A 144179-nucleotide genomic window follows, 5' to 3' on the forward strand; every position below is an offset into this window, starting at 1 on the left:
ACCTGTCCTGCCCCCCAGCCCGAACCCCCCCTCGTACCTTTATTTCACAAGTTACGCCTGCCAGAAGCAGGTGTAACTTGTGCGCGCCGGCCAACTGCCAGCTTGCGATCCCCCAGAACAGCGGCCGTGGAGAAGCCCCCGCCCCACCCATTTTTTCAAGCCCCAGGACTTACACACATCCCGAGGCTTTACTCGTGCCACCGAGCCTTTTGAAAATAGGCCCGGCGCATGCAACCCCCCTACGCGCGTGATAATGGGCTATTGCACCTTGGAAAATGACTGTTGTTTTGCTGATCTTCATAATCACCTTTTAGAATGGAATGTTGACCTGAATAATTTTGTTATTATCTACTTTCTCTTCCTGCCTTGGTTGGGAATGATATTTCAATTTATTTGGCTACCTTCTGCCACCCCATCTTGTAGTATAAATGCCTAAAGAAGGAGGCAAGGGGACTTTCTGTTATCTGATTTGGAAGGTGTAAAGCCTTATTTCCTGTGAGAACTCTGGACTTTCCGGGGGTAGGCAGGAGCCTGCCCCGAAGGCGAGGGGAAGACCAATCAGAGGGAACTACATCATTGGGAGGGGCTGGAGGTGATCTCTTAACCAGCCCTCCTACAAACCGAGGCAAGGGGACTTTTTGTTACCTGATTTGGAAGGTGTAAAGCCTTATTTCTGGACTTCCTGCTGCCTCGGGGGAACTTTTGCATACTGTGAGAACTCTGGACTTTCCGGGGGTAGGCAGGAGCCTGCCCCGACGGCGAGGGGAAGACCAATCAGAGGGAATTACATCATTGGGAGGGGCTGGAGGTGATCTCTTAACCAGCCCTCCTGTGGTGTGCGGCTCTGACCGGCTCCGACTGGATCTAACTGGTCCTGTAAAGATTATAATACTGTTTCCCCTCAGGTAGGAAAAGTAATTATTAGTTTATTTTTAATTCTTGTCCTCCATTTAGGGAAGCAATTAGTCACATCTGTTCTTTAGCTCTGTGTTCTGTTTTATATAAATATAAATGCCTCATACTAAGCGGAAGGCAAAATTAAAGTCTTCCACAAGTACTCCCAATTTAGAGCTAGGACAGAGGACTGTGGCTGATTGGTTGAGTTCCCCAAAAATAACTCCTGTTGAGGAGGCCGTTATAGGGACAGACATGGAGCTAAATCTGTCCCTATTGGACGATAATATCTCTCTGAGTCTAGGAGCTCCAGATATTCCACTACCTCCTGGTAAGGAAGGGGTAGTACTCCCCAACTTACCAGAAAGTTCCCAGGATGGGTTAGAAATGGAGGAAGTCAGTGAAATTCAAAATGGAAAAGAAATATCAGATGAATATCAGATGAAATGACCCTTCCTTTAACAATGACTAAACAAGAGATTAAAGAGAGTAAATCTTTGCCACCTTCAAAATCTTCCAAGGAAATAATGAAACAAACAAAGGAAACAATTAATATTCAAGAAATTATAGTGAGACCTACATCTATAACTAAGGATACTTTGTGGAATGTTCTAACGAAATTAGATTCTTCTATTAAAAATGTAACTAAATTTGTTAATGAAACAAATGAAACAGTTAAAAGTAATTCAGAAGTTTTGATTCATTTACAAAAGCAGAATAATATTGTTGATCAGCCCAGTTCAACAAATCAAGGCGGAAGCTGAAATACAAAGGAAAATTGAAAACATTGAGAATTACTCAAGAGTTTTAAATTTGAGAGTGGTCAATTTTCCTTATATCAGTAAGGTTTCACCTATAGAATTGATTAGGATGTATATTATAAAAATACTGAATATTCCAGAACAGAGGCCTGGATTTATCAAAATGCGGTAAGTACCGCATGCAATAGCAAAAGGGGTGTGTTTTATGCTAACATAGCATTTATCACAATTTGCACTAATTATCTGTGTAAAGAGCTAAGTTAGCACAAATTGTGATACCCTTTTCAGATTCTACAATAAGTGCCAACCTATTGTATTTCCTGCATTCAACCAATGGAGGGAGGGAGAGAGAGAGAGAGAGAGAGAGAGAGAGAGAGAGAGAGAGAGAGAGAGAGAGAGAGAGAGAGAGAGAGACCATAATGTCATGGCCCATAGGTAGGTATTTGTATCCCTATGGTAGGCCCACCTCGTAACTTGAGGTGGGGATTAGGTAAGAGTGTAGGGGGTTTGGGCACACTTTGACATTCTATGTGACACCTACGAACAGAACAGTGGTCTCTTGTGAAGATTTGATGGCCTTCGGAGTGAGGAAACTCACTCCAAGATGAGATTTGGGCAAGGTTCTCTCAACCTAGCTTGATGTTACCCAGGTAGAGAGTCCATCAGCGTTCGACACAGTGAACCATTCAATCCTCATCAACCGACTCTCGGACATCGGCATCGCTGGCACCACCCTCAATTGGTTTAAATCCTTCCTTAATAATAGGATCTACAAAGTCAGAATAAATAATAATGAATCCCACCCCATATCTTCCACTCACGGAGTACCTCAGGGTTTGTCTCTCTCCCCTACATTGATTAATATTTATCTGCTACCCCTATGCCAGCTGCTACAAAGTCTCAACCTGACACACTTCATTTACGCAGACGACGTACAGATCTTGATCCCCATCACAGAGCCTATCTTCAAAACAAAGTTCTGGAACAGCTGCCTTCATTCCATCAATCTTCTCCTCTCTAATCTCAACCTTGTCCTCAACACTTCAAAAATGGAGATCCTCATAATCTCTTCCAATGACTCCAACCCTTTAGTCAACAACCCATCTACACCAGCAGTAAACCAAGTGAGAGACCTCAGAGCCATTCTAGACTCCCGCATGAACTTCAAAAAGTTCATAAACAACACCACCAAAGAATGCTTCTACAAGTTACTTGTCTTAAAATGGCTCAGGCCTCTCCTACACCTCCATGACTACCGTTCAGTCCTTCAGGCCATACTGTTCTCTAAAATTGATTACTGCAACGCTTTACTTCTCAGCCTTCCTGCCTCCACTACAAAACCTTTACAGATGCTACAAAATTCTGCAGCTAGAATCCTAACTAATTCAAGGTGAAGAGACCATATCACACCTATACTAAAAAATCTACACTGGCTCCCCATCAACTTTAGAATATTATTCAAGGCTCTGACCATCATCCATAAAACCACCTATCTTCAATCCACAGTCCAACTGAAAATTCCACTCAACCTTCACACATCTACTAGACCAATCAGAATGGCATACAAAGGATCTCTTTGCGCACCCCCCACCAAAGCTTAACTTCACCCTGCCATTCAGAGACGTGCCTTATCCACTGCCGGACCCTCTCAATGGAACTCACTACCACCAGAGCTTCGCCAGGAACAATGCCCAGTCGCCTCCAGAAAGAAACTGAAAACCTGGCTTTTCAAACAAGCCTTCCCTGATTGACCATTCCTCAAACTACACAAACTAAGATTGGACACAATTATCCTTTCATAGATTGTACATAAATACTCTGTCATAGCCTCCAACAAAAATACTCTGTTCCTTCTACAATTTTAAGCTCAGAATGCTCTCCTGCAACCCTCCTGCCAGATTCCTACCCACCTTTCACTCTTCCCTCCCTTAATCTTTCCTCTCTTTTTTGGCCTTCTACCCCCTTCCACCAGCCTCAACCCTAGAACCTTTGCCCTGCACAGATAGCACTACCCCTTAAAACTGTTTGTCTGACCACTTACTTAGTAATTTAAAAAACTGCATGTTTGTTAGATGTTCACCCTCTAAATCATTTGCCTAGTTACTATTTAAGTCTACTTGTTATCCATTCTACAGTCATCCTGAGTTCATCACCCTGTTCCATGTAATTTTATGCTCTTATGCTACTATATCATTGGTTATCCCTTGTTTGATGTAAACCGGTATGATAAGATCTTTATCTTGAGTATCGGTATATTAAAGGATATTAAATAAATAAAATAAAATAAATAAGGCACATTTTCTTGTTAAGTCCAGCCTAAAAGTCTTAATTGTTGGAAATTGCAATACATTTTTATCAATTGATCGTAAGTGAAAAGGCGACTGATATAGTCTTAGTGAGGAGCAAAGCCAAACTACAGAATGGTTGTGAATTAAGTTGTGGATTATTGTCAAGACTTTATATTGAACGTGTTGTTGGATTTGGAGCCAATAGAGATATTGGAAAAGTGGGTTGATGTGATCTCTATGATTTGTGTTAGTAATGAGATGGGCAGAAGTATTTTGGACTAATTGGAGTGGGCACATGGCAATATCTGGAAGACCAAAGTAGAGTGAATTACAGTAATCTAGACCTGTCAAGATCAAGGCCTATAAGATTATACAGAAATCAGATGTGTATAGTAAAGGTTTTAGTCTTTTTAGCAGATGAATTTTTTTGAATTATTTTTTTACTACTGCAGAAATGTTAGCAGAGATCGATAACTTAGAGTCCAATATGACTCCTAAGTTACGGGCATGGTTTGAGATGGGAATGATGCAGTTTTCAAATTTAAGTTCAGTGGAAGGGCCGCATGTAGAGTGTGGAATGGTAGTTTGGTAAATTATTTTGGTTTTTCAGGTATTCAGTTCAAACAGTTGTGAGATAGCCATGAATTTATAGTTTTGAGGAATAGATTTATAAGAGATGAAGTGTTAGGCCATAATGAGGTGTAAGGTGCAGAAAACTGAATGTCATCAGCATAAACTAGCCAACATGTGACAGAGGGGAAGCAAATAGATGATTGAATAAGATAGCAGATAAAGAAGAACCTTGGGGTACACCCAAGTTAGTGAAATACCAGTTGGATAATGTTCTCCAAGACTGACTTGTTAAGAACATAAGAACATAAGAACATGCCATACTGGGTCAGACCAAGGGACCATCAAGCCCAGCATCCTGTTTCCAACAGTGGCCAATCCAGGCCATAAGAACCTGGCAAGTACCCAAAAACTAAGTCTACTCCATGTTACCGTTGCTAGTAATAGCAGTGGCTATTTTTTAAGTCAACTTAATAGCAGGTAATGGACTTCTCCTCCAAGAACTTATCCAATCCTTTTTTAAACACAGCTATATTAACTGTACTAACCACATCTTCTGGCAACAAATTCCAGAGTTTAATTGTGCGTTGAGTAAAAAAGAACTTTCTCCGATTCGTTTTAAATGTGCCACATGCTAACTTCATGGAGTGCCCCCTAGTCTTTCTATTATCCAAAAGAGTAAATAACTGATTCACATCTACCCGTTCTAGACCTCTCATGATTTTAAACATTTCTATCATATCCCACCTCAGCTGTCTCTTCTCCAAGCTGAAAAGTCTTAACCTCTTTAGTCTTTCCTCATAGGGGAGCTGTTCCATTCCCCTTATCATTTTGATAGCCCTTCCTGTACCTTCTCCATCACAATTATATCTTTTTTGAGATGTGGCGAACAGAATTCTACACAGTAGGGATGTGAATCGTTTTAGGACGATTAAAATTATCGTCCGATAATTTTAATATCGTCTTAAACCGTTATGGAACACAATACAATAGAGATTCTAACGATTTATCGTTATAAATCGTTAGAATCGTGAGCCGGCACACTAAAACCCCCTAAAACCCACCCCCGACCCTTTAAATTAAATCCCCCACCCTCCCGAACCCCCCCCAAATGAGTTAAATAACCTGCGGGTCCAGCGGCGGTCCGGAACGGCAGCGGTCCGGAACGGGCTCCTGCTCCTGAATCTTGTTGTCTACAGCCGGCGCCATTTTCCAAAATGGCGCCAAAAAATGGCGGCGGCCATAGACGAACATGATTGGACGGCAGGAGGTCCTTCCGGACCCCCGCTGGACTTTTGGCAAGTCTCGTGGGGGTCAGGAGGCCCCCCACAAGCTGGCCAAAAGTTCCTGGAGGTCCAGCGGGGGTCAGGGAGCGATTTCCCGCCGCGAATCGTTTTCGTACGGAAAATGGCGCCGGCAGGAGATCGACTGCAGGAGGTCGTTCAGCGAGGCGCCGGAACCCTCGCTGAACGACCTCCTGCAGTCGATCTCCTGCCGGCGCCATTTTCCGTACGAAAACGATTTTATTCACATTCTGTTTGCTTTTTTGACTGCCGCAGCACACTGAACTGACAATTTCAATGTGTTATTCACTATGACGCCTAGATCTCTTTCTTGGGTTGTAGCACCTAATAAGGAACCTAACATTGTGTAACTATAGCATGGGTTATTTTTCCCTATATGCATCACCTTGCACTTATCCACATTACATTTCATCTGCTATTTTGATGCCCAATTTTCAAGTCTTACAAGGTCTTCCTGCAATTTATCACAATCTGCTTGTGATTTAACTACTCTGAACAATTTTGTATTATCTGAAAATTTGATAACCTCACTCGTTGTATTTCTTTCCAGATCATTTATAAATATATTGAAAAGAAAGGGTCCCAATACAGATCCCTGAGGCACTCCACTGTCCACTCCCTTCCACTGAGAAAATTGTCCATTTAATCCTCCTCTCTGTTTCCTGTCTTTTAGCCAGTTTGTAATCCACGAAAGGACATCACCACCTATCCCATGACTTTTTACTTTTCCTAGAAACCTCTCATGAGGAACTTTGTCAAACGCCTTCTGAAAATCCAAGTAAACTACATCTACTGGTTCACCTTTATCCACATGTTTATAAACTCCTTCAAAAAAGTGAAGCAGATTTGTGAGACAAGACTTGCCTTGGGTAAAGCCATGCGGACTTTGTTCCATTAAACCATGTCTTTCTATATGTTCTGTGATTTTGATGTTTAGAACACTATCCACTATATTTCTTGGCACTGAAGTCACGCTAACCGGTCTATAGTTTCCCAGGTCGCCCCTGGAGCCCTTTTTAAATATTGGGGTTACATTAGCTATCCGCCAGTCTTCAGGTACAATGGATGATTTTAATGATAGGTTACAAATTTTTACTAAAAGGTCTGAAATTTCATTTTTTTAGTTCCTTCAGTACTCTGGGGTGTATACCATCCGGTCCAGGTGATTTACTACTCTTCAGTTTGTCAATCAGGTCTACCACATCTTCTATGTTCACCGTGATTTGATTCAGTCCATCTGAATCATTGCTCATGAAAACCTTCTCCAGTACGGGTACCTCCCCAACATTCTCTTCAGTAAACACCGAAGCAAAGAAATTGTTTAATCTTTCTGCGATGGCCTTATCTTCTCTAAGTTCCCCTTTAACCCCTCGATCATCTAACGTTCCAACTGACTCCCTCACAGGCTTTCTGCTTCAGATATATTTTAAAAAGTTTTTACTGTGAGTTTTTGCCTCTACGGCCAACTTCTTTTCAAATTCTCTCTTACCCTGTCTTTTCAATGTCTTATATTTAACTTGCTCACATTTATGTATTATTCTATTTTCTCTGTTGGATCCTTCTTCCAATTTTTGAATAAAGATCTTTTGGCTAAAATAGCTTCTTTCCCCTCCCCTTTTAACCATGCTGGTAATCATTTTGCCTTCTTTCCACCTTTCTTAATGTGTGGAATACATCTGGACTGTTCTTCTAGAATGGTATTTTTTAACAATGACTACGCCTCTTGCACATTTTTTACATTTGTAGCTGCTCCTTTCAGTCTTTTTCTAACAATTTTTCTCATTTTATCAAAGGTTCACTTTTGGAAGTTTAGCACGAGAGCTGTGGATTTGCATACTGTTCCTCTTCCAGTCATTAATTCAAATTTGACCATATTATGATCACTATTGCCAAGCGGCCCCACCACCGTTACCTCTCTCACCAAGTCCTGTGCTCCACTGAGAATTAGATCTAAAATTGCTCCCTCTCTCGTCGGTTCCTGAACCAATTGCTCCATAAAGCTATTATTTATTCTATCCAGGAATGTTATCTTTCTAGCGTGTCCCGATGATACATTTACCCAGTCAATATTAGGGTAATTGAAATATCCCATTATTACCGCACTACCAATTTGGTTAGCTTCCCTAATTTTTCTTAGAATTTCACTGTCCGTCTCACCATCTTGACCAGATGGATGGTAGTATACTCCTGTCACTATAGTCTTCCCCGACACACAAGGGAATAAGCACATAGGAACATAAGAAATTGCCATGCTGGGTCAGACCAAGGGTCCATCAAGCCCAGCATCCTGTTTCCAACAGAGGCCAAAACCAGGCCACAAGAACCTGGCAATTATCCAAACACTAAGAAGATCCCATGCTACTGATGCAATTAATAGCAGTGGCTATTCCCTAAGTAAAATTGATTAATAGCTATTAATGGACTTCTCCAAGAACTTATCCAAACCTTTTTTGAACCCAGCTACACTAACTACACTAACCACATCCTCTGGCAACAAATTCCAGAGATTTATTGTGCGTTGGGTGAAAAAGAATTTTCTCCGATTAGTCTTAAATGTGCTACTTGCTAACTTCATGGAATGCCCCATAGTCCTTCTATTATTCGAAAGTGAAAATAACCGAGTCACATCTACTCGTTCAAGACCTCTCATGATCTTAAAGACCTCTATCATATCCCCCCTCAGCCGTCTCTTCTCCAAACTGAACAGCCCTAACCTCTTCAGCCTTTCCTCATAGGGAAGCTGTTCCATCCCCTTTATCATTTTGGTTGCCCTTCTCTGTACGTTCTCCATCGCAACTATATCTTTTTTGAGATGCGGCGACCAGAATTGTACACAGTATTCAAGGTGTGGTCTCACCATTGAGCGATATAGAAGCATTATGACATTTTCCGTTCTATTAACCATTCCCTTCCTAATAATTTCTAACATTCTATTTGCTTTTTTGACTGCTACAGCACACTGAGCTGACGATTTTAAAGTATTATCCACTATGATACCTAAATCTTTTTCCTGGGTGGTAGCTCCTAATATGAAACCTAACATTGTGTAACTACAGCAAGGGTTATTTTTCCCTATATGCAACACCTTGCATTTGTCCACATTAAATTTCATCTGCCATTTGGATGCCCAATCTTCAAGTCTTGCAAGGTCCTCCTTGACTTGATAGGTCAAGTGGGATTTTTTATTTTATACTATCGGCCGGATTTTAAAAGGGTTGCACGCATAACTTATGCACGATTTCAGAGCAGCCTTGGAGGGAACGGGCAGCGCGCGCAGGGCTCGATGCACACAAGTTGCACAAATGTGCACCCCCTTGCGCGTGCCGACCCCGGCGTACTTTTGTTCGCGCCTGGTAAATGAACAAAAGTATGCGCGCGCGTAGATTTAGAAAATCTATTTTTTTAAATCATTTCTAAGAGGAAGTTCTGAGTTTAGTTGAGTGAATAGATTGGGATCTTACATGAGCTGTTGTTCTTGAAGTCACTATCCCTGTCCTTAACACCTTTTACATAGGAGCTATACATACATTTTAGCCCCTCCCACTTGGAGACACTGGATTGGATGTCTCAGTGCTATCTAGCTTAGCCATGTTGACACTCAGAGGATTCAGTTTAGAGAGCAGTCAGAGAGCAAATATATATTTTTTCCACACTCTGGTAGGGCTTCTTGGCCTTAATAAAAATGAGTTTTGTTTTAGGAGAAATACCTCAAAGTGCAATACCTGCCAGAGGGTACTTCTCATTGTAAGTTACAAAGATATAGATTGTTGAGCCAGATACCCTCTTGGGGTGAGAGGGCTCTCATCCAGGGGACTGAAGACCTGTGAGCCTACTCTAAACCCTAGGTTGCCAAGCACCAGTGACAGATCCTGCTGTGAAAGACTGTGAAGGCTAGAATAGTTATATTTTTGGAAGGAGCTGAGGATTACTGTTTCTTTGGGGAAAGTTATTCTCACTGGCTGTACTCAAAGGACAGGGTCTGAAGACCAGTGAGCCCATTCATAACCTGAATGTAGCAAGCATCTGTAGCAGCATTTCAATGAAATTGCCTAATTTGGTATGGTGTGGGGGAACAGAAAAATGAATGAAAATTTTCCAAAATTTCAGAAAAATTTGTTTTTTGGGTTAGTGCGCGCTATCAGGAGTTAGTGTGCATACTAACCTGAAAATCGGGACCCCCGAAAAAAAAACAAACCCTGAACCATGGGAAAAATGAAATTTTCCATGGGAGGCACCGAAATGAAGCCTGAAACGATTAAAAAAAACAATGCACATTTCTAATGAATACCAGTTTAAGAAGATGTGTCTAGTTTAAGCTTTAAAAAATTTTTCGGACTTTGAGTTAAGTGGGGTAGTTTTGGATCCCCCTTCCCCACTGTGATTACAGTGCTGTGGTAAAGTCTGATCCCACTGATCTTTCCATAACAGAAATCGCCAGAAAAAAAAAAATCAAGGACAAAGGAACAGTTGAATTAAAGAAAGGAAGAACCTAAACCAATAGATCCCATCCAGATTTCCACCCATCAAGGGACCAGGACAGGTTGGGTGTCCGAAGAAGGAAGATGACTAAAGGTAGGATTTTTGCAATGCAGAGAGGACCCTATTACTAGTAGAGATGTGCTTTGGAATTGAATTATGTGTCGGGCTTCATTTTGGGACCCCCGCACGGGAATATCATTTTTCCTGCAGTTCCGGGTTTTTTTTTTTTGGGGACCCCAATTTTTGGTTTAGTGCGCACTAACTCCTCTATTACCGCACAGGAGGTCATTCACGGACCCCCGCTGGACCCCCAGGGACTTTTGGCCAGCTTGGGGGGGCCTCCTGACCCCCACAAGACTTGCCAAAAGTCCAGCGGGGGTCCGGGAATGACCTCCTGCGTTCGAGTCGTGTTGCCGTAATGAAAAATGGCGCTGGCCATATGGACATATTGCCGTATGGCAAAATGGCGCCAGCCATATGGCCGGCGCCATTTTTCATTACGGCAACACGATTCGAGTGCGGGAGGTCGTTCCCGGACCCCCGCTGGACTTTTGGCAAGTCTTGTGGGGGTCAGGAGGCCCCCCTAAGCTGGCCAAAAGTCCCTGGGGGTCCAGTGGGGGTCCATGAGCGATCTTCTATGCTCGTGACGTCGGGGACAGTTACCAAAATGGCGCCGGCGCTACCTTTGCCCTGGAAGAGAAGAGTTTGATTCACTTCCGTTTTTTCACTCGATGGAGGCGTCTCTTTGAAATGAGGTGAAGGTGGTTTTTCTGCCTAAGATAAGAAAGGTAAGAATCCTTGGTTGTCTTGCACACTGGTGAACTCTTAAGGGAATGATTTTCTATTTGAAGTCATTTTGATCTGTTTTCTTCTAGTTTGAATACTTTTGAGAGATGTGTTTAGTGCATTTGAACAATTGAAATGCTTTGAAACAAGAGTTGGGGATGTGCTGATTTGTGCATCTGGGCAAGCCTTTTGGGACGTGCAGGTATGGGAGTTTTTTTGAAGAACTTTATAAAGAATCAAGTTTACATACAAAATGTATTAATTGAATGTTCAAAAACATGTTTTTGTATGAATGTTTTTAGAAGACCCTATGGATAGATGTTGTACATGAGCAGTGGGAGATTGTTTGAAAGAACTCTCCTGAAGAAGCCTGAGGAAAGGCGAAACATGTAGAGAGAACAAAAGGAGAATAAAAGGATTGACGTTCTTGTAACGCAAGAATTAAAGTGCAATATAACTCTTTCTGCTTACGAAGTGAAATGTATCAACACTTGATGATGTGCTATGTGAAGATTTATATTTAATGTTTATATTTGAATGTTTAGAAAATTGGAAATGATTTTATGAGAAGTTGAATGTAGTGTGTATATGTGTAGTATGGGTGGTGTGTGAATTTTGTCTATTGTTTTTATAAAGATATTATATCTATTGTGTGGGGTACTATGGATTAATTGTGAATATTTTTCATGAATTTTTCACCAATAAAGATTATTGAATTGGATTGATGTCACAATATATGTATTAGCTGTAATATGACAGGGCAAAGGTAGCGTTGGCGCCATTTTCTATCAAGGCACTCGTGGCCCGAGAGTGGAAGATCACAACGGGACCCCCCCACTGGACCCCAGGTAATTTAAGACATTTTGGGGGGGTTCGGGAGGGTGGGGGATTTATTTTAAATGGTCGGGGTGGGTTTTAGGGATGTTTTAGTGTGCCGGTTTTCCCACCTTCCCCCGATTTACACGATATTTTAAAAAACAAAACCGCGACAATCCGATTCCCTCCCCCCCAGCTGAAATTGATCGTTAAGATGATCGATCACACGATACACATCTCTATTACATATACTTTCTGAATTTGTTCTACATTTACAGATATTGTTTGATGGGTGAAAATGATTTACATTATATTATTGTTATTTTGTAACCTTGTAATCTGCCTTGGATGTGAGTAAGAAGGATGAGTTAAAAATTTAAGAAAGAAATGACTTGCTCAAGGCCACAAGGAACGGGATTTGAAACCTAGTTTCCTTGATAGAGAGGTGAATCGTGTGCCCGATAGTCTTAATGATCGGGTTCGGCTGGAGGGAGAAAAAAATCTGTTTGCTGGAGAACCGATTCCGATTCACATTGTTAATTTTTTTTTTGTGAGGCCCGACCCTTTAAAATTGACCCCTTACCTTCCCCCAACCTCCAAACCCCCCCAAACTTTTTACGAGTACCTGGTGGTCCAGTGGGGGCGCGGAGATCTATCTCCCGTTCTCGGGCCATTGGCGCCATTTTGACTGCCACTCAAAAATGGCGCCGATGGCCCGATTAAAAAAAACCCCACCCGACCCTTTAAAGATGACCCCTTAGCTTGTCCCACCCTCCCGATCCCCCCAAAACATTTTTAAATTACCTGGTGCTCTAGTGGTGGTCCCGGGAGCGATCTCCCGTTCTCGGGCCGTCGGCTGCCACTCATAAAGATGGTGCCGATGGCCCTTTGCCCTTATCATGTGACAGGGTATCTGTGCCATTGGCCGGCCCCTATCACATGGTAGGAGCACTGGATGGTGGCGGCCATCTTTAAAGATGGCGGCGCCCATCTTTACGATGGTGGCGGCCATCTTTAACGATGGTGGCGGCCATCTTCAAAGATGGCCATTCTTTCAGATGTTTTCACAGTATCTCCACAAAGCTTTTTAAATTCTTGCAGAAGTTTTCACAGTATATCCATACAATAAATTCTACTCATTCCAATATTCCAAGACAAAGTCAGCACCATCCACTGGACCCATCTGACCCAGCCGACTTTGTCTTGGAATATTGCAAGAATTTAAAAAGCTTTGTGGAGATACTGTGAAAACATCTGAAATAATTTAAAAAGTTTTGCTGTTTCTAAAATAGTGAATAGTTGGAGTGGAGTATACATAGTATATTTTTTATGCAATTTAAATCATACTTGTATCACGTGGGGATTGTGCAATTCATGGTGGGTAGTTTTAAAGTGTGAGATTGAATGCTTGGGATATGAGTGTATGTTTGTGTTAGATAGTAGTTATTGTATAGATAGGATTGTTTTAATATGTGATCTTATGAATAAAGAATGATAATTACATAAATAAGATGTGTATTAGGGATGTGAATCGTGTCCTCGATCGTCTTAACGATCGATTTCGGCTGGGAGGGGGAAGGAATCGTATTGTTGCCGTTTGGGGGGGTAAAATATCGTGAAAAATCGTGAAAAATCGTGAAAAATCGAAAAAACGTAAAATCGCAAAACCGGCACATTAAAACCCCCTAAAACCCACCCCCAACCCTTTAATTAAATCCCCCACCCTCCCCAACCCCCCCCCCCAAATGACTTAAATGACCTGCGGGTCCAGCGGCGGTCCGGAACGGCAGCGGTCCGGAACGGGCTCCTGCTACTGAATCTTGTTGTCTTCAGCCGGCGCCATTTTCCAAAATGGCGCCGAAAAATGGCGGCGGCCATAGACGAACACGATTGGACGGCAGGAGGTCCTTCCGGACCCCCGCTGGACTTTTGGCAAGTCTTGTGGGGGTCAGGAGGCCCCCCCCAAGCTGGCCAAAAGTTCCTGGAGGTCCAGCGGGGGTCAGGGAGCGATTTCCCGCCGCAAATCGTTTTCGTACGGAAAATGGCGCCGGCAGGAGATCGACTGCAGGAGGTCGTTCAGTGAGGGTTCCGGCGCCTCGCTGAACGACCTCCTGCAGTCGATCTCCTGCCGGCGCCATTTTCCGTACGAAAACGATTCGCGGCGGGAAATCGCTCCCTGACCCCCGCTGGACCTCCAGGAACTTTTGGCCAGCTTGGGGGGGGCCTCCTGACCCCCACAAGACTTGCCAAAAGTCCAGCGGGGGTCCGGAAGGACCTCCTGCCGTCCAATCGTGTTCGTCTATGGCCGCCGCCATTTTTCGGCGCCATTTTGGAAAATGGCGCCGGCTGAAGACAACAAGATTCAGTAGCAGGAGCCCGTTCCGGACCGCTGCCGTTCCGGACCGCCGCTGGACCCGCAGGTTATTTAAGTCATTGGGGGGGGGGGGGGTTCGGGAGGGTGGGGGATTTAATTTAAAGGGTCGGGGGTGGGTTTTAGGGGGTTTTAGTGTGCCGGCTCACGATTCTAACGATTTATAACGATAAATCGTTAGAATCTCTATTGTATTGTGTTCCATAACGGTTTAAGACGATATTAAAATTATCGGATGATAATTTTAATCGTCCTAAAACGATTCACATCCCTAATGTGTATAGGTTTATGAGTTCTCTTATGTCGATGTGATTACATATACAGAGAGAACTTAGTATATACTTTACCCTCAGTGTGTAATACATTTATTAGCTGCCACTTAGATGGATAAGTCACTTGTCCAGCTAAGTACTTAGGCAGATATCCTGTGGGCGGGCAATGGGAGTAACAGAGTGACACTATAGAGCCGGATAGTTATCTGGCTAAGTAGTAATATTCAGAGTAAACTGCATAAGTTATCTGTCTAATTTTAGACCTGCTCAATAGTGGGTCAAAACTTAAACAAATAAGACTTATATGGCTAAGTAGCAATTCATCTGAGGATATTCAGCAGCAGAGCTATGCAGTTGAATATCCCATCTAAGTTTGCCGGTTAAGTCTATCTAGCTAACATAGACATACAGTTATATTTTGAATATCTACCCAATAAAGGGTCAATTTTAAAAGGGACAAGCTGATTTTATAACATGTGTGTGTCACCACTCATGTGTTATAATATCTGATACCCGCACGCCCATGTGTGCCCGATTTTATATCAGCATGTGCATGTGCAGGCGGGTGGCGACATGCGTGTGCAAGGGGGGGAAATTTTTTTAACAAACGCGTGCTGATGCGAGTAGGCCTTTCCCCAGTTCCCTCCCAGTCCACTCCAATAAAGGAGTGGACTGGGAGGGAACTTCTCAAAACCCCTAGCTAACTTTTCCTCCCTTTTCTGCTCTCCTCTCCTCTGCCCCAGTCCCTAAACCCCCCTAAGTAATCTATTTTTTTTAATTTTAGAAATTGCCTACTCTCACGAGCAACAGTAAGTTCCGCACTCTGGCTGGCTGCCGGTGCACGATTCAACAGGACAGCTTCTAATGGTGCTGTCCTCACCCTGCCCCCACACTTCCCAGACCCCACGTCGGCCCTCCCCTGGCCCACCTCTTTCCCAAAGCCTGGCTCTTCCACATGTATTGGGAGATACACGCGTGACCGGATCTCATCGAAAATGCGCTCGGCGTGTACGCGGCCCGTCCATACACATATCTCCCGGTGTTTGTTCACGCCAGGGTTTTAAAATTGACCCTTAAGTATAGTATTGTAAAGAATAAGCTGATCTTCTTAGCAAGTATATAGCAACAAATTTTTAAGTCCTTTTCATCTCAAATATTTTCCCATTATTTGCCTGCAAGAAGCAGTGCCCACTTATCATTCAGTAGAGCATTACATTAAATAGAATTTTTCATATGCTTGCAGATTGGATAAAAGATGTACTGTACTGTTTCTCTTCTGCCTCTCTACTCCTGCCTTTGCTATGGTCTGCAATGCTTTTGCTATAGCATAGATAAAAGGAAAGAAGTTGATTCAGTCTTATCTCTAACTGAGAAAATAGTTTTGATTGAATTCATAAGGAAACCAGCAAAGAAATAACTGTTTATTTTAAAGTCCGTAAAACAGAAGTAGTCAAAAGACTTATACAGCAAAAAAAATAAAATAAAAAAAAAAATATATATATATATATATATATAAACTATAAAATTAAAGATCTGGGCAGATTAGTTAACAAAGTTACACACATTTTCAGACTTTTGGTATTTTACAGCTTGGTAATTGTGGGTAATTGTGGGTAATTGTGTCCAAGTACTCCAAAATATTATGATGGAAAAAATACATATGTATTGTCTGCTTCAAATCTTACTTCTACTATGCAAATATATGAGTTTAAAGTCCAATAGGGGTTTGAAAGCAAAGAATAAACTTTGTATATAACATTTATTTATTTATTTATTTATTTATTTATTGAAAAACATTTATAGCCTGCTTATAATTGGGCTGAGAGGGTTACAAAGCACATAAAATATTTTACAGTAAAATTACACACAATAAAATACAACAATATAACACAAATATGACACTTTGCACTATAATTCTACTACTGATTACATTACCAAAAGCTACCAAGAACTAATGGGCGTTCAACATTTTCCTGGAAACATTCCAATCTGATATGTCAACAGAAAACATTAGCAATCTACTTTAGTGTGCTGTGTTTCATGGTTCCTAATTCCTATTATAACAAGAGCTAATGTGCTGCTATTGCCATTGGACTTTAGGTAGAAGGGAAAAGCTAAATGTTATGGGGCAAATCTTTAAACCTGCGCGCGGGCGTAGATTTGTTCGCGCAACCCAGCGCGAACAAATCTAGGCCCAATTTTATAACATGCGTGCGCTGACGCGCGCATGTTATAAAATCCACGGTTGGCGCGTGCAAGGGTGTGCACAATTGTGCAACTTGCGTGCGCCAAGCCGCACAGCCTTCCTCTGTTCCCTCCGAGGCCACTCCTTGGAGTTCTCTCAGAGCCCTTGAAGCGGCCTTGGAGGGAACTTTCCTTCAGCCTTCCCCTCCCTTCCCCTATCTAACCATCCCCCCAGCCCTATCTAAAACCCCCTCCTGACCTTTATTGGGAAAGTTACGCCTGCCTCCGGGCAGGCGTAGCTTGCATGCACCAGCCAGCTGCCGGTGCGCCATCCCCCGGCACGGCGGCTGTTCTGGAGGGCTCTGACCTGCCCCCAGAACGCCCCCAGGTCAGCACCCTGCCCATGGCCTGTCCCCCAGAACTTCCCTTTTTCGAAGCCCCGGGAAATACACGCATCCCGGGGCTTGCACCCACCACCGAGCCTATGCAAGATAGGCTCTGCGTGTGCAGGGGCAGCTTGGGGCAGCTTTTTGGGGGTTACGCGCATATGTTACGAGTGTAATCCTTTGAAAATCTGCCCCTATTTGTTTAGTTTAGGCCTACATACAATTACATGGAAATATCCAACTATGACACACTGTTCAGTTATGGTGGCTAAACCAGTTATCACATTTTAACAAGTGGAAAAGCAATTAATGAAGAAAAATGTAAAGTGTATGTATTGTGCAATATACAGTAGAATTTTCAATGCTAAATGTTTTGATGTTGGGCAGTGAATAATACCAAAGGCTATTTTTTGTATCCATTATAAAATAAGTAATTGGTAAGCCAGCAAACAGGAAAATTACCTGGATAACAAGCTAAACAATCATCAGAATCATCTGAACTCTGAATAAGTTCTCTGCTGAATATTTTCCTCTTATGTTACCCATATAAAATTATCTGGATAACTTTGCTACTCACCAGTGATTGAATATTACAAATCAACAAACCAACAAAAAATTAGTAAGCTGAGGGCCATCTCCCCTCCTCCCCCCGCAAGAGAAGTTAAAATTAGTAGCATGGTCCAATCAGCATCCATCTCTTCTGCTCTCAAAGAGAATTTGAAAATAATACGTGTGGCCCAAGCCACTCAATCCCTGTTTTAAACCAAATAAGGCTAAAATGCCCATCTCCTAACCTCACCTCAAATGCTCATCAGTAACCAAAAAGCCTAGTTGAAGGAGAAGATGCTCTTACCATCTCCCACTGGTCTGAATATTTAGGATCAATAGCTCTCACAACTACCAGCAAATAAGTATTTATTCTCTGACAGCTAAAAAGAACTATGTCAGGTCCATTCAATGATAACTGCCCTCCTCAGCCCATCGAAACTATTAGCCAGATTGTGAAGAGGCAATTTTCGGGACATATTTATGTCAGAGGAAAAAAACAGCACAGAAAAACAGCACAGATACATGCATTTTCAAAAACACTACATCATTTTCCCCTCCTCAGTCACCCACACAAAATATTATGTGCAAAGTACACAAACAATTTTAGTGCATATACTGTACCATATACTAGTTTTCAAAGGGAAACTACTCTTTTTTTAAATTTTATATAGAGAGCATTTTTTGATACAAACCAAGAAAAATAACTTTGGATAGAAAAGAGAATCAGAAGTCACAAAATCAAACATGGGAATAAAAATAAAGTAGAATATGTTTAGCTAAATCAAAGTAAAATCCTCTGATACAAACAGTTCATGAAAGGAATGGGGGGCATCTCAAATCATAATCCCAAGAACTCTTCACGGCATGGAGCCACCGCCGGGACACCTCTTCATGCAGCTAGGAAGCCGCCACCGATGCTCCTCTTCACGGCCCTGGTGCTACCACCGTTACCTCCAGTCATGTGGCAGGAATGCTGTCAATGCCACTGTCTGCTCCTGCTTGTCCCTGGGCCTTCTAGGGGGTGGCGTGCCCCCCTGAATTTTATTTAAAGGGCCAGTGGTGGGAAAAGCCTGTGGTCTCCATCTGATATTCCTTGTCTTGTACCACATAGGAGCTCCTTCATCCCCTATTCCATGTTCCTGATGTTCCAGCCTGGTCCTGATGTTCCCATCTCCGGCTCTTCATCCTGCTTCCAGGTTTCCTGCTCATCCACTTTTCTGGCATGCCACCTTCATGGTCCGTGACCAGCCCATGGGGGCTGTGTATGGTGCTTCATGGCACAAGGCCTGTCTTCACATATGCAGCACAAGTCTCCGGAAGGCCCTTGCTTTTAATGCCAGGGTCTGTTCCTGAATCCGAGTTCTGAAATCTTGAATCCTGCGTCTTGAATCCTGAAACTTGAATCCTGTTCCCGGTGTTCGGATTTCCTTGCTCCTGCATCCGTCCATGCCGACTCAAGCCAGAACTTGCTCCGCTTCAGCGTGGTCCACGACCAGCCACAGGCAGCTGTGTAGGGTGTGGTGTGGTGCAGTAATCACCCTGTACTAGTGCCTGAATCCTGAATCCTCGTCTGAGTCTTCCAAGTACCTTGAATCCTCGTCTGAGTCTTCCAAGTTCCTGAGTTCCATGTCTCATCTTGTTTCTGCCCTCGGCCTCCATCTGGCCTCATGCATTCATCGTTCCCAAGCGGAGGGTCCAGAAGGGCTGCCGAGAGGCTGGAGGGATACTTTTCAGACCAGCATTGCATTGCTGGGTCTGATCTGTGCATGCAGATCTGGTGGAGGTCTAATCTTGCCGTTCCAGTTCCTCAATGTTCCACATCTTGATCCTGGTCCAGCCTTGTTTCAGCTCCAGTCCATGCCTGAACACTCTCACCTCCCATGGTGTGTTCTGGGGCACCTCCATGAGCCACACCATGGCTCAAGGGCTCACAAATCCCCTAGAGCAGTAACCATGCTCGCAACAAGATTATTATGATCTAGAAGGAAAGTGACACATACAGTAATGCATTCTACTGCATTTTAATACTGCAAAATATTACTATGCTCTTTCTGCTGGGAGACTCTACCACACGAGTCCCTAATTTGGCTGCTCAGTTTCAAGGACACACAATAGTTAAATGCCTTCCAAGATCCTCAGTTAAGAATGCCTTCCATTGATGGGGTCCTGCTGTCAATATGACGTGTTTTCTTAGGGATGTTTTTGCTTGAGGAGCATACAAGGTGTCTTTGTAGGCACTCCTGATTCTTAGTGTTTGGATAATTGCCAGGTTCTTGTGGCCTGGTTTGGCCTCTGTTGGAAACAGGATGCTGGGCTTGATGGATGCTTGGTCTGATCCAGCATGGCAATTTCTTATGTTCTTATGTAAGAAAATGCTATACTGGGTCAGACCAAGGGTCCATCAAGCCCAGCATCCTGTTTCCAACAGTGGCCAATCCAGGCCAAAAGAACCTGACAAGTACCCAAAAACTAAGTCTATTCCATGATACCATTGCTAATGGCAGTGGCTATTCTCTAAGTGAACTTAATAGCAGGTAATGGACTTCTCCTCCAAGAACTTATCCAATCCTTTTTTAAACACAGCTATACTAACTGCACTAACCAAATCCTCTGGCAACAAATTCCAGAGTTTAATTGTGCGTTGAGTAAAAGAGAACTTTCTCTGATTAGTTTAAATTGTGCCCCATGCTAACTTCATGGAGTGCCCCCTAGTCTTTCTACTATCTGAAAGAGTAAATAACCGATTCACATCTACCCATTCTAGACCTCTCATGATTTTAAACACCTCTATAATATCCCCCCTCAGTCGTCTCTTCTCCAAGCTGAAAAGTCCTAACCTCTTTAGTCTTTCCTCATAGGGGTGTTGTTCCATTCCCCTTATCATTTTGGTAGCCCTTCTCTGTGCCTTCTCCATCACAATTATAACTTTTTTGAGATGCGGCGACCAGAATTGTACACAGTATTCAAGGTGCGGTCTCACCATGGAGCGATACAGAGGCATTATGACATTTTCCATTTTATTCACCATTTCCTTTCTAATAATTCCCAACATTCTGTTTGCTTTTTTTTACTGCCGCACCACACTGAACCGACGATTTCAATGTGTTATCCACTATGACACCTAGATCTCTTTCTTGGGTTGTAGCACCTAATATGGAACCCAACATTGTGTAATTATAGCATGGGTTATTTTTCCCTATATGCATCACCTTGCACTTATCCACATTAAATTTCATCTGCCATTTGGATGCCCAATTTTCCAGTCTCAAAAGGTATTCCTGCAATTCATCACAATCTGCTTGTGATTTAACTACTCTGAACAATTTTGTGTCATCTGCAAATTTGATTATCTCACTCGTCGTATTTCTTTCCAGATCATTTATAAATCTATTGAAAAGTAAGGGTCCCAATACAGATCCCTGAGGCACTCCACTGTCCACTCCCTTCGACTGAGAAAATTGTTCATTTAATCCTACTCTCTGTTTCCTGTCTTTTAGCCAGTTTGCAATCCTCAAAAAGACATCGCCACCTATCCCATGACTTTTTACTTTTCCTAGAAGCCTCTCATGAGGAAATTTGTCAAACACCTTCTGAAAATCCAAGTATACTATATCTACCGGTTCACCTTTATCCACATGTTTATTAACGCCTTCAAAAAAGTGAATCAGATTTGTGAGGTAAGACTTGCCCTGGGTAAAGCCATGCTGACTTTGTTCCATTAAACCATGTCTTTCTATATGTTCTGTGATTTTGATGTTTAGAACACTTTCCACTATTTTTCCTGGCACTGAAGTCAGGCTAACCGGTCTGTAGTTTCCCGGATCGCCCCTGGAGCCCTTTTTAAATATTGGGGTTACATTTGGTATTCTCCAGTCTTCAGGTACAATGGATGATTTTAATGATAAGTTACAAATTTTTACTAAAAGGTCTGAAATTTCATTTTTTAATTCCTTCAGAACTCTGGGGTGTATACCATCTAGTCCAGGTGATTTACTACTCTTCAGTTTGTCAATCAGGTCTACCACATCTTCTAGGTTCACCGTGATTTGATTCAGTCCATCTGAATCATTGCCCATGAGAACCTTCTCCATTACGGGTACCTCCCCAACATCCTCTTCAATAAACACCGAAGCAAAGAAATCATTTAATCTTTCCGCGATGGCCTTATCTTCTCTAAGTGCCCCTTTAACCCCTCGATCATCTAACGGTCCAACTGACTCCCTCACAGGCTTTCTGCTTCGGATATATTTTAAAAAGATTTTACTGTGAGTTTTTGCCTCTACAACCAACTTCTTTTCAAATTCTCTCTTAGCCTGTCTTATCAATGTCTTACATTTAACTTGCCAATGTTTATGCTTTATCCTATTTTCTTCTGTTGGATCCTTCTTCCAATTTTTGAATGAAGATCTGTTGGCTAAAATAGCTTCTTTCACCTCCCCTTTTAACCATGCCGGTAATCGTTTTGCCTTCTTTCCACCTTTCTTAATGTGTGGAATACATCTGGACTGTGCTTCTAGAATGGTATTTTTTAACAATGACAATGCCTCTTGGACATTTTTTACTTTTGTAGGTGCTCCTTTCAGTTTTTTTCTAACAATTGTTCTCATTTTATCAAAGTTTCCCTTTTGAAAGTTTAGCACGAGAGCCTTGGATTTGCACACTGTTCCTCTTCCAGTCATTAAATCAAATTTGTTCATATTATGATCACTATTGCCAAGTGGCCCCACCACAATTACCTCTCTCACCAAGTCCTGTGCTCCACTGAGAATTAGATCTAAAATTGCTTCCTCTCTCGTCGGTTCCTGAACCAATTGCTCCATAAAGCTATCATTTATTCCATCCAGGAACGTTATCTCTCTAGCGTGACCTGATGATACATTTACCCAGTCAATTGGGATAATTGAAGTCTCCCATTATTACCGAACTACCAATTTGGTTAGCTTCCCTAATTTCTCTTAGCATTTCACTGTCCGTTTCACATTCTTGACCAGGTGGACAGCAGAAATAGAAACCAGATGTCAATGCCATTAAGCAAGAAAGTAAAGACTATAAAATTGATGACATTATCAATGTGGGTACCAATGACCTCACAAGAAAGAGCATTCAAGCAGTATAGAGAGACTCTGGGGAAGCAACTTTGGGACATGACAAAGACCATTGTCTTTCAGAAGTGTTACTATTAATAGAATGAGAAGGAAAGGCTAATCTATATAGACAACTTCAATACATGGCTGTTAACCTGGCTAAAGAAGAGGATTTGGATACATTGGGGGCCTGAAGCTGTGTTTGAAATAAAAAAATAAGACTATAGAGTTAAACTATTATTGATTGTGTATATCTTGTGTTAGTTTTTAAGCCTAGGCTAGTATTTGTGTAAAGAATTGTGTGGTTTATGGAAAGCAGACTTTGGATTTATTTTGTGAGCTAGTATAGATTGATATTTGTTTGGAAATGTAAAGAATTCTGTGTGCTTTACAAAAATGGGTTTTAGATTAATTTTGTCAGTTAGTAAACATCAGTATTTGTAAATATTTGAATTATAAATATGAAAAACATTTGCTTAGTGTAAGAAAGATGGCTGCCTGAAGGGTTGCTGTTCCCGAACGCTTTCTTGTTTCTTGAAATGATGCCTCATGAAAGAAAAGGAAGGGTGAGGGTGTTTCCATTTGAACCTACCCTTCTTACAAACCAAAGATTGATTCGGGAATACGCAGTAGCTACAAAAGATCTGAGGACGTTACCTCCCGTTGGTGGAGTAGCTAGAGGAGGCTTACTTTCAATGGGAGAAACATCTTTAAGCCCTCCAAACCCATGGCAACTGCTACCAGCTTCCCCTTCAGGAGACACCGAAGATACTGGAACGCCTAGAGGTAATCCAGTCAGTGTATTCCAGTCGGATGGAGACGGAGGAGTTATTCCTGAGCAAGAGATGACATCGACCGTGAAGTGGCATGGTGTAGTCTCCGGAGGATTTAGAGAGGAAGGCGGAGATGCTCTACAGGAGGCGGCAGAGGGGATTGATACTATTTATTTTATTTTATTTTTTTTTGCTTTTATATACCGACATTCATTGGTGTACATCACATCCGTTCACATCAAAACAACTGGAATAATATGACAAGGGGTCGTACTATTTTACATTTTAAGTTTTAACATTTTTTAACATTTTGACATTAACTGTGGATAGCACTAAATATTAGGGATGTGAATCGTGTCCTCGATCGTCTTAACGATCGATTTCGGCTGGGAGGGGGAGGGAATCGTATTGTTGCCGTTTGGGGGGGGTAAAATATCGTGAAAAATTGTGAAAAATCGTGAAAAATCGAAAAATCGCAAAACCGGCACATTAAAACCCCCTAAAACCCACCCCCGACCCTTTAAATTAAATCCCCCACCCTCCCGAACCCCCCCAAATGACTTAAATAACCTGCGGGTCCAGCGGCGGTCCGGAACGGCAGCGGTCCGGAACGGGCTCCTGCTCCTGAATCTTGTTGTCTTCAGCCGGCGCCATTTTCCAAAATGGCGCCAAAAAATGGCGGCGGCCATAGACGAACACGATTGGACAGCAGGAGGTCCTTCCGGACCCCCGCTGGACTTTTGGCAAGTCTCGTGGGGGTCAGGAGGCCCCCCACAAGCTGGCCAAAAGTTCCTGGAGGTCCAGCGGGGGTCAGGGAGCGATTTCCCGCCGCGAATCGTTTTCGTACGGAAAATGGCGCCGGCAGGAGATCGACTGCAGGAGGTCGTTCAGCGAGGGTTCTGCGCCTCGCTGAACAACCTCCTGCAGTCGATCTCCTGCCGGCGCCATTTTCCGTACGAAAACGATTCGCAGCGGGAAATCGCTCCCTGACCCCCGCTGGACCTCCAGGAACTTTTGGCCAGCTTGTGGGGGGCCTCCTGACCCCCACGAGACTTGCCAAAAGTCCAGCGGGGGTCCGGAAGGACCTCCTGCCGTCCAATCGTGTTCGTCTATGGCCGCAGCCATTTTTCGGCGCCATTTTGGAAAATGGCGCCGGCTGAAGACAACAAGATTCAGGAGCAGGAGCCCGTTCCGGACCGCTGCCGTTCCAGACCGCCGCTGGACCCGCAGGTTATTTAAGTCATTTGGGGGGGTGTTCGGGAGGGTGGGGGATTTAATTTAAAGGGTCGGGGGTGGGTTTTAGGGGGTTTTAGTGTGCCGGCTCACGATTCTAACGATTTATAACGATAAATCATTAGAATCTCTATTGTATTGTGTTCCATAACGGTTTAAGACGATATTAAAATTATCGGACGATAATTTTAATCGTCCTAAAACGATTCACATCCCTACTAAATATACAAAGAACATAATAACAATAACTATGGTTGGGTCTTGGTACTAAGGATACCATGTGGCATGGATTTTAGATGTAAACTTTAATGAGTGCAGAAAACCTTGTGGGGGGAACATGTAGCGGGAATAACATTTGGCAGGTATGGTGAAAGAAGTAAAAAGTGAGGATGAGGGAGGGGAATCTTGAAATTGGATGTTGAATGTACAGTGATGGTAAATGAGAGCCTTGGATGTAATGAGTGCGGGGGGAAATCATGATTTGCCAAGGAGCAGGGGGTGAGGAGGGGGGGTAGGTTGTGTGATGGTAAGCGTTAAGGAAAAGCTATGTTTTATGTTTCTTCTTGAATGAGTGGATGGAGGGTTCCAGTCTGAGATGGGAGGGAAGCTTGTTCCAGAGGGTGGGACCAGCTACAGCTACGTTGTCTGGTGGAGGTGAGGTATGCTTGTTTAGTGTGGGGAATGCTGAGTAGGCCCGTGTTTTGAGATTGCAGGTTTTTCTGGCCGTGGTGTGGTTGGGGAGGGTCGTTGGTCCTCTTGATTTTTTGGTTGTTGATGGTTTTGTGAAGTATGGTGAGAATTTTGTATTGTGATCTGTGTGATATGGGGAGCCAGTTGAGTTCCTTTAGTAACGGGGTAATGTGTGCAGAGCGGCTGATGTTTGAGAGGGATCTGGCTGCTGTGTTCTGAAGCAGCTGGAGAGGTTTTAAGGTGTAGGCAGGTAGATCAAGGAGGAGGGAGTTACAGTAGTCTAACTTGGATAGTATAAGGGATTGTAGCACTGTGCAGTAGTCATAGTGGTAAAGAAGTGGTTTGAGTTTTTTGAGGACTTGTAGTTTGTAGAAGACCTCTTTGATTGTGGTGCTTATGTGTTTTTTCATGTTGAGGTCTGAGTCAAGGGTGATGTCGAGATCTCTGACCTCGGTGGTGAGGGAGGTGTGAGGTTGGCTGAATGAAAGGTCGTTGTTGGGTTTGGTAGAAGGTTTGTTTGATATGTGTAGTATTTAAGTTTTTTTGTGGTTGAGGGTTAGGGATATCTGTGAGAGGAGGTTCTTTATTTGGGTGGCGAGGGAGTCCCAGAGTGCAATGGTGTTGGTTAGACTTTCTTTGATGGGGAGAAGAATCTGGACGTCATCAGCGTAGATGTAGAATAGGAGGTTCAAGCTGGAGAGGAATTTACAGAGTGGGGGCATATTTATGTTGAACAGGGTTGAAGAAAGGGATGATCCTTGTGGGACTCCGTGGGGGAGTGGGTATTGGTCTGATTTGCAGTTGTTGAGGTGAACTTTGTAGGATCTGTGGGAAAGGAATGATTGAAACCAATTGAGGGTGTTTTCTCTTAGGCCAATCTCCACCAGTCGTGTCATGAGTAAGTCGTGGTTTACGGTGTCGAAGGCGGCAGAGATGTCCAGTACGATGAGGAGGTAGGATTGACCAGTGTTGATGCCTCTCAGTGCTGTGTCTGTGAGCAACAAGAGGAGAGTCTCGGTGCTTAGGGATTTTCTGAAGGCATGTTGGTTGTGGTACAGGATGTTTTGATTTTCTAGGTGCTCGGATAGTTGGTGGTTCACGTGCTTCTCGATGATCTTGGATATGAAGGGTAGGTTGGAGATTGGTCTATATAGCTGGAGCCAGTGGAGTGAGTCAAGTCGCACTTGGGATAAAAAAAACCCTTCAGTTGTTACATTAGATTCCCTATGGGATCTTATGGCAGGACTGGCTATCAATCTTCCGGAGCAGTCCCAAAAGTTGCATGTTATTTCCACTAAACTTGATTTGGTTGCACACGACCACCAGCAAATATTACAAGATCAAGGGACAGGTCTTAAAAAATTAGCAGATGAAGTTAAAAGTTTGAGAGATATTACTGCAACATTTTCCCGAGAAAGGCTGGCAACATTAAGAAATATGGAGTTTCTTGAAAACTCATTCAAACATTTAAACTTTTAAATCTTAAATTTCCCCAAAATAAAGGATGAGCCAAGCCTTTTTAACTCTTAACAAATATATGGGAGATATTCTGAAAATCCCCCATGAAAAGATTAGTGTGATAAAGAAGATGAACCTTTCTCAAAAGCAAAACCCATCTAGAGTTAATTTGATGGAAAATATTGCAAATCTGACGCAATATCTAGAGGATAGAGAGACACTGCTTGTGACTTTTCATACAGAGGAAGATTTGAATGTAACCATGCATTCCTATTATAAGAATTTAACAACATATTTTTGTGGTGAACTGGTAAGAATATACTCCTACTTTGCCAAGTCCACCCAACTTAGACACAAGGCATTTCTACAGATGAAGTCAGAAGTTACTTCTCTGGGTGCAAGTTTCATTGTGAAATACCCCTGTAAATGTGTGGTGGGATTACATGGCAATACTTATATTTTCTTTGATATACCGCAATTCAAGGACTTCCTGAATGCTAGACGGCCAACTCCTATCATTAATTTAAGTAATAGTGGGTTAAGCTAATTAAATATGTAGTAACCTTCAGTTAGCCATTCAATTGTGAAATTATTACCAAATATAGATTTCTTCCTCAATGTTTCCGTACACCCCTAGTCTTTTTCCTCTATGATAAATAAGTGCTAAATTTTAGTATTTTGTTTTATTTCTAGATGAAGAATTTATGATCAATTTTGATTATTTTCCTTGTATAAGCACTTTATATTTCCAATAAAAAAGAGTGTAATTTTTGTTGTAATAAGTTTAAATGAATAAAGAGATAATATTAAAAAAAAAAACATTTGCTTGATCTGAAAAAGTGAGAGTACTGGTTTCTGGGCAACTATTCACTAGGGGAGCGATTGTATAAACGTACGCCTGCGCGTACTTTTGTTTGCGCACCAGGCGCGAACAAAAGTACGCTGGATTTTATAAGATACACGTGTAGCTGCATGTATATTATAAAATCCGGGGTCGGCGCGTGCAAGGGGGTGCACATTTGTGCAACTTGCGCGCGCCGAGCCCTGCGTGTGCTGCCCATTCCCTCTGAGACTGCTCCGAAATCGGAGTGACTTCGGAGGGAACATTCCTTCAGCCTCCCCCACCTTCCCCTCCCTTCCCCTACTTAAGCCACCCCCCCAGCCCTATCTATACCCCCTACCTTTATTGTGAAAGTTACACCTGATCCAGGCAGGCGTAACTCACGCGCGCCTATCGGCTGCCGCCACGCAATTCCCCAGCCTGGGAGCAATTTTGGAGGCCTCGGCCACGCCCCTGAAACACCCCCGGGCCAGCACCATGCCCCCGACATGCCCCCCGGAATGCCCCGAACGTTGCACCGCCCCCCGACACGCCCCCTGACACGCCCACCTAGCAAAGCCCCAGGACTTACGTGCGTCCCGGGGCTTGCGCGCACCACTGAGCCAATGCAAAATAGGCTTTGCACGCACAGGGGGGTTTTGAAAGGGTTAACCGCATAACTTATGTGCGTAACCCTTTTAAAATCTACCCCTAGTGTTTTATATGAAAAGGTGTTAAAGGAAAATGTTGCTAGAAATAGGAAGGGAGATTAGTTGAGAAGGCCAGTTGTTAATGACATGTAGTGTGAATTCCTTAGAGGATATTGTTTTTGAAGTAATTATGTCTGAAGACTAAGTATATTATTCTCTTTGCTGTAGTCAAAACATTGTTATCAAAAATTGTTAGCAAAATGTTTTGAAATGATACCGCATCAGCAAGCCAGACAACGGCAGTGAAGCAACTTGCCGTCCGGACCACTCGTCATTTGCGGTGAGATATTATATTATGTGAAAATCTCAAGGATTTAAAGGTCTTAATAATGTCAATTCAAAATAAACTTCACGCAGTTTCGGGGAACAGATGAAGTTTATTTTGAATTGACATTATTAAGATCTTTAAATCCTTGAGATTTTCACATAATAAAATACCTCACCGCAAATGACGAGTGGTCCGGACGGCAAGTTGCTTCACTGCCGTTGTCTGGCTTGCTGATGCGGTATCATTTCAAACATTTTGCTAACAATTTTTGATAACAATTTTTTGACTACAGCAAAGAGAATTAATATACTTAGTCTTTCTGTTGTGAGGCAATTACTTCAGACATAATTACTTCAAAAACAATATCCTGTAGTCAAAAAATTATTATCAAAAATTGTTATCATTGTGTTGGTTTTTAAGGCTAGGATTTGTTCACAAGTGTTAAGAATTGTCTGTGTTAGAGAAAAAGACTTTAGATTAAATTTGTAAGATAGTAAAGAATAGTATTTTTTTGCAAATGTAAAGAATTGTGTGTCTTTTTGGAAAAAAGACTTTGGATTTATTTTTGTGAGCTAGTAAAGATGTGTATTGTAATGTTTACAAGATTTGTATTGTTTACAAGTCTATTTAGGGAAAATAGACTTTGGATTAATTTTGTGAGTCAGAAAAGGTTAGAATTTATAAGCAAACATTGATAAGGAAAGCATTAATACTAGTGAGGTTTTATTTTAATAATTTTATTTTCCTGTTTTACTTCAATTTTTATGTTTTAAATATTTTTTAAGTTTATTTTAACAATTTTATTTTGTTAATATTTAATGAATTACTATATTTGATTTTAGGTCTTTGGTATTTATAAGTTTACTTTACTTGTACTATGTGTTTGGTATTTATAATTTTATTTCATCTGTACTATGTGTTTTGCTTAATGTTTTATACTTTGTTAACCGTTGTGATAGAACACTGAATGACAGTATATAAAACCAACAAATAAAATACAATACTAGAATTGTGAGTTTGCAAACATCACTTATGATCTGAAAAGGTGAAAGTACTGGTTCCTAAGAAACTAGTCACTAGGAGATACATATTCAAAAGCATTTAGGGCCTCATTTTCCAATATCACATTAGGGGGCGTTTCCCATGCAGTGGGGAAACATCACGTGCGGAGATGTTTTTGCAAATCATCGCACAAAAGGTTTATTGCAGTTCATGTGAGAGAGAGAGAGAAAGAGAGAGAGACTTGCTATAGTGTCTCTTCCCTAGACAGGTATTTGTATCCCTATGAGAGGCCCACCTAGTAACTTGAGGTGGGGATTAGGTATGAGTATAGGGGGTTGGGGGCCACTTTCACATTCAACGTGAGACGTACGAACAGAACAGTGGTCTCTTGTGAAGATTTGATGGCCTTCGGAGTGGGGAAACTCACTCCAAGATGAGATTTGGGCAAGGTTCTCTCCACCTAGCTTGATGGACACTCTACCTGGGCAACAAAAAGCTAGGTGGAGAGAACCTTGTCCAAATCTCATCTTGGAGTGAGTTTCCCCACTCCGAAGGCCATCAAATCTTCACAAGAGACCACTGTTCTGTTCGTACGTCTCACGTTGAATGTGAAAGTGGCCCCCAACCCCCTACACTCATACCTAATCCCCACCTCGAGTTACTAGGTGGGCCTCTCATAGGGATACAAATACCTGTCTAGGCAAGAGACACTATAGCAAGTCTCTCTCTCTCTCTCTCTCTCTCTCTCTCTCTCTCTCTCTCTCTCTCTCTCTCTCTCATCTCTCTCCTCTCTCTCTCTCTCATCTCTCTCTCTCTCTCCTCTCTCTCCCCCCCCCCCCCCCCCCCCCCCCCCATGTAACACAAATGAAAGGGTTATAGCTAACACTGTGGCACACAATAACTGTTTCCTGCTTTACATATACTCTGTCCCCTGAATACCAAATTGTGAATTTATCTCCCACAGTAACTCCTTGGAAAATGACCCCCTTAGTTGGCTAATTCAGAAGTTAATATTTGGGCACTTATCCAGCTAAATTCTACCTGGCTATTAAGATAGGATTCAGCCAGCTAATCACTATTCTACAATGTTCTATTGTGGGAGGGGTTCCAATTATCACAGGAGGGGTGTCACCACTATAGTGGGCCCCTCCCCCAAAAATTGATATGGTTTGATGGTGCATTCTTATGTCTCATGACTAAGCATCATGGGCCAAAAGAATGTGCCTAGTGGCCCATTAACACAATAGTAGTCCTACCCCTAGCGACTGCCATTGACTTGAACAGCTGCCAGAAAAAAAAATGTGCAAGGCCAAATGGGGAGATTGAATGAGGGTTAGAGCTGACTCTCCCCAAAGTAAAAAAAAAATGTGCAAGGCCAAATGGGGAGATTGAATGAGGGTTAGAGCTGACTCTCCCCAAAGTAAAAAAAAAATGTGCACATGTTACTGCATGGCAATGGCCCTGGCATCCCCAAAGTCCAATGTTAATAAGTAGAATACAGGCCTTGACCTCCCACCCACACTCCACCAGCATTAAAATAGCCCCCTGGCTCCCCACCCTTCTCCCTTTTCCCCCAAAGATGTCACAAAATGAAATAGGGTCCTGGGTCCCTGACACCCTCCAGAAAATTCAAAAGCAAAAAAAGAAGGGTCTGGACCCAGGCCCACCCTTCCAGTACCCAACCCCTCTCCTTAAAGTTCAATAAATTGCAAAGCCTTCCCCCTCCCCCACCAAGGTTAGAATCATTGGGGTTCAGTTACCCCCCCCCCCCAAACCCCTACTCCTCCCCTCCTAAAGGTGAAAAATAACCATTAGGGGTTAGGAGCCCCCCACCCCCATGCCACACCCCCTTCTCCCTCCCAAGATGCCCAAAATATAATAGGGGGGGTCCAGCCCTCAGCTTCCTCCTGCACACCCCAAATCTTTAAAAGTAGAAGAGGGTCCTGTGTCAAGGCTGGGTTGCACCCTCCTATCCAGCCCAGTTGGTGTCATTTTCCAAAATGGATTCCAAGACTCCCAGCCCACATTTAAAGAGCTGACAAAAAAAATAAGTTGCACACCAAAATGGAGAGGTTCAGTGGGGGTCAGTGCTGTCTCACTGCTCAACTGTGGCCACCATTCAAGGTGGCTCCAATTGCCCCAAAGTAAAAAAAAAAAACAAATATAAAAATGTGCCTGCACAACAATGTCCCCTTCCACCTCCCACCTCCAAGTATAAAAATAAACCCAAGGTGTCTCCCCCTTGCACCACTCTCCCTCTCTCCCCAACCAAGGGGTAGAATCATTGGAGTTCAGTAGCCCCTCCAAACCCCCCTCCCTGCCAAAGTTAAAATATAAGTATGGGGTGTTCAGTGCGGGTTGCGCCCTCACATCCAGCCCAATTGCACCTGTTAAGGTTTTGAGGTGTTTGAGTGTATTTGTGGGTACTGTGGAGATGACCATGCACACAGGGAGGAGCCCTGAGAGGGGCCACAGTATTAAGTTAGACTCGGAACACACAAACACAGAGATTTGTCTTTTATTATACAGCTGATGTGTTCCACCAGAGGTGGCAGTAGTGAGGTGATCCAGAGATAACAGTCCAGGGACCCTCGGCAGAGGAGACCCGTCTCACAGAGATAGTATAGGGAGATCCGGTTGCAGGATCATTTACAGCTCTGCTGCAAACAGTGCAGCAGAGCTGTAAATGAGACAGACTGACAAAGTTAGATTACTCACTAAGTTGGTAGCTGTATAGGTGAAAATCCCAGCAGGCAGAAGTAGTTGAATACAGGCACTGAGCCAGGGAGAGCAGGCCCTCGAGGAGCGAGTACATGATCCTAGACAAGCACCTGAAAGAAAGCAAAGGGCCCCCCTTTGCTGCCACTGGAAGCAGAGAGAGCTTCCAGCGGCAGCAAGAAAGTGGCAGAATAGCTAAGACCGGAGGCTTTCCATCCATTCATGATCCTTGCTGACTCAATGAGCTAGCAAACAAGGGCAGGCTAAATACCCGGATGAAGTGATGTCACATGAGGGGGACGCCTCCGAGGTTCCCACCATGACGTGGATAAAGACGTGGGTGGTTTGCGCGTGCGCACCCTAGGAGACCCTTAGGAGAAACATGGTGTAAGGCTTTGCCATTGCCATTCCGGGGACGCCGGAGAGAGCGGCATGCAGACGCGGCAGTAGCCATCTTCCCAAGGCTAGCGGGGAGAGCAGAGAGAAAGGTGAGGCACAAAAGTCAAAGCCGTTTGAGACCAACAGACGCAACAGTACCCCCCTTCAAAGGGCCCCCTCCAGACCTCTTACCTGGTCTTAGTTTCTGAGGATGCATACTATGGTATTGCTGAAGCATCTCTTTATCCATGATATATGCCAAAGGTTCCCAAGAGTTTTTTTCAGGTCTGTAACCGTCCCATGACAGGAGGTATTCCCATACTCTGCCTCTCTTTCTCACATCAAGGATGGCATCTACCTTATACTCGATGTCTACTTCTGCATCAATAGGTGTAGGTTCCGGGATCTTGGTGGAAAACTTGTTGAGTATGAGCGGTTTCAGTAGCGAGACATGGAACAAATTATGAATCTTCATTGCTGGTGGAAGTTTCAGACTGTAGGTAAGAGTACCCAGACGCCAGAGGATGGGAAAAGGTCAAACAAAGAGTGGAGCAAAACGAGCTTAAGGTAGCTTGAGTCTTAAGTGTTTAGTAGACAGCCAGACTTTGTCACCAGGCTGGAATTCAGGAGCCTTGCTGTGGTGAGCATCATAGACTTTCTTTGCTCTTTGTCCTGCTTTTTGGAGCATCTCTTTAGCCTTAGTCCATAGTGGTTGGATATCTTTGGCAGTAGATTGAGCTGCCAGAGATGACACTGAAAGTGGACGTGGTAATTAGAGATGTGCTTCGTGTTTTGCTACCGGGTCGTTTTTTGACTCGGATACTTCGTGGTAAAGTTCGGTTTTTACCATTTAGTTTTTTTGAAAAAAAAAAAAAACTAAACGGGGAAAACCGAAACCGGGCCAAAAAACGACGCGGGAAAACAAAGCTAAAAAAAACCCCACCCCACGCATTTCAATTAATTGTAATACATTACATACACCCCCCCCCATCCCGATCCCTCCCCAAGACTTACCAACATCCCTGGTGGTCCAGCGGGGTCCCGGGTGCAATTTGTCCCTCCGTGGCGTGCCCAGGGTGCTAGTGCTAGCCACACTCAAAATGGTGCCGAATAGCCTCTGAAACTACTATGTCATAGAGGCTACCGGCGCCATTGGTCAGCCCCTGTCACATGGTAGGAGAACCGACCAATGGCGCCGAAAGCCCCTGTGACATAGTATGGGCAAAGGCTATCGGCGCCATTTTGATTATTGGCAGCCGACGACAACATCGCTCCCGGACCCCCGCTGGACCCCCAGGGATTATTGGCAAGCTTTTTGGCCAGCTTGGGGGGCCTCCTGACCCCCCCAAGGCTTGCCAATAATCCCTGGGGGGTCCAGCGGGGGTCCTGGAGCGATATCATCGTCGGCTGCCAATAATCAAAATGGCGCCGATAGCCTTTGCCCATACTATGTCACAGGGGCTTTCGGCGCCATTGTTCGGTTCTCCTACCATGTGACAGGGGCTGACCAATGGCGCCGGTAGCCCCTGTGACATAGTAGTTCAGAGGCTATTCGGCACCATTTTGAGCGTGCCTAGCACTAGCACACTGGGCACCCACGGAGGGACAAATCGCACCCGGGACCCCGCTGGACCACCAGGGATGTTGGTAAGTCTTGGGGAGGGATGGGGATGGGATGGGGGGCGGGGGGTGTTATTATAGTTAATGTTTGGGGTGGTTTTTAATTTTTTTAAAAAAAAAGTGCCTCTCTCCCCATACAAACCCGAAAAATGGATTTTCCCCGAAGTTCGGGGAAAATCCTTTTCGGGTTTCGGAGCCCCCGAACCAGGATGAATTAGGCAATTTCTTTGTAATTGCCTAATTCATGATAAACGATTGCACATCTCTAGTGGTAATGGTGGTAAAGGTAGTCGTCCGTAGACCACTTCAAATGGTGTAGATCCATTGATGTTGCTGGATGAGAGTTGATGGCAAATTCAGCCCAGGGCAACAGTTCAGCCAAGTCATTTTGATGTGAACCAACATAGGCTCGAATGAACTGCTTGAGTGTTCTATTCATTTTCTCAGTTTGGCCATTCGACTGAGGATGGTATGCTGAGGTGAAGTTGAGAAAGATGTCAAAATTCTTCCACAAAGCTTTATAGAACTTTGCTGTAAATTGAGCTCCTCTGTCAGAGACGATGTGCTTAGGCATGCTGTGTAGGCAAAAGATGTGGGTGATGAAAAGTTTTGCAAGCTCCATGCCTGAAGGCAAGCCAGGGAGAGCCACAAAGTGATCCATCTTCGAGAAACGATCCACTGTAAGCCAGATGGTATTGTTACCTCCAGAAAGTGGTAAGTCTACCACAAAGTCTTTAGCAATGTGAGTCCAAGGCTCATCTGGTACTGGCAAGGGATGTAGCAGGCCCCAAGGACGTCTGGGCAGAGGTTTCTGTCTGGCACAATTTGAACAAGAAGCCACATAGGCGAAAGCGTCCAACTTCATGGTGGGCCACCAATAGTACTTCTGTAGTTTAGCCAAAGTTCTTCGTTGACCAGGATGTCCAGCCAGTTTTGAATCATGAGCCCAAGCTAATAGTTTCTTCCTTAGGTTACTGGGTACAATGGTCTTGCCCGCAGGTACAGGATGTGTACCTGACAGGATCACTCTCTTCGGGTTGATGATATGCTGGGGTTCATCAGGTACATTTTCAGAAAGAAATGAGTGAGATAGGGCATCTGCTCTGACGTTCTTATCTCTGGGACGATATTTTAGCACAAAGTCAAATCTGTTAAAGAACTGGGACCATCTTGCCTGTCTATGGTTTAAGCGCTGAGTGTGACGGAGGTACTCGAGATTTTTAAGATCATGAAAACGGTGACCTGATGTTGTACATCTTCAAGTCAGGGGTGCCACTCTTTGAACGCCATCTTTATTGCCAGTAGTTTTTTTTTTATCTCCAATGCCATAGTTCTTCTCCTCTGGTGAGAAGCATCGGGAGAAAAAGGAACATGGATGCAAGATCTTAGAGTCACTGGACTGGCTTAGCACGGCCCCTACACCTACATCCGAGGCATCGACCTCTACGATGAAGGGTCATGTCGGATCTGGGTGGTAAAGGCATGGCTTACTCGAGAAGGCATTTTTCAAATTCTGAAATGCTGTCACAGCTTCCATAGACCAATTGGCAATGTTGACACCTTTCTTAGTCATTGCTGTTAGTGGAACAGTTAGTGAAGAGTAGTTCTTGATGAATCTTCTGTAGTAGTTGGTAAATCCCAGAAATCGTCTAAGAGCTTTTAGACCAGTGAGCTGTGTCCATTTTTTAATGCTCTCAAGCTTCTGTGGGTCCATCTGGAAGCCTTGGCTAGAAACAATGTACCCTAGGAAAGGCACAAATTCTTTGAGGAATTTGCATTTAGACAATTTGACGTATAAGCGGTTCTCGCAAAGTCTTTGCAGCACTCTTTTGATATCCTCCAGGTGAGTATTAAGGTCTTGGGATAATATCAAGGTGTCGTCTAGATACGCAATGACATATTTGTAGAGAAGATCACACAGAATGACATTCATCATGTTTTAGAAGACAGCTGGGGCATTGCACAATCCAAAGGGCATCACCAGGTATTCAAAGTGCCCATCCCGGGTGTTAAAAGCCGTCTTCCATTCATCGCCAGAGCGGATGCAAACTAGGTTATAGGCTCCTTTGAGAATAACTCTGAGATCAGTGGTAAGGGATAGTGGTCTTTCACAGTGATCTCGTTTAGACCTTTGTAGTCAATGCAGGGACATAGTGTTCCATCCTTCTTCTCCACAAAGAAGATGCCTGCACCATCAGGAGACTTGGAGGGTCTTATGAAGCCTTTCAGAAGATTCTCCTGTATGTACTCTGACATAGCTTTATTTTCTACTACGGAGAGAGGGTAAACCCTTCCTTTGGGTGGTTCAATATTAGGCTTCAAATTGAAGGTGTAGTCGTTGGATCTGTGTGGAGGTAGTACGTCTGCGGCTTCTTTGGAAAATACATCTTGGAAAGATGCATATTGAGGCAGCAACCCAGGCATCAATGGGGTCGTTGGCATGCAGGGTATTGGAGAGACCTCCATCAGACATTTACCATGGCAATCTGCACTCCAACGTGAAAGCTCCAGAGTGGCCCAGTTGAATTGAGGCATATGCTGCTGCAGCCACGGTACTCCCAGTACAAAAGGGTGCAAAGCCTTCTCTAGCACAAAGAAGGAAATAGTCTCTGTATGAAGAGCACCGGTATGCAAACTCACTGGTTTAGTGAGCAAGGTCACTTCGCCCGGTAAGGGCTCCCCATGAATAGAAGATAGGAGAAGTGGAGACGTCATGGTAGTGGTGGGTATCCGCAAGTGTTCCACTAGATGCTTCAAAATGAAACTTCCCCCTGCCCCAGAGTCCACTAAGGCAAGAGTCTGGTATTCAATAGATCTGCAGATCAAGGATACAGGAAGAGAGAGTGGAGGAGAGGGTGCAATTAGACCTAAGAAGAGTCCTCCCACAGGACTTAGGTCTGCCAGTATCCCAGACATATAAGGCTTGTTTGTACAGCATGGCCAGCTTGACCACAATACATGCATAGTCCCAGTCTCTTTCATGTTCTTCTCTGTTTTGAAGTTAGGTGACTGTGCCCTAATTGCATTGGTTCTTCTTCGCCAGCAACTGGACCTGAGGCTATAGGCCTGGGTGTGGACTTAACTCGAGTTTCTCCCTGAAGTGGTTTTCTGAGAGTCTTGGTCTTTTGAACCTTGTCACGAAGTCGGCAATCAATCCTTGTTGCCAACTTCATTAGTTCAGCCAAGGTCTCAGGCATCTCACGAGCCACCAGCTTGTCTTTCAGCTGGGAGTTCAGTCCTTCAAAGAAGAGGGTCTTCAGGCACTTAGGGTCCCTATGTAATTCTGACGCCAACGTCTTGAATTCTATGGCAAAGTCTGGTAAAGGTTTATTACCTTGCTTCAGATGAACCAACATGGATCCTGCAGTCGTGTACCTGATGTCACTCGAGGGGGACGCCCCCGAGGTTCCCGCCAACACATGGATGAAGACGTGGGTGGCGTGCGCGCATGCACCCTAGGAGGCCCTTAGGAGAAATATGGCATGAGGCTTTGCCATTGGCGTTCCGGGGATGCTGGAGAGATCAGCATGCAGACGCGGTGGTAGCCATCTTCCCAAGGCTAGAGGGGAGAGAAGAGAGAAAGGTGAGGCCAAAGGTCAAAGCCATCTGAGACTGACGGACGCAACAGCACCATTTTCCAAAATGACACTGACCTGGCCTTGCCCCAGCTATGTGATGTTCTGTTCTTTTCTTCTTCAACTAATGACATCCACTTGGGTTGCACCATAGTTCATTAATTCAAGCGCATTCACCCCAGCAGAAGGTGCCATTTTGATGTATAGCATTGTATGGCAATGCGATACATCATAATGGTGCCAAGGCCTTGGAGACCACGCCCTGCTAGTTAGCTGATGATGTATATAACTGCCTAACTAGCAGAGCTGCACAGTAGCTGAATATGGACCTCATCCTCCATAGCAGATGTAACTCTTATTTCTTCATTCTGAATGCCCTCAGTTCACCTAGATCTCTCATTCAAACAACACCCAACTCTCCTTCACATCAATCGACCACACACCACAAGTAAGAGATCTTGGTGTACTTCTGGACAACCAACTCAACTTCACCAAGTTCATAAACAATACTACCAAAGACTGCTTCTTCAAATTGCAAGTCTTAAAAAAATTAAAACCTCTTCTACACTTCCAAGACTTCCGCTTGGTAATACAATCTATCATCCTCCCTAAACTGGACTATTGCAACTCACTCCTCCTGGGCCTGCCAGCCAAAACCATCAAACCACTTCAGATGCTCCAGAACGCGACAGCCAGAATTCTCACTAACACCAAAAAATGGGATCACATCACCCCTATCCTCCAAAATCTTCACTGGCTGCCCATAAAATTTAGGATACAATTTAAATCCCTCATGATGATTCACAAGGCTCTTCACAACATCTCCCCCCTCAACCTATCCTTCCAACTACAGCAACACGTCTCCAATAGACCGATCAGAAGTGCATACCAGAACATGCTTCACACCCAGCCAACAAAAACCTCATTGAGGAAACGAGCTCTGTCCACTGCAGGTCCCCATCTTTGGAACTTGCTCCCACCGGACCTCCGCCAAGAACCATGCCTTCCGACATTCAAAAAGAAGCTAAAGACTTGGCTATTCACTCAAGCTTTCCCTGAGAGCTAAAATCTGGTGAAGCGACAGACGATATACCTACCTCTGTACATATGTTCCTGATTTATGGTTCACAGTTACATTTAATTGAGTTTATGAAAGTTCTCTTTTAATAGTTTTCCTGTATACTTGTGTTAATGTATTCTGCCTTGAGGCGACTGTTTTAATGTATTTCCGCCCTGGAGGCAACTGTTCAGTTCCTTGTAAACCGGTGCAATATGTATTCTTTACAGGAACATCGGTATATAAAAATTAAAAATAAATAAATAAATAAATAAATAAATAGTAATCAATAAACAAATCTGATATCAATTGTGTGAGATAATTCACAGGTATGAAACAGAAACTTGCACATACTTCTTGGCTCTACCTTGGAATGTTCCTAGACTGCTCCTGTTTTTGCCAGGTTTTTGTAGTCTGGTTTGGCATCTGTTGGAAACAGAATGCTGGGCTTGATGGACCCTTGGTCTGACCCAGCATGGCAATTTCTTATGTTCTTATGTTCTTAAATGTGTACATAAGACTGAAAATATGTGTGTACTCCTGAAGGTAAATTTGAAAAGCTGGGCACATGCCAAAATCAGGACATGGGCGTGCATGTAGCACATGCATGTGCCTACCCAATATTATAAGCCATCCACATGCATACATGAGTCCTGATGCATGAAAATCTGACATTGGAGCAAAAAAGGATGGCATGCATGTATGGGCAGGGTGTGTGTATTCTGGGGCAGCACCAAGAGATGTACACCCACACTTGTAAAATTACGTGCACATATATGCACACAAGGGCTATTTTATTACATGCACATGTATGTGTGTGCATGATATAAAATTGCCGTGCTTCTAGCCATGCTCCCATATACACATGTATATCTGCACTCATGCGGCCATATGCACATGTACATGTGCGTTCACCCGCCCATTTCAAAATTATCATCTCTATGTTTATGAAATTGGGTGTATATTAGGGATGTGCATTCGTTTCCTACATATCAGTAATCCGCAACGTATAGGGCCATATTCATTGTATTCGTGGGGAAGCGAAACGTATTGCAATTCCCCATGAATACAACAAATCTTCGCCGAATTATTCGGCCGTCTAAAGGAGTGAATTTAAATAAACCCCCCACCCTCCTGACCCCCCCAAGACTTACCAAAACTCCCTGGTGGTCCAGCGGGGGGTTTGGGATCCATCTCCTGCACTCACACTCTCGGCTGCTGGTATTCAAAATGGCTCCGATAGCCTTTGCCCTTACTATGTCACAGGGGCTGCCGGTGCCATTGGTCAGCCCCTGTCACATGGTAGGAGCCAAGATGGCGCCAAATATATCTGATAAAAATTAAGCCTGTTATTATATTCATAGACGTTTTTCATGAAAATTTACACTTGGGTGAATTTTCAAAACATTTCATGTGCAAAATTAGTAAATACATGCGTAAGTAGTGTATACTCATGTACACTAGGGATGTGCAGAGGGACGCCATACGTTGCATTCAGGATTTGTATTCGTCGGGGGGGGCAGATACGTTGCATTCGGCCATCTATTGTTCCTACCATGTGACAGGGGCTGACCAATGGCACTGGTAGCCCCTGTGACATAGTAAGGTCAAAGGCTATTGGCGCCATTTTGAATACCAGCAGCCCAGGCTGTGAGTGCAGGAGATGGTTCCCAGACCCCCCGCTGGACCACCAGGGAGTTTTGTTAAGTCTTGGGGGGCTCAGGAGGGTGGGGGGTTGTAGTTAATTCATTTTTAGCCAGGAAACAAATAAGAATTAATGCATGAACGTATCGGGGGCCCCCTTGCCGAATGCAACGTATCTGCCCCCCCGTCGAATATGAATCCTGAATGCAATGTATGGCGTCCCTCTGCACATCCCTAGTGTACATGAGTATACGCTACTTACGCATGTATTTACTAATTTTGCACATGAAATGTTTTGAAAATCCACCCAAGTGTAAATTTTCATGAAAAACTTCTATGAATATAATAACAAGCTTAATTTTTATCAGATACATTTGGTGGGTTAATTTTCAAAGTGGATTTATATATGTAAGTCTGTTTTGAAAATTGGTGTGACTTATGCATGTATTTGCCACCTAATTTAGGCAGGCTGTTATACAATTGCCCCATTAACATTTATATCACTTATAAACCAATTTTTTAAATTAACTTTTTCTCTTCTTTTGTTCAACTAGAATGTAGACAAATGAATCAATTGTCCAGTTAGTACAATAGTCTTAGATTAAGTGCTAAAGAATATGTTACATAAAACATTATTATTTCAGTTGTAACAAGTTTTGTCCATGTCCACAATGATTAAGAGCAAACAAAATTGCTTGTGCAATCATGTGCATCTTATCTAGCAGATTACCCTGGAGGAAAAGAAGAACAGACACGAATGAAAGGAGAAAGGAAAATTGGCAAGATTGCAAGTAGTACATGTAGTACAAAATACAATGCCTATCAAACCAATTACTCAAGTCTGATCTGTCATGCAGAATAAGGAGGGCTATATTTTTAATGGCTTGTATGGCAGATATGTCAAAATGACCAGTTTAATAAATTCATTTTCAAAGGAACACATTCAACTTTTAAATAGACTTAGCTAAGTGTAGCAGTTCATAAAAATTAACAGTATAGAGAAATTGCCTGAAACTGGATGCACTTAGTTATTTTTTGATACTTAGGATGTCCAACTCACCTATTACATTACTGCACCAGATATCTAACTAGTCACCTCATTTATGCTTGTGATCTGATATTGATAAACAGTTTAAATACCTGATTTTGCTTAAAAATCTGCCTTGATTTGGAGTGCAAAACCATGTGCTTAATATCACCCTAGCACAACTACTTGTGTTTCACAATTTACCTCTTAATGAACTATAAATCTACAATAGGATAGTGCTCAAAAGATACCTGTAAGCCCAGAAAACTGGCAAGTGTACTTTGGATGCATGCCATTGGCATCTTCATAGCATATGTTTGTTTGTTTGTTTCTCAAGTGTTTGATGATTATCAGTTTGCATACCAGGAGCCTGAATTAAACTCATTTTCATTTGTTTAATAATTACAGATCTTGGATTATATCTATATTCAGGAGTAATATAACTATATCATACAGAGTTTGTATTTGAGATGTGTCCATAATGAAACTATGATCTTGACTTATTAAAAATATTCATCCCATTAATGCCTTTATTCACAAAGGTACATTACCATTTTAATGCAGAAAACGTGGATCACCTCCTGCTCCATTAATTCCAGTGGGGCCTATTCACTAATGCACATTTTCTACAATACAAAAATAAAGCAATTTTGTGAATAGGGGTGTTTTGGAAAATGTTGTATACTGTAGATCAATATTCAGCAGACCAGTGAGAAGAAAGGTTACCCAGGTAACTTTACCTGGATATGCAGCAACTTTAGACTTATCTAACTATGTGATGGGGTTCATCTGGCACATCCTGAGGGAAGAAGGATCATGATAAGGCATCAGCCCGAGTGTTCTTCTCTCCTGGACAATACTTCAGAAGGAAGTCAAATCTGTTAAAGAACAGGGATCATCTTGCTTGTGATGTGTCTGTTGGTCTCAGATAGCTTTGACCTTTGTGCCTCACCTTTCTCTCTGCTCTCCCCGCTGGCCTTGGGAAGATGGCTGCTTCCGCGTCTGCATACTGCTCTCTCTGGCATATCCAGAACGGCAATGGCAAAGCCTCACGCCATGTTTCTCCTAAGGGCCTCCCACGTCTTTATCCATGTCATGGCGGGAACTTGGGGGCGTCCCCCTCGAGTGTCACGCCTTCTGGGTATTTAGCCTGCCCTTGTTTGCTAGCTCATCGAGTTAGCAAGGATCATGAATGGATGGAAAGCCTCCGGTCTGAGCTACTCTGCCACTTCCTTGCCGCTGTAAGCTCTCTCTGCCCTTCGGGGTATTTCTCTAACCTGGGTACCCGCTCCTCGGGGGCCCTTTGCTTTCTTTCAGGTGCCTATCAGGGATCAGGTACTCACTCCTTGAGGGCCTGCTCTCCCTGCCTCGGTGCCTGTATTCAACTACTTCTGCCTGCTGGGATCTCCACCTATTCAGCTAGCAACTTACGGGCCGATACAGTACAGTGCGTTCCGATGGAGCGCACTGTTATCCGGCACTTGGACGCACGTTTTTGACGCGCTAGCTTTACCCCTTATTCAGTAAGGGGTAAAAGCGCGTCCAAAATGCGCGTCAAACCCCCCCCCCCCCCGAACCTAATAGCACCCGCAACATGCAAATGCATGTTGATGGCCCTATTAGGTATTCCCGCACGATTCAGAAAGCAAAATGTGCAGCCAAGCTGCACATTTTGCTTTCAGAAATTAGCGCCTACCCAAAGGTAGGCGCTAATTTCTCTGGGCACCGGGAAAGTGCATGGAAAAGCAGTAAAAACTGCTTTTCTGTGCACCCTCCAACTTAATATCATGGCAATATGGCGAAAGTTTAAAAAAGTAAAAAATTAAAAAAAAAATTTTAAATGGGCCCACAGCTGTCGGGTCGAAAACCGGATGCTCAGTTTTGCCAGCGTCCGGTTTCTGAGCCTGTGGCTGTCAGTGGGCTCAAGAACCGACGCCGGCAAAATTGAGCGTCGGCTGTCAAACCCTCTGACAGCCGCCACTTCCATCAAAAAAGAGGCGTTAGGGATGCGCTAGTGTCCCTAGCACTTCTTTTTACCACCGGGCCTAATTTAAATAAATTTAGATACTGTATCACGCGCACAGGAGAGTGGCCTGTGTGTGCGCTGGGAGAATGGATGTTTGCCCGCTCTCCCGTGTTTTTACTGTATTGGCCCGTTAGTGAGTAATCTAACATTCTCAGTCTGTCTCAACTACAGCTCTGCTGCACGGGGAGCCTGCATCCGGATCTCCCTGTACCATCTCTGTGAGATGGGTCCCCTCTGCCGAGGGTCCCTGGACTTCTACCTCTGGATCAGCTCACTACTGCCACCTCTGGTGGTATACCTCAGCTGTATAATAAAAGACAAATCTCTGTGTTTGCATGTATCAAGACTAGCCTAGTACTGTGGTTCCTCATGGGGCTCCTCCCCGTGGGCGTGGTCATCTCCACAGTACCCAAGAATCCACTCAAACACCTCAAAACCATAACAGTTTGATGGTGATTGAGTCATTGAGCATGTCTGAGGTACTCCAAATTCTTGTGATCGGTGTACACTACTATTTGTTGTTGTGTGCCTTTCAGCCAAGAACACCACTCTTCAAAGGCCAGCTTGATTGTGAGAACTGCCTTGAAAAGAAGGAACAAGGATAGAGCACATTAGATTTGCTATACTGACTTAAAACCACTCCCACACCAATGTCTGATGCATCGACCTCAATGATGAATGGACGATGTGGGTCACGATGGCGGAGGCATGGCTTCTTTTGAAAAGTCTCTTTGAGCGTTAGAAAAGCTGATATGGCTTCTAGAGACCAATTGGTGGGATTAGCTCCCTTCTTGGTCATAGCAGTTAGAGGGACTGTCAATGATGAGTAGTTTTTAATAAAGGAACGATAGTAATTGGTAAAGACCAAGAAAATTTGCAGTGCCTTCAGACCTGTAGGTTGGGGCCAGTCCCGGATAGTTTCTAATTTCTTGAGGTTCATCTGAAACCTGTTCTTAGAAACAATATATCCCAGGAAGGGTACAGACTCCTTGTGGAATTTGCATTTTTCAAGCTTTGCGTAGAGGTGGTACTCACACAGGCATCTTAAAACTTTCTTGATATCCTCCTGATGAGTTTGCAGATCATGAGAGAAGATCAATATTTCATCGAGATATACTACAACACATTGATAAAGTAAGTCCCGTAAGATGTCGTTCATCATATTTTGAAAGACTGCAGGTACGTTACTCAAACCGTAGGTCATGACAAGATATTTGAAGTGTCCATCGCGGGTGTTAAAAGCAGTCTTCCATTCGTCTCCTTCATGAATACGCACCAAGTTGTAAGCTCCTTTAAGGTCTAATTTGGAGAATATCTTGGCTCCTTGGATCCTGTCAAACAGTTCATAAATTAAGGGCAGGGGGTATCTGTCCTTGATGGTAATCTCATTCAGACCCCTGTAATCGATGCATGGGTGTAAGGTGCCATATTTCTTCCCTACGAAAAAGAAACCTGAACCAGCAGGAGATTTGGAGGGTCTGATGAATCCCTTCTGCAGGTTTTCTTGTAAATAAAAAGGAATTTAAAATAAAATAAAAAGGAATTTAAAGGAATTTAAAAAAGCCTTAAAAACTCATCTTTTCAAAGAAGCCTTCAGTATTCTAGATACTCTTTAGATAGGTCAGTCACTCACCTATCAATCAAATATTCAAATAAGTTTGCAAACTGTTGAGTTTTATTTAAGTTTTTTATAAACTAATGGTAGTTATCTCTATTTTATTTTAAAAACTTTTGGTTTTTACCAGATTGATCATGATGTTTTAATGTAATTTTTCATTTTTATTTTAGTTAAAGTAAGCTTTATTTTATTTTATTTTGCTCTTATTTTTATTTTCATTTTATTTTTTATAAAACTTATTAATTTAAATTTTTGAAAATATTGTAAACCGATTCGGTCATTTCTAGTATTTGGTGAAAAGGTATATAAATGTATTAAATAAATAAATAAATAATAAATATATAGGGGGGCATGGCTTTAGTCTCAGCTACTAAAAGAGGGTAAACTCTTCCTTTGGGGGATTCTGAATTAGGCTTCGGATTTATGATGCAGTCAAATACTCTGTGTGGTGGAAGTACATCTGCTGCTTGTTTTGAGAAAACATCCTGGAAGGAGGCGTATTGTGGAGGTAAGCCAGGTAACGATGAGGTAGTGGGCATGCAAATGAGCAGTGAAACCTCCACGAGGTACCGGCCATGACTCTGGGACAGTTCCAACGTGGCCCAGTTAAATTGTGGCATATGGTCTTGGAGCCAAGGCAGTCCAAGTACCACCAGATGCATGGCCTTATCCAATATGAGAAATGAGATGGATTTAGAGTGTAAAGCTCCAGTGTGCAGGCCAATGGCCTGGGTGGTCAATGAAATTTCTCCAGGAAGTGGTTCTCCATGGATAGATGACAATAGCAATGGCTTAGCTATTGGTGTGGTAGGAATCTGTAGATGTTCAACTAAACATTTCAAGATAAAATTACCTCCAGCTATGGAGTCAATGAGAGCAAGAGTCTGAAATTCAAGGCCTCCACAGAGCAGAGATACTGGTAAGGATAATGGAGCAGTAGGAGTGGTGAGGACTAGGAGAAGTCCTCCTGCAGATCCTAGGCCCATCAGTTTCCCGGACAGATGGGACAGGTTTGGACGGCATGGCCCAATTGGCCACAGTACATGCATAACCCCATGCATTTGCGAAAACGTCTCTCCTAAGAAGTTAAATGGCTTTGACATAGTTGCATAGGCTCTTCCTCTTCTAAGGAAGCAGACGGTAAGCTGGAATCAATAGGCACAGGTTTAGGATGGTTAGCCCCCACAGTGGACTTTCGTGGACTCTTAGCCTCCTGAGTTCGGTCTCGGATATGGCAGTCAATTCTCCCAGCCACTTCCATCAGGAACTCAAGGGTATCAGGCAAATCACGAGCCACTAATTCATCTTTTAAGCGAGAGTTGAGGCCCTCCATGAATATGGCACGTAGACATCCAGTGTCCTAATGTAGTTCAGAAGCAAAAGAATTTGATCGCAAAGCCTGTAAGTGGCTTATTACCTTGCTGGAGGTTGAGCAAGGCAGATCCAGTGACAGTCTGGCGAGCCAGGTCATCAGACAGACTTGAAAAGGTTTAGAAATACTGGTAGGTCATTCAGGATGGGATCTCCACATTCCCTTAATGGTGAAGCCCAAGCCAAGGCTCGTCCCTCTAGAAATGATAGGATGTAGGTGGTCTTGGAAGCTTCTGTGGGAAAGAGGGTAGGCTGTAATGAAAAATGCATGCTGCATTGATTAACAAACCCTCTACACATCTTGGCTTTGCCATAAAGCAGGTAGGTGTGGATAAGGGTAAAGTAGTCTTGAGACTCACCACCGGAGACATCAATTCTTTCACAGGAATTGAAGAAGAATTCAGTTGAGCGTGCAGATTGGAACTGGAACATGAGTTTCCAAACTCCAAATCATTGATAGAAACCTTACAATGGACAAAACTGGGATATTTTCTTTAAACTTCAATAATGCACATAAACCTCTGTTCATAGAAGTAATGAAAAGATTAGCTTGTCCAATTATAAAAAGTGAACCATAGCTATTCCTGCAAAGTGTAAAAGGTTTGGAAGCCCCAACAAGGCCCTTATTTCTACTGCTAAACCAAGCTTCCTCAGGGGGATATCATTTTAAGAATCCCAGAAAGTTATTTGAGTTTTCTCTTTGCTTGTTTTCTCAATTACAGTCTGAGAAATTAATCTAAGCTCCCATAACCCATCATCTTTTGCACTGCAATCAAATAAAACATTTTTCACCATCTAAACCTCTATACATTATATTCTACGTAACATTTGCTACTCTTTAAATTCAAATTAACTTAAAACCTGACCCCAAACATTCTTCCTGTCGTTTTTCAGTGGTGGGAATCTACCAACAGCGTTTTAGCCCCAGACACTACCTTTCAAGTAACAGATGCAGTCATGTTATCAGAGCATAACTCCTCCCCTGTTCAATAAATAAAACTTTATTAAAAAGTTCAAAAAGGTTTCCCATTCTATAGTCAAATTAAAGCCACTGGGTTTTAATATCTGCCATCTAAAATTAAATTGCAGACAGCTTATATATATCCTTACCCCATTTAATTGAACTGATTATTAAAAGCCCTTAACTACCCCACCGTCATAATTACAAATTCCCAACCACATACTTAATAATTAACTTGTTAAAGTCAGAGTTTGATGTAGTGGCTGCATCAGTTTGAGAAAACAGCTGCTTGGTGGCATGAAAGGTAAGAGTGTAGTTGTTTGTAATAGTGAGAGCATGCTGGTTTGATATGCATATGGAGATAATTAAATTGATAGAAGATACACAATATTGAATGTTAGGGATGTGAATCGTTTTTTGACGATTTAAAACAATCGTCAGATATATTTTAAATCGTCAAAAATCGTTAGAGCCGCGATACAATAGCAATTCCCCCGATTATCGTCAAACAATCGTAATCGGGGAGGGCAGGAAAACCGGCACACCAAAACAACCCTAAAACCCACCCCGACCCTTTAAAACAAATCCCCCACCCTCCCAAACCCCCCCCAAAATGTTTTAAATTACCTGGGGTCCAGTGGGGGGGTCCCGGCGCTATCTCCCGCGATCTTCCGCTCTAGGGCCACGGCTGCGTTAATAGAAATGGCGCCGGCGCTACCTTTGCCCTCACTATGTCATACGACCCGCCGGCGCCATTTTGAATATTGGCAATACGGCGCGAGTGCAGGAGGTCGCTCCCGGACCCCCGCTGGACTTTTGGCAAGTCTTGTGGGGGTCAGGAGGCCCCCCCCAAGCTGGCCAAAAGTCCCTGGGGGTCCAGCGGGTGTCCGGGAGCGATCTCCTGCACTCGTGACGTCGGGTGACAGGAACCAAAATGGCGCCGGCGCTACCTTTGCCCTGTCATATGGTAAGGGCAAAGGGCCACCGGCGCCATTTCTATTAACGCAGCCGTGGCCCGAGAGTGGGAGATCGCAGGAGATCGCGGGAGATCGCGCCGGGACCCCCCCCACTGGACCCCAGGTAATTTAAAACATTTGGGGGGGTTCGGGAGGGTGGGGGATTTGTTTTAAAGGGTCGGGGTGGGTTTTAAGGTTGTTTTGGTGTGACGGTTTTCCCGCCCTCCCCCGATTTACGATTTTTTATGATTTAAAAAAAAAAAAACCATGACGATCAGATTTCCCTCCCCCCCAGCCAAAATCGATTATTAAGACGATCGATCACACGATTCACATCCCTATTGAATGTGCATTTAAATCTAGTTTTCCTTTTTGTTTTTTTCAAACTGTGATATTTACCTTGATACCACCGGATACCAGGTTGTTCTGGGAGTTGTAGGATGTAATAGATGGAAGAAGAAACTGATTATAAACAAATTAAGAGATTATATGTATGGCTGGAAACATTTGGATAAAGTAGAGATTAATGTTTATGCGGTAAATATTTGGTTTGGAATTTATTTGGGAAATGGTAATGATTTGAGAGTTAGTTTAATGAGGAATTATTTATATATTATAGGTGGTCTAAACACAGTTTCATGTCCCATGATGAAGCCCTCGATGGAAGGATGAAATGAAGAATTATTTGTTGGGTGATTAAGAAGGGAATTTCAAGAGCAGAGAGGATAAATCTAGAAGTGGAGTTGATCAGAGAAAGGAATAGGGAAAAGAAGAAATAATTGTTTAGATAAACTGGGATAAGTTTGAAAACACAGTTACATTGAAATACATTAGGATTATTAAGATGCATTATTAAGAATATATATTCTATTGTTTAAAGAGGGTCACTGTAGGCTTGTTTTATGTGACTAAAGGTTTTATATGTAATGTGTGTGATGGATGAATGGTGTGAGTGGTTGGAATGAGATTTTATTGAGGGTGGTATGCAATGTTTTATGTAGATTCTAAGCTTTCTAAAAGTTTTTGTAAACATTTTTTGTAAGAAATGTATATTGTAACTAAAATTGTAATCGGAGTATGCAAAAGCTTTCTGTGTTTATGTCTAGTAGAGAAAGGGTCATATATAGTGGTAGGGACAAAATAACTGTCTGCGATAAACGCCTACTTGACAGATTAAAAACTTTAGTGGGCATTACTGGTATGATCTGGTGGCTCTCCTGGGTGGATCTTGTTGTGTCCACAGGTTCTGTTGATTCCCTTCATTTAGTAGGCTCCTGAGGAAGAGGCCAATATTTAAAAAATGTGTACTGTTATCTTACTTCTTATGATTAACTAGAATAAATGTAATGTTCTTCTTACCTTCATGATTTCTATCTATAATAGCATCCTCTTCCGAGGAGTCACTCGAAGATGTATTATCAAAAGATGTAAACTTAAGTAGGCATTTGTGAGGATTAATCCAAGAATATATATGACCACGTGTATAATCAATTTTGTCACACATAAATGTTTTATCTTAATTTGTTTTATATCGTTATGAAATTGATTCAACTCATTCAGCATCTTAGATACCCTCTAGGTATATACATCTACTTTCTGGTATAAATTTCAAATCATCTAATTGTGTTTGAATTTCAGTATGCGTACTTGTCACCTCATTATTAGTTGTTCCTTTGATTAATAACATGAGGTCATTGGAACACATATTTAATATGGTATTCCATCCTGCTACAAATATTTCATTAGTTAAAGGCAGGAAAGGTTCCTTATTGATTCTTAATACCCTAGGGACTCTGCTTACTCAGCAGTGCTCATTTAGAGCTGCTAAGTGTATTTCCACCCTAATGAGACATTTTTGATTATTAATAATAGTTGTCCAACTATCCAAAAAATTATCAGATGATTTGGTTTCAAATAACCTAATGCCTAATAATACTGATATTTTTCAAGGATTTCTTTGATCAATTTTGTTTTATTAGGGTGTTCTCTCAGTATCCACCCATAATTATGCCATAATAACTTTAACTGAAGAAGAAATAGAAATTAAAATTATTTTCTCATGGTACAGAAAAACACATTACCTATCCGTTTCCTGCAGATGAAAATGTGCTTCAGAATTGTCTGACATCTGTGAGGGCATAAGTGCACTAAAAGAACAGTAGATTTAACATTAGCAGCTGCCACTTACTCCTTTGTCTGTCGTCCATTTTAATTAATCCTTACCTGTTCCTAACATACTTTTCGGTCATTATCCTCTATAATAATAATCACACATACTCTGGCTTTTGGTATAAAATGGCCACAGCTTTTATTTTAAACATAACAAGATAACTTTTAAGATACCCAAGCCGGTAGTATGCTTTTTCCCCCGCTGCCCGCCGCATGAACCAAGCAAGGCAGCCTGACTCCGTGGGTCTCCTGCCTTGTTCATGAGCAAGGGGCCATCGCCTCTTTGCCTCCCAGCGCCAACGGCTACCTCACCATCATGTGCTGACACCAGCACCACTTGTAATCCGGCGTAACCGGCCCGGGTAACTGCCCCCCCTTCAGCTGCAACATATCCTGAAACATTTGATATACATTAAACTGTGCTTACTAACATAGGTAAGCTAACTGATTGCATGTTCTAACACATTCTGTCATTGGCATAGTAAGTGTAATTTTTGCCTTGCGATCAGGGTGGATGGGTGGGATTTTGTCTGCTCGGGTGTTCCGAAAAGGATCGCTCAGAGCGTGCCATGGCCCTTTAAAGGGCCATGAGTGTCATCCAAGGGTGCCATAGGCGCACTCCTATGACATCATCGCCCCGGTGTGGGGCGATGATGTCGCGTTGTCCCCAGCCCTTTCCTCACTCGCTAAACAGGTAGGGAAGGGCTGGAGAGGGGGAGGTGTACCTGCAGCCACCCTATTCTTCCTTGGCCCTCCCCCCGCCTCTGTCCTCCATCACCGTGCTCGCCGCCATCAAGGGTGGGCTCCGGCCATGTGGCACCGGACCCACCTATTACTTTTACCCACTGACAAATGCATACATGCAGTCAATCTGGGGATGAGATATGGTGCATTTCCTAGTGGCTGCGAGAGAAGGGATGTGACTCTATAAGCATAAATGTTTTTTCCTGTGTCATTTTTAACAGGTCTTATATTAGTTAATTACATAAAATTGCAAGGGAAATAAATGTCATTCAGGTCAAAGCAATATAGGGGCTGATTTTACATTTTGCACGCGCAGGGTACATTTGTGCGCGCTACCCAGCACACACAAATGTACACCCAATTTTATAACATGCACACGCTGCCACGCACATGTTATAAAATCCGGGGTCGGCGTGCGCAAGGGGGTGCACACTTGCATGCGCCGAGCCCTACGGGAGGCCTGATGGCTTTCCCCGTTCCCTCCAAGGCCGCTCCGAAATCGAAGCGGCCTTGGAGGGAATTTTATTTTGGTCCCCCCAACTTTCCCTCCCTTCCCCTATCTAACTCACCCCCCACCCCTATCTAAATCCCCCTATCTTTTTTCGAGTGCCAACTTGCTGCCGGTGTGCCAGGTCCCGACACAGGCCACTGTGTTGGGGCACTCGGCCACACCCCCAGACCGCCACCATGCCCCCAGAATGCCCCCGGACCACGGCCCCGCCCACGGCCCTGCCCCCAGACCGCCCATTTTTCGAAGCCCCGGGACATACGCGCATCCCGGGGCTTGTGCGCGCCGCCGAGCCTATGCAAAATAGGCTCAGCACATGCAGGGGTAGGTTTTAGGGGTATACGTGCATATTTTATAGAAACATAGAAACATAGAAATGACGGCAGAAGAAGACCAAACGGCCCATCCAGTCTGCCCAGCAAGCTTCACACATTTTTTCTCATACTTATCTGTTTCTCTTAGCTCTTTGGTTCTATTTCCCTTCCACCCCCACCATTAATGTAGAGAGCAGTGATGGAGCTGCATCCAAGTGAAATATCTAGCTTGATTAGTTAGGGGTAGTAGGGGAAGTAACCGCCGCAATAAGCAACCTACACCCATGCTTGTTTTACCCAGACTATGTTATTCAGCCCTTATTGGTTGTTTTTCTTCTCCCCTGCCATTGAAGCAGGGAGCTATGCTGGATATGCGTGTAGTATCAGTTTTTCTTCTCCCCTGCCGTTGAAGCAGAGAGCTATGCTGGATATGCGTGAAGTATCAGTTTTTCTTCTCCCCTGCCGTTAAAGCAGAGAGCTATGCTGGAAATGCATTGAAAGTGAAGTATCAGGCTTATTTGGTTTGGGGTAGTAACCGCCGTAACAAGCCAGCTACTCCCCGCTTTGTGAGTGTGAATCCTTTTTCTTCTCCCCTGCCGTTGAAGCAGAGAGCTATGCTGGATATGCGTGAAGTATCAGTTTTTCTTCTCCCCTGCCGTTGAAGCAGAGAGCTATGCTGGATATGCTTGAAGTATCAGTTTTTCTTCTCCCCTGCCGTTGAAGCAGGGAGCTATGCTGGATATGGGTTGAAAGTGAAGTATCAGGCTTATTTGGTTTGGGGTAGTAACCGCCGTAACAAGCCAGCTACTCCCCGCTTTGTGAGTGCGAATCCTTTTTTCCACATTTTCTCTTGCTGTTGTAGCTTAGAGCGATGTTGGAGTCACAGTAACCATGTGTATGTTTATTGAATAAGGGTATTATCTCCTGGCAGTAGCCGTCATTCTGGCGAGCCACCCACTCTTTATTGATGGCCTCTTGATTTTATGGATCCACAGTGTTTTACACACGTAACCCTTTGAAAATCTACCCCATAGTGCACTCGGCCAAGCGCATGGCTTTACACATGCTTGGACACACATTTTGAATGCATGTCCAAAACCCCTCAAGTACTAAGGGGATTAGCACATCCAAAATGCGTGTTCAACAAGCACATAGCTAACAGCACTTATCACATGTAAATTTATGTTGATGAGACTATTAGCTGTTATCCCCTAATGCTCAAAAAAATACAAACCATGTGCGTTCAATATGCACATTTTTACTTTCAAAAATGAACACCTGCCCTGGAACAGGCATTAATTCTTGAGGAGTCCCAAAAGTTAACAGAAAAGTATAAAATACTTTGACTTAATATTGTGGCAATATTAAGTCATAGGAACTGAAAAAGGAGAACCAGAAAAAAAAATGTTGCCAGCGGTCAGATTAGGAAAAGAGATGCTCAGTTAGAGGTAGATCTTAAATAAGTACGTTGGATTTTATAAGATACGCGCATAGCCACGCGTATCTTATAAAATCTGGGGTCGGTGAGTGCAAGGCTGCACAAAATCGGCAGCCTGCGCGCGCCAAGCCGTGCATCCTGCCTCCGTTCCCTCCGAGGCCGTTCCGAAATCGGAGCGGCCTCGGAGGAAACTTTCCTTCCGCATCCCCCCACCTTCCCCTCCCTTCCCCTCCCTTCCCAACCCCCCAGCCCTACCTAAATCGCCTTCCCTACCTTTGTTGTGCAAGTTACACCTGCTTGAAGCAGGCGTAACTTGCGCACGCCGCCTCGGCATCCCCCGTCACAGGCCGCAGTGCCGGGGGACTCGGGACCGCCCTCCCGGCCCGCCCCTGAACCGTTGACACACCCTGGACACGCCCTGGACCACCCCCTGACCCCGGACATGCCCCGGACACACCCCCTCCCACCCCTTTTACAAAGCCCTGGGACTTACGCGCGTCCCAGCGTTTTGTGTGCGCCGGCGGCCTATGCAAAATAGGCGCACCGGCGCAGGGCTTTTAAAATCTAGCCCTTAATGAGTATCCATTTTCCTAATCCACAGCTGTACATCATTCACCCAGAAGAGATGGAGCAGTGCACATTAAGAGAGCGGGTGCTCAATCATGAGTGACTGTTTAGCATGCACTGATCTTGCATCGGCCTGATAGTGAAGGAAAGTTTTGCATCATTTATGATGTTTTGCATTAGAACATGAAGTAATTTGGGCAGACTAGATAAAGTTTACATTCCTTATGGATTGTGATATTCTATGTTTCTATGTTCTTAAAACCATTGAATTGTATATTGTAAGAAACTACAACTGGGTCAGGATATTTTATTATACATTGCGGGGGAAATTTCCAAAGACGTCTCTGGGGTTTATGCATGCATAATTGGAATGTGTAACTAATCTTTTAATGAGCCAAGCAAATTTTCCAAATATTAGGATGATGTATGTATTACTGATGTCAATCACAAATATTTGCATGCAAAATGAGGGCATTTCAAGGGCATTCCATTTGGAAGTAGGCACACAAGGTAGCATTTTATATGTGCTGCATGAGCATACATTATAAAACTTATACACATATATTTATAGCTGCTGTTTGAAAAGTTAAAATAAAGAATTGCTGTTTCATCTACAATTGTAGGGTGAGAGATTTGGGTCAAGTGGTGAGAGGTCTAAGTAAACTGGTGAAGGATATAGTTGAAGTGGAGATTGGGGTAAACTAGTGATGGTCTCAATGAATTGATGGATAGAAATATACATACAAGTACTTTTGTAAACAGCATATGCACATACTTCATTCAACTTTATAAAATATCTGCCACTGCACATAAGCGTGGGTTATTGCATGCTCGGATTAAAACTTTTTTATTTAAAGGTGAAATTTAAAATAGTTGCACTTGTAAAAATAAGCACATACACGCGCATATTGCCGCCCCAGGTATTGGTCATGTGACATCATCATGTGTTTGTTCTCTCTCTCTCCCTCTTTCTCTCTCTTTCTCTCTCCTATTGTGCCAACCTATGTGCCCATATTCAAAAATCAGAAACATAAATATCACACCTCAACACCTCCTCATCCACTATGCCTGCACCAAATAGATCAGAATCACAAAAGAAAACCTACCCAGCTCTGTTCCCCAGCTGCATCTCTCCCTCCTTACCCAAGTTCAGAACTGCTGCCCTCATATACAATTCCACAGATCTCCTACTTCCAGCACCCTAGGTGACTACCTACTACATCTAATGCTCCCATTGGCCCTTCATGTAGTGCATAATTGATCAAGTGCTGTTTTATAAACCTCAAACATACATGTGCAAGTAATGGTGCTTGAATAAATTTACTCATATAAAAAAGCAATGAGCTAGGGTCAGGCCAGGGATATTCTGGAGCAGAGCTAACATTTACACATAAAAATTGCTATTTTATCACCTGCAAAAGTGACACATGTATATTTGTATGGCAAAACAGGAGAGGAAGCTATTACCTGTATTTCCTCTTAACTCTGATATTCATTGGACAGCCAGAGAGTTGAGGACATTGGTAGGCAAAGAGCAAGGACTGCAAAGAGCTGCAGGACCAAAATCAGAGGAACAGAGCATGAGCCCTAAAGGGGCAGCTCCCAACTTAAAGGGAACTTTCCTTAAAGAGAGGCACATCACTTAAGGAAACTAGCAGGAGAGAACAGAGCTGTGACCTGCCGCTCACAGAGCAGCCTGTCAACTACAGCCAAGAGTGGGTGATAGGAGTGAGCCCTTAATAAAGCCAATGCAACTCATACCATTACAAGAGAAGAGGCTGCATATCAACGCCTGTCACTCACTCAGGGTTTTAGAATTGAACAAGCTCAGCCTATAAATCCTGGCTGAACATGTGTAGTGGTTTGGTTATATTTTGGTTTTGGAGATAAGCAGGAGATTTTTGGTGGTTCTCAACTTCAGGCTACCTACCCTCATGGATATGGGAGGTGGACAGTCCTGGAAGTGAAGAAGAGAAGACAGTGCTTTTGACCTTTTGAGGAGAGAGCTTTGTTTTCTTGATCTTCAGAAAGCCCAGGAGGGAAGTCAACCCTACCTGAGGGGAATAGGCTAGGGTTCTGCTTTACCCTGCTTCAAGTCTAAAAGGAGGAATTACAGTTGCCTAGAAGAGAGAAGTGAGTGAGAAGAGTTTTGTATTGTCTATTTGCTTTACCATCAAATTCCTATCCTCTTAAGGAAGGAGACGATTTTGAGTTTTCATGTTACCAGTAAGAGACATTGATTCTAAGTACAGACTCTGAGAAAGGTTCTTGGATTTTTTTTATTTTCCTGCAACAAGACTGTTGATTTCTTTTGTGATTTGGAATCTAATCAAGGTTTCCTGAGTTGTGGTAAATATGTATTATTTGATCACATCTCCATGTATCCAGCCTGCTTTTTCCAAGCCTACTGAAGTACCTGTCATGACCTTAAGGAGTGAGTAAATTTGTGAGAGCGATAAAGGAGAACTGGAGAGAATGTTGAACGGTACCCACACTGTGAACCTAGGGTCCTGGAGGTTTATCCTCCTCTCCATGGAAGAACCCTGTCATCCCAGTGGTCCTACTACTGAATATGGACTATATTAGAGAGAGAGAAAGGAGATTCAGAAGGCACTGTTGACCTGTGAACTGTTGTGCGCTCCTGCATTCCAGATGTCACCAAAAGAGGGGGTTACATTATGAAAAAACTACGAGGACAAGAAACAATTATGTAGATCACTGAACATAATAGGAGATAATATACCACTATTTTTATGCCACAAACACTATATTTAAATCAATGGATTTTATAGAGAGCACAGCAAAAATAAGAAGAAAGTGAAGTAACATCTCAGGGAAACCTCCTAAAAGCAACTGACTCACATGTAAGATCTTTAATAACAAAATAATAATGATAAAATATATAAATAATAAAACTTTGAAGCAGTTAAGAGCTGCTGCAGAAAGAAATATAGAGAAGGTCCAGTCAAGCGTAGCCACAGATGGGTAAAAATCAAAACGAGACCATTCTCCTTGGAAAGTCAAATATTTATTAATTGTAATTAACTCAAACTAAAGGTTTGACTGCCCGACTCTGGCCGAGTTTGTTTGTCCTTTAAACTATAATCATATGTCACATAAAATTATTAAAGTTATGAAAAACATTGTGATATCTTGAAAAACTTAAAATGTTTTGAAAACAGTAGATTAATTATTGCCAACAGACGAGAACGTAATTTAAGAGATTTAGTGGTTCCATCAGCTCTTCTACAATAGAATCTTAAAGACATTAGACCTCCAGGGCATCACCCATGTGGGTCTTGTTCAGTATGCTGTGTAAACATGAAGACTGATTCAGTTATGATCAATGGACAGTCTAACCGATTTAGGCTAAGGAGCTTCACAAACTGCAGAAGTGAAGGTGTAATTTATGCTGCTCAAAGCCCATGTGATAAGTGGTACATCGGAAAAACAATACGACCATTGCACAAAAGAGAACAGTAGAACATAGAAGCACGATTAATAGAAGAATTGAGGGCAAATCAATGGTTGAGCACTAAGGGCCAGATTAAAAAACTACGCGTGGGTGTAGATTTCTGAATGCAACCCAATTTTATAACATGCGCGTACAGCTGCATGCATGTTATAAAATCCAGGGTCGGCGCACGCAAGAGGGTGTACAATTGTTCAATTTGCATGCGCCGAGCCAAGCAGCCTTCCTCCGTTCCCTCCATCCCCCCCCCTTCCCCTAACTTCCCTTTCCTAACCCGCCCCCCCCCCCCCCCAGCCCTACCTAAACCCCCCTTACCTTTAATTTCTAAGTTGTGCCTGCTTCCGGGCAGGCGTAGGTTGTGCGCGCCAGTGTCGGCCAGCCCGCGATCCCGGGCACAGTGCAAAATGGTCATCAAAAACAGATTTAAACAAGTCCATAAATCCTTCTATGTCCTGCAAAATAGGGTCCTTGCATTCCCACAAGGTAGATGCCCACGACAGGGCTCTCCCATCCAAGTATGACAGGATGTAGGTGGTCTTAGAGAGGCCCATGGAATACAATGAAGGCTGTAAGGTGAAATGCAAGCTGCACTGGTTCAAAAAGCCCCACTTCTTCTGGAATTCTCCGGAGAAGCAAATAGGAGCAGCCAGTGGAACAGCAGTCTTTAAAGTTACCTCCTGTAACTGACCTTCTTGGGTAGAAGCTGTGCCTGCTGAGGGAATGCTATAGTAAGTTTCTCCAAGGTTTCTTGCTATTCTGAGATGCGTTGAGCCAGGCCTGGTATAGCCTGCAAGGCAGAGAGGTGTGCCGGTCCATGGGGTTACTGACATCCCATACCTTGAGCTGGATTCCCAGGAGTACTGCTTCTCCAATTTAAAGCTGGATCCACTGGAGTTAGCAATCTGTAGGCTTTGGCTCCTGTGGAGGGGAGGAGTTAGCAATCTGTTATGCTTTACTCCTCAAGAAGGGAGGAGTTAACAATTTTTTTGCTTTCAGAAATTAGCGCCTACCCAAAGGGTGCACAGAAAAGCAGTAAAAACTGCTTTTCTGTGCACCCATCCGACTTAATATCATGGAGATATTAAGTTGTAGGTCCCGAAAGTTTAAAAAAGTAAAAAAAAAAAAAAAAAAAAAAAATGTAAATTGGCTCGCGGCTGGCGGGTCGGAAACCGGATGCTCAATTTTGCAGCGTCCAGATTCCGAACCAGTGGCTGTTAGCGGGCTCAAGAACCGACACCGGCAAAATTGAGCATCAGCTGTCAAACCCACTGACAGCTGCCGCTTCTGTCAAAAAAGAGGCGCTAGGGATGCGGTAGTGTCCCTAGTGCCTCTTTTTACCACCGGGCCTAATTTAAATAAATTAAAATACTGTATCGCGCACAGGAGAGTGGCCTATGCGTGCGCCGGGAGAGTGGACACTCGCCCGCTCTCCCGCGATTTTACTGTATCGGCCCGTATGTGAGAAGCTTGTCAGCATTACCACCTTTCCAAATTGTGTATGTCAAGCATCCATGGGTACCTCTCCCTATTCCATGCCCAGCTGCTAATGCCATGGGTCAAGACCTTAAGGACCTATGGCAGAACATGCACTTCACTGAGCCTGCCAACAGATTTAAGAAGCAAGCAGACAAAAAGTGCTAGTTGGCACCACAATTCAAACCCAGGGAAATAGTTTAGTTAAATACTTTAAACCTTTGTCTCAAGACACCCTCAGCTAAATTCTCATCACAGTTTGTGGAACCTTTCCTTATCAACTGTCAGTTGTGATCGGTGGTTTACCAGCTAAAATGTCACGCCACTCTCAGGATCCATAATGTGTTCCATGTTTCCCTCCTCATGCCAGTACTCTTGTCATGGCCCTCATGAGCCCCTTTAAACCCTGTGGAGATAATTTCTGAAGAGGATTCTGAGTATAAAGCCTAGGAGATTCTAGACTCCAGGGTTTGAAATAAATTGCAATATCTCATTTCATGGAAAGGCCTTGGTCCTGAGGAGTATAAATGGGAACTTTCTTCAAAACTTCAAGCCCCTCTGACCCTTAAGAGAGTTTCATCAGCACTTTCTCCAGAAGCTAAAGCCGAGAGGCCTGAGGAGGGGGCTTAGAAGGGGGTGTACTGTAATGTTTGGCTGGTCATGGGATGGTCCCATAACCAGCCCCGCTCACCCCACTCAGCTGCTGACCTTCCTGACACCAGGTCTGCACTCTCCTTGTGGCAGGAATACAACTATCACTGGTTCCCTCAGGATATGCACGCCATTCCCTAGGTGCTTATACAGACGTCAGCATACCTCTAATAGGCCCTGCAGTGGGAAACCGGAAGCATAACTCAGTGATTACATTAGCGCAGGCTGGGGATTTAAACCCCAGCCACACTCCCAGATATTGCCTCAGCAATAGGTCCTCCTGCTCTGCAGTATGTATTACTTTGTTTTTGTGCCTTGTTCATGATTTGATCTTACCTTATTTGTGCCTTGGTCCTTGTTTTATCCATTCATCTGCCTTGTTTGTTCCTCATCTGTCTCCCTTGTCACATCTTGTCTGTCCTGCCCTGTCTTGCCCCTTTGAGTCCTGTTTCTCTTGGCCAGATTCTCCGGGTCTGACCTCTTCTGTGGATTCTGACTTCACTCCTGCTTGCTGCTTGCCCTGACCCTTAGCTTGGACCTGGACACCATCTTATCACTGCTTGCCTTGACCCTTGGACTGAACCCAGATATACTCTGCTTGCTGCCTGCCATGATCACTAGCCATACCTGGACTCTCTCTGACCGGTCCTTGATTGACATTCTCCTAAGGCCTGCTGTGCCCTGGAACCTAAAGGCCCCTGTGACACAGGCCAATAGCCTGTGTCACAGGGGCTACCGGTGCCATTGGTCAGCCCCTGTCACATGGTCACCGGTGCCATCTTGTGCTCCTACCATGTGACAGGGGCTGACCAATGGCACCGGTAGCCCCTGTGACATAGTATGGGCAAAGGCTATCGGCGCCATTTTGAGTCCTGGCATCGGACAGCCGGCATGCAGGAGGTCACTCCGGGACCCCTGTTGGACCCACAGGGACTTTTGGCCAGCTTGGGGGGGCCTCCTGACCCCCACAAGACTTGCCAAAAGTCCAGCGGGTGTCCGGGAGCGACCTCCTGCATGCCGGCGCCATTTTGAGTCCTGGACCCTCAAAATTGGCATCGGCCGGCGTGCAGGAGGTTGCTCCCGGACCCCCGCTGGACTTTTGGCAAGTCTTGTGGGGGTCAGGAGGCTCCCCCTCAAGCTGGCCAAAAGTCCCTGTGGGTCCAACGGGGGTCCCGGAGTGACCTCCTGCACGCCGGCCGACTGATGCCAGGACTCAAAATGACGCCGATAGCCTTTGCCCATACTATGTCACAGGGGCTACAAGTGCCATTGGTCAGTCCCTGTCACATGGCAGGAGCACAAAATGGTGCCGGTGACCATGTGACAGGGGCTGACCAATAGCACCGGTAGCTAGGGATGTGAATCGTTTTAGGACGATTAAAATTATCGTCCGATAATTTTAATATCGTCTTAAACCGTTATGGAACACAATACAATAGAGATTCTAACGATTTATCGTTATAAATCGTTAGAATCGTGAGCCGGCACACTAAAACCCCCTAAAACCCACCCCCGACCCTTTAAATTAAATCCCCCACCCTCCCGAACCCCCCCCCCAAATGACTTAAATAACCTGCGGGTCCAGCGGCGGTCCGGAACGGCAGCGGTCCGGAACGGGCTCCTGCTACTGAATCTTGTTGTCTTCGGCCGGCGCCATTTTCCAAAATGGCACCGAAAAATGGCGGCAGCCATAGACGAACAAGATTGGACTGCAGGAGGTCCTTCCGGACCCCCGCTGGACTTTTGGCAAGTCTTGTGGGGGTCAGGAGGCCCCCCCCAAGCTGGCCAAAAGTTCCTGGAGGTCCAGCGGGGGTCAGGGAGCGATTTCCCGCCGCGAATCGTTTTCGTACGGAAAATGGTGCCGGCAGGAGATCGACTGCAGGAGGTCGTTCAGCGAGGGTTCCGGCGCCTCGCTGAACGACCTCCTGCAGTCGATCTCCTGCCGGCGCCATTTTCCGTACGAAAACGATTCGCGGCGGGAAATCGCTCCCTGACCCCCGCTGGACCTCCAGGAACTTTTGGCCAGCTTGGGGGGGGCCTCCTGACCCCCACAAGACTTGCCAAAAGTCCAGTGGGGGTCCGGAAGGACCTCCTGCCGTCCAATTGTGTTCGTCTATGGCCGCCGCCATTTTTCGGCGCCATTTTGGAAAATGGCGCCGGCCGAAGACAACAAGATTCAGTAGCAGGAGCCCGTTCCGGACCGCTGCCGTTCCGGACCGCCGCTGGACCCGCAGGTTATTTAAGTCATTTGGGGGGGGTTTCGGGAGGGTGGGGGATTTAATTTAAAGGGTCGGGGGTGGGTTTTAGGGGGTTTTAATGTGCCGGTTTTGCGATTTTACGTTTTTTCGATTTTTTACGATTTTTCACAATTTTTCACAATATTTTACCCCCCCAAACGGCAACAATACGATTCCCTCCCCCTCCCAGCCGAAATCGATCGTTAAGACGATCGAGGACACGATTCACATCTCTACCGGTAGCCCCTGTGACACAGGCTATCGGCGCCATGATGAAACCGGCAAACGAGTGCAGGGATGGCTTCTGGACTCCCCGCTGGACCACCAGGGAGTTTTGGTAAGTCTTGGGGGGGGGTCAGGAGGGTGGGGGGGGGGTTGTAGTTAATTTTAATTTTAGCTGGGACACAAATTTAACTCGCCGTATTAACCCATCGGGGCGCCATACGGCCGAATGTAACGCATTTGCGCCCCGACGAATCCGAATCACGAATGCAAGGAAAACTTTTTGGCTGCACATCCCTAGCTCCTTATCTATATGCGCACAGTACTGACTAGAACCCACTTTCCTGTTACCTCCTGACCCATCACACAGAGCAGGTCTTTGGGACAGTTATGACAGGATCCTTCCAGCAACAGATTTATCTCAGTCTTCCTTTCATTAGAAAAATTATAGAAATGATGGTTTTAATTCAGCTTGATGACATTTCAACAGAATATAATATTCTAAACATGTATCAGTTCAGTTTTTGTGCTGGTAACAATGCAGAAACTTTGCTGATATCAATCTCTGACCACATCCTTCTCAGATTAGATCAGAAACAACCTGCTATTGTTATTTTTCTGGATGATACGGCAGCCTTTGAATTAGTTTCTCATTCCTTGCTATTATAGTGATTTAGTGAAATTGGGAAAGGAGGGGTGGTCCATCCATAATTGGTTACAGTCTTTTTTAAATGGCCATTATAAAAAGATATGTAGTGGACAGGAAACATCTAGCTGGTTCCCAATTTTGTCTTGTGTCCCTGTTGTGTCCATCGGTTCCCGATGCCCTCTCTTTGCACTCCTTACCTCTTTGACGCCTCCCTCTTCGCCCGCGGGAAGATTGGCTGCTGCGGTGTCCTTCTGCTGAAGTCCTCCGGTGTCCCCGGACTGGTTAGATGCTACAACCCACCATGTTTCCTGGAGGCCTAGGGGCGCACGCGTGGCCCTGATTGAAGTACCGGTGATGGCGCGAACCTCAGGGGCATCCCCCTGAGATGACGTCACCTGCGTCGGATATATAAGATCTTAGAATTTGCTAACAGATTGAGTTAGCAAGGGTTCGGGTTACTCTACCTAAGCTACTCTGCCTCCTCGGACTTACCAGGGGTACCGGCTCCTCGGGGTCCTCGCTCTCTCCTTTGTTTTTCAGGTGACAGTCTGGAATCGGTACTCGCTCCTCAAGGGCCCTCATTCCCAGACTTGCTCAGTATTCACTTCTGCCTGGAAGTCATCGCTGCCTTCTACATCTGTGAGTTACCATTGCTCTCTCAGAGAAGATAAGGCCATTGCTCTCTTAGAGAAGATAAGGCCATCGTGGAAAGATTAAATGATTTCTTTGCTTCGGTGTTTACTGAAGAGGATGTTGGGGAGGTACCCGTAATGGAGAAGGTTTTCATGGGTAATGATTCAGATAGACTGAATCAAATCACGGTGAACCTAGAAGATGTGGTAGGCCTGATTGACAAACTGAAGAGTAGTAAATCACCTGGACCAGATGGTATACACCCCAGAGTTCTGAAGGAACTAAAAAATGAAATTTCAGACCTATTAGTAAAAATGTATAACTTATCATTAAAATCATCCATTGTACCTGAAGACTGGAGAATAGCAAATGTAACCACAATATTTAAAAAGGGCTCCAGGGGTGATCCGGGAAACTACAGACTGGTTAGCCTGACTTCAGTGCCAGGAAAAATAGTGGAAAGTGTTCTAAACATCAAAATCACAGAACGCATAGAAAGACATGGTTTAAAGGAACAAAGTCAGCATGGCTTTACCCAGGGCAAGTCTTGCCTCACAAATCTGCTTCACTTTTTTGAAGGAGTTAATAAACATGTGGATAAAGGTGAACCGGTAGATATAGTATACTTGGATTTTCAGAAGGCGTTTGACAAAGTTCCTCATGAGAGGCTTCTAGGAAAAGTAAAAAGTCATGGGATAGGTGGCGATGTCCTTTCGTGGATTGCAAACTGGCTAAAAGACAGGAAACAGAGAGTAGGATTAAAGGGGCAATTTTCTCAGTGGATGGGAGTGGACAGTGGAGTGCCTCAGGGATCTGTATTGGGACCCTTACTTTTCAATATATTTATAAATGATCTGGAAAGAAATACAACAAGTGAGATAATCAATTTGCAGATGACATAAAATTGTTCAGAGTAGTTAAATCACAAGCAGATTGTGATAAATTGCAGGAAGACCTTGTAAGACTGGAAAATTGGGCATCCAAATGGCAGATGAAATTTAATGTGGATAAGTGCAAGGTGATGCATATAGGGAAAAATAACCCATGCTATAATTACACAATGTTGTGTTCCATATTAGGTGCTACAACCCAAGAAAGAGATCTAGGTGTCATAGTGGATAACACATTGAAATCGTCGGTTCAGTGTGCTGCGGCAGTCAAAAAAGCAAACAGAATGTTGGGAATTATTAGAAAGGGAATGGTGAATAAAACGGAAAATGTCATAATGCCTCTGTATCGCTCCATGGTGAGACCGCACCTTGAATACTGTGTACAATTCTGGTCACCACATCTCAAAAAAGATATAATTGCAATGGAGAAGGTACAGAGAAGGGCTACTAAAATGATAAGGGGAAAGGAACAACTCCCCTATGAGGAAAGACTAAAGAGGTTAGGACTTTTCAGCTTGGAGAAGAGATGACTGAGGGGGGATAAGATAGAGGTATTTAAAATCATGAGAGGTCTAGAACGGGTAGATGTGAATCGGTTATTTACTCTTTCGGATAGTAGAAAGACTAGGGGCACTCCATGAAGTTAGCATGGGGCACATTTAAAACTAATTGGAGAAAGTTCTTTTTTATTCAATGCACAATTAAACTCTGGAATTTGTTGCCAGAGGATGTGGTTAGTGCAGTTAGTATAGCTGTGTTTAAAAAAGGATTGGATAAGTTCTTGGAGGAGAAGTCCATTACCTGCTATTAAGTTCACTTAGGGGCGGATTTTAAAACCCCTGCGCACGTAAATCCGGCAGGATTTACGCGCGCAGGGCCTTTGCGCGCCGGCGCGCCTATTTTGCATAGGCCGGCGGCGCGCGTAAAGCCCCGGGACGCTCGTATGTCCCGGGGCTTTCGAAACGGGGAGGGAGGGGGCGTGTCCGGGGGCGTTCCCAAAACGACGCGGCGTTTCGGGGGCGTGCCGTGGCATTTCGGGGGCGGGTCCGGGGGCATGGCGCTGGCCCAGGGGCGTGGTCGAGGCCTCCGGACCACGTCCCCGGGACCGGAGGACGGAGCGGGGCTGCCGGCGACGCGCGCAAATTTACGCCTGATGAAAGCAGGCGTAACTTTGCCGACAAAGGTAAGGGGGGGGGTTAGATAGGGCCGGGAGGGGTGGGTTAGGTAGGGGAAGGGAGGGGAAGGTGGGGGGAGGGCGAAGAAATGTTCCCTCCGAGGCCGCTTCGAAAACGGAGCGGCCTCGGAGGGAACAGGCAGGCCGCGCTGGGCTCGGCGCGCGCAGGTTGCACAAATGTGCACCCCCTTGCGCGCGCCGACCCCGGGTTTTATAAGAAACGCGCGGCTACGCGTGTATATTATAAAATCTGGTGTACTTTTGTTCGAGCCTTTCATGTGGATAAAGGGAGCGGCCTCGGAGGGAACTTTCCTTCGCCCTCCCCCCACCTTCCCCTCCCTTCCCCTACCTAACCCACCCCCCCAGCCCTATCTAAACCCCCCCTACCTTTGTTGCCAGATTTACGCCTGCTGAAAGCAGGCGTAAATCTGGGCGCGCCAGCGGGCTGCTGGTGCGCCATCACCCGACCCGGGGGCTGGTCCGGAGGCCTCGACCATGCCCCCGGGCCGGCGCCATGCCTCTCAGTCCCGCCCCTAACCGGTCCCACCCCGAACACGCCCCTCCCAGCCCCTTTTACGAAGACCAGGGACTTACGCACTTCCCGGGGCTGTGCGCGCACCGGCGGCCTATGCAAAATAAGTGCGCCGGCGCGCGAGGGCCCTGTACGCCTAAATCCAGCCGGATCTACGCGCGCAGGGCATTTAAATCCGGCCCTATGTATAATATGTTGAAACCCTCTGCACAGTGTGTGGTGGCAGCCAAGAAAGCAAATAGAATGCTAAGAATTATTAGGGAAGGAATGGAGAATAAAAAAGAGAGTATCATAATGCCATGAAACTAAGGTGAGAAAACATTGTAGAAATCTCATCTTTGTGGGACTTTCCTCACTCCAAATGACATCAAATCTTCAATGAGGTATACTGTGCTGTTTGCATGACTTACTCTGCATGTGAAACTCGCCCCATAACCCTAAACCACCACCAAAACCTCACCTTGAGTTATTAGCTGGCCCTCCCATACAGGTCAATACAGTAAAGTGTGGCCGCAGTTACCCTGCTTCTAACCCGCTTTCTACTCACTTTTTGGCCGCGTTAGTCCACCCGTGATACACTATCCCCTTTAACCCATTCTTACCGCCTCTTTAAGTCACCGGGTAACCCCTTCCGCCCGCGGCATATATATTAGATGTAAACGATCGAATTAGCTATTCCCTCCCATACAGTAACGCGTGCCCCGACTATCGCTTTTTTAACCTGCAGTTTTGCCGCGCGTTTAACCTGCTAACTTACCGCCTACCCTTACCCCTGCGATAGAGGCAGGGGTAAGGGTAGGTGGCAAACTTTCCCCCAGCCCCCGCTCACCTGCCCTGGCCGCGTCCATGGGTGCTGGTCTCCGGGGCAGCCCCAGTCCTCTCTCCCCTCCTCCCGAAGCAACAAAAGCAGAAAAAATCGAAAAAGCCAAAAAAAAAAAAAGCGAAAAAGCGAAAAAAAAAAAAAAAGTAGCAACGAAGCGACTTACTTTTCTTGCAGCCCTCCCCCGGAGATGGACATCGGCGGAGACGGACCGCGGCTCCCATGCCTCCCAGAGGCAGCTGCCGGCGAAGATGGATGCATGCACAGGCGAAAGCGGCCCCTGTGCGTGCAATTGGGCCACTCAAGGCGTGACGTCACGACGTTTGGCATCACGGCATGTGACGTCACGTCTTGAGCGGCCCAATTGCATGCACAGGGGCCGCTTTCGCCCATGCAGGCATCCATCTTCGCCGGCGGGGCCGCTTTCGCCGCCGGCTGCCCCCCGGGAGGCAGAGGAGCCACGGTCCGTCTCTGCCGATGTCCGTCTCCGGAGGAGGGCTGCAAGAAAAGTAAGTCACTTCGTTGCTTTACACTTTACATGTCGTTTCACCAGTCCTCTCTCCCCCCCTCCCTGCGCCTTGCTTCGGGAGGAGGGGAGAGAGGACTGGCAATCCCGAGCGTTCATTTGAAATGACATTTGAAATGACAGATACCAGCGTGTCCATGAAGCATTAGGCCAGCGCACCCAGGATACTGTATAGCGCTCTATACAGTAAAATGGGTTGCGCGGTCCTAACGCTTCATGGACACTTCTTGGACGCGGCTTGCATTTGCAAGCTATTTAAATACAGTATCGAGCGGTAGGTGAGCCGGACTGTGCGTGCGGCAACCGCAGGTGCGCCCGGCACTAACGCAGCTCTTCCTACCGCTCCTTACTGTATCAGCCTGATAGTGATATAAATAGTTGACTACTAGGACGGCTTTAAAGATACAAGTATTGTGGGGTGTGAAAACTTTAATATTATCTATGCTAATGTGGTGTGGTAATTCTAAAATTATCATAAACTCACCCCTTTTTCTTATCGCAGGCATTATCTATGCAAAATTATAGCATTTTGATGAATCTAGGAGTAAATTAGGTGCTTACTTTGAAAATGTATGCTAAGCTACTAACTTTCTACTCCCTTAACTCAGCCCCCATAGTCATCTACTTTTTAGGACCTAAATTTAACAGCCTAATGATACTAGGAGCCTAAATTTAGGGACTTAGCTCTAGTAAAACTTCAAAACTAAGGCAAGGTCCCTTAATTCTACTCACCCAGTTATAAATATTTAAAAATATCTTAATAATGTTTCTAATATTTCAAACATTTTTTATTTCAAAAATGTTTATTTTGTTTTATATTGCACATCTTATATAAATCTATAAAAACTATCATATAGACAAAGTCAATCACATAGACAATGATCCGGCATCTGTGAGGTCATAATGTGGGGGGAGGGAGGGGGTGGGTCTTTGGGGATTTAAATTTGAGGTAAGGCGGCAATACTCACAGCCGCTGCAATAACAGTTGGTTTGAAGCATAGCTGTGTAAGTGGAAGAGGGGTATAGATTTTGGAGAGTGGTGGTTGGTTTGATGCAGGAGTTTACATGAATATTGTTTGATTTTAGATGTTGTTGGAACCAAGTTGCAGTGAAAAAGTATGTAAAGGCTTTGCCTTGATGTGAATGAGATTGAGGCTGGTGAAACCGGTCGATAGCGGAGAAGCATTAAAAGTATTGCATTTTGAAGAAGTGGATACACAGTTTCCCTGGATATATACAATTGAATGGATATAAAGCTTTCCCTGATGCAGGCGGTGGAGGAGCCGTCGAAACGCCATGGTGTTGGGCTTGTTTGTTAACAGAGTGGTCTGAGAACAGTCGGAGAAACGAGAACAGTTGAGAAATTAGAAAGTTTTCTGTTCATGGGTATACCGGTGAGAGGCTTCAGATTCAGTCGGAATCTGGGCTTGTCTGTTAACAGGGTTTGTTGGATTACAGCATGGACAGTCGGAGAAACGAGAACATTTGAGAAATGAGAAAGTTTTCTGTTCACGGGTACACCGGTGAGAGGCATCAGATTCAGTCAGAATCTATACAAAAAGGATTCACTCATCTGTAGCAGTGAGACTGTATATATATATATTTTTTTTTTTCAAATGAAGAAGAGTTGGGTTCCATGAAAAGTGCTTTGTTGGGACATTTAACAATTTTTGAATTTCGGATATAAAATGCAATGTGAAGATATATGGTTTACAGGGAAGGGTTGTATTTTTATGCTAGGTATGTGAGGTATGGATGAGAGTGTGGGTGAATGGGATATTTTTTATAGATTTATATAAGATGTGCAATATAAAACAAAATAAACATTTTTTAAATAAAAAATGTTTGAAATAGAAACATTATTAAGATATTTTTAAATATTTATAACTGGGTGAGTAGAATTAAGGGACCTTGTCTTAGTTTTGTTGCTTGTTTGGTAAGAGACAGGGCATAGTTGGTATTTATAAGTGAGTCTAGTAAAACTTCAACAGTGCTAATTTAGGACCCTAACTCCAAATGTTAGAAACTTAACTCTTTGAAAATTAACCCCTAATATTCCTAATGAGCAAGCTGGGGAAATTCCTGGTTGAATAGCCATGCCTTGGATTTTTTTTTTTCTGGAAAGCATGGTAGTTTGGTTCCTGGCAGATGGGTAAAGGAACCACATTCCAAATCTTGGGAGCAAAGCTGCTGAAGGTTCTTAATATTGTGCAATTCAATTTGATAGAAGTCAGGGTGGGGAGGAAAGAAGGGCATTTTGGGAAGATTGGAGCTCTCTGGTTGGGGTGTAGTAGGCAAGGAGAGAGGTAAGATATTACGGATCCTGTTTGTTCACACCTTTGAAGTAAAGCAAAGTGTTTTGATCCAGATGCCTGCCTCTCCCCGCCCCCCCCCCCCAACAATAGCAGCCTTTTACCTATTCTCCTGACCTCTAAATCATCCTATACCACTCCCGTGAGCATATCTGGTGGTCTAATGGAGCTCTATACCCTGTAGGCTTCAGGTCCACCAGTCTCTCTAGCCAAAATGTTGCCAGGCAGACATCATACTAGGTATGCCTCTGTCTTATGATAGGGGCATACCTAGTTTGATGACCACCTAGTACCATTTAAACTAGAGAGAACACTAGGTCTGGAACCTAGGGGGGAACTTAGTAAATGACCCTGTTATACTGTAAGATCTCTGGTACAGGGAATTGCCTATAGTACCTGAACATAATCCACCCTGAAGTGTCTAAAAGGAAGAATATAAACAAAAAAATAAGAATTAATGTTAATTTTCTTCATAGCTCCTTAGTTTCCAAAATCTGAATGTTGATGCTACTCAACATTAAAGAAAATATAGCAATTGATATTTTTGTACCAATAATGCTATTGCTAATTTCATTGTGACTGTATTTCTTTTTTAAAAGTCTTTAAAAATTGATATATACTTTGAATGCTTAGCATCTTTGCTTTTATATCATTTGACTTCAATTATTGTTTTTATTTCAATAAAAATTATGCATCTTCTTATTACATTTCTACAAATTGTTGAATTCCCCAAATCTTTCTTCTGAAAAGAATGCTTGCACCATATTCTTGTAGCAGGATTCATGTACTATAAACTTTCAGAAAGGCCACAACTTAAAATAGTTTTATTTAGATTGCAATCTTTCTGGCTACTGAAGTGAGGAAAAATTGATTTGTGCTGCATTTTCCTTTCACAGGTTTATGGTGACATGTTATATAACTCATCTGTAATTGCTTTGGCAAAGATGCTGCAAGTGGTTCTAAACATTTATCACAAAAATGCCTATTCTTGACTCATTGTGAATATGAAAAAAAAACTTTCTGGTCTGCTTTAACCTAGTGTAAAAGGTTGATGTAGTGCACTATGATTTCCTCTGCTAAAAATCATAACAAAAATTTCCATAGTTCTCATGCAATTTTTTTCAGATTATTCTCATAATTTTATTTCATATTTTTCTCTCTCAATGGCACTTCAAGAATGCGATAGGAAAGTGTAGGCAAGAAATACACTAGCTAGAGCCATCTGACCTCAATTCCTTTCCTTATACATGTGTAGCTTCTTAAAGGCAATGAGGATGCATTAAATATGGCGACAATGAGGAGGACAATTTTCAAAGGGATTTGCCTAGGTGGGTAAATCCAGAGGGCTGAAAACTGCCCTCCCACCAGTGAAAAGGGCCAGGAAAGTATTCATATGGATTTTATTTTGAAACCTTTGCATGCATTTTGAATCTTTTCTTCCCTTGGGTTTTTGAAAATCTCCATAAAAGCGAGCTTTACAAAAGTAGACAAGGGCTGACTGCTTAAGAAAGAGATGGAAGATAAAACTGAGATATTAGGGAATAGCAATTATCCTACACCACACAAAAGATATACATTAAACATATATATTTTAAAAATACATAGGCTGCACTATCTTATGTTCTAGGCAGCTTCCAGGAAAAACATTCATAAAATACATCTATAACAAAACAAGATATATCTCAAATAACCATACACATTATATAAGGCGAGAACAAAATAAGGGTTGGTCAGTCTATACAAAAGTTATTCAGTTGAGTAGGAATAAAAGAGCATAGTGTATATTAATTGACATGTTCTTCAAATATTTCATGGTATCAATTCATAGAACAAATTTCATTTGTGGTATTGTGATAGAACTTTATATCTGAAGTAAAGATAGCAAGACAATGATGATGAAAGCAAATCTTGTAAAGATTTTGTTTAGACCTGGAGATTTTTGTTTCAAAAAATGAAAAGAAACACATAAAAATATTTAATGTTAACAATTCTACCACAGACTATATAGTATTTATTATTGTTTCCCTAATAAATTCTGAAACACATAAAATGAGTTACTGAATGTACTGAAGCCTTTGCTGATTTTGTAAGATGAAAAAAGATGTGCATATTATAACAGCAAGACAATAAAACACAAATGTCTATTTATTCTATCATTTGGTCCTGCAGACATTGTAGTGTTTTGATATACATCTGAATCTATAACCAATGAAAAATAAAACATAATAGACCAACAGGAGGTAAAAAGCAAGTATTATAGTCCTATTCATTTTGGATAAAGCTTTGAACTTTAACAATTCATATCCACATCTCTATGTTTTACAATGTTATATGGTGAATTTGATAGGTATTGTTTACATAATCTTGCTAATGTCAGCTTTATGTCAATGCAAATATTCCCTTTGTATGAAAATAAATACATTAATAGAAGGACAAGATAATCATAATTTTGATTCATGATTCTAAGCTCCACATTGACTCCACAGATTCTGTTTTTTTGAGGCACAAATGTTTTATTCTGTATTGTACAGAAAATACATCCAGAAATAAAAGTTCACTGGAGATGAAAATATGCAAAGCAATTAGCAAACAGGCCTAGATTTATCAATCTGCAATAAATATCACATGTGATAGGAAAAGAGTGTGTTTTATAGTAATAGCCTAATTATTAGAGCAAAGTACATTAACTTTTTGCACTAATACAAATGTAATTGCATTAAATATTCAAAGTTGTTAAATTGTAAGAGGATACTGAGAAATTGCAAGATGACATTGCAAAATTGAGCAATTGGGCATGCAAATGGAAAATGAAATTTAATGTGGTCAAGTGCAATGTGATGCACTTAGGGAAGAGTAACCCACATTACTGTTACATTATGCAAGGTTTCATATTAGGAGTCACTACTAAAGAAAAGGATCTAGGTTTCAAAATTGAAAATTCGTTGAAATCGTTTGCTCAGTGTGCAGCAGCTGCCTAGATAGCAAATAGAATGCTAGGGATTTTTAGGAAAGGAATGGAGAATAAAATAGAGAATATTATAATGCCTCTTTATCGCTCCATGATGTGACCTCCTCTTGAGTATTGTATGCAGTTCTGGTCACCACATCTCAAAAATGATATAGCAGAATTTGATAAGGTACAGAGAAGGGTAACCAAAATGAAAAAAAGTGATGGAACAATTCCCCTATTAAGAAAGGCTAAAGAGGTTAAGTCTCTTCAGATTGGAGAAGAGAAGGTTGAGAGGAGATTTGATAGAGGTTCGAAATAGTGAGTGAAATGGAACAAGTAAACTTTAATCAGATGTTAACTCTTTCGAAAAGTATAAAACCAAGGGGACACACAATGAAGTTACTAGGTAATGCACTTAAAACTAATAAAAGAAACAATTTTTTTACTTAATGCATAATTAAGCTCTGCAATTTATTGCTCGAGGATGTGGTTAAAGCAATTGGTTTAGCTGCATTTAAAAAAGGGTCGGACACGTTCCTGGAGAAAACATAAGAACATAAGAAAATAAGAACATGCCATACTGGGTCAAACCAAGGGTCCATCAAGCCCAACATCCTGTTTCCAACAGTGGCCAATCCAGGCAAAAATAACCTGGCAAGTACCCAAAAAACTAAGAGGTAAATCTTTAAAAAGTACGCTGGATTTTATAAGATACGCGCGTAGCCACACGCATCTTATAAAATCCGTGGTCGGCACGTGCAAGGCTGCGCAAAATCGGCAGCCTGCGCGCACTGAGCCGCGCAGCCTGCCTCCATTCCCTCTGAGGCCGCTCCGAAATCGGAGCGGCCTTGGAGGGAACTTTCCTTCCGCGTCCCCCCACCTTCCCCTCCCTTCCCCTACCTAACCTACCCCCCAGCCCTACCTAAATCCCCCCCCCTACCTTTTTGGGCAAGTTACGCCTGCTTGAAGCAGGCGAAACTTGCGCATGCCGCTTCGCATCCCCCAGCCAGGCCACAGTGCTGGGGGACTCGGGACCACCCTCCCGGCCTGCCCCTAAACTGTCACCACGCCCCCGGACCTGCCCCGGACCGCCCCCTGACCCCCGGACATACCCCCAGACACGCCCCCTCTCGCCCCGTTTACAAAGCCCCGGGACCCGTGTAAGTCCCGGGGCTTTGTGCGCGCCGGCGGCCTATGCAAAATAGGCGCGCCGGCACGTGAGTGCCCTGCGCGCGTAAATCCAGGAGGATTTACGCGCGCAGGGCTTTTAAAATCTAGCCCTAAGTATATTCCATTCTACTGTTGCTAATAATAGCTGTGGCTATTTTCTAAGTCATCTTAATTAATAGCAGGTAATGGACTTCTCCAAGAACTTATCCAATCCTTTTTTAAACATAGCTACACTAACTGCACTAACCACATATTCTGGCAACAAAGTCCAGAGTCTAATTGTGTGTTGAGTGAAAAAGAACATTCTCCGATTAGTTTTAAATGTGCCACATGCTAACGTCATAGAGTGCCCCCTAGTCTTTCTATTATCCGAAACAGTAAATAACTGATTCACATTAACCCATTCTAGACCTCTCATGATTTTAAATACCTCTATCATATCCCCCTATGGCCGTCTCTTCTCCAAGCTTAAAAGTCCTAACCTCTTTAATCTTTCCTCATAGGGGAGCTGTTCCATTCCCTTTATCATTTTGGTCACCCTTCTCTGTACTTTCTCCATCGCAACTATATATTTTTTGAGATGCCGCGACCGGAATTGTACACAGCATTCAAGGTGCGGTCTCACCATGGAGCGAAACAGAGCATTATAACATTTTCTGTTTTATTCACCATTCCCTTTCTAATAATTCCTAACATTCTGTTTGCTTTTTTGACTGCCACAGCACACTGAACTGACAATTTCAATGTGCTATCCACTATGACGCCTAGATCTCTTTCTTGGGTGGTAGCTCCTAATATAGAACCTTGCACTTATCCACATTAAATTTCATCTGCCATTTGGATGCCCAATTTTCCAATCTCACAAGGTCTTCCTGAAATTTATCACAATCTGCTTGTGATTTAACTACTATGAACAATTTTGTATCATCTGCAAATTTGATTACTTCACTTGTCATATTTCTTTCCAGATCATTGATAAATATATTGAAAAGTATGGGTCCCAATACAGATCCCTGAGGCACTCCACTGCCCACTTCCTTCCACTGAGAAAATTGTCCATTTAATCCTACTCTCTGTTTCCTGTCTTTTAGCCTGTTTGTAATCCATGAAAGGACATTGCCACCTATCCCATGGCTTTTTACTTATCCTAGAAGCCTCTCATGAGGAACTTTGTTAATCACCTTCTGAAAATCCAAATATACTACATCTACCAGTTCACCTTTATCTACATGTTAATTAACTCCTTCAAAAAAGTGAAGCAGATTTGTGAGGCAAGACTTGCCTTGTGTAAAGCCATGCTGACTTTGTTCCATTAAACCATATCTTTCTATATGTTCTGTGATTTTTATATTTAGAACACTTTCCACCATTTTTCCTGGCATTGAAGTCAGGCTAGCTGGTCTGTAGTTTCCTGGATCGCCCCTGGAGTCCTTTTTAAATATCGGGGTTACATTAGCCACCCTTCAGTCTTCAGGTACAATGGATGATTTCAATGATAGGTTACACATTTTTATGAATAGGTCTGAAATTTCATTTTTTAGTTCCTTCAGAACCCTGGGGTGTATACCATTTGGTCCAGGTGATTTACTACTCTTCAGTTTGTCAATCAGGCCTACCACATCTTCTAGGTTCACTGTGATTTGGTTCAGTACATCTGAATCATTACCCATGAAAACCTTCTCTGATACAGGTATCTCCTCAATATCCTCTTCAGTAAACACTGAAGCAAAAAACTAATTTAATCTTTCCGCGATGGCCTTATCTTCTCTAATTGCCCCTTTAACCCCTCGATCATCTAATGGTCCAACTGACTCCCTCACAGGCTTTCTGCTTCGGATATATTTTTTAAAGTTTTTACTGTGAGTTTTAGCCTCTACAGCTAATTTCTTTTCAAATTCTCTCTTAGCCTGACTTATCAATATCTTACATTTAACTTGACAACACATATGCATTATCCTATTTTCTTCTGTTGGATCCTTCTTCCAATTTTTGAATGAAGATCTTTTGGCTAAAATAGTTTCTTTCACCTCCCCTTTTAACCAGGCCAGTGATCATTTTCCCTTCTTTCCAAGTTTCTTAATGTATGGAATACATCTGGACTGTGCTTCCATTATGGTATTTTTTAACAATGACCACACCTCTTGCACACTTTTTACCTTTGTAGCTGCTCCTTTCAGTTTTTTCTATTTTTTCTCATTTTATCAAAGTTTCTTTTTTGAAAGTTTAGCACGAGATCGTGGATTTGCTTACTGTTCCCCTTCCATTCATTAATTCAAATTTGATTATATTATGATCACTATTGCCAAGAGGCCCCACCACCGTTATGTCTCTCACCAAAACCTGTTTTCCACTGAGAATTAGATCTAAAATTGCTCCCTCTCTTGTCATTTCCTGAACCAATTGCTCCATAAAGCTGTCATTTATTCCATCCAGGAACTTTATCTCTCTAGCATGTTCTGATGATACATTTACCCAGTCAATATTGTGGTAATTGAAATCTCCCATTATTTCCGCACTACCAATTTGGTTAGCTAACCTAATTTCTCTTAGCATTTCACTGTCCATCTCACCATCTTGACCAGGTAGACGGTAGTATAGTCCTATCAATTTAGTCTTCCCCAACATACAAGGGATTTCTACCCATAAAGATTCAATTGTGCATTTAGTCTCATGCAGGATGTTTATCCTGATGGACTCTATGCCATCCCGGACATAAAGTGCCACATCGCCTCCCGGGAGCTCCTCTCTGTCATTGTGATATAATTTGTAACCCGGTATAGCACTGTCCCGTTGGTTACCCTCCTTCCACCATGTCTCTGAGATGCCAATTAAGTCTATGTCATCTTTCACCGCTATACATTCTATTCCTCCCATCTTACTTCTTAGACCTCTGGCATAGTATACAAACATTTCAAAATGTGTTTTTTGTTTGTATTTTCATTCTGCTTTTTAATTAATACAGATAAGTTAGAATTTTTTTAGATCAGGTGATTTTTTAGTTACAGGCACTTGGACTTATTTTCTTATTTTTGGAACCTCACTGTCGGGATGCCCTAATTCTAATGCATCATTAGTATCCTTTGAAGATACCGCCCTCCAAACCATGCACTGCTGAGCGACTGTCGGCTTTCCCCTATGTTCTAGTTTAAAAGCTGCTCTATCTCCTTTTTAAAACTTAGTGCCAGCAGTCTGGTTCCACCCTGGTTAAGGTGGAGCCCATCCCCTCAGAAGAGAATCCCCCTTCCCCAAAATGTTCCCCAATTCCTTACAAAACAGAATCCCTCTTCCTTGCACCATCATCTCATCTATGCATTGAGACTCGGGAGCTCTGCCTGCCCCTGGGGACCTGTGCATGGAACAGGGAGCATATTAGAGAATGCTATCCTGGAGGTTCTGGATTTAAGCTTTCTACCTAAGAGCTCTAAATTTGGCTTCCAGAACCTCCTTTCCACATTTTCCTATGTCATTGGTGCCCACATGTACCATGACAGCTGGCTCCTCCCCAGCACTGTCTAAAATCCTATCTAGGTGTCACATGAGGTCCGCCACCTTCACACCAGGTATGCATGTTACCAGGCAATCATCACGCCCACCAACCACCCAGCTGTCTACATTCCTAATAATCGAATCACCAACTATGACGGCCAACCTAACCCTTCCCTCCTGGGCAGTAGGCCTTGGAGACACATCCTTGGTGCGAAATGACAATGCACCACCTGTAGAGCAGGTCCTTGCTACAGGATCCTTTCCTGCTGCACCAGGTTGATGCTTTCCAATCATGAGACCTTCTTCCTCCAAGGCAGCAACAGGGCTGCCAGTCTGAAATTGGGACTTGGCTACTATGTCCCTGAAGGTCTCATCTATATACGTCTCTGTCTGCCTCAGCTCCTCCAGGTCTGCCACTCTAGCCTCCATAGATCGGACTCATTCTCTGAGAGGCATTAGCTCTTTGCATCGCATGCTCAAGTACAATTTCTCACTGGAAGGTAAAAAATCATTCTTGTGACACTCAATGCAAAAGACTGGGAAGTCCCCCTCTTGCTGCTGGATTGCTGCCTTCATCTCAAATTGGTTCAGTTCCTAGTTAAGTTTTAGGTTGCTATGGGAGTAGGAATGTGTCTAATTATAGAAAATAGAAATGATGGCAGAAGAAGATCAAACGGCCCATCCAGTCTGCCCAGCAAACTTTCACACTTATTTTTTTCTCATACTTATCTGATACTCTTGGCCTTTACTATTAAAAATAAACACACTAACTACTGCTTATTAGCTGCCTTACTGACTGACTATTTAAAAAAGAAACAGTCTAACTTCAGTTTATTCCCTGCCTTAATGACTATTAAAAGCACAAACACACACACACTAAATAATATTCTAAAATAGTTAACTTCATCCCAATACTTTTAAAAATCCTACACCCATACCCTTACGGACACTTCAATCTTATATACATATCACTAATCGCTACTATTACAGTTATTTAAATCATATAATGATACTCCTAATATACCACTAGAAAACCTGCTAACGCCAATCCTATCGCACCCACTGTCACAACCAGAGCCATAACCTCTTCCCTGCTGTTAATTTATCCTAAATGGTGAATTTCCAACCATCTTGTTATTGTGTTATCCCTCGTTTTGTTATATTGTTGTATCTCGCTATATCTCATTATATCCAAAATGTTGTATTACCAATCATATCGTTAGATGTAAATCTTGGTCTATCAGATTACTGTATGAGTTTTCATATGGTTTCTACACATGTATTTCGTTGTTTCAAATGTAAACTGGAGTGAAGGCCTCTCACTAAACTTCGGTATATAAAAATGACCAAATAAATAAATAAAAAAGAAAATTTCCCAAGCAAAAACTTACTGATTCCTTTCAGTCAACAGCAAGGTGATCCTCTCCTCTCACTGATCCCACAGCACTCCTTTAACCATTACTAAGGTAGAGTTACATAAAGCTGAGTTGTTTACATGTAGCTGGTGTTCTCTTAGGATAGCAGAATGTTAGTTCTCACACATGGTTGATGTCATCAGATGGAGCCCGGCATGGAAAACTTCTGTCAAAGTTTCTAGAACTTTGACTGGAACACTAAGCATGCCCAGTATGCCACTATCCACATGGCCATGTGGGGTGCCCCTTCAGACTCTCTAAAGGTAATTACAAAAAATAAAATAACAAACATAGGAGAATTCGAACTCCATGGATTGGTGGGCAGATTTTGTGAGGACTAACATCCTGCTGTCCTAGGAGTACACCTGATACAGGTAAGCAACTCTGCTTTCTCCTAGGACAAGCAGGATGGTAGTCCTCACACATGGATAAATACTTAGCTGCAGGCTGTTTCTGACTGGAGCGGGCCAACAGACACCAAACAGGTGCCTACAGGCACAACAACCCAGGTGCTGTTGTTAATGGAGGAAGACAGCCTGAAACTGAAAAACAGGGCCCTATGTGGACGAGATGGTTTTAGACCCAAAAAAGGTTATGGAGGGCAGACTGGCCAAAGCTACTATCCTGACGGTCGTATCTGTTCCATCAATAGTGAGATGCAAATGTATAGAGATAACTCCACATTGCAGCTCTGAAGATCTCTGCCACGGGAACTTCATTCAAGTTAGCCACCGAAGTTGCCATGGCCCATATAGAGTGAGCCATAACATTGCCCTCAAGCAGCAATCCTGCTTGTGCATAGCAGAACAAGATGCAGTCCGCTAGCCAGGTAGACACTGTGTGCCTGGCCACAGCCACCCCCATTCTATTCTTATCAAATGAGATGAAGAGTTGTGTGGACTGCCTATGGCCAGCTGTCCTCTCAAAGTAGAATGCTAAGGCCCTCTTACAATCCATGGTATGCAAGGCCCATTCATATGGATGTGAATGAGATCTCAGGAAGAAGGAAGGGAGGAAGGGAGGAAGATAGATTGGTTTAGATGGAAGTCTGATATCACTTTAAGCAACAACTTAGGGTGAGTATGGAGAACCACCCTATCGTGGAAGTAATTTGTATATAGTGGGAATGTCACCAACACTTGAAGTTCACTTATCTGATGTGCTGAGGTGACTGCAACCAAGAATATTACCTTCCAGGTCAGATCTTTTAGGTCACACAAGCGCATAGGTTCAAAGGGATCCTTCATGAGGCAAGCCAAGACCACATTAAGGTCCCAAGATACAGGCAGAGGGTGCAGAAGAGGCTTCAACTGAAGCAGACGACACATGAAACACTCAACCATGGGTTGCCCTGAGATGGGTACCATTCACCAAGTGATGATATGCCCCAATGACACTGAGATACACTCTGACCAAGTTGGCCTTTAAACCAGCTTCTGACAGGTGCAAAAGGTAGTCCAAGAGCTTCCGGATGGAGCAGATAAACAGATCCAACCCATGCTGCTCACACCATATAGCAAACCTCCTCCACCTCAGGCTGTATGGCTTTCTAGTTGAAGGCTTCCTGAAGGCAACCAGAACCCAGGATACATTATCAGACAATGCCAGGGGCTGCAAGATTAGCCTTTCAACATCCAGGCCATCAGAGACAATGCCCTGAAGTTTGGATGGTGCATACTGCCCTGATATTGTGTGACTAGGGTCAGGGAGGCGCCCAGACTGATCCGGTTCTGGACTGAGCAGTCCTGCAGGAGTGGGAACCAAGCCTGCCACAGCCAATAGGGGGCTATGAGGATCATGGTTACCCCTTCCTGCTGGAGCTTCAGGAGCATCTTCATCACCAGTGGGAGTAGACAATATGCAAACAGAAGCTCCTTGCCCCAATGGCAGGAAAAGTCATCCAAGGCTGGATTATTGTCCTTCCCATAGAGGAAGCAGAAGGACTCCACCTTCTTGTTGCAGGGGGAGGCAAATAGATCCACATCTGGGGTTCCCCAAAAATGGAAGATCATGTTTGCTACCACTGGATTCAGGGACCACTCGTGGGGCCAAATATCCAGACTGAAGCAGTCTGCCACTACATTCTCAGTCCTTGCCTGGAAGACAGCTTGAAGTAATATATTCTGAGAGCAGGCCCAGGACCAAATCTGAACCTGCCTCCTGGCAAGGGAGGAATGATCCTGTGCCTCCCTGTTTGTTGATGTACCACATCACTACCTGATTTTTGGTCTGCTCGAGGACCGATTTGGTCACCAAGTGGTCTCGGAATGCTCACAGGCTGTAACAGATTGCTCAGAGCTCCAGGAAGTTGATTTGGCACTGAGCTTCCTGAGCTGACCACAGGCCCTGGGTGTGGAGCCCTTCCATGTGAGTACCACATCCTAGTGTGGAAGCATCTGTGGTGAGGACAACCTGGAAGAAGGGGGAATGAAAAAGAAACCCCTGTTCTAGATTGGCTAGGTCCTCCCACCAGGACAAGGAAATCTGGAGCAGCGGAGTGACACAGATACGGACATTGAGGTCCTGGGAGGCTTGCTGCCACTGGGATTGTAGGGTCCACTGCACCCTGCAGATGTGTAGGCAGGAAAAGGGTGTGACATGGACTGTGGCCGCCATGTGATCCAGAAGGTAGAGCATGAGACGGGCATAGATCCGCCGGCTCTGGTGTACCAAGCTCCCCAGACTGAGCCTCGGTAACAAGGGAGATAGGCCTTGCCCTCCACCATGTCCAGGCAGGTGCAGATAAAACTTAGGCACAGCGATGGAGTCACATATGGCTTTAGCTAGTTGATAACAAACCTGAGAGTCTCCAACACCTGAATGGTTAAGCATAGAGAGCATAGCATCCCTCTTGAGAACTGCTCTTGATTAACCAGTCAACCAAATAAGGAAACACTTGCATCTCTAGAAGGCACAGACATGCTGCCACCGGTGCTAGGCATTTGGTGAAGATATGAGGCACCAAGGCAAGGCCTAATGGCAGCACCCTCTATTGAAAATGTCTGGTACCCTCAAGGATGTGGAGATACCTCCGGTGACTGCAGGAGATCTTCATGTGCTTGTACATGTCCTTGAAATCGAGGGAGCAAAGCCAGGTTCCCCTCTGTAAGAGAGGTATCAGAGTGCCAAGGGAGACCATATGGAACGTCTCTCATTTGAGAAAATGATTCAGAGCCCATATGTCTAGGATGGGACAAAATCCCCCAATCCTCTTGGGGATCAGGAAATATCAGGCGTAAAACTCTATTCCCTGCTGCCGCAGAGGAACTGGCTCAAAGGCCCTGGCCTGAATGAGGGCAGAGAGCTCAGACAACAGTATTTTTTTATGAGGAGACTGACCCCAAAAGGGGCACAGGCAGCACCCCTGGGTGCACTCAAGAAGTTTAAACGATACCCTTGTCACATAATGGAAAGGACCCACCAATCGATGTGGTCGCTAACCAATGATGCAGAAAGAGGTGCAGGTGGCCTCCTACTGGCAGATACGGCACTGAGGGCATAATGACTAGACTTATGCTCCCTCTTTACCAGTCAAAACCCTGTAGCAGGGCTCATCTGAGGTGCTGTCTGGGGTCTTGGCATCTGCAGCTGCTTAGAGTGGCCCCTAGAGGAAACCCACTGAGAATGTCCACAGGAAACCAGAAGATAATATTTTCTCTGATGGTAAAAGGATCTATGTGCCCCTTGTCTCGCTGACCTTCTGGCCAAGGAGGAGGGTCTGAGGTGCTAGCTGAATTGTGCTGGAGAATCGATGATCCTTTAGCTTAGCCACAGCATCCCGGACCTTATCCCCAATAAGGTTATTCCCTGTACAGGGGAGGTCCACAAATTTCTCCTGGACCTCCAGCAGGAGATCTGAGCTCTGAGCCAGGCCATCCTGTGGGCTCCCATGCCACGTGAGCTGATGTCTGGAAAACTCAAAGCCCTGCTGAAAGAGCACTAGGAACACATTTATTTATTTATTTATTTATTTATTTAAGTTTTTTTATATACCAACATTCAGGACGATAGTCCCATCATGCTGGTTCACAAGAAACAGGGGTGTAATAATAATAAAACTTTACAATTTGAACAATAATGCAGAAAAAGCAGTTACATATAACAAGGAAATCAATAACTTGGAGTGAGAAGGAAAATGAAGATCAGATAATTATATATAAGTATAGATAGCATTGAATAAATAACATTTATTAACGTTATTACTAGCGAAGCGTGTTGATTGATGGGAGATTAAATAATGTTGGAGTTAGGAAATGCCTGCGTGAACAGCCACGTCTTGAGTTTTTTCTTGAATGTTGAGATGCTGGGTTCCATTCTAAGATCCGGGGGAATGGAGTTCCATAAAGTTGGACCGGCTGTGGAGAATGCCCGATCTCTAAGCGTGATGTGTCTGGTAGTTTTGGCTGGAGGTACTTGAAGTGAACCTTTGTAAGCATCTCTTGTCGGTCTTGTAGAGTGGTGTAATCGGAGGGGGATATGGAGATCGATTGGAGCTAATTGATGGATGTTTTTGAAAATGGTGAGAATGGCCTTGTAGATTATTCTGAAGTGTATGGGCAGCCAATGAAGGTCCATCAGGATAGGGGTTATTTATTTATTTTATTTATTTAATTTTATATACCGGCAACCGTTTGCACATCGTGCCGGTTTACAAGTAACTTACAACAAAAGATATATAGGCGTAGCCTTTACAGAGAACGGTGTATAACATAAACGCAGTAACAGAATAAATAACTAAATAACTAAAGGGAGGGATGGAGGGGGGTAGTCGAGACAAATGGGGGGGCAGGGGGAGGGTGCAAACAGACACAGGGGGATAAGATATGAATTGGGATTCGAGGGAGAAATATGTACACTTGTTATATACAAAATTGTATGAATCATTAGAAGGGGAGGGTATTGGGTGTAGGACCTGAACGGGGGATGTTGGAGAGAGATGAGGGTTGGGCTAGCATGTTAGTTGGTGGAGCTAATGAGGAAAGGGGGTATGCTTGGAGGAAAAGCCAGGTTTTGAGTTTCTTTTTGAAAGTAGGTATGGAGGTTTCGGTACGTAGGTCAAGAGGCATAGAGTTCCAGAGGGAGGGGCCTGCAAGGGAAAGGGCTCTATTGGTGGTGGAGATGAGTCTAGTGGATTTTATGGAGGGAGGGATAAGGGTTCCACGGAGGGAAGCACGGGTGGGTCTTGTGGAGGTACGAGGGAGGAAGGGTGGGTTTAGCCAGTTGTAGTGTTCATTAGTAATACTTTTGTGGATGAGGGTGAGGGTCTTGTAAATAATTCGTGAGTGAATGGGAAGCCAGTGGAGATCAATGAGGGTGGGAGTGATGTGGTCTCTCTTATTGACATTGGTGAGGATGCGAGCAGTAGCGTTTTGGAGGAGTTGTAGAGGTTTGATGTGGGTAGAAGGGAGTCCAAGTAGGAGAGCATTACAGTAGTCAATCTTTGAAAAAATTATGGATTGGAGTACTGTACGGAAATCGGAAAAGTAGAGAAGGGGTTTGAGTTTTTTGAGGGTTTGTAGTTTGAAATAGCAGCTGCTAAGGATAGATTTGATATATGGTTTGAAGGTTAGTTGGTTATCAAGTATAACACCCAGGTTTCTTGTGTCAGAGAGAAGGTTGGAGGAATGTAGGGTGGAGAGAGTGGGTGTGGCTGCATGTCTAGAGGAGACGAGGAGGAGCTCAGTTTTTTGCGGATTGAGGGCTAGGTGCATGTCAGTGAGGAGCTGGTTTATTGAGGCGAGAATGGTGTTCCAGTTTTGGATAGCAGTGAGAACAGAGTTTTTGAAAGGGATGAGCATTTGCACATCATCCGCATAGATGAAATGTGTGATACCAAGGTTGGAGAGGAGGTTTGTAAGGGGGAGCATGTAAATATTAAATAAGGTGGAAGAGAGGGAGGATCCTTGGGGAACGCCACAGTCGAGATTAACAGGAGGGGATGTAAAATTGTCTGTGAGGACTGTGTAGGTACGGTTTTGGAGGAAGGACTTTATCCAAGAAAGAGCAGTACCTGAAATTCCTATACTGATAAGGGTGTTGATGAGAATGTGTTCTCTTCTCCTGGTGTTAGTGAGTATACGGGCGGAGGCATTTTGGACCATTTGCAATGGTTTGGTGTGTGATGAGGGGAGACCTAGCATGATGGTGTTACAATAGTCCAGCTTTGCGAAAATGATTGATTGTAGAATCGTTCTAAAGTCATGTGTGTGGAAGAGAGGTCGTATTCTTTTCAGCACTTGGAGCTTATAAAAGCAGTCTCTGGTGGTTTTGTTGATGTTGGCTTTCAGGTTTAGGTGATTGTCAATTAGAACTCCTAGGTCTCTTACTTGTGTAGTATTTGGTACGGTAGGATGGGTGAGTGTGAGGGAGCTGTTTTCTGGTGTGATGAGTAGAAGTTCCGTTTTTGATGAATTTAGTATCAGGTTGAGACTTGTGAGAAGCTGTTTGATATTTTGGAGGCAGGTTTCCCAGTGAGACAGGTTTTCCCAGTGAGACACATCCTGCACTTGTTGATGGAGGCATTGCATCAATTTGTGAACCTTTTTTCAGAGGTTCTGTGAATATTGGGCCATATATAATTGGTAAGAGGAGATATGGGCTATTAACATTGCCCCTTGGAACACCTTCATACCCAGTGCATCCCATTTCCTATGTTCCAACCCTGTAGATGTGGAAGCATGGGTCTGGTGCCACTTTGCCTTGTTGAGGGCAGATTCCACTACCACCGACTGGTGGGGGAGCTGTTGCCACTCAGACCCGAGGGACTCATGAACGAGGTAAACAGAGTCAGCCTCTTTACCAGAGATAGGGAAACAGGATGTTCCCAAATGTGAAGGAGCAACTCCTTGAAGATCTTTTCCATGAGAATGGCTACCACCTCTTTCAGTGTGTCCATATACTGGAGCACCTCCAGTATGTGGTATCTAGCATCCTCTTCCATGAAGAGCTAGAATCAAATAGACTCCGCCATGCTGCAGACAAAACTTGCAAAAGTCAAGTCCTCTGGAGGAGATCAGCATCGTTCCTCTGGAGGTGACAGTTCTGAGAGGAATCCTCGGAGACATTGAAGGAAGACTCATAAGTATCATTCTCCCACAGATTGTATGGGACTTCCTCCTCACTGAGATCCCCAGGAGAGGTCAGCGGGGGAGCAGTGCTAACTGCCCGTGGTCTGGGCCCCGGAAGCACTGAAGGCACCAAGGGCACCAATGGCATTGATGGCACCAAGGTCCATGAAGGGCCTGGTGCCAGAACCAGAAGCATAAGTCTAGGTACCAGAGGCCCCGATGGGGCCTCTGGTACCTAGACTTATGGGGAGTGAAGAACCCTTGGGCACCAGCTGCATAGGGAGAATGCCCAAGAATACATCGAGGTGCTCCAGCAGCAGTGCTATGATCAAGGGAGTTTGCTCCAGCATTGGTGGAGGCACTGATGAAGCCTGTGGTTCAATACCCCTGAGGGTTCAGAGCGCCAACAATTGAATCCTACAATCCAGCTCCTCCTCAAAGGCTGCCATGGACAGGGCAGGTAGAGGAGGAGCAGGTTTCACTGGATTGCCCTTGAAACAAGGGGGATCGGTGCTTGGCACCAACATGGGTATTGGTGGGTAGCACCTCAGACTCCTGGGTTCAACCAAGGCAAAGCCTGGTCTCTTCAAGGCCACTTCAGGGGCAACACAGCCAATGCTGGCACCTTCCTGGAACCAGAGCCATGAGTCGATGGCAACTGGTGATGGTGTTTTCTCGATCACCCCTGGTGCTCAGGCCGGTCTTTCACCAGTGCTGAGTAGGGCGAACAATCCATCATCCTGGAGCAGGAGTACACTGACAGCAGTTGATCTCTAGCATCCCTCTCCAGAAGGGGAGCCCCAGCGGGGGTAGACACCGATGGTTCGGTACCCATAGGTTCCCCTTTACCCCACTGCATCAATGATCATGATGCTGGCGTAGAGGGCCCCAATGTCTTGGGGCCAAAAAGCTTTGCCATTTTATCTAAATGTGCCTGATGACCTTTGGGGGTCATCTGGTCACAAAATTGTCAACTCCAGACATCATGCATTGCCTCCAGGCAAAGAATACAGACTTCATGTGGATCAGTCAAAGACATGGTCTATGGGCACTGGGGGCATTGATGGAAACCGGAGGAGGCCTTGTCTCGAGCCAACAAGCGGATGGTGCAGGAACTCTAAAAACAGAGCAGAGCTCTATCATCACAAGGCAACTGCACACTGGAAAGAAAGGGACCCTGCATGGCCATGCACATAGTGGCATGCTGGGCATGCTCAGTGTGCCAGTCAAAAATCTAGAAACTGACACACGTTTTCTATGCCAGGCTCGATCTGATGATGTCACCCAAGTGTGAGGACTACCATCCTGCTTGTCCTAGGAGAAATCCACTGCTTATTCTTGGGATAATTAGCTTGGAAACTATCTACCCCTTGGGATTCTGCCAGGTACTTGTGACCTGGCTTGGCCACTCTTGGATACTGAGCTTTATGGACCTTTGGTCTGACCCAGTATGGCAAATTTTATGTTCTTATGTTCTTACCTCCTCTTTTGTGGAGAGGAATCATATCTGCCTGTTTCCAGTCCGCTGATACTACTTCCAGTTCTAAAGAAGCATTGAAATGGTCAAGCAGCAGAACTGACTAAAATTCTCTAAGTTCCCTTCATACCCTAATTTGTCTGATACATTGCTTCATCTACTTTTAGTTTCACTACCTTTTCAAGAATACTCTTTTCTGAACATCATTTCAGGCTTACCTTATTTCTAATCTACTTGTAAGTTTTCTGTGCTCCTACTCCTTGCTTATCTTCAGAGAATACCAAACAGAAATATTTGTTAAGGAATTTAGATTGTTCCTTGTCAGCTTCTACATAGTCCTCCCTTTACCTCTGAGTCTTATAATGCCACTTTTGTATTTCCTCCTATTATTAACATATCAAAAAAAAGTCTTGCCCATGATTTATGGTATTTTCTATTTTTTCTTCATTTGCATCTTTGCTCTTCTGACTACTTTCCAACATTCTTATAGCTTTTCCAGTAAATGTTGCCTATCTTCCTTTTCAGCTGTCTCTTGTAGTTTATGAATGGTAACCTTTTTTCTTTGATTTGTCAGATACTTCTTTAGAAAACCATAGCAACCTCTTTTACCTCTTACCTTTGTTTTATTTTCTAACAAAATGGTTAGTTGCCATTACAATATCTCCTTTAAGTTTTGTCCTCTGCTCTTCTACTTTGCCTAGATTTTCCCATCCATCTAATGACCCCTTGTGGTCCCATCCCCCCTTTTTAAATAGTTTTTCTGACATCTAGGTCCCTTGTCTTAGAATGAACTATTGCTGCCTGTGTTCTAAAGCTAAAGCACACTATTTGGAGCACATGGGATCTCCAGATAATCATCCAGTACAACATCAAAAACTCTGTCCCCATTAGTCCTTTAATCCATTAATCCTTGGACACTTGTTCTCTTGTTATCTCTATCCTTTCTTCCTCTCTTCCCTTCTCAGAATTCTCATTTCCCCCTGTCCCCTCCCCCCGTCCCTGTTCATTGTATTTCTCATCAGTTTAATGTAAACCGTTATGATGTCCATTCGAATAACGGTATAGAAAAGTTAATAAATAATAATAATAATAATAATAATAATAATAATAATAATTAGTAAGCCCCAGGTACAGTATCTCTCCCTCCCTTGTTGGCTTATCAATTCTCCCTGCAGAGAATCCAGGATCTCCCTGTTTCCATAAGATACCATAGCTGGGATGTACTTATCAATATCTGACAAATTGAAATCACCTCGCAATATCTTCCTCTTTCTTAGCAACTTTTCTAATATTTCCTATTAAATCTCTATTCAATTTTCTGTATGTGAAGGAGATCTGTATATCATACCAATATAGATCGATGTTCCATTCTCTCTTTCCATATTCATCCACAATGCCTCCTGCTCACCTCATGAGCCCTACAATTCTATTACTTCAATATTATTTTTTTATATATGTTACTCCTTCTCCCATTCTTCCTAACTAGTCCTTCCTGAATAGTATGTAGCCTAAATCCTTACTGTGGTCTTCCATATCTCCATAAGATTGACTACATCCAAATCAACCTCTTCTCTGACTGCCGCTAGATCTGGGACTTTATTTCCCATACTGTGGGCATTAGTATACATAACATTCTATACATTCATATACATTTCCCATTTCTGTACAAGCATTTAATGACTTACTTACTTGAGATTTTATACTTATCTGAGGGCTCTTTTCACCCATTCTCAGTGATTTTAGTTTAAAGACCTCCTCAGTAGGTTTGCCAGTCTGTTTTGAAAGACAGTTCACTCCATCTTTGAGTAGTGGACAACCATCTGTTTCTAGCCACTTCCTTCTCAAACTGTTTTACTACCTTAAGATCATCAGACGTTATGACCCTGAAGTTTCTCTCCGGATCAGTGCACATAATCATCTTCCCACTCCCTGCTCCATTGTGTAGAGGTCTTTAAATTTTTTGCACTCCAAATTCATGACTCTGCCTTATTTGCATAGAATCTTAGCTGCCTAGCATTAGACCACTCTCTTAAGTTTTCTTAGGACTCACTTTGCATTCTGTCTACTTTCTCAGGCATCTCCACTCTGTTGCATAACTTAGTGTTGTTAGAAAACAGACAAACATTTCCTTCTAACTCTTACACAATAAACTTAAAGATATTGCATCAACAACACGAAGGTACCAACAAATTGGCATCAGCATTATGTAGGTAAAATTAACACAAAAATGCCAGAAATTGTGCAGCCAAGCCGCACATTTTACTTTCAGAAATTAGCCCCTACTGAAAGGTAGGGGCTAATTTCTCCAGGCACCAGGAAAGTGCACAGAAAAGCAGTAAAAACTGCTTTTCTGTGCACCCTCCGACTTAATATCATAGCGATATTAAGTCGGAGGTCCTGAAAGTTTAAAAAAGTAAAAAATAAAAAAAATAAAAAATTTAAAATGGGCCCACATCTGACACTCAATTTTGCTGGTGTCTGGTTTCTGAACTCGTGGCTGTCAGCAGGCTCGACAACCGACGCTGGCAAAATTGAGCGTTGGCTGTCAAACCCACTGACAGCTACCGCTTCTGTCAAAAAAGAGGCGCTAGGGACGTGGTAGTGTCCCTAGTGCCTCTTTTTACCACAGGGCCTAATTTTAATAAATTAAAATACTTAATTGTGTGCACAGGAGAGTGGCCTGTGCGTGCGCTCGCCTGCTCTCCCGTGTTTTTACTGTATTGGCCTGATTTTATGGTGCGATGCAAATCTAAAAAAGAGGAGGAGTTTCAAATTTTGTGAAGCACTATTGCATGGCTTTAACTACACCTATACCTTTTTCAGTAGTGTTAAGGCTTGATTACATTGTGTGAGGTGTTCTCCTATGCCTGGTACATTTGAGGTTGCTGGAGTATCTGTGAGAGAGAGAGAGAAAGTGAGAGAACCTAGCCATGATGCCCTAACCCTAGATAGGTATTTATATCTCTATGGGAGGTCCACCTAGTAACTCAAGGTGAGCTTTAGGTATTAGTGTAGGGCAGAGCTTTCCAAAGTGTGTGTCGCGACACTTTGGTGTGTCGCCTGAGGTGTGCCGGTGTGTCGCGCAAGCCCGGTGCACGTGACACACCGGCAAGTGGGAGCCAATGCAGCCACCGGTGGACCTCATCCCACTGGCGGCTGAGCAGTAAAGAATCGCTGTGCTGTGTGCCGCGGACACACAGCAGGAAGATCGGCATGGCCGTGGTGGAGCTCACCTCACCACGGCCCGAAGAAGAAAAAGGTCACGTTGAAACGTGCAGGTGCTCCTCCTCCTTCCTGCCCATGCGGCCCCGGAAGAAAAATGTTGCCGGAGCCACACGGGCAGAAAGGGGGAGGAGCGTCAGCCGCGTGCAGAAGAGGAGCAGCAGCGTTGTTGCAGCGGGGAGAGAAGAGGAGGAGGCCCGGTAGCAGGGTCCCCACCGCGGATCGGCCCGAGAAGATCAGGGCCACTGCAGAGCCCATCCTGCAGCGACCCGTGAAGAGGAGGCCCAGAGGTAAGAGAGAGGCTGAGGGCCCGTAGAGTGCGTGTGTGAGGTGAGTTGAGCGATTGTGTGCGTCTGTGAGCTGAGTTGAGCGATTGTGTGCGTCTGTGAGCTGAGTTGAGAGATTGTGTGCGTCTGTGAACTGAGTTGAGCGATTGTGTGCATCTGTGAGCTGAGTTGAGAGATTGTGTGTGTGTATGAGGTGAGTTGAGAGATTGTGTGTGGGAGTGAGGACCTGAATGTTTGCAGTGAGAGCCTGTGTGTGTGTGTGAGAGAGACAGCATGTGACAGTGAGAGCCTGTGTGTATGAATGATTGTATGAGAGAGAGCATGTGACAGTGAGAGTCTGTGCTTGAGCAAGACAGCATGTGGGAGTGAGAGAGAGCCTGGGTGTGTGAGAGTCAGACAGCATGTGCAAGAGAGAGACTGTGTATGAATGATTGTATGAGAGAGAGCATGTGACAGTGAGAGCCTGTGCTTGAGCAAGACAACATGTGGGTGTGAGAGAGAGCCTGGGTGTGTGAGAGTCAGACAGCATGTGCAAGAGAGAGACTGTATGAATGATTGTATGAGAGAGAGCCTGTGAGTGTGTGAGAGAGAGAAAGCATGTGAGAATGAGAACCTGCCTGAATGTTTGAGGGAAGAAGATAGATGGAGAGAAAAGAAATAGAAAAAAAGACAATATGAAAGGAATTGGCAAAAAAATAAGAAAGGGGAGGTGGAACAAAAAAGCCTGTGACCAACCGATTAGAAAACTAAGATCAGACAGCAAAGGTAAAAAAAAAGAAATAAATTACTTTTTACTGTTTGGCACATGTAATCTTTGGTAATGTGCAAGAGTGGCACTTTCTCTATGCTGATTTCACAATGTACGAGATCAACATGGAGGAAGTGGAAACCCACTGGGCCTGCACAGAGGAGGCAGCAGAATGGGCTTCAGTGCCAATAGCAGCAATCAGCGCCTCCCCAATAGCCATGCGACAGCAGTGACAGTGGCAGCAGAGGAATGAGAGAGGCTCCGAGGTTGCTGGCAAAAGAAAGAGAGGGGGTTTGCCTTTAGTGTGTGCCTGCCTGAGGGTGTGTCTGTGTATGAGAATGTATGGGTGTCTTCCTGGGGTTTGTATGTGTGAGAATAGGTGCCAGCCTGTGTGTGGTGTATGTGTGTGTGAGAATGAATTGGTGCCTGCCTGGGGGTCTGTGTGTGTGAGAATGAATGTGTGCATGCCTGAGGGAGTGGTGTGAAATTGAATGGAAGCCTGCCTGGGGGTCAGTTTCAGTGTGTGAGAATGACTGGGAGCTTGCCTGGGTGTGTGTGTTTGTGTGTATGTGAGGGAGCCAGACAGAGTATGTATGAGAAAATCCAGGGGAGTAAGAGTTTGTGTGGGGGTGTGTGTGTGGAGGGAGAGAGAGTGTCTTAGAGCTTGAGAGTGTGTCAGTGTCTGTGAGAGCGAGAGGTTATGGTGGGTATAAGAGCATGAATGTGTATGTATGTGACAGTATATGTGTGAGAGAGAATGGAAATGTGAGTATGTGTGAGAGAGAGAGGATAACCTCCTAATCCTTGACAATATCAGGGTGACTAGAAATCAAGAGCTCCCACGTATGGACAGCAGGGGCTTTTTAAAATCCTTATTAGTTTTAATTATTGGGTGTTATTTGATATATGTGCTGTTTTGAAATATTTTATTGGTGTTTAGGAAATTGTAAAAAATGTATATGATTTTAATGAATAGAAATTCTATTTATCAGTAGTTTTAAAATATTATTTTATTAGTATGGTTTACTATTATAACTGATGCTTTATGTTTCTTGATTTTATTTGTTTTATGAGGAATGGTGGTTCTGTTTTTCCATTATTAATACACAGAGTCTGGCTTCTTGGGGTTTCCATTTCAGGTTTTGTCTAATTTGTGCTCTTTTATTTTGTATTCTGTATTTGGTGAGGGTCTGTCTCTGCTCTGTGTGTGTGTGACCATGATGAGAAATTCACTAGCATAGGGATCTATAGCAATCGGGTTTGTTTTGTTTCCTCAGTAGGTGGTGTATTGGTATTCTAGGACCCAGTATAATATTTACCCTTGCTTTTTCACAGGTAGGGTTATTGTTGTTTGAGTCCTTGGTGTTATTACTATTATGTTATGATGGGATTGCAGTATAGATTTTGAGTGTCTTTTTTTTTTGTGAGGTTTTATTTTCGTTCACAATGTGCCTGGCAGTAGAAGGTGTTTGTGCTGCTGTTACTGTGAGGTGACACCAGAATTTGAAAACATCTTTAGTATGATGAGCTGTAAGGGAAACATTCAAGCTCCATTGTTTGGGGGATTTTCAGTGGATGCACAAAGTTACAGAACTGGAGGTGCAGGATTTATATTGACATTCTGTCCCTTCCTATAAATTCCAGTCTTCACTCTCATAGCCATATAGAATTAGTTGAATGAGGCTATCAAATAATTCTATAGTGTGAAACTGGCCAGCTTTTTAAAATTACGCAGAAGACCCTTTGGACTTTCTTATTAACACCAAATATTCAAAAGCTGTGCTCATCCCATCAAGCTCATATATCTCATTAAAGAGGTAAATTGAATAACACAATAACTTTGTTTTATTATTGTTACTCATAAATTATAACAATAACATTAATCTTGGAATATTATATATTTTTAATATAAATGAAAGATTTTCACAAGATAGGTTGTGTCGTGAAACATTTTATTATGTATATATTTAAGGAAACATACATAAATTGTCGAAATACATTTTGTTCGTTTAACCTTTAACCTCTGGTTTGCTAGTAGACTGAATTACTGTGTCCCAAAATTATGTTTGTCTAAAAAGTGTGTCACCAACATGAAAAGTTTGGAAAGCTCTGGCGTAGGGGGTTAGGGGCCACTTTAACATTCAATGTGAGACGTACGAACGGAGCAGTGCTCTCTTGTGAAGATCTGATGACCCTCGGAGTGAGGAAACTCACCCAAAGATGAGATTTGTGCAATGTTCTTTCAACCTAGCTTGATGTTACCCAGGTAGAGAGTCCAGGTGTCTTGTGCCTAAAAATCAGGGGTTGAGTGTGGGGGAAAGACAGACACTAGAATTAACTATCTCTGGCTTGTTTATTACCTCAGACACACAAACTCTAAAGAATATATCCCTTAATTTCACCTTTCACCAAACTTTTATAAGCCCAAAAATTTCTGAAAACTATACTTACCAATCCTCTTAAACCACGGTTAAATTAATCTTCATTCGGTTAATGGAAGGATTTGAAATTTGCGCGCCGTTAGGTCCTCCTCTACTGCAAACTGTGCGGGGCCTCTGGAAGCCTGGGCTGTGGAAGTCAATCCCTGGATCGCTTGTGGTGACCTCTGGACTCCTCTCCCGGGGGATGCTGGAGCAGTATGCAGATGAGCCTCCTGGCCGACTTCAATGGGTACCCCCAGGGCAGGATGCTGCACTTTCCAGCAGGGGATTCGAGATACACTTGGATGCCTCCAGAGGAAGGAGTTTCAGGCTGTATTGCCTGGGTGTGTGGCAGTCATACCAGGGCCAGACACATGGGTGGAGGTATCCACAGTGGAGGAGCCAGGAACTGGACTCAAACCACCTGTGGGGGATTGGTTGCCGACTACCAGAGACTTCATAAAAGGTACCCACAGCGTTAGAGGCAGAAACTGAAATCTCAGCGCACCATTTTGGGATTGTTCACCAATTACCAGAGTTCACATCTAAGCTTTGTTAGCTGGTAGCATATGGTCAGCTTACTACAAGAGTCAGGCGGGGGCCCCCACTCACCTGGGGACAAGGCAGGGGGCCTGGTTCTCAATGCTGTCTTACTTGGTTATAACGGCAGTCAGTGGAGGTGGTGGACTTTAGTAACCACCTTACCAATGCTGGCTCGGATACCAGTCCCGTTGCCGGATGACCTGATACCAGTCCCATTGCTGAAGGACCTGTTGACAGGAACCTCTCTTCAGTCAAATAAATGGGCCATACAGAGGCTCAGTGGCTAGACATCTAGCAGATCTTGTTTTCCTCTTGAAAGCATGCAGACGGGGAAATCCCACCAAGTCCATCCTGTTCAGGAGGTCATTGGTGAGTTGGCAAACAAAGTTAGGTATGACTACCACTCTTAATGTCAAACAACTTGCTGGGGATCCTATGGGCACTTCTGGCATTCATCTGCGCTTTTGACTTCAAATCCAACCTCTTTTTCCTTCTTGCTCTTGCTGGTCTTTTAGAGTTTTAGGCTTGAGCGAGTCGCTCACATCTCACAAGAACGATCCGGTTACCCGTGGCATACCTTTGCAGGAAGCAGCATGTTGACCTTAGCACTCCATATTAGGGATGTGAATCGTTTATCTGATGATTGAAAATATCGGATGATATATTTCAATCTCGTCAGATATCCGGGGGGGGGGGGGGAGAGGGGTCCCCGATAGCGATAGGAAACCCCACAATCTTCTCTTATCATTTTGGGGGAGGGCAGGAAGAAAGGGCACTCAAAAATAACCCCCAAACCCACCCCGACCCTTTAAATTTAATTATTTTGAATCCCCCACCCTCCCGACTCCCCCCCCAAATGTTTTTAAAGTACCTGGTGGTCCAGCAGGGGTCCCAGAAGTGATCTCCCGCTCTTGGGCCGTTTGCTGTCACTAATCAAAATGGCACCAATGGCCCTTTGCCATTACCATGTGACAGAGGCTATCGGTGCCATTGGCCAGCCCCTGTCACATGGTAGGAGTACTGGATGGCCAGCGCCATTTTTAAAGATGGCGCCGACCATCCAGTCAGGGTGGGGGTTTTTTTCAGCATGAGACAGCCAATTAAAACTGGTAAGAACCATGGGAATGAAGATTTCCTACAGTTTTTACCCGAACCAGATACCAGAAACAAGTCCAATACCGATTCACATCCCTACTCCATATCAAGATGCGTATGCGTTCACATCATTTATTGCCTTTTCTTTGGACTAAGGGATCTTTGGACTAAGGGATTTGATGGCAACTCCAGATGACATCATTATACATTTGGGGGCAACAACCTTGGTGAATTATCAAACAAGCAGTTAATTAGGAGGATCAAGAATAACTTACGTGAATGATCTGCTTGGCTACTGCATACTTAATTCTAGTGGTCATATATTATTCCTCATCCAGTGTTGAAAGGTTCAGCACTATGTTTATTCCCTCATCCAAAAGGCCAAGTGCTAAATTAGTGTAAGGACCAGCAAGCTTGATGGTCGCCAGATAAGATAGAAAGGGAGCAGATGTCCAATGTCAGGGTTTGTTTAGGTTGGGTGAAGTCCATCTTTCGGACATTGGCTGTGATATTCAACAACAACCTGCAGGAGGCCCTGAATGGATCATTGCTGCGGATTGATATCAGTTGCAGCTGTGTTGGTGAGGGGGCATGAGGCAAGGGCAAGCCCTACCTCATGCCTGTAGTGGTTACTTGGCCCAGTAGGGGCATTTCAGTCATGGTGCCGGCAGGAGTCTACTGGCGCCATGGGCAGCACAAAGGAGGCATTCTGTATGTCGGACGTTGGGAGCCCCCTCGCTCGGAGATGGGGCTGGGGGACCTGAGTTCTCTGGTGCCTTGCTTCATTACTGGGGCAGGCGATGGAGGCAGTGGTATTGCCTGGTCTTGGTTGCTGCCCTGCTTGGTTATTGTGACAGACGGTGGAGTTGGTGGCGTAGCCTGATCTTAGAAACTGCCCTTCCAGTCTGGTTCCCAGTTTATATATATATATAGTATATATATTGTTAATAAAGCTGTGGCCCTTTTATCCAATATCTGTTTTTGTTGTCATTCCATTCTATTAAGAATGTATGCATGTATAACCATGGGTCAATTAATGGTGATGGGGCCAGTAGGAGCACAGGAGTGTGAGGGATGTAGACAGGATGACACTACAGTCATGGCTGCCAGAGTTAATGAGTGGGCCCATGCTCCATGCACAGAACTCACAAATAACCTGGCACTGCTCATGGTGCCCCACTGAATCCTACCTGTGGCAAATCCCTTCTTTCCTCCACCACTTGGCATGATAGTAGTGTGGCCAGGTGGAGTGGAAGTGGGGGGGGGCAGTCATAGAAGGACGACGTCATGTTCCCCGCACCCCTGTGATGGTCCACGGCAGTGCGAGCATCCTGCCCCTTCCTTTTCTGGCCAGCAGTGGGAGGGGCAAGGATCTGTCTTGAGCCAATGACATTGTGGCCCTGTTAAAGGGCCATGACCAGGAGTGTTCAGCCTCTTTCTTTCCCAGACAACATTCCCACCCACCCACACACCCCTTCCTAGCTTGTTAAACAGGTGATTTCAGGTTGATTAATGTTAAGTTTTTTATGTTAGTCAATTGTATAGCAATTAGGATATGTGGTTAATCCATATGACTGCTTATATATGGATATATAGCACCCTATATTAGACAGCATAGCATGTTTAATGTTGCAATATGCATGTGAGGCAGGTTGCAGCTTGTGTTAGGGAGTCACTCAATGGTGAAATGTGCATACTGTAGGGTTAATGTTGTAGCGAAATTGGGGAGGTGGTTACCCAGGCTGGTAGGGGCATTATATATATTTATTTATTTAAAAGATTTTGTGTACTGTCGTTCGTATATACATCACAACGGTTACAGTGAATAACATAAAAACAAGGGGTATACACCAATGTATTAAAATATACATTATTAATCTAAAAAAGGGAGGATACAATAGCTTAAAGGGAAATACATCACAGACAAAAAGGACAACCTTTCAGGACTCTTGATGTTAATGACCTTTTTTTAGATTGTCTGAATAGGCTCGCTCGAAAAGCCAGGTCTTTAGGTCTTTTTTAAATTTTTTAATCTCAGTTTCAAGTCTTAACTCTGCAGGCATAATGTCCAAAGACTGGGTCCTGCAATAGAGATGATTCTTTCACGCACCAGGGTCAAATGGGCTTTTATCCAAGATCTATCTTTGTTATCATTCCATTGTATTAAGAATGTATGCATATATGGCTATGGGTCAATTAATGTTGAAGGGACCAGTAGGAGTATGGGGGTGGAAGGGACATAGATGGGTTGACACTACAGTCATGGCTGCAAAAGTTAAAATCCCATATCCTAAAATAATATCAACTAATAGACAAGTGTCACTTAAGCAATTATTTGTTTTTAATTGTAAGTTTTGTATTTTTGAATCCAAGAATTCCTCTAGTTGCCAATTTTCTGCCAATTCATTCATGCTATATGAACTGAAAATAAAAAAAAATAATATAGAAAGTGTTAAATAATGGAGTATAAAAATAGAGTATTAAAAAAAAAATCAAATGATGTGTATTTAGAAATGCATATAAAGACTTACCCTAAGAATTTTAGAATAATACCTAAGTTTATAATCGTTGTTGTTCATCACTATTGCCTTTACACTTATTCTTTAGATGTCTATTGTAACACTGTAAAAATCACAGGAGATCACATAGGGATTACTGGAATGAATACAAAAAACCCACATTTACCAATTTAAACTATATTAATACATAGAAATGCTTACTGCTACTGCAAAAAAATGAAAGATGAACTGCCCATTCTGCATGGGAAACGTTACATAAAATGATTCTAGCAACATGTACATGTAAATGAAAGTTATGACATAAACCAATGGATATCAACCCTTTATAATACAAACTGCTATGTTCACAAAAGAAACCAACATGTGAACTTGACTTACCAAGATCAACTTCCAAAATGGGTTTTTTATACCAATATCACTGCAGCAATGGTAACTTGACTTGCCAAGATTAACATCCAAATCAGGTTTCTTATACTAGTATCACTGCAGCAGCAGTAATATTATTTCATTTTATATTATTTTGCTTAACCTGCCCAATATAGTCTATAACAGAAAGAAATATAATTTTCAATTTATTCTTATGATAACTCAAAAATTACTTTAGATATAGTGACATATAATTTACATAAGCCACATTCTGAGGTTCAGCGTGCATGATCGACTACTGATAATGATACACTGTACATGCGGTCTAAGTGCTAAATACAGGTACTATTGTTGAAGAACCACCTTCTTACTTCTGAATGAATAGAATTGTATTGGAAGCCAAAACTGTCAATCACTCTTAAAATTACAAACTTTCCGTGTGAATCATTTGAAAATCCAAAACAAAAGATACTGAACAGAATCGGCCTGAGGACCAATCCCTGAGGCATTTCACTAATCACTTCTTTCTCCTCTGATTAAATGTATTTACCTCCTTCTTCTGTCATCTATCAATCAACCAATTACTAGAGATGTGAATCGTGTCCTCGATCGTCTTAACGATCGATTTCGGCTGGGAGGGGGAGGGAATCGTATTGTTGCCGTTTGGGTGTTTAAAGTATCGTGAAAATCGTGAAAATCGTGAGCCGGCACACTAAAACCCCCTAAAACCCACCCCCGACCCTTTAAATTAAATCCCCAACCCTCCCGAACCCCCCCCCCCCCCAAATGCCTTAAATTACCTGGGGGTCCAGCGGTGGTCCGGAACGGCAGCGGTCCGGAACGGCCTCCTGCAATTGAATCGTGTTGTCTTCAGCCGGCGCCATTTTTCAAAATGGCGGCGCAAAATGGCGGCGGCCATAGACCAACACGATTCGACTGCAGGAGGTCGTTCCGGCCCCCCGCTGGACTTTTGGCAAGTCTTGTGGGGGTCAGGAGGCCCCCCCAAGCTGGCCAAAAGTCCCTGGGGGTCCAGCGGGGGTCCGGAAAACGATCTCCTGCCGCGAATCATTTTCCGTACGGAAAATGGCGCCAGCAGGAGATCGACTGCAGGAGGTCGTTCAGCGGGGGTTCCGGACCGCCGCTGAACGACCTCCTGCAGTCGATCTCCTGCCGGCGCCATTTTCCGTACGGAAAACGATTCGCGGCAGGAGATCGTTTTCCGGACCCCCGCTGGACCCCCAGGGACTTTTGGCCAGCTTTGGGGGGCCTCCTGACCCCCACAAGACTTGCCAAAAGTCCAGCGGGGGTCCAGAACGACCTCCTGCAGTCGAATCGTCTTGGTCTATGGCCGCCGCCATTTTGCGCCGCCATTTTGAAAAATGGCGCCGGCTGAAGACAACACGATTCAATTGCAGGAGGCCGTTCCGGACTGCTGCTGTTCCGGACCGCCGCTGGATCCCCAGGTAATTTAAGGCATTTGGGGGGGTTCTGGAGGGTGGGGGATTTAATTTAAAGGGTCGGGGGTGGGTTTTAGGGGGTTTTAGTGTGCCGGTTTTCCTGCCCTCCCCCTTCCCCCGATTTACGATTTTTTGATGATAAATCGGGGGAATTGGTATTGTATCGTGGCCCTAACGATTTTTGATGATTTAAAATACATCGGACGATATTTTAAATCGTCAAAAAACGATTCACATCCCTACCAATTACTAATCTAGGGCCAGATTTTGTAACCTACGCACGGGCGTAGATTTATGTGCACAACCCGGCATGCTCAAATCTACACCCGATTTTATAACTTGTGCACCTTGCACGCGCCAAGCCCTAGGGTAGCCCTGATGGCTTTCCCCGTTCCCTCCGAGGGAATTTTCCTTCCGCACCCCTACCTTCCCCTCTCTTCCTCTATCTAACCCGTCCCCCAGCCCTATGTAAATACCCCGCTACCTTTGTCTTATTATTTACGCCTGCTTCCGGGCAGGCATAGGTTGCGCGCGCTGGCCGAGTGCCGGCACGCGATCCCCGGGCCTAGTGGCAGTAGCGAGGCCTCTGGCCATGCCCATGCCCCACCCCTCCCTGCCCACACCCCGCCCATTTTTTCAAGCCCCGGGACATACGCGCATCCCGAGGATTGTGCGTGTCGCAGAGTGATGCAACCATCGCTGCCTGACGGCTTCACTTCGCCTACCTTTCTTTTTCTGCGACTCCTCCTGCTCCCTGTAGAAGTCTGGCTGCCATGGTGTCTGCCCGCCTTCCTCTCCTGCGTCCCCAGACTGGCTTGGGCGCTACCTCCCACCTTGCTCCTGAAGTACCTTAGAGTGCGCGTACCGCGCGGCCCTCATTCTTATTTCCTCTATGGCGCGAACCTCAGGGGCATACCCCTGTGATGACGTCATGCTGCCCAAATATTTAAGCCTGTTGTTTATTGCTAGCCTCTGAGTTAGCAAGGGATTTCCTATGGATGGGATTTGACCTTCGTTACCAGCTACTTTGCCTCCAACTTCGATTTGGACTCTTTGCTGTTAATGAGGTACCCGCTCCTCGGGGGCCTCTCTGCTTCTTTCAGGTCACTATCAGGAACCGGTACTCACTCCTCGAGGGCCCATGTTCCCTGACTCGCTGCCTGTGTCCATCTCTTCTTCTACTTGGAAGAATTCGCTACAGACACCATCTGTGAGTACTACTACCATCTACTCCTCAGAGCTGTTTCCCTGGAACCAGGTACTCGCTCCTCAAGGGCCTGCCTCCGTTCCAGCACCAGTGCCATCTTCTATGGAGAACTGCTGTGTGAGTACTTGCCAACAAGTCTCTGTGCCCAGGGATCTGGTACTCACTCCTCAAGGGCCAGCTCTTCCTATCTCGGGGCTTCTCCATACTGGGGACTCCGTGAATATTTCAGTGTACTCATTTTCTCAGTTCTTCTTCCTACAGCACTGCTACCAGAGAAGCCGCTGTTCCAGTGCCCTGAGGAATACTAGCCCAGCCGGGCTCCATCTTCTACTCAGTACTGCCACCTCTGGTGGCTTCACAAACTGTCTAATAAAAGATATAATCTGTGTTTGTGTGTCCAGAACTGAACCTGACCTGTGGCCCCTCATGGGACTTCCCCCCCATGGGCATGGTCACCTGCCAAAATATTTTCAAAACTTGACCTGAAGGGGGCCTACAACTTAGTTCACATTCACAGTGGCGATGAATGGAAAACAGCTTTCAACACTCGAGATGGTCATTTCAAGTACTTAGTAATGCTTTTCTGCCTGTGCAATGCACCCGCCGTGTTCCAGAACATGATAAACGACATCTTGCAGGACCTGTGGTACAAGAGTGTCGTGGTATACTTGGATGATATCCTGATATTTTCTCAGGACTTGTCTACCCATCTTGAGGATGTCAAGCAAGTACTACGAAGACTATGAGAACATCGGCTCTTCGCCAAGCTATTCAAGTGCGAATTCCATAAGAATTCTGTGCCTTTTCTTGGCTACATTGCGTCTAAAGATGGCTTCCAGATGGATCTCCAAAAACTCGAGAGTATTAAAAATTGTCCCCAACCTACCAGCCTGAAGGCCCTGAGATGATTTTTGGGGTTCACCAATTATTACAGAAGCTTTATAAATAATTACTCTTCTTTAACTGTGCCCTTAACTGCCATGACCCGAAGGTGGCCAACACTTCTAAATGGTCTGCGGAGGTTATTTCCAGTTTCAAGAATTTAAAGATTGCCTTTTCCACCGAACCATGCCTGTGTCATCCAGACCCCAACAAGCCATTCATCGTAGAGGTCGATGCCTCTGATGTCAGTATGGGGGCTGTATTGAGCCAAACTGGAGACTACAAAGCATTACATCACTACTCTTTCTTCTTGCGACGTTTCTCTCCGGCAGAGAAGAACTATGGGATTGGAGATAAAGAGTAGGGATGTGCAGAGCAAAATTTTATGTTCATATTTTTTATGTCCGAAAGGGGGTCCCACTTGCGGCCAATATGGACATAAAAAAAATCCAATGAGTTGGGTATATGTACATATGTGCAAAAAAAAAAATTTAAACCCCCTCACCCTCCTTAATCCCCCCCCCAGACTTACCACAACTCCCTGGTGATCGAGCGAGGAGTGAGGACGTCATTTCTGCAATCCTTGGCGAGAAGCATGTGACGTCGGTGGCACGTCGAGTGACGCGGCGTCACGTGATTCCCGGCTCGTTCGCGCCGGACAGCTCGTTCGGCCCAAAAAGAACTTTTGGCCAGCTTGGGGGGGCCTCCTGACCCCCCCAAGCTGGCCAAAAGTTCTTTTTGGGCCGAACGAGCCGTCCGGCGCGAACTCGCCGGGAATCACGTGGCGCCGCGTCACTCAGACATCAAGTTACAGTGTTTATGGATCATAAGAATCTAGAGTATCTCCGCCATGCGCGACGTCTTAACCATAGACAAGCCAAGTGGTCCTTATTTTTTAACTGTTTTGACTTTGTGCTCAAATATCGCCCCAGAGACAAGAATACCAGAGCTGATGCCCTCTCACGCTCCTTTCTCTCTGAGGATGTTCCAGAAGAACTTCAGCACATAATCGACCTGAAGAAAGTCATCTTGCGTGCTACCCATTCTGTGCCCGCTGGTAAAACCATCGTGCCTAAACATCTCAGGAAGAAAGTGCTCTATTGGGCTCATGATTCCAAGCTGACTGGCCATCCTGGTCAACGCCGTACCCTGCTGAAGCTCCAGAAGTATTATTGGTGGCCCACTATCAAGGAAGATTCATTCTCCTACGTAGCATTTTGTGCCAACTGTGCCAAGCACAAGCCTACTTCTGGACAACCGTGGGGATTGCTGCAACCACTTCCAGCTCCAGAGCAGCCCTGGACACATATTGCTATTGACTTTGTAGTTGATCTTCCCCCCCTCTGGAGGTATGAATATCATCTGGGTCACAGTCGACCGTTTCAGCAAAATGGCCAATTTCGTGGTGCTGTCTGGATTACCTTCAGCCTTGGAGCTTGCGAACCTCTTCATAACCCACATGTTTCGCCTTCACGGCCTATTGAAGCACATAGTATCGGATCGAGGATCACAATTCACGACAAAATTCTGGAAGGCCTTGTGCAAACTCTTCGACATCTCTCTAGGCTGTACATCAGCCTATCATCCTCAATCAAATGGCCAAACAGAACGGATGAATAGGACCCTGAAACAGTTCATTCGGGCCTATGTGAGTTGCCATCAGAATAACTGGGCCGAACTGTTACCATGGGCTAAATTCGCCATTAATTCTCATCCAGCAACATCCACTGGATCAACACCTTTTGAAGTGGTATATGGACGTTTACTACCACCACCACTTCCCCTGAATCTCTCAGTGATGTCCCCAGCAGCTCAATCCACTGCTGATGATATCCATCAATTATGGACTCAGACAAAAGAAATGCTACTTAAAGCGAGTGATCGAGCCAAAAGATGTTATGACACTCACCATTCTAAAGCGCCTGTCTTTGAACCTGGAGACAAAGTCTGGCTTTCCACTAAGCACCTTAGACTGAAGTTACCCTCCACTCGATTTTCTCCTCGCTATGTTGGACCATTTCCAATCCTCTGACGTATTGGCAACATCACTTACAGTCTGAAACTACCACCTGGATTAAACATCCACAACGCATTTCATGTTTCACTTCTGAAACCACTCATTCTCAGTGAGTTCTCTTCCAAGTCTCAGGAACCATCTTCCATCAATGCAGAAGATTTACTAATTAATTTATTTATTTTTGGTTTTTATATACCGGAAGTTCCTGTATACAATACATATCACTCCGGTTCACATTTAACATGGATAACTATCGCCAGGGAGGCAGTTTACTTGGAACATATTGTGAATAATGAACGGGTAATCTATAATAGACTACAAGCTATTGTGAAAACAACTAAGAACAACTTAGAAAGAAAACGACATGGAACATAAAACTGAAGTAATATAAACATAAAATTATTGCTGTAAAAAAATGATGGTTGTTGATCTTATTGCTCTTAGCTCTCTGGGAAAGCTTGATGGAATAACCAAGTCTTGAGTTTCACTTTAAAAGTGGTATGGCACGACTCAAGGCGGAGGTCCGGTGGTAAGGAGTTCCAGAGAGACGGGCCCGCTGTGGATAGAGCGCGTTTCCTCAGGGTAGATTTTGCAGGTTGGGTGTTCATTCTGTTCTGGTATGCCCTTCTGGTTGGTTTGTTAGAGAAGTGTAGTTGAAGCTTGAAGGTTAAGTTGAGTGGAGAGATATTATGTAGGGCCTTATGAATCATCATACAGGTTTTGAACTGAATCCTGTATTTTATGGGAAGCCAATGGAGTTGTTGGAGGATCGGGGTGATATGGTCCCTTTTTTTGGCATTGGTAAGGATCCTTGCAGTAGCATTCAGTACCATCTGGAGTGGTTTGGTAGTGTATGCGGGAAGGCCTTGCAGGAGAGAGTTGCAGTAATCTACTTTTGGGAGAATGATGGCTTGAAGAACTGTGCGGAAATCCCTATAGAGTAGAAGGGGCTTTAGTTTCTTTAGCACTTGTAGTTTAAAGAAGCATTCTTTTGTAGTGTTATTTATGAATTTATTGAGGCAGAGTCTGTTGTCTAATAGTACTCCCAGATCTCTGACTTGAGGTGCAGTGGCATATCCTGAGGTATCTGGAGGGTTGTTGGATGTTGGCAAGGCAGAATGATCCGGTTCTATTATGAGGATTTCTGTTTTGTTGGTGTTTAGAACCAGGTTAAGGCTGGTTAGAAGATCGTTGATGGATGAGAGGCATTTTATCCAGTATGCCATGGTTTCGTGTATGGTCTCCGTGATAGGGATGAGAATTTGTATGTCATCCGCGTATAAGAAATGGGTGAGTTTGAGGTTAGTAAGTAGATGACAGAGTGGAAGAAGGTAAATGTTAAAGAGGGTGGGGGAGAGTGATGATCCTTGTGGTACCCCCATCTTGGCTTGGATGGGGTGAGATTCCTTGTTGTTTATCTTAACTTTGTATGTTCTGTTCTCTAGGAAGGACTTAAACCAGTTGAAAGCTGCTCCTGTGATGCCGATGTCTGTTAGTTGTTGTAGTAAGCTGGGATGGTTCACGGTGTCGAACGCTGAGGAAAGATCCAAAAGCGCGAGGAGACAAGGTTGGCCTTTTTCGAGATTGAAGATAATGGTGTCCGTTAGTGTGGCTAATAAAGATTCTGTGCTTTTTTTCTTCCGGAATCCATATTGGTTAGAGGTGAGGATATTGTTGTCGTCAAGGAATTCAGAAAGTTGTCTGTTGACAATTTTCTCCATAATTTTAGCTATCATGACTTAGAATACAAGGTCGAAGCCATTCTTGATGTCCGAAGACGAGGCAAGACATGGAAATACCTTCTTTCATGGGAAGATTTTAGCCCGGAAAACAATTCTTGGGAGCCTCTGGGAAATATCCTTGACAAACAGATGCTGCATCAGTTCCATCTCTTGTATCCTTGGAAACCAAAACCTGGTACCCACAGAGGAGACCGCCCTTTGAAGGGGGGCACTTTTGCAACCATCGCTGCCTAATGGCTTCACTCCGCCTACCTTTCTTTTTCTGTGACTCCTCCTGCTCCCTGTGGATGTCTGGCTGCAGCAGCATCTTCCCTCCGTCCTCTCTGGCATCCCCGGACCGGCTTGGGAGCTGCCTCCTGCCATGCTCTTCAGGTACCTAGGGTGCGTGCACTGCGCGGCCCTCATTCTTATTTCCTTTATGGCATCAACCTCAGGGGTGTCCCCCTGTGATGACAGCATGCTGCCGGATATTTAAGCCTGTTGTTTATTGCTAGCCTCTGAGTTAGCAAGGGATTTCCTACAGATGGGATTCGCTCTCCGTTCCCAGCTGCTCTGCCTCCAACTTCTATTTGGACTCTTTGCTGTTAACGAGGTACCCACTCCTCGTGGGCCTCTCTGCTTCTTTTAGGTCGCTATCAGGAACCGGTATGCGCTCCTCGAGGGCCCATGTTCCCTGACTCGCTGCCTGTGTCCATCTCTTTTTCTACTTGGAAGAATTCGCTACAGACACCATCTGTGAGTACTACTACCATCTACTCCTCAGAGCTGTTTCCCTGGAACCAGGTACTCACTCCACAAGGGCCTGCCTCCGTTCCAGCATCAGTGCCATCTTCTACAGAGAACTGCTGTGTGAGGTCTTGCCAACGAGTCTCTGTGCCCAGGGATCTGGTACTCACTCCTCAAGGGCCAGCTCTCCCTATCTTGGAGCTTCTCCATACTGGGGACTCTGTGAATATCTCAGTGAACTCATTTTCTCAGTTCTTCTTCCTACAGCACTGCTACCGGAGATGCCACTGTTCCAGCGCCCTGAGGAATACTAGCCCAGACAGGCTCCATCTTCTACTCAGTACTGCCACTTCTGGTGACTTCACAAACTGTCTAATAAAAGATATAATCTGTGTTTGTGTGTCCAGAGCTGAGCCTGACCTGTGGCCCCTCACGGGACTTCCCCCTGTGAGCGTGGTCAGCTGCCACAGTGTCCAAGGGTCCACCCAAACCCTACAAAACATAACACCGAGCCTATGCAAAATTGGTTCGGTGCGCACAGGAGGGGTTTTAAAGGGTTACACGCATAACCCTTTGAAAATCCACCCCCTAGTCTACTATCTTGGGACCTACCCTCAAGCTGATCAGTTTTATTCATGAACCTTGTACCATCTGATAGAGAAATGGCAATGAAGATCAACCACCAGAGGATACAGTAAAATTATGATAAACAGGGTAAAAATAAAAACAAAATAGAGCAGAGACTCATAATCCAATTGAGTACATAATGTCAAGGATTAGATAGTGATCAATGCTGTCAAAAGCAACTCTAACAAATGAACTTTACCTCATAAGAGTAATAAAGTCCAGTTTGTAATTGGTATACAAGCATATTCCTTTTTCAATTACTTACTCAGCTAAATCTCAGTGCAGAATTTATTTTCCTTCTTTTTCACATCCCAACTTACTAAAAAAAAAACAACTATCTATTTTGTATCCTTTATGCAGCATTAGGGCTGTAGAATCTAATTATATACATTTAAATATTCCATCAATCATTCTTCTGTTTAGTTTTCTGAAGACCAAGCATGGACATCACATCTTGTAATAAAAAGCTGAAATTAAAGAAGCATTAAAATTCGAGAATGTAATTTGGATCTGTAATTCTTGTTACCATGTAATCCAGGCCATGTCCAAAGTCAATCATTTCATTTTTTCTAGAAACAGTATGTTCTATCTTGTTCACAGTCCTGGGCTATATTCAATGTATTAAATTTGAATCGATTTTGTTAATTTTAGATTTTGTAATGATTTAATTCAAATGATTTTATGTGTTTGCAATGTATATATGATATTTTTCTTGAAAGCATTTCTTATGATTCTTAAAGACAGTATAATTGAATAAATAAATAAATAATGCTTCTGCACCAGAAGCTTAAAGACATTGGTCCAGCCCTATATAAGTGAAATTGCAAATTTTCTTCCCCATTGTAAAGTCTCATCAGATGGGAAATCATTTTTTATCAGTAGGGTTTATTTGCCAGTCAATTCACTAAACTAAGCACAGCTTTCTGCAGCGCAAGTGGCAATATTTTGGATTGTACCACTGCAACTTCAGCTTCAAAGTGCATTGCTTTTGCAAGATGCTGAACAGGAATGTCTTTTGCCTTAATCCACTTACTGAGAGGCAGATCTACATGTGGTTTAAGAGAAAATGTCAAAGAAACATTTTTTATTGTTTTGTCTACTTTTTATGTTGCTTTTATCATAGATTAGAAGGAGCTAGGTATTTAGCCCTCCACCTTATTTTGCTGATAGCAAGTGCTTGCTTGTTCAGATAATTGTATATGTTCTTGTTTGCCTGGATGAATATCACAGCAGGACTTGCGTGAGAGGTACATTTTTTTAGATGACATAAATGATTGCTTTATGGTGCAGCTGGTCAAGGGATCTATAAGAAGGGGAACTATTTTAGACCTAATCATTAGTGGAACACCTGATTTGGTAGAAGAGATAATGGTAATGAGGCTACTTGGCAATAGTGTTTATAATGTGATCAAATGTGACTTATAACTGGGGGAAGGACAGTAAAGAAAACTACAGTCTAGTATTTATTATTGAAAAGTAATAAAAATGAAAATAGAAAAAAAACTAAAATATTCAGCTACAAAAGTTAAGAATTTACATCAGGCTTGGACATTGTTTAAAAATACATCTAGGATGACCACATTAGATGAATTCCGTGCATTAGAAAAGGCAGAAAAAAGGTCTTGATTGTCAGCATGATCATTAAAAGTTGAGGTTAAAGAGGCTATTATAACCAAATGAAGAAAACAGAGCAAAGCAAAAACACTGGGAAGTTAGATGCAAAACATTAATATGGCAGGCAAAAGAGAATTTGAAAAGATGCTTTCCATACAGGCAAACTTTTATAATGCAAACATTTTAAAATAAATGAGATACAGAAAGCCTGTGAGTGAGTAGCTTGGACTATGAGAGATGAACAAGGGCTAAAAGGGGCACTTAAACAAAACAAGGTTATAGTGTAAAGACAAAATTAATTTTTGCTTTGGAAGACGATATTGGGAGATACCCATGTTGGAAGCATTTTTTAATGGTGGTGATTGGAAAAATTGAAACAAATCACAGTGAATCTGGAAGATGTAACAGAGGAAAAGAATAGCAAATCACCTGAACCTGCTTTAAATCTCAGAACTCTGAAAGAACACAAAAAATGAAATTGCAGATCTATTACTTTACTAATAATTTGAAACCTATCATTAAAATAATCTATTGTACCTGAAGTCTGGAGGATGGCTAATGTAAAACCAATTTTATAGAAGGTTCCAGGGATGATCCAGGAAATTATAGACTAGTGAGCCTGATGTCATTGCTGGTAAAAATCTTAGAAACTATTCTAAAGATAAAATTACAGAACATATAAATAGACATAGTTTAATGGAACAAAGCCAAAATGGATTTATCAATGGGAAATCTTGCCTCACCAATCTGCTACATTACTTGACAGCATTAATAAGCATGTGAGCCATATTTTAATTTTCAGAAGGAATTTGACAAAATTCCTCATGAGAGAATCCACAGGAAATTAAACAGTAATTGGATAGGAGGCAATGTGCTATGGAGGTTTGGGAACTGGTTGAAAGATAAGAAACAGAGGGCATCATTTACTAAGCCACATTATTTTTCCATTAGGGCTTTGTAAACCATGTGGTATTTTTCCTGGTGGTAAAATACTGCTGGGAAAAATACTGTGGCTTTACTCCCTCTGCCAATACCAAACAATGATGGTCCTGGGATTGTGGGGCTGCATTTCTTAATGGGGCCAATTGGCCCTGATTAACAGCATCCTCAAAAGTGTCCAAGATCCCTGGGGTCTCTAGAGACCCCATGTCCCAACACCTGTCATCCTTGAAAGCAGTGACAGTTCCTAAAAAAATGTTTTTAATTTAGATAAACCCCATATGCAGGCTTCACTCCCAACCTTCTCCACTTTCTTCAAAAATAGTCCCCCATAGGTCAATCACACCCATTCTCACCATAGCACACACTCCTAGTCCACCTATACTTACCAAATGTGTCCTGGTTGTCTAGTGGAGGCTGAGTACCCTCAAGCTCTGGACCTAATGGTGGTTATTTTCCAAATTGGCAATGGCTACCCCTGCCATGTGATAGAGGCAAAGGATAGCTAGTGACTGCTGGCACTATTTTGGAAAATGGGTACTGCCAGATCCACAGTTTAGGGAGTATTCCAAGTCTCAACTAGACCACCTGGGAAAATGTTGTAAGTGCAGGGGGGTTAGGAGGGTGAGGGGACCATCTTTTGGCATGGCTATATTTTTTCAAAAGAGAGGAGTTGAGGATAGGGGGTTGATGGGTTAGAAGACTGGAGGTGGGGCTGGCTTATATCTGAGGATCTGTCTAAATAAAAACTTATGTGTGAAAAATGTAGCCAGCTGCAAGAGTAGCAGGGGTATTAAACAGGGGTATCCAGAGACATCCAAGATCCTAGACAATTTTTGTGGAGTGTGTTAGTTGTACCCAATTGGGTCCTTGAATGAATGAACTTGGGAGCACTTCACTTCTTCTTTGTGGCTCAGAGTCGCTACCACCGCTGTTGACTTCCTGCATCCAATGGCACCCCCTTAGGCATGTGTGCACCTGTCTCTTTCTCTTAAAGGGGCCACAGCGGGAAAACCTCTGCAGCCCTCCCTGATAACGCCAGCACTCCTGTCCTTAAAGAGATCTATTTAAGGACAGGCCCTGCCCTTGGTCCTGGCCTCTGCAACAGATCGAACTTCATGTGAGTAGCTGGTTGCCTGACACTTATATAGGGCTCCTGACCCCCCCCAAGCTGGCCAAAAGTTCCGGTTGGGTCCAGCGGGGGTCCCGGAGCGACCTCCTGCCACATGACCTACCTGTCACGTGGTAGAAGCACAAGATGGCGCCGTGACCATGTGACAGGGGCTGATCAATGGAACTCGCGATGCGTTTCTCCTCAAACCTTTTTTTTCTCTTTTAAAAATATAAGTTGCGTTTTACAAATGCGTTCAAAACGAATGCACACCCCTACCGGTTATGTATAAATGTATTCAGCTATGGTTAGCCATATAACTTTAGACTTAACTGCACATATTCAAAAAAGACTATATTCGGTTAAGATACTTTCCATTAAAAAAAAAAAAAATCAAAGTCTGCCCTCTACCTCTCTCCCATCCGCTTTGTCGAGGCCCTATGTAACCATATTAGCCACCCCCCAAAAACGAGCCATATTATCTAGAAAATAAATGATTGTGTTCGTGAGTCCCCCCTCCCCTATCCCCTACTCCAACATCCCCATATAGTGCCAAAATGTCAAAATTGCCTCCAACGCCCATCCCATCCCTTTCCCTTCTTTCCCCTGTCCCCAATGCCTCATTCCTTTTTTCTGAAAGTTCTCACAAGGATCTTGGTAGCCTCCTACTGCAGTCCAGCCCTGCTCTTATAGGGCCTCATTTTCCATCTGGATCGCTCGCGATAAGGGATGTTTCGCACGCAAAAAGTCCCTTATCGCGTGTGATACCAAAATGGGGCAGAGTTGGCCCCTGAAGAGGAGGAGTGGTGGCATCACCGGGGCCGACTTTGCGAAGACACCTCGGACGACGAAAAGGAAAGGCCCTTTTCACGTCCGAGTTTGCGCCCAATAGCTACACCTTCTATGGTGGCGCTATTGGGTGCAAAACCGGCAGAGCAGGCCTGTCACCCGTTTAGCCCCCTGCCCCTCATTCCCTAAAGTATCGCAGGCCTGCGATACTTTAGAAAATGAGGCCCATAGGGAGGCCTCTGCTGTTGCTAGGTTACTACAATGAAAGCATTCTTTTAACTCCTTTAATTCTCTTTTTTTGTACTTTATGTACAATCTAGAGATTATAAAAATCTATAATGAATCATATGTAAATCATACATAGCTCTCCCTTCTTACATAACCTATAACATTTCCCATAAAAGCCATCCAATTGCCAGAGGCTACAGTAAGAAATTAATGTAGACCATGCTTCCATCGTAGTAATCTAGCAACATCAGAGGCGTCCACAGAAGAGCCTCGTGTGGCCCTTCAACTTTAGACTTAACCAGATATATTAAAAAAAATATATCCAGTTAAGTTATTTAAAAAAAATAATAAAAAATGCATGGATTGTCCCCCACCTCCCTCCCACCTGCATTGCCAAGACCTTATGGGAAACTTGTCTGTTCTCTTCTTCTGCTCATAAGAATTAATATAGAAAGTCTATATATTTCTATACTTTCTCCAACTTCTATACTACCTCTGTTAAATCCCTTCAATCACATCACTATTCTATTCCATTTCATGTATCACACATGGAAGTAGTTGAGGGGACCAGTATTGTATATCAGCATCGAGTGATGAATGTTGATTTCTGCTGGGAGCTGCCTGAAGCCCTATGAAGGGTAGGATGTAAGAGAGCTACTCCTTTTGTTTGCTCATTGAAGAGATTTTCAATGGATAGAGATTATCAGCATGAAGATGGGTGGGCTGGCTGAACGTTAGGCATGTGAGAGCCTTTTTTTGGCAGATAGATATTGCATCTCTGTTGTAAGTGTGTTGTATGTTCTGTGACATCTGAACTCTATGGGATTAAAATAATTTTTTATTCTTAAACTTGTATCCTAACAATTTCTTCACATTCTGTATGTATTGGATAAGCACAGGTAGCTAAAGGACTACTGAAATCTGGGAGTGGAAACCATAGATGGCTAATAGTAACTATGGGGTTCTCTCATTCCAACCCCCTCCTCCACTTTGCTCTGGTGTTGCAGAACCAACATCATAAGAACATAAGATATGCCATACTGGGTCAGACCAAGGGTTCATCAAGCCTAGTATCTTGTCTCCAACAAGTCACAAGTACTTGGCAAATACCCGAACATTAACAGATCCCATGCTACTACTGCTGGCAACAAGCAGGGGCTATTCCCTTTTGATTAATAGCAGTTTATGGACTTTTTTCCAGGAACTTATCCAAACCATTTTAAACCCAGCTATTCTAGCTACCTTAACCACATGCTCTGTCAATGAATTCCAGAGGTTAATGGAGCATTGAGTGAAAAATAATTTTCTCCAATTTGTTCTAAATGTGCTACTGGCTAAATTCATGGAATGCCCCCTAGTCCTTGTTCTATCTGAAAGAGCAAATAACTGTTTCACATTTACACGTTCAATTCCTTTAATGATTTTGTAGACCTCTATCATATCCCCCCTTGGCCATCTCTTCTCCAAGCTGAACAAACATAACCTCTTTAGCCTTTTCTCATAGGGGAGCCCTTTATCATTTTGGTTGCCATTCTTTGTACTTGTGAAACTATATCTTTTTTGAGATGCAGCGATCAGAATTGCACATAATATTCAAGGTATAGTCTAACCATTAAGTGATGCAGAGGCATTGTGACATCCTCCATTTTATTTGCCATTCCCTTCCTGATAATTTCTACCATTCTGCTTGCTTTTTTGACCACCACAGCACATTGAGCCTATGATTTTAATGTAATATCAACTATAATGCCCAGAAATTTTTCATGAGTCGTAACTCCTAAAATAGAACCTAACATCATGTAACTACAGCATGGGTTATTTTTCCCTATATTAATCACCTTGCTCTTGTCCACATTATATTTTATCTTCCATTTGGATGCCCAATCTTCTAGTCTCAAATGGTAAGATCACTTAAAAGGGAAGATCACTCAATCAAAATTTATAATTCTCACTCATCTACCACTGTGACAGAGGTACTTAAGCCAATGAAAACAAGGTGAATTTTAATAGCCCGTGTCCACCCGGTTTTATAAACCACCCACATACATACGTGCACAAGTACCATTGTGTAAATATGTAACATCAGGAAAAAAAGGGGTAGAATGTAGGTGTTTCAGGGTGGGACCAAGAGATGTACATGCTTATAGGTATGCACTTGGTAGCATTCCAGTGCAACCTTACTTCTGTTATAGATGAGTTGTAAGCCAGAATAAAACAATTTTTAGCCACATATGAATATCTTGAAGGGTCTGGGTTAACTGGGGTGAGTGTAGGCTAAAGAACCAAGGGGTCTTGAGGATCTAGCTTTAGACTGGGTACACTGGTGGATGGACAGGCGTTTGTGCATGGACACATGCCTGTTAAAATATTATCTCACTTGCATGCCTCAACGCTGACATTTCCCTGATGGGTGCATACATTCTTAAAATTAGGTGCATGCATACATGCGCCTGGCCTATTTTATAATATGTGCATGTACACATGTGCAGGATATACAATTTCAGCATATCTGGCTGCACGGGCACCGATATACACATGTATATGGGAACCCATGTGCCAGTTTTTAAATTATTGTCCATATGATATAGATATGGGTCTTCCCTTTTGACCTTGCTTTCAATATAAGTGGGACTACTTCAAGAGTATGGAAGATATATTTATTTTATTTATTTATTTATTTATTTCGGTGCTTTTATATACCGAGGTTTAGCAGTTAGCCATCACCCCGGTTTACAGTAGAACAACTTATTACATCAAAACCAGGACATGGAACATCGAGTGATAGAGAATACATCGAACTGGTAACAGAGAAACATAGAACAAAACTTAAATGCTAGAAAGGGGGTCGCGGTGTGTTTAACTTAAACTTTGCATTGCAGGAATGCACTGGGAGGTGGGTTCACAGAGAACAAAAGAACAAGGTACAAAGTGCAAAACTCTAGTGTAGCTTATTGAGATCATCTAGGAAGGAAAGTTCTGGAGGAGGGGTAATGACATTTAGCCCACGCCATCTCTGAAAGTTTGGCTAAATAACCAGGTTTTCAGTTCTTTTTTGAAGGATTTGCAGTTGAATATCGATCTTAGGTATTGAAGTAAGGTGTTCCATAAGACTGGGCCTGCAATATTAAAATCTCTAAGAGAAGCAGATATCTGTGTGAAGTACAGTTCACTAGAATCCATGCAACTTCCCCGAAGAGACTACCAGGATGATTTTGTTGTTAACTGTTGATACAGGAAAAGCCTTTGACAGGGTTTATTGGAGTTTTATATTCAAAGTTTTGTAAAAATTCTGATTGAGCCCCAATTTTATTACTTGGGTTTAGAGGTTTTATCCATTGCCTGAAGCCTGTATTATAATAAGGGAGTTACTTGAAGTATTTTAATGTAGGAGGAGGTACACATCAATGGTTGCCTCCTTTCCTCTTTATTATTTGCTCTAGTGTCAGAATGGGTACATAGATTGGAAGATACTGGTGGGTCACATGACATATAAAATTTCTTTATTCACTGATAAGATTATGTTCACTCTGAGCAAGCCACTGCTTATTATGTCAGTTCTGGTTAGGGAGCTGTTGGAATTTGGGAAGGTCTAGGGATTTAAGGATAATATAGAGAAATAGAAATTCTAAATATTAATCTTCATTTCCCTTTAAATTGACTTGGAAGAGTTTAAAATATCTGGGAATTAAAATTGGAGCAATTTAGCATAGTTTCTTCCAATTCATCTACACTTCATCGATTTCTTATCTTTTTAATAATTTGAAATCTTGGTTGTATTTTAATTTATCTTGGTTTGGTCGTATTGTTGCTGTAAAAAAGTTGAGGTCCATATTCAAAAGCATTTAGCTGGCTAACTCAGAAGTTATGCATTAATCCAAAGTGGGAACAATGCTGATCAATCACTGTTCTGAAGAATGTTCTTCAAATTTCACTTAATTCAATTTGTTACTAATGTAGAACAATGTTTTAGCTTATTGTGAATATATAAACTTTAAAGCCTACATGTCTGTGGAAAAAGTAATTTTTATAAACACTTTTTATAAGGCAATGCAATATTTTTTTTTGTTAAAATGTTTGTGGGAATTGGTTGAAAGTTTCATATAATCGTGGAGGCGTCCCTGCACCACAAATGCATGTTATAATCATTAACTCCAAACCTCCTCCTCGTATGAAACATTTTTATGACAATTTTTTTTCTTTTTTTTTAATTATATTATGTGACATCCAGTTAAATTATTTCTGTGAGTCTAACCTTCTAATTTCCTTCTCACAATATTCTGTATCAATTGGTTGTTTACTCTTATAAGATAATGAGGGGCGGATTTTCAGAGCCCTGCTCGCGTAAATCCGCACAAAACCGGGCGGATTTACGCGAGCAGGGCGCTGCGCGCTGGGAAGCCTATTTTACATAGGCCTCCCGGCGCGTGCAGAGCCCCGGGACTCGCGTAAGTCCCGGGGTTCTCGGAGGGGGGCGTGTCGGGGGCGTGTTGGGGGGCGGGCCCGGTCGTCGCGGCGTTTCGGGGGCGTGTCGGCAGCGTTTTGGGGGCAGGTACGGGGGCGTGGCTACGGCCCGGGGGCGTGGCCGCGCCCTCCGTACCCGCCCCCAGGTCGCGGCCCGGCGTGCAGGAGGCCCGCTGGCGCGCGGGGATTTACGCCTCCCTCCGGGAGGCGTAAATCCCCCGACAAAGGTAAGGGGGGGTTTAGACAGGGCCGGGCGGGTGGGGTAGGTAGGGGAAGGGAGGGGAAGGTGAGGGGAGGGCAAAGGAAAGTTCCCTCCGAGGCCGCTCCGATTTCGGAGCGGCCTTGGAGGGAACGGGGTAGGCTGCGCGGCTTGGCGCGCGCCGGCTATACAAAATTCATAGCCTTGCGCGCGCCGATCCAGAATTTTAGTGGATACGCGCGGCTCCGCGCGTATCTACTAAAATCCAGCGTACTTTTGTTTGCACCTGGAGCGCAATCGTCTTTCCTCAGGGGAATCAACTCTATAAAGACAAGACTACAACAGATGGCCATTACCACACCGTCCTTTGTAGAAAAATTGTCTTGATATAAATGTCTTCACTGTTCTTCTTCTAATTCTCTGAATTCACTGTTCCTAACGTATCCGGGTGCTGTTCTCTTCCACTCTCAATCTCATCAATGCTGGATGTTGAGATTGGAAGAAAAACACCCCCCACCCCTTTTTTCAAGCCATGGGATATACGCGCACATCGCAGCTTGTGGTCGGGAGATAATATATTCACGCACTTCCTATCCTTGTGCAGCATTGGTCCTCAACAGTTCCAGAGATGGTTTTCAAGGGTGATGAATCAGATGAACTGAACCAAATTACTGTGAACCTGAAAGATATAGTAGGACAGATTGAATAACTAAAGAGTAGCAAATCACCTAGACTGGATGATATGCATCTTAGGGTACTGAAGGAACTAAAAAATGAAATTTCAGATCTATTATTAAAATGTGTAACATATTATTAAAATGATCAATTGTACCTGAAGACTGGAGGATGCCAATGTAACCCCAGTATTTAAAAAGGGCTCCAGGGGTGATCCTGCAACCTATAGACCAGTGAGCCTGATTTCAGTGGCAGGAAAAATAGTGGAAACTATTCTAAAGATGAACATCACAGAGCATATAGAAAGACATGGTTTAATGGAACACAGTCAAAATGGATTTGCCCTAGGAAATTCTTGCCTCACAAATCTGCTTCATTTTTTTTTTTTGAAGGGGTTAATTTACTTGTTGATAAAGGTGAACCGGTAGATGTAGTGTAATTGGATTTTCAGAAGGCGTTTGACAAAGTCCCTCATGAGAGGCTTCTAAGAAAACTCAAAAGTCATGGGGATAGGAGGTAGGGGTGTGCAATCGTTTTGAACTTAAATGTAAAATGCAACTTTTTTTTTTTTTAACTTAAAAAAGTGATGAGGCGAAAACGATCGGATTTCCAACTTATTCAAGCTGGCCAAAAGTTCCTTTTGGGTGCAACGAGGGTCCCGGAGCGATCGCGCGGGGAATCACGTGACGCCGACGTCACGTGCTCCTCGCAAAGGAGTTCAGAAATGGCGTCCTGACTCCCTGCTGTACCACCAGGGAGTTTTGGTAAGTCTTGGGGGGGGGGGATTAAGGAGGGTGAGGGGTTTAAATTTTTATTTGCACGTATGGACATAGACTCAACTTATGGAATTCTCCATATGTCCATATTGACCGCAAATGGGACCCTCTTTCGACTTATGGACTTATGAACATAAACTTTTGCTCTGCATATCCCTAATAGGAGGTGATGTCCTTTTGTGGATTACAAACAGGTTAAAAGTCAGGAAACAGAGAGTAGACTTAAATGGTAAATTTTCTCAGTGGAAAGGCATGCCTAAGGGATCTATACTTGGACTGGTGCTTTTTAATATATTTATAATGATCTGGAAAGGAATCAAAATCAAATTTGCAGATGATACAAAATTATTAAGAGTAGTCAAATCACAAGCAGATTGTGATAAATTGCAGGAGGACCTTGCAAGACTGGAAGATTGGGCATCCAAATGGCAGATGAAATTTAATATGGACAAGTGCAAGGTGTTACATATAGGGAAAAATAACCCTTGCAGCAGTTACACGATGTTAGGTTCCATATTAGGAGCTACCACACAGGAAAAAGATCTAGGCATCATAGTGGATAATAATTTAAAATCATCGGCTCAGTGTGCTGCAACACTCAAAAAAGCAAACAGAATGTTAGGAATTATTAGGAAGGGAATGATGAATAAAATGGAAAATGTCATAATGCCTCTGTATTGCTCCATGGTGGGACTGCACCTTGAGTACTATGTGCAATTCTGGTCATCACATCTCAAAAAATATATAGTTGCATGGAAGAAGGTACAGAGAAGGGCAACCAAAATGATAAAGGGGATATAACAGCTCTACTATAAGGAAAGGTTAAAGATGTTAGAGCTTTTCAGCTTGGAGAAGAGCCAGCTGAGGGGCAATATGATAGAGGTGTTTAAAACCATGAGATGTCTAGAACAGGTAAATGTGAATCAGTTATTTACTCTTTCAGATAATAGTAGGACTAGGAGGCACTCCATGAAGTTAGCAAGTAGCACATTTAAAACTAATCGGAGAAAATTCTTTTTCACTCAATGCACAATTAAGCTCTGGAATTTGTTGCCAGAGGATGTGGTTAGTGCAGTTAGTGTAGCTGGGTTTAAAAAAAGTTTGGATAAATTCTTAGAGGAGAAGGCCATTAACCGCTATTAATCTAGTTGACTTAGGGAATGGCCTCTGCTACTACTGGCATCACTAAAAAGACATCTTCTGAATGTTTGGGTAATTGCCAGGTTCTTGTAGTCTATCTTGGCCAGTGTTGGAAACAGGATGCTGTGCTTGATGGGACCCTTGGTCTGACCCAGTTTGGCAATTCCTTATGTTTTTATGTTCTTATCCCTCTGTCCATCATGGCTCCTGCGATCACTGCAATCCTCTCTCTCTTCCTCCCTCTTGTGGTGGGGATGTCAGAGCCAGCATAGCACTTCCTTCTTGTGGCCTTTTCTCACATCATGGATGCCATTTTTTCCCATGGCTTAGTCTGTTTGAGCTGTAATTTGAGATTGCAGTCTTCACTCAGGTCTCTCCTTCTTGCTGTTCAGTTGCTTATTGTTCTCTCCATTATTTTTTTAGTAAATCACAATGATCAGGCCTTTCTTGCAGCTGTCTCAGGTCTCCTTTCATAGCTTCTACATCTCAGACAGCTGCCAGCTTCCTCGTTTTCTGTTTAGTTACTTCATGTTTCAAGTTTGATTACTTTCAAGCTTTATTGCTCTTCTCTTTTTGCTCTTGGATTTTTTGGTTTTTTATTATTATTATTATTATTATTATTATTATTATTATTATTATATGTGCTATTCTTCCTCTGTGCTATCTTCTTAATCTGTGGGATTTGTGAGGAAGCTTGTTGGCATTAGGTTGTGGTTTTTCTTTTTTAATTTTCTCTCTCTGTTTTTAAATCTCTTTCTCTTTTATTTGCAGTCTCTGTCCATTCTGGATCAGTTCTGTCCTTCAGCCTCCAGCAGTCCCTTACAGCTCAGCAAAGTACTGTTTTCAGCCCTTGCCCTGCTGTTATCACTGCCCTCGGCTTCTCATCAAATGCCTCACTCACTCTGGATCCTTCCTTTTGCCTCTGTGGATCTCCAGGATCAGGTAAGTCTTCATTTAGAAAATTTTTAATTAGGGTACCCCCTTTACATCTGCTTATCAGAGTCACATGAGCACTTATTTTCCTTCTTCAGTCCTAATTTATGGAACTCTCTATATGCTAATTTACACCTCATGAATGACTGCAAAGCATTGAAGAAGCTCCTCAAAACACATTTATTTAATGAAGCTTTTGCTTTTGTCTGTTAGGCTCTGTTCCTTTTCTACTGACAACTCTGGAAGCGGAGCATGTATCTTTGTTTTATTTTGTCTGTCTTGTTTTGAACTATTCTGTGTGTTTTATTGGATTATGTACAGTATGTTAAGTTTTGTTGTGCCCCACCCTGGACTTGCTTTCAAGGTATGGATATAAAATATTATTAAATAAATACATATTTTTTTTCAATATAGGTAGACGTTGTCCGTGATGTATCCTTTATTAGTCTGGGAGTTGTAATTTGGTCTTCCCTATTGAATTCTTATCCAGAAATAGGATTAATAGTTCCAGCATGCTCTGTGGACTAAATCCACCTGTCCAGAAATTATAGAGTCACTTGTCTACTCTAGTTTTCAGTGCTTGCCTTATCAGACTTGTGTGCCATTTCCTCCTTGTTACTAGTAACATATCTCTATGTAACGAAATGGGGCATTTAGTACCCCTAGAATTATATACCACCCCTAATTTATTATCTGTATGTGTTTTTTGCTGGTCAGAGTTGCCTCAGTATGAGAAAAGTATTACTAGACCTTGCCTGTCAGATGTCAGATTTGTGTCAGTAAATCATGAAACCTTTCTCCTATTGGGTGCGGTGTCTTCACTGAGTCCCTGCATAGAGTCATATCTTCACAGAAGAGGCCCTGAGGAAAGCTGAAGAGAAGATTTCCAATAAAATGCTTCTGGAAATGCAGATGGAGGTTATACAGGTAGAACATTCACCAGAATCTGAGTCTGATAAAGTTTAAAGCTGCCCTAGATTATAAGGAGAGTGGAAATAACCTAAGAGGTTCACAATTTAGCAAACAATCATCTATTGGGGGACCCTGGCTGGAAGTGGTACCTGTCCCAAAGACTTGACCAGTGTTGTGGGTGATCAGCATTCTGATATCCTAGGGCCAAAAGGGAAGGAGGTCCTACTGGGGGGAGAATAGAGGGATAGCTTGTAGATCTGACTGGGGGTTTCCATTGGCGGGGGAGTGGCTGATGTTCTGCTGCTGGGTTCAAAGCTGCTAATGGTGGGAGTAGCGGTGGCTGCTAATCCCCAGCAGCTGCCACAGGTGCTACTGCTTCTGGAGGAGGAACCAGCTGCTTGTCCACCACTTCTTCCTCCTCTTCCTCTACCTCTGCATCCACTTCCACCTCCTGCTCTTATTCCAAGAAGGAGGATGTGAAGCTGGTGTTAACTGTGAAGAGAGTAAAATAAATGTGTCATTATATCTCGTCTGCTCCAGAGTATGAAGTGCATGATCAATTAGCAGGAGGAAGCAAAGGTATTCTGTCTTAGTTATGCGACACCCAATCCTATATGGGATGGCAAGGCTAGAAATATTTTTCCTGTGACACGGTAGTTTCTGGAAAGCTGTATTTTAAAACGCAATGGCTAGGTAGTCTTGGGAGCTCACTAGTAAGCTCAGTGTCTAAGTTGCTTATGTTGGGTTAACCTTAGATAGCAAGACCTTTAGGGCTTGGATGCTGCCATGCTCTATGGCTTTTGAATGGTAAGTGCAAAGTTTTACAGCTAAGAGACACCCTCATAAGCATAGTTCCCTCTAAGCTCAGATATTTCAAAGCATCGCTCACATGTTTTACATGGTTGCTCACATACATTTTTCTTTGTGCTATATACAGAAATGCAATACTAATACTGGTGCTCAAAAATTGTAGATTTAAAAAAAAAAATGTTGTTCACATGAAAAAAAGTTTGCACACAACTAGTCATTCTTTGAAGGGAACAGTTATGAATTCTATGTAAGGCCAGTGAGTGATAACAAGTACAGCTTCATGAGAATACTCCTAGTGACCCAGAGAATAGGAAAGCATAAAGCTCATGTGAATTAGGATTACTTGAATCACTAGGCAGTGACAGCTTCCAATCGAGTAACTGCACAATAGTGGGATATGTGATGCTGGCATGACTCTGAAAATATATCTAGATATCTCCTTGATGGTAATTTTATGAACGTATCTTGGTATGCCTCTTCCTAGACCTACATCTACAGAATCCATTCCCTTTCCTTCCATTGGAACTCCAGGTCTTTCTTTTTTAGGTCCTCAGTCTATTCAGAGAAATAGGAATTGTAAGCAACTCATTCTGTGTTGGCCTCCTTTTTGCCCCCTTACAGCCATCCCATTGCCACTCCATGCCTCCCTATTGCTGCTAACACACCCTACTCACCAAAAGTCTTCCCAAGCTAAATATACCCAACCCCTCTTTCACCTCTATTGCTACCATCCCCTATCCCCTATCCCCTAACACCTAACACCAACCCCTATCCCCTACACCCCTAGCCTCAGCCCTGACCCCCATCCCCTACTCAAATTACGACTATCTAGGGGTGGAAGCTTTAAAAAGTGTCGTTATTTCATTTTTGGTCTGGGGTGGTCCATTTATGGTTGACACCCAGATTGTTTTTTTTTTTCCATTTCATTTAAAAAATAAGCAAACCAGTAAACCCACCCCAACCATATTTTAATAAATAGGAAGGGTTGGGGCAAGTTCTAGGTTTGGTTCTTTTTTTTAAACATGCTTAAAAAAAAACAAACAAACAACTTCCAAAACTCAATAGGAAAAAACAATAAAAAAATGTGTTTTTTCTTTATTTGTACCCAAATTTCAATGACATTGAAAATATTGTCCTTATTTCCTATTTTGTTGCAAATGAATACCCACTCCTACTATTACCCTCTCTTCACTTACCTCATGTGGGTAAACCTTTATAGAAGGCTTGGACATCTTTCCAGGCCCTCCGCAGACTGGCATTGAATTTCTTGATGCCCCTCCATGGGACCAACATATGCTCATATTTCACCACTAGGGTATTAAAGTTGTGCTGGCTGCAAGGATAAGCCCACCCCATAAGAACTGGAAGTTGATGCCTGGAAAAAGCATATGTTATTATGGGGTGGATTTATCAAAATGCGGTAAGTACCGCATGTGATAGCAAAAGGGGTGTGTTTTATGCTAATAACCTGTGTGAAGAGCTATGTTAGTGCAAATTGTGATACCATTTTCAGATTCTGCAATAAGTGCCAGACCTGTTGTATATCCTTCATTCAACCACCAGGGGACTGGGACTGTGTGTGTGAGAGAGAGAGAGAGAGAGAGAGAGAGAGCACCTGGCCGTAATATCATGGCCCATAGGTAGGTATTTGTATCCCTAAGGTAGGCCCACCTAGTAACTCGAGGTGGGGTTTAGGTAAGAGTGTAGGGGGTTAGGGGCCACTTTGACATTCTACGTGACACCTACGAACAGAACAGTGGTCTCTTGTGAAGATTTGCTGGCCTTCGGAGTGAGGAAACTCACTCCAAGATGAGATTTGGGCAAGGTTCTCTCAACCTAGCTTCCCTCAAGCTAGGTTGAGAGAACCTTGCCCAAATCTCATCTTGGAGTGAGTTTCCTCACTCCGAAGGCCAGCAAATCTTCACAAGAGACCACTGTTCTGTTCGTAGGTGTCACGTAGAATGTCAAAGTTGCCCCTAACCCCCTACACCCTTACCTAAACCACACCTCGAGTTACTAGGTGGGCCTACCATAGGGATACAAATACCCACCTATGGGCCATGACATTAGAGCCAGGTTCTCTCTCTCTCTTTCTCTCTCTCTCTCTCTCTCTCTCTCTCTTTCTCATTTTCTGAATTTACACATATATGTTTTTTTATTTTATAACCTATAAACACTTGTACACGCTGATAATAAAATATATGCGTATGAGTCCATTTATACAAGCCTGTGTGCATTTTTTTTTTTTATTATCCTTCCTGAATGGTTTCCTAGCCTTTTTCTGTAGACAATCTACATCAGTTGAGCAACTTTGCTTGTTGTAAAAGGGATCATGAGGATTATGTTCAGGGAAAAGAAGTATAATTATTGAATTCTATGTCTAAAATTGAGACATGACTGGAATGCTTCATAATGCAGTTATTTGCATCCATTTTGTTTCTATTTGGCTTCCTAAGTGACCCAAGCTTTGAATAGCAAATATTTTAATTCACTGGCCTATTGAAATAGTTCTTCACCTTATCTTCCTGTTTGGCCTCAGGATAGATGAATTGATCCTAGCGTGTTTATGTAATGCAGGACCTCCAAGTTTCATTTTTGACATAGCATCTGAATATTTTACTCTCCTAAGTCAAAGAATAATTTTTTTACATAATTTTTCCAAACTGTATCAACCTTATTGTGAAGGAATACCATCTTCATTTTATTCAGTTGTAATAGCTGCAGCTCTTAAATAATGAGTAGATATAATTTTGCAGCTTTAAAAATGAAAATATTTTGGTAAGCTTTCGTATTGTTTAAATTTATTTCCAACTTAGGATCATTTCTTTACATATCTTTTTTTTTTTTAACACAAAACTGTAGAGATCCTTTTATAATAAAGGCAGGCATTTTGGAGACGGTGTTATATAAATAGTAAGATCAAAATATAATAGGAAGTACAGCTGGGGAGGGACTCCCCACTGCTGACATTAGAAACACCAACACAGGAACGAAAAAGGACACCAAGCTAAAAAGAACTTAGAATTCCCCAAAGTGAGGACACTACAATTGTAAGTGACTCTGACCCTGAATCTTTGGCACTTACCATGAGGAAGATGGGAGCCTTTAGAAAGACCCTGCTGTTGAGCAAGCTTATTTAAAAATTATTTTGAAAACATTGAAAGGTGAATAACAAAGGTGCCCCCAGCTGGATTTCAGTGAATACCAGCTGCTTTTGGAGTCTAGCTGCTTCTGCTTGTACTGTTGTATTATGCTTCAATGCAATTGCTTGAATGCCATTGCTTTGTATTCTGACTTCATCTACGCTATCGTGTCGCTTCACTAAATGCTGCTTTGCTTATCACTGCTCTGTGAACTGTATTCTTTGATCACGCAATGCACATTATTTTATTTCCAGGAGGGTGACAAGCAGGAGTAGATGAAATTGACTTATCTACATTATTATGTCTTCTTCCTATTTCAGATATTAGAGCTAAATAGTAACTCATGAATTACCTCATAAGAACATGCTGCAATATTATCAATTGATTTAAGAATTACCAAAAGGTAAGGCAAAAAAAACTGTGGCTCATTTCAAACCTCTATAAAAGAGGTAAATAAGTAATAGTATCCCTTTGTGGGCACAGCATTGGGTCTCACTTCCGAACAAGATTCAAACCAGAAATATAGGTATTCTACAATATGTACAGTTTAATTTAATTTAAAGATTTCTGTTCCACATTTCTAGGGAATCCAGTCAAGAAAGACTACAATCATTTGATGGACAAACAAATTCAGTCAAATAAAGCAGAGGTCCTTATTCAAAAGCATTTAGCCAACTAGAATTTCGCCAGCTAAGTTAGGGGTGTTTCAGGGGTATAACTGGGAGGAGTTGAGTTAGCTGGCTAAGCTAACCAGCTAACTCTGATATTCAAAGATATCTGGCTAATTTACAAAGTTATTTGTCATTTCGTGTTAGGTCCTTATCGCACGATAATTACTGTATCGCAAAATGCACATGAAAATTCAAAATTCGTTTTTGAGTGGGAGGAGTGTGGGCAGTAAAAATGGAAATAAGGGTCTACTAGTGCAGCGTGCAATAGAGTAATGTACACTATCCTGGGATTTAAAGCTGGAAATAACTACATATTTTTTCTTTGCTGGCATATTGCGGTTCATGTTATTATCGCATCTTTTATTCACGCAATGAAAAGAAGAAACTTAATGGACACACCTGCCAGGCCTTCCTGCCCAATAAAAACACCTGTTTTTTTCTGGCTTACCTTCCAAAAACAATAGGGGTAGATTTTAAAAGATGCATGCGCGGCCTACATGTGCGCGTGCATGTTATAAAATTGGGGGTCGGCAAGCACAAGGGGGTGCACAATTATGCACTTTGTGCACGCCAAGCCGGAGTGGCCTGGAAGGGAACTTCCCTGCCCCATAACCTGACCTTTCCACCCCTTCCCCTAACCTTCCCCCCTAGCCCTACACTAACCCCCCCCCCCGTCCTTTGTCTTACCTTTTGCTCCTGCCTCCGGACAGGCGCAAGTTGCGCGCACCGGCAGGCTGCCGGTACGCGATTCTCTAACACACGGCAATGGCTGCTCTGTCAGAGGCCTCTGATCCCACCCCGCCCCCAGACCGCCCAGCCCTGCCCCTTTCCTGCCCATGGACCACCCCTTTTGTAAAGCCCCGGGACTTACATGCGTCACGGGCATTACGCGAATCGCCGGGCCTTTTTAAAATAGGCCCGGCACGTGTAAGACAGGTTACAAGCGTAAATCTTCCAGATTTATGCGCGAAACCCTTTTAAAATCTGGCCCATAATGTTTATGACTAGTGTAATTGTTGTGGCATACTGGATGCACCTGCAGGCTCACTGCAGACAACTAAAATCAGAACAACAACTTCATGAACAGGTAGGGCCAGTTCCCAACCCTCCTAGGGCCCTAGAGTGGTGATCCAGGCCAGAGACCAACACGCAAGCACCCACAGCACAGGAAATACAGGGAGCATATTTTTTCCCCAAGAACATCCTTGCTGGGCATGCCAGAGGACTATGTGGTTTGCAGGTATCACTGCAGCTCTCGGGCTCTACTGGAATTATTTGGAATTATACTGGATCCAGTCACTGACAGGTCCCACGCTGTGCCAGGCATCATCAAACTATTGACCACCCTGCATTTCATGGCAAGCAGCTCCTTCCAGTCATTGTGGGGGGAAGGTACCAAACCTCTTTTTCACGCTGTCTGAACCAGATCATCACAGTAGTCTCTGACCTCCTTAATCGCTACATAGCATTTCCTTGTGACTTGAAGAGAGGCTTGTATGCCTTTGCAAACTTTCCAAATGTTCTGGGAACTATCATCTGTGCTCACATATCCATCATTCCACCCTGTCAGAGGGAGGAGATGTACCGCAACAGAAATCTCTTCCATTCCATTAAAGTGCAAGTGATCTGTGATGCTGGAATGCGCATCCTGGATGTGGTGGTTCCTGGGATCCGCTTACAATTCTTTTATACTTAGGCAATCAAGACTCTTTGAAAAATTTGAGAATGGCCTGTACAGTAATGGTTGGCTCATAGGTAAGAGAGACACTTCTTTCTATATTCCTTCTCTGGTTATATGTTAGTGGCAAATGGCATGGAAATGGAGGGTGGCTGGGGAGGAGGATAATCATCACTGCCATAACAAGTAGCTTGCAGAGTTATGTCTGCAGCCCATTGGTCCAGGGCTTTTTTGGCCCATGCTGCAGATACCTGTAAATCTTGACATAGCAAACAATGCACTGGCTCTAAAGCTTGGGGTGTGAGCTGCCACTATGACAAGCTTGAAGTGTCCACACTGCTGGCACAGCACAATCACATGTTGCTGATTAATGAGGGGTCATCCACATTGTCACCCACAGTATGTCTTGAGCTTCCCACACCTCAACCAGAAACAGTGTCCTGTGCATGTTGGTGGCCTGCCATATTCCCTGTGAAGGGCCTCACAAATGGGCTTCTATGTAGGACATACCACCAAGCTGGCATGGACATTTCCAATCACATCATGAGATACTGTTTATATAGCTTACACAGGGTGGCAGCTCTTATACATCACTTCACGGTTGGCAGCCAGCTACACACCAGTAGCCTTAGGTTGTTCATGAGCGCCTGGCATGCAATTATTAGAATACTCAGATATGATTCATGTGTCAAGAACAGCTGAGCTACTTTTGGGTACTTCTAGCCTGCACATATACTGGGCCTCAACAATCTGATATGCTCTTAGGCTATACAAATCAGCCTTTAAAGGCTCAAGAAAAGGTTCAGGCTACCTTATACAGTCTTATTAGATGCTGTGTTTTGTAGGGATGGGAATCGTGTCCTCGATCGTCTTAACGATCGATTTCGGCTGGGAGGGGGAGGGAATCGTATTGTTGCCGTTTGGGGGGGGTAAAATATCGTGAAAAATCGTGAAAAATCTAAAAATCGAAAAATCGCAAAACCGGCACATTAAAACCCCCTAAAACCCACCCCCGACCCTTTAAATTAAATCCCCCACCCTCCCGAACCCCCCCCAAATGACTTAAATAACCTGCGGGTCCAGCGGCGGTCCGGAACGGCAGCGGTCCGGAACGGGCTCCTGCTCCTCAATCTTGTTGTCTTCAGCCGGCGCCATTTTCCAAAATGGCGGCGAAAAATGGCGGCGGCCATAGACGAACACGATTGGACGGCAGGAGGTCCTTCCGGACCCCCGCTGGACTTTTGGCAAGTCTCGTGGGGGTCAGGAGGCCCCCCACAAGCTGGCCAAAAGTTCCTGGAGGTCCAGCGGGGGTCAGGGAGCGATTTCCCGCCGCGAATCGTTTTCGTACGGAAAATGGCGCCGGCAGGAGATCGACTGCAGGAGGTCGTTCAGCGAGGGTTCCGGCGCCTCGCTGAACGACCTCCTGCAGTCGATCTCCTGCCGGCGCCATTTTCCGTACGAAAACGATTCGCGGCGGGAAATCGCTCCCTGACCCCCGCTGGACCTCCAGGAACTTTTGGCCAGCTTGTGGGGGGCCTCCTGACCCCCACGAGACTTGCCAAAAGTCCAGCGGGGGTCCGGAAGGACCTCCTGCCGTCCAATCGTGTTCGTCTATGGCCGCCGCCATTTTTCGCCGCCATTTTGGAAAATGGCGCCGGCTGAAGACAACAAGATTGAGGAGCAGGAGCCCGTTCCGGACCGCTGCCGTTCCGGACCGCTGCTGGACCCGCAGGTTATTTAACTCATTTGAGGGGGGTTCGGGAGGGTGGGGGATTTAATTTAAAGGGTCGGGGGTGGGTTTTAGGGGGTTTTAGTGTGCCGGCTCACGATTCTAACGATTTATAACGATAAATCGTTAGAATCTCTATTGTATTGTGTTCCATAACGGTTTAAGACGATATTAAAATTATCGGACAATAATTTTAATCGTCCTAAAACGATTCACATCCCTAGTGTTTTGGCAGCTAGATATGCAAGAGACAATGCTATGACTGATGGCTTAAATGTGTCCTTTGTGCAGGAGATTCTGGATATGGTTGTAGGACCTCGCTTCTCACCTCCGTTGCCATTCCAACCACTTTGGCAGAGGTGAGGTACAATGAGGCCTTAAGTGCTTCCTGCTGTGTCATCGAACACACCTTCGGAGTTCTCAAAAGTCAGTTTCACTCTTTGGTCAAGATGGGTGGAGCTTTAATGTATGCCCCACCAAAAGTAGCAGATATAGTGCTACTCTGCAATCTCACTCTACGCCAAGGACTACGAATGGAGATACATCTGCATCTTTCTGTAGATACCCCATGTGTCTCCACATGAGCCCACGACACCATGCTGAGTGGCAGGCAGCTATATTCAAAGCCATTAGATGAATAACTTGTGAGTTATCTATCTAAGTGGCTAGCTTTGGATATTCCACTTGCTTATCTGTCTAAAAGTCTTTATTCAGCTAAGATTTAGTTGAATAAGAAAGGGGCATGTTGGGAATGTTCTGGGATAAGCAAGAGCTAGGCAAAAAACTTACTTGGCTAACTCTGACATTAGGAGTTAGCCTGATAAAAGATTTACCTAACCCTAGATGTGCCTGAGAGATAACTACCTAATCAATGATATTCAAAATATGACTGGTTAGTTTTAAAGTTATCTGACTATAGTTAGCCAGATAACTTTAATCGGGTATATTCATTGGGACAATTTTCCCACTGAATATCCAGGACAAGATATCTGGCTCACTGTCTTACTGAATATTGAGCCCTATATAATCATACATTGTATCTGCACCTATTGCAATGAACAGCTTATAGACTGTAGGTAAGCATATTATCGGTCAACAATTTTTTGGGATTTTACTTTGATCTCCCTTGGGAAGGAGAATTATTCTTCCTGTTATTAACTATTGTGGTGTTAATTCTAGTTGTCTGATCAACTGATTTTCCCTGTTTGCTAGGTCTTGGTGTAGAGATAGTAACTGTTTTAGCCAAAAATTGGACACTTCATTAAGGCCAGATCTATTCTAGTTTGATGTTCATTTTTAACCAGGCTTCCAACATTCTTGTTACTTCTCGTCATTTCATAGTTTTGATAGCAACAGTTTCCATATTTTCCTATCTGATGGGTAACTATTCTGCTTCTCTATTATACTCTGCAGGTTCTTCATATACATTTCTCCAAAACTCTTCTATTTTAGGTTTATTCAGTGGTATTTTAACTTCACTAAGAGGTCAATATTCAAAGCCATTTAGCTGGACAACTCACAAGTTCAAAATATTTTTGTTTTCCCTTCCTGTACTGAAAGTAAATATTTCTTTTACTGTTAATTTTGGAATTAGTCCCAGAACTCTGAAATGGAATATAATAAAACTGGACTGTAGTAAGTATGAAATATTATCTTACATAAGTAAATGAATTCCTTAAATCATTGCTGACTCAATACCAGGAAACTTAGTAAGAAAGGTTTGTTCCATTAGAATTGGAAAACAGTGCAGCTATGGGTTTCTCCTGCATGCCAACTTTTTATTAGTATTCTGTTCTGTAAGGAGTTTTCCCATTCTGTGTTTATAGACATAGCATTTGAAAAGTGTTTTTATACAACAGACTTTTAGTTTGAAACACCAAACATTAATCACAGTTACTGCTTATGGATTATACATAATTAGTATTACCACTTAGCACAGTGTGGAATGACATAAAATCAATTAATTATTATCCAAAATGTAATAATTTTCTAATAATCTATATTTTTCAAACTTGAACTTTAATATAAGGGAAAGTAAAGGAATGATATCAAAGAACACCGTCAATTTAACCTAGGTTTCACCAGCTGTAATATTGCAGCATTAAATAAGCTTCATTATAAGTCATCCTGCAAAATAATTCTCATTATGTATTTTTTAATGTGATCATAGTATTTCTTTCCTTTGTTTATATGTTATTACTGGTTGTCCTATTATGATATATTGTAGGGATGTGCAGAGAGTATGGATTCGTCCGATTTGGTATTCGTATTGGGATATCTTGATACGTGCATTCGTTTCCCGGTTCCCATTAAAGTAAATGGGGGAAATATTTGCAGCCTATTTTTGGCTACAGAATTGGGGTTTTCTTATCAATTTTGATGAAATTTCTGGGGAGCAATCATCAGAACAACAAAAGAGCTCCAATGTACTTAGACTGTGGCAAAGTGGCACCAAAGTGGCATGAATAGCCTAAGGTACTTTAAAGGGGCAAAGGGGTACCAGGAGTGGCAAGAAGAATGCCTTAATAGAGGTGCAAAGCAGCAGCAAGAGTGTCAAAAACACACCACAGCTTCAAAAGAGAGCACCGATAACAGATGCATGAACCCTGGAAGGCAGCACGACAGGGAAAGAGGCAAGACAAGTGGCATCAACATCCTACAGCACAATTAAGGGGGAAGATAGCAAGCAGAAAGACTAGCACCAACACACTGAGCACTATGATAGTGGCCAGAATACTCACAAGGAGTGAGTCATCTGGTGTATGGCAGCAAGGCACAGAGGCAGACGGTAGATACAGGCTGACTACACCCGGGGAGAGTTCCCTTTCCTTTCTACAGGAAAGTGCTCCCCAGAATGGGTTCACCACTAGAGTGATGTGTTTCCGTAGGCATCTAGTGAGCTCTCGCTGGTCTTTTAAAATCTGGTGGAGTTAGCAGATATACAAACAAGAATTTTCAAGGCTGAGGCGGAGTAGGTTTCCATGTAAACAGCAATTCAACATGGGTCAGAGGGTAGATACAGGCTGGCTACACCCGGGGAGAGTTCCCTTTCCTTTACGCAGGAAAGGGCTCCCTAGAATGGGTTTGCCTCTAGAGTGGAGTGTTTCTATTGGCGTATAGTGAGCTCTCACTGGTCTTTTAAAATCTGGTGGACGTAGCTGATATACAAATGAGAGTTTTCAAGGCCGAGACAGAGGAAGGTGCATGTGAACAGTGGTTCAACCTGGGTCAGAGGGTAGTTACAGGCTGGCTACACCTGGGGAGAGTTCCCTTTCCTTTGAGCTGGGAAGGGCTGCCCAGAATGGGTTGGCCCCTAGAGTGGAGCACGAGCTTTCAAAGCATGACCACATGGAGCAGGGTGCCATGTGAACAGCGATTCAACATGGGTCAACCGGTGCTAAGAGATAGGCTGCAACACCGGGGAGAGTTCCCTTTCTTTGAGCAGGAAAGGGCTTCCTTGGAATGGGTTGGCCCCTAGAGTGGGGCACGAGCCTTCAAAGCATGGTGACATGGAGCAGGGTGCCATGTGAACAGCAGTTCAACATAGGTCAATAGGTACTAAGAGATAGGCTGCAACACCGGGGAGAGTTCCCTTTCTTTGAGCAGGAAAGGGCTTCCTTGGAATGGCTTGGCCCCTAGAGTGGGGCACAAGTCTTCAAAACATGGCGACATGGAGCAGGTTGCCATGTGAACAGCGGTTCAACATGGGTCAACAGGTACTAAGACATAGGCTGCAACACCGGGGAGAGTTCCCTTTCTTTGAGCAGGAAAGGGCTTCCTTGGAAGGATTGGCCCCTAGAGTAGAGCACGAGCCTTCAAAGCTTGGCGACGTGGAGCAGTGTCTTACTGTGAGCATGGTCTCACTGTGTTTACCACAGTCCAAGTACCTTGGAGATCTTTTCTCATTCTGAACATGGGTCAAAAGGTACTAAGAGATAGGCTGCAACTCGGAGAAAGTTCCCTTTCTTGGAGCAGGAAAGGGCTCCCTGTAATGGATTGGCCCCAAGAGTGTATAATGGTACAAATTGTTAGGATTTAAGCATTTGCAAACAGAACATGACTTCATAAGCAAGATGGAGGAAGTTCTCTTCTCTGCCCTGAAACTAAAGAAAACTGTTTGTTTTATTTAAGGATCCATGCTGTGAAGGATTACTAGATTTAATTGCTAGAGACTGAGGTTTCCCTTTACAACGAGGGTTCAGCTATTAGGACTGTACATAAGGCCTGGACGAACAGGCACAGTAGTCGAGGACAGAGGTCAATCCCACCTAGGGACATAACGTCTTGACGAACAGGAACAGCAATCGAGGTTCAACCCTTATAGGGACATAAGGCCTGGACGGACAGGCACAGCAATTGAGGACAGAGGTCAAGCCCACATAGGGATATCAGGCCTGGATGAACAGGCACAGCAATCGAGGTCAAACCCTTGTAGGGACATAAGGCCTGGACAAACAGGCACAGCAATACAGGACAGAGTCAATCCCACCTAGGGACATAAGGCCTGGACGAACAGGCACAGCAATCGAGGTTCAACCCTTATAGGGACATAAGGCCTGGATGGACAGGCACAGCAATTGAGGACAGAGGTCAAGCCCACATAGGGATATCAGGCCTGGATGAACAGGCACAGCAATCGAGGTCAAACCCTTGTAGGGACATAAGGCCTGGACAAACAGGCACAGCAATACAGGACAGAGTCAATCCCACCTAGGGACATAAGGCCTGGACGAACAGGCACAGCAATCGAGGTTCAACCCTTATAGGGACATAAGGCCTGGATGGACAGGCACAGCAATTGAGGACAGAGGTCAAGCCCACATAGGGATATCAGGCCTGGATGAACAGGCACAGCAATCGAGGTCAAACCCTTGTAGGGACATAAGGCCTGGACAAACAGGCACAGCAATACAGGACAGAGTCAATCCCACCTAGGGACATAAGGCCTGGACGAACAGGCACAGCAGTCGAGGACAGAGGTCAAAAACTTGTAGGGGCATAAGGCCTGGATGAACAGGCACAGCAATTGAGGTCCAACCCTCAATTGCTGTGCCTGTTTGTCCAGAAGTGCAGGAACATAGCAGCACACTTCCACTGAAGTGTGAAGGCGGGGTAGGTTCTCCGACAAAAGCAGAATGATTTGGAGATGCCTCACAAGCATCTCATTCAAGACATTGCCACCCGGTGGTATTCCACATTTATGATGCTGGAGAGGTTAGTGGAGCTGAAGACACCCCTTCATGAACTTTCTGGTACAATGGACATAGGTATGCAGAATCCCCTAGGGCATCATGATTGGTTAGTCATGAGTAGGCTGGTAAAAATCCTGCAGCCCTTCAAGGATGTCACGGAGGAGCTGAGTTCCAGAAGTGCCACCTTGACTGACATCATCCCTATAGTTAATCTCCTGTATGAACATTTGGAGGCCTTTAAACAGGAAGAGGGAATGACAGTTGAGGAGCTGCATTGTCTGGACATTTTGCAGCAGCAGTTAGAAGAGAGAAGAAGGCCTTTAACAGAACAGAACACATACATGTTCGCCACAGTCTGTGATCCCTGTGTGAAAGGGAAACTCGCCCTACAGTACGATTGTCTCTTATTGGTGAAGGACCTGCTGTTAGCAAAAGTCCATGAACAGGAGCACCATAGGCAGAGCCAGATTAGGCGTGAAGCAGAGGTGGAAACAGCGGGCACTTCAGAGAGTTGTGCTGGTAGCCCAAGATGGAGCAGCACTGTGTCAGCGACAGATAGTACCTCCTCCTCCACTTCAGAACGCCAAAGGCATGTTGCCCATAAAGATTCATCTGTTGTGCAATGGGTGAGAGAGAAAGCAGCTGACATGAGTGACTCTTAGCCCACCCAAGCAAAGTAGACACCATCACAGCTGTCAGTGACACGGTATCTCTCAGAGCCGACAGAGAACATGTAGACAGATCCACTGGCATATTGGGCACACAAGTCAACTGTCTGGCCACACCTAGCCAAAGTGGCTAAGTGATATCTGTCATGTCTACCAACCAGTGTGCCCAGTGAACGTGTCTTTTCAATGACAGGTGATATCATGAGCCCTCACCATTCAAGGCTGGCACCAGAGTTGATGGAAATGTTAGTGTTTTTGAAAGTAAAACTGCCTTTGCTTGGGTTTCCAAATTTTCCCAGTGAATGGCAAGATGAATAAAAGCAATTGAAAGGCTTGCAGCAGCTTAAACTGCGTCCTATGCTCCAGATTATATAAGCACTGCAGCACATGTACATGACCTTAAACGCTGTGCCTGACCGTCCACTATCCAGGCCGTACATCCCTACAAGGGCCTGACCTGAAACACTGTGCCTGTCCATCCACTGTCCAGGCCTTATGTCCCTAGGTTTGATTAACTCTGTCCTGTATTGTTGTGCCTTTCCGTCCTGGCCTTATGTCCCTACGTGGACATAAGGCCAGGACGGAAATTGACCTCTGTCCTCGACTGCTGTGCCTGTTCGTCCAGGCCTTATTTCCCCACGTGGGCTTCACCTCTGTCCTCGACTGCTGTGCCTGTTCGTCCAGGCCTTATGTCCATGGAAGAGTTTGACCTCGATTGCTTTGCCTGTTCATCCAGGCCTTATGTTCCTTCATGGGTTCGACTCTGTCCTCAATTGCTGTGCCTGTCTGTCCAGGCCTTATGTACCTATAATTGTTTGACCTCGATTGCTGTGCCTGTTAGTCCAGGCCTTATGTCCATACGTGGGCTTGACCTCTGTCCTCGATTGCTGTGCCTGTCAGACCTGGCCTTATGTCCCTAGTTGGGATTCACCTCTGTCCTCGACTACTGTGTCTGTCCGTCCTGGCCTTATGTCCCTAGGTGGGATTCACCTCTGTCCTCGATTGCTGTGCCTGTCTGTCCAGGACTTATGTCCCTGCAAGGGTTTGACCTCAATTGCTGTGCCTGTTCATCCAGGCCTTATATCCATCTGTGGGCTTGACCTCTGTCCTCAACTGCTGTGCCTGTCAGTCCAGGATTTATGTCCCTACAAGGGTTTGACCTCGATTGCTTTGCCTGTTCCTCCAGACCTTATGTCCCTAGGTGGGCTTGACTCTGTCCTTGATTGCTATGCCTGTTTGTCCAGGCCTTATGTCCATACGTGGGCTTGACTTCTGTCCTCGACTGCTGTGCCTGTTCGTCTAGGCCTTATGTCCCTACGTGGTATTGACCTCTGTCCTCGACTGCTGTGCCTGTCCGTCCAGGCCTTATGTCCCTACGTGGGATTGACTCTATTTTCGATTGCAGTGCCTGTCCGTCTAGGGCTTATGTCCATATGTGGGCTTGACCTCTGTCCTCGACTGCTGTGCCTGTCCTTCCTGGCCTTAAATCCCTAGGTGGGATTCATCTCTGTCATCGAATGCTGTGCCTGTCCTTCCAGGCCTTATGTCCTTACAAGGGGTTGACCTTGATTGCTTTGCCTGTTTGTCCAGGCTTTATGTTCTTAGGTTAGATTGACTCTGTCCTCGATTGCTGTGCCTGTCTGTCCAGGACTTATGTCCCTGCAAGGGTTTGACCTCGATTGCTGTGCCTGTTCATCCAGGCCTTATATCCATCTGTGGGCTTGACCTCTGTCCTCAACTGCTGTGCCTGTCAGTCCAGGATTTATGTCCCTACAAGGGTTTGACCTCGATTGCTTTGCCTGTTCCTCCAGACCTTATGTCCCTAGGTGGGCTTGACTCTGTCCTTGATTGCTATGCCTGTTCGTCCAGGCCTTATGTCCATACGTGGGCTTGACTTCTGTCCTCGACTGCTGTGCCTGTTCGTCTAGGCCTTATGTCCCTACGTGGTATTGACCTCTGTCCTCGACTGCTGTGCCTGTCCGTCCAGGCCTTATGTCCCTACGTGGGATTGACTCTATTCTCGATTGCAGTGCCTGTTCGTCCAGGCCTTATGTCCATAAGTGGGCTTGACCTCTGTCCTCGACTGCTGTGCCTGTCTCTCCAGGCCTTATGTCCCTATGTGGGATTGACGCTGTCCTCAATTGCTGTGCCTGTCCATCCAGGCCTTATGTCCCTGCAAGCATTTGACCTCGATTGCTGTGCCTGTTCATCCAGGCCTTACGTCCATATGTGGGCTTGACCTCTGTCCTTGACTGCTGTGCCTGTACATCCAGGCCTTATGTCCCTATGTGGGATTGACTCTGTCCTCAATTGCTGTGCCTGTTTGTCCAGGCCTTATGTTCATACATGGTATTGACTAGGGATGTGAATCGTTTTTTGACGATTTAAGACAATCGTCAGATATATTTTAAATCGTCAAAAATCATTAGAGCTGCGATACAATAGCAATTCCCCCGATTTATCGTCAAAATATCGTAAATCGGGGGAGAGGGGAGAGCGGGAAAACAGGCACACCAAAACAACCCTAAAACCCACCCCGACCCTTTAAAACAAATCCCCCACCCTCCCGAACCCCCCCAAATGTTTTAAATTACCTGGGGTCCAGTGGGGGGGTCCCGGCATGATCTCCCGCTCTCGGGCCATGGCTGCGTTAATAGAAATGGCGCCGGTGGCCCTTTGCCCTTACCATATGACAGGGCAAAGGTAGCGCCGGCGCCATTTTGGTTCCTGTCACCCGACATCACGAGTGCAGGAGATCGCTCCCGGACCTCCGCTGGACCTCCAGGGACTTTTGGCCAGCTTGGGGGGGCCTCCTGACCCCCACAAGACTTGCCAAAAGTCCAGCGGGGGTCCTGGAGAAACCTCCTGCACGCGAGCCGTATTGCCAATAGTCAAAATGGCGCCGGCGCAACTTTTGCCCTCACTATGTCATACGGGTCGTATGATTAAAACATTTTGGGGGGGTTCGGGAGGGAGGGGGATTTGTTTTAAAGGGTCGGGGTGGGTTTTAGGGTTGTTTTGGTGTGCCGATTGTCCCACCCTGCCCCGATTTATGATTTTTTACGATTAAAAAAAAAAAAACAAACATGACGATTAGATTTCCCTCCCCCCCAGCCAAAATCGATCGTTAAGACGATCGATCACACGATTCACATCCCTAGTATTGACCTCTGTCCTTGACTGCTTTGCCTGTCCATCCAGGCCTTATGTCCCTATATGGGATTGACTCTGTCCTCGACTGCTGTGCCTGTCCATCCAGGCCTTATGTCCTACAAGGGTTTTACCTCGATTGCTTTGCTTGTTCATTCAGGCCTTTTGTACCTGGAAGGGTTTGACCTTGATTGCTTTGCCTTTCCTTCCAGGCCTCATGTCCCTATGTGTTCTTGACTTCTGTCCTCGACTGCTGTGCCTGTTCATCCAGGCCTTATGTCCCTACGTAGTATTGACCTCTGTATGCGACTGCTGTGCCTGTCCATCCAGGCCTTATGTCCTTACAAGGTTTTGACCTCGATTGCTTTGCCTGATCGTCCAGGCCTTATGTCCCTAGGTGGCATTCACCTCTGTCCTTGACTGCTGTGCCTGTCCATCCTGGCCTTATGTCCCTTCAAGGGTTTGACCTCAATTGCTTTGACTGTTCGTCCAGGCCTTATGTCCAGTTCTAACGGCTGAACCCTCGTTGCAAAGGGAAACCTCATTCTCTGGCAATTCAACTAGTAATCCTTCACAGCATGGATCCTTAAATAAAACAAAGAGTGTTATTTAGTTTCAGGGCAGAGAAGAGAACATCCTCCGTCTTGCTTATGAAGTCATTATCTGTTTGCCAATGCTTAAATCCTAACAATTTGTACCATTACACACTCTATGGGCCAACCCATTCCATTTCCTGCTCAAAGGAACGAGAACTCTCCCCGTTGTTGCAGCCTATCTCTTACCACCTGTTGACCCATGTTCAGAACAAGAAAAGATCTCCTAGGTACATAGGCTGTGGCAAACACAACACAGTGAGACCATACTCACAGTGAGATCCTGCTCCAGGTCGCCATGCTTTGAAGGCTCGTACTCCACTCTAGGGGCCAAACCATTCCAGGGAGCCCTTCCTGGCTCAAAGGATAGGGAACTCTCCCCAGGTGTAGCCAGCCTGTATCTACCCTCTGACCCATGTTGAACCGCTGTTTACAAGGTAACCTGCTCCGCCTCGGCCTTGAAAATTCTGTTTTGTATATCTGCTAACTCTAACAGATTTTAAAAGACCAGCGAGATCTAATTAAATGTCATTGGAAACACCACACTCTAGGGACAAACCCATTCTAGGGAGCCCTTTCTGCACAAAGGAAAGGGAACTCTCCCCAGGTGTAGCCAGCCTGTATCTACCTCCTGCTTCTGTTCCTTGCTGCCATACACCAGATGACTCATTCAACTCCTTGTGGTGTTCTGGCCAGTATCATGGTTGCTCAGTGTGTTGGTGCTAGTCTTTCTGCTTGCTATGTTCCTCCTTCATTGTGCTGTAGGATGTCGATGCCACTTGTCTTGTCGCTTTGCCTGTCATGCTGCCTTCGAGGGTTCACGCATCTCTTATCGGTGCTCTCTTTTGAAGCTGAGGTGTGTTTTTGACACTCTCACTGCTGCTTTGTGCCTCTATTAAAGCACTCTTCTTGCCACTCCTGGTACCCCTTTGCCCCTTTAAAGTACCTTAGGCTATTCATGCCACTTTGGTGCCACTTTGCCACAGTCTAAGTACCTTGGAGCTGTTTTGTTGTTCTGATGATTGCTCTCCAGAAGTTTCATCAAAATTGATAATAAAACCCCAATTCTGCAGCCAAAAATAGGCTGCAAATACTTCGCCCTTTGTCTTTAATGGGAACCGGAAAACGAATGCACGTATCAACGTATCGGGGGCGCCATTGAATGAATGCATTGTATTTGGGACCCCACAAATTTGTATCCCGAATGCAACAAATGCTTTCTGGCTGCAAATCCCTTCTAATAGTATATGCTGGGAGACCAGTTAATAAGTAATTATAGTAGTCTAAACTTGAAAACTTAAAAGTCTGAAGAACTGTTCTGACATTGGTCAGTTCTAGGAGAGGTTTTATGTGACTGACCAAATAAAGCTTAAACAGTAAAGAATGGGTTAAAGCCTTGACATAGCCTGCATAGAAACAAAATAATATAGAAGTATGCAAAGACTATGCACGTTGTCAGAAATAAGAATTTGACAATTATTGACTGTGATTACAGAAGGAGCAGTTTCAATGAAAGATTATTGATATGGAACCATATTGAACTGAAGAAATGCAATATGAAGCACATTTTTAGGTTTCATCCGAAGATGATTTAAAGGGAAACAATATTATTTTCATATAATCTGTAGTGTTCCCCAATGCCAGCAAGAAGACAACATAAAGATGTCACCTAAATGTTAAACAGAGTAGCAGACAGAGGGCACTATGCTGGATAATATGAACCAACTATGACTTTCTGAGTAGAGGGGGAAAGGTAAGATTGGAACTAGTTATACAAAGAACAAAAAAAACACAGAGAATAAAGACAAGATAGCAAGATTGAGCAATCAACAGTGTTGAAAGGAGAGGAAGCATCAAGAAGAAATAACATGTATTGTTATATAGTATCGAAACTTCAATGAACAGGTAGCAAAATTTGACAGAAGAAGCATTTCAGTGCTGTCCTAACTTTTGGCATTACCTACTTCAAAAGGAGTGAGAAGATTCAGGATTTTGTTTGGAATGCAACATCTGTGTTGTTATAGAATGGTAGTCTTAGGTATGTCTATGATAGTGTAGCACCAGCCAAAGAAATAGTGGGAAAAATCATCACCTTGGTTTACTAGTGTATTGGATGAGCTAAGAAGAGCTAAGGTTGAAAAACAATGGAGGAATGTAGGGACGAGCCAATGCCCGATCACCTTCAAAAAGAGACTAAAAACTTGGCTATTCGAACAAGCGTTTCAGTTATGCCAATGAGATACCTCCTCCATCACCTTACTAGCCAACAGGCCAATTATCAAACTACCTATCCATTCAGTCTATACACATAGCTTAGCATCCCAACTCTACAACCGAGCAATCCAAGCTACTCATAGCACCGGACCTGAATCTATTTCCAGTATGTACCTAGATCTTCAGTCAGACCAGCCTTAGCTCAAAAAAAAAAAATTCTTATTCATTTCTTATGCTTTATATCGTTTCATCCGTTACTCCCCATGTTTTTTGTCCCAAGTTTTCTATGCCCTTATTTCAATGTAATTGCATTCTTACATGCTTGTTACTGTTATAATGTAAACCGAGATGATATGTAATTTTCTACATGAATCCCAGTATATAAAAATGTTAAATAAATAAATAAATAAAAATGAGTTGACTAGGCAGGAATATAATGGGTTTCTCAGGGAATATTGTAAAGCTTTTCAGGCTGCCAATTGAAGTTTTTATTCCAATTCAGTTATGAGGGCTTTGAATCATCCAATAGAATTGTTTTCCATAATTAGGAAATTGATGGTTCATACTTCTTCAAATTCAAATACACCAGACTGTGATGTTTAGGCAGATTACTTGGACAAGGTAAAGAATGCTTGGACTCAAGTAGTTAGATTGATGTCAATGGATAATTGTAGGCATGGAGTGAATTTAGGCAAGTGTCCTTAAAAGACGTTGATGGGATTGTTTCAGATTTGAAATCTACCACCTCTAGTTTAGATCCATGCCCTTTTATTATTGTTAGGAGTTTGAAATATAGTTCATATGAGATCATCAGATCAATTATGAATTAGTCAATGTTAGGAGGGTATATGCCAGCAATATTGAAAGAGGCGACAATTAGGCTGATTGATAGAGATGTGAATCGTGTGCCCGATCGTCTTAACGATCAGGTTCGGATGGTGGGAGGGAAAAATCGGATCGTTAGAGATTGTGAATTGGAATCGTTCCGATTCCAATTCACATTGTTAAATTTTTAGTGAGGCCTGAGCAGATAAACAAAACCCCACCGACCACCCCCCCCCCAAAAAAAAAATGTTAAATTACCTGGTGGTCCAGTGTGTGGGGGGGGGGGGGTCCCTGGTGCGATCTCCCGCTCTCGGGCCATCGGCACCAATTTGGCTACCACTGATAAAAAGGCGCCGATGGCCCAAAAAAAAACCCCCACCCCGACCCTTTTCAAATTACCCCTTTGCTTCTCCCACCCTCCCGACCCCCCGAAAAACCTTTTAGATGTACCTGGTGGTCTAGCGGGGGGTCCAGGAGCCATCCCTTCAATTGTGCCGGTGCCGGTGCTGGAGGTTTCAAAATGGCGCCGATCGCCTTTGCCCTTACCTTGTCACAGGGAGCGACCGTCGCTCCCTGTGACAAAGTAAGGGCAAAGGCGATAGACTGTCAATATGGCGCCGATCGCCTTTGCCCTTACCTTGTCACAGAGAGCGACCGTCGCTCCCTGTGACAAGGTAAGGGCAAAGGCGATAGACTGCCAATATGGCGCCGATCGCCTTTGCCCTTGCCTTGTCACAGAGAGCGACCGTCGCTCCCTGTGACAAGGTAAGGGCAAAGGCGATAGACTGCCAGTATGGCGCCGATCGCCTTTGCCCTTACCTTGTCACAGGGAGCGACCGTCGCTCCCTGTGACAAGTTAAGGGCAAAGGCGATCGGCGCCATTTTGAAACCTCCAGCACCGGCACCGGCACGATTGAAGGGATGGCTCCTGGACCCCCGCTAGACCACCAGGTACATCTAAAAGGTTTTTTGGGGGGTCGAGAGGGTGGGAGAAGCAAAGGGGTAATTTGAAAAGGGTCGGGGTGGGTTTTTTTTTTCGGGCCATCGGCGACTTTTTATCAGTGGTAGCCAAAATGGCGCCGATGGCCCGAGAGCAGGAGATCGCGCCGGGGACCACCTCCCCACTGGACCACCAGGTAATTTAACATTTTGGAGGGGGTTCGGGAGGGTGGGGGAGTGTAAGGAATTTGTTTTAAAAGGTCGGGGTGGGTTTAGAGGTTGTGTTGGTGTGCCGGTTTTCCCACCCTCCCCCAAATAATTCCCGTGCCCTATTTAACGATACAATATAAATGCTCCTGACGATAAATCATGGGCATTTGTATTGTATCGTGTACTCTAACGGTTTAGAACGATTTTAAAATTATCGGACGATAATTTTAATCGTTCAAAAACGATTCACATCCCTACTGATTGATGAATAATCAATCAGTCTCTAATTTGCCCTCTTTGGCAAAGATTATTGAAAAGGCAGTATTGGCACAATTGGATGATTTTATTGAAAAACATGAATTACTCAATGAAAACCAATTTGGATTTCATAGAGGACACAATACAAAGTTATTTATTTGTCTTTGAAGGATACTCTATTGTGTTGTCTGGACCAAGGAAAGCAGGTATTTTGATTCAACTTGATATGTCAAGCACTTTTGACACAGTTAATCACTTTGTCCTGTTGACCAAGCTGGAAGCTTATGGGATATCAGGGAAAGTTTTACAGTAGTTTGGATCATTTTTGCATGGGAGGAAACAGCTAAATTCATATAGGGGACTCCTATTCAAAGTGGCATGAAATTGTACTGGGGGTACCACAAGGTTCTGCTCTATCTTCTATACTTCTTAATAGGGATGGGCTTCGTTTTTATCTGCTGGGTTGGGCTTAGGGTCAGGTGACCCATGGGAAACTTTGTTTTCCAATGGTTAGTTTTTTTTTCTCGGCAATTTACGCCGAAAAAAAAAACACCCCACCCCAACCCTTAAAATTTAGTTAATTACAACCCCCCCTCTCGACCCCCCCAAAACTTGCCTAAAGTCCATGGTGGTCCAGTGGGGTCCCGGGAGTGATCTCCCGCTCTTGGGCTATCAGCTGCCAGTAAACAAAATGGCGCTGGTGGCCCTTTGCCCTTACCATGTGACAGGGGCTACTGGTGCCATTGGTCGGCCCCTGTCACATGGAAGGAGCAATGGATGGCCTGCACCATTTTCTAAGATGGTGCCATTTTGATTAGTGGCAGCCGACTGCCCGAGAGGGGGAGATTGCTCCTGGGACCCTCGCTGGACCACCAGGGACTTTAGGCAAGTTTGGGGGGGATTGGGAGGATGGGAGGGG

This window comes from Rhinatrema bivittatum, chromosome 2, assembly GCF_901001135.1.
Source record: "Rhinatrema bivittatum chromosome 2, aRhiBiv1.1, whole genome shotgun sequence".
Lineage (NCBI taxonomy): Eukaryota > Metazoa > Chordata > Amphibia > Gymnophiona > Rhinatrematidae > Rhinatrema > Rhinatrema bivittatum.